The sequence below is a fragment of the Zea mays genome, chromosome 8 (genome assembly GCF_902167145.1).
Source record: "Zea mays cultivar B73 chromosome 8, Zm-B73-REFERENCE-NAM-5.0, whole genome shotgun sequence".
NCBI lineage: Eukaryota > Viridiplantae > Streptophyta > Magnoliopsida > Poales > Poaceae > Zea > Zea mays.
The window spans coordinates 103,789,021-103,933,199 of record NC_050103.1 but is presented as its reverse complement, the minus strand read 5'-3'; the positions used below and the strand labels follow the sequence as shown (position 1 = coordinate 103,933,199).

General features: G+C 46.9%; 5 protein-coding genes and 1 pseudogene across 8 annotated transcripts; all 6 read right to left on the bottom strand.

Annotated features, from left to right (window-relative positions):
• Window positions 1–5,319: 5,319 nt before the first annotated feature.
• Window positions 5,320–9,333, bottom strand: LOC100276938 (uncharacterized). Its single transcript, NM_001150629.3, has 6 exons — window positions 8,917–9,333; window positions 6,870–6,996; window positions 6,214–6,356; window positions 5,965–6,027; window positions 5,804–5,869; window positions 5,320–5,688 (listed from the first exon to the last, which is right to left on the bottom strand). The coding sequence occupies exons 1-6, from the start codon at window positions 9,085–9,087 to the stop codon at window positions 5,611–5,613; spliced, it is 648 nt and encodes a 215-aa protein (NP_001144101.1). The 5' UTR covers window positions 9,088–9,333; the 3' UTR covers window positions 5,320–5,610.
• Window positions 9,334–58,774: 49,441 nt separating this feature from the next.
• On the bottom strand, window positions 58,775–61,351 carry LOC103637147 (patellin-3-like; annotated as a pseudogene).
• Window positions 61,352–79,743: 18,392 nt separating this feature from the next.
• LOC103637146 (two-component response regulator ORR6) lies at window positions 79,744–80,872 on the bottom strand. Its single transcript, XM_008659401.1, has 2 exons — window positions 80,468–80,872; window positions 79,744–79,800 (listed from the first exon to the last, which is right to left on the bottom strand). The coding sequence occupies exons 1-2, from the start codon at window positions 80,870–80,872 to the stop codon at window positions 79,744–79,746; spliced, it is 462 nt and encodes a 153-aa protein (XP_008657623.1).
• Window positions 80,873–84,786: 3,914 nt separating this feature from the next.
• Window positions 84,787–86,390, bottom strand: LOC100273392 (alpha/beta-Hydrolases superfamily protein). Of its 3 annotated transcripts, none has more exons than NM_001147829.2 (3): window positions 86,136–86,390; window positions 85,652–85,944; window positions 84,787–85,549 (listed from the first exon to the last, which is right to left on the bottom strand). In NM_001147829.2, the coding sequence occupies exons 1-3, from the start codon at window positions 86,283–86,285 to the stop codon at window positions 85,024–85,026; spliced, it is 969 nt and encodes a 322-aa protein (NP_001141301.2). In that variant the 5' UTR covers window positions 86,286–86,390; the 3' UTR covers window positions 84,787–85,023. The 3 variants fall into 3 exon arrangements, with proteins under 3 accessions (NP_001141301.2, XP_008654573.1, XP_008654575.1); XM_008656351.4 differs by having other exon boundaries at window positions 84,796–85,549; window positions 86,127–86,376; XM_008656353.4 differs by having other exon boundaries at window positions 84,796–85,549; window positions 85,652–85,955; window positions 86,136–86,367.
• Window positions 86,391–107,272: 20,882 nt separating this feature from the next.
• On the bottom strand, window positions 107,273–110,177 carry LOC100286098 (phosphoribosylanthranilate transferase). Its single transcript, NM_001158986.2, has one exon. It carries the CDS (start codon window positions 110,045–110,047, stop codon window positions 107,618–107,620), a length of 2,430 nt encoding a protein of 809 aa, NP_001152458.2. The 5' UTR covers window positions 110,048–110,177; the 3' UTR covers window positions 107,273–107,617.
• A 17,295-nt stretch (window positions 110,178–127,472) lies between these two features.
• Window positions 127,473–128,571, bottom strand: LOC100384181 (uncharacterized). 2 transcript variants are annotated; one of them, XM_008657091.4, is made up of 2 exons: window positions 128,099–128,571; window positions 127,473–127,993 (listed from the first exon to the last, which is right to left on the bottom strand). In XM_008657091.4, the coding sequence occupies exons 1-2, from the start codon at window positions 128,359–128,361 to the stop codon at window positions 127,612–127,614; spliced, it is 645 nt and encodes a 214-aa protein (XP_008655313.1). In that variant the 5' UTR covers window positions 128,362–128,571; the 3' UTR covers window positions 127,473–127,611. The 2 variants fall into 2 exon arrangements, with proteins under 2 accessions (XP_008655313.1, NP_001170228.1); NM_001176757.1 differs by having other exon boundaries at window positions 127,511–128,392.
• Between the last annotated feature and the right edge of the window lie 15,608 nt (window positions 128,572–144,179).

The window sequence follows — 144,179 nt, the reverse complement described above, 5'->3', positions numbered from 1 at the left end:
AGAGAAAGGAAAATTTTAAAAAATTTACATATTGGTCCTACATGGTGACATGGAGCTTAAAAAGTTAACAACGAGCAATTTCTGTTGAGGACTCCCTTACTGGTCTTGTGGGAGAAAATCCATTTAGGGCCCAGCTATAAGTCTGCAAGTCCATGCCACTGGGATTTGTCATCTCACCATCCAATCATCCACATCACTCCTGGATCTCCAAGGCCTATCTCTTTCTTTTCCGCCTATGGAGATAAGGAAAGGGAGAATATGGAAATAGAAGAATGCCAAAAGATTAACTGCAGGTGCAGTTATATATTGTTATTCATATTTACTTTGATTTATCACCACTGCTCGTGCGGTGTGCGCGAGGTGTGATTAGGGGTGGTAATGGATCATGATCCAAATGTTTCTTCACAATAAGTTAGGTCCCTTAAATAATTTAGTTAAAAAATGAATATGAATAGAGCTCGATCCTAATCTGTTTCGATCCTTAAATTGTATACTGTAAAATCTAGAGCCAGTTACCACCCCTAGGTGTGATTAGTGATAAGCACTTACATGTCAAACTGAGTCATTGTCAGTGCCACATCACTGGAAAACACCCTTTCAAATGGGATCAACAGGGCAATTTGGCTGCTTTCAGTAGTTTGAGTCGCTGTTGGATGTCAATATTATACTTCAGTGACAGTTTGAGGGTGTAAAATGTTCCTGAGAGTGAAAATAAGATTTCGTCGATTTTTCCTTTCCTCAACCGTTTTCACTTCACCTTTGGAAGAACTGTTGCTTCTGTTTCTAGCCAGTATGGTAAATATGACAGGATCACCTAACCTATCATGAGTTCTCCTAAATGATTAGAGAACACCCGTTGATTTTGACCTTTCGTGGTCTATGCATCCTTCAATATGTTCATAATAAAAGTAAAATTACATCACACTCTAATTCAAAGCTGCAAAAAACATCTAACTAGTATCATCTCTAGCTTTATGTTCTTTATCAAGTACATGAAAGTGTGGATTGAAGTGTGGTTTTAATGAATATATATGAGCCTTTTTGTGCCTCTATATGGGTCATTTCGTGCCTGCTTTAAACGGGCCATGCCTGCCTATGGCCCACGACCTCGACCCAAACCCGCCCCGACACTAAAATATTTCGGGTCGTGCCGTGCTTGGGCCGTGTTTTTTTCGTGCTTCGGGTCAGCCCATCAGGCCCGACCCAAATGTACACCTCATACATATGGATAGCTGTTTTCTAGACACTCTTATTTAAGGCTAAATCTTTGGGTATATTTCATCTTTTCAGGTCTCCTTGTACTGTCCTCTTCCCATATCAACTTCTGTTTTCCCCTGTTTTTCTTTCCATTGCTTTCGTTCCTTAGGATTGGCTACCTTATCCCATCAGCTTAAGCTTTTGGGTTGATCTGGTTAGTGCGTCCTCTCTAACATGATATCAGAGCCAGAGGTCTCGAGTTCAAATCCTGACAGAGGCTTAATTTGTGCCTCCACCCATTTATTTCCATGTTTGCGCCTCTCTCTGGTCGCTTTTGCGCCTTTCTCTCTGGCTGCACGTGAGTGGGGGTGTTGAAGTGTATAAGTGGATTGACTGCCTTCTCCCATCAGTTTAAGCTTTTGGGTTGAATTGGTTAGTGGCACTCTAACAATCTCATCCATCACTAAGGCAGAAAGGTAAGGGCTCAAAGCTGACTTTTGATGCAGTTCTGTTCTAATAGGGAAGCCATCTCTGTCTCCACTTGTTCGAACGCTAGGCACAACATACATATCCTTAATGAAAAAAACTTGGCTGGAGAGGGAATGGCGGTATAATATTAAGAGGAGACCAAAACATTGGTCCCAGCCGAGAAAATCTCCGAACGCTGGCCATCACTAACTGGCCGGCGTCAACCTTCCACTCTACAATGGTTCAACCGGAGGGTGGCACACAAGACATTGTAACCCAAGCGCATATGAGGCACAGTGAGGGGATTTTTTTAACCAAGCCAGAAAATTCTCCCTCGAGGGGAATCGAACCTGGGTCTTAGAGGTGCTTCTCGGAAGCCTTTAACCACTAGGCTAGATGCCTTTTCACATATCCTTAATGGGTCCAACTTACTTTGTTGCAACTTTATTTTTGTCCAAAGCCCACCATATAAACTTTCTTGGTATTTTGTCATAAGCCTTCTCCAAGTAAATGAAAACCATGTGTTAGTCCTTCTGCTCCCTATGTTGTTCCATCACTTGTCTTACTAAGAAATTAGCTTCCATGATTGACCTTTCAGTTTCAGGCATATGAAACTAAACTGGTTTATCGGGGTCCTCATTATTCCTTTTCAGACAATGCTCGATAACTCTCCCATAGCTTCATAGTATGACTCATCAACTTAATTCCTCGATAATTAGTACAATTTCGAATATCTTCCTTATTCTTGTAGATTGGTACTAACATACTTCTCCAATCGTCAAACATCTTATTCGATCGGAAGATGCGGTTCAATAACTTAGTTGGCCATACTATAGCTGTCCCTGAGGCATCTCCATGCCTCAGTCGGGATACCATCAGGGCTCATCGTCTTACCCCTTTCATCGTTTTCAATGTCTCTTTAACCTTAAATTCTTGGATCCTACGCACAAATCGTCTATAGATGCCATCAAAAGAGTCATCTAAATGAAAGGTTGTGTTACATTCTCCACGTTGAACAATTGTCAAAATACTCTCGCCACTTATCATCCACCAATAGGTGCTCGATTTCATCCTTAATGCACTTGGTTGAATAACTTGGTTGAAGTCACTTGTCTTCCTCTCATGGACCCTAGCCATTCTTCATGTGTGTACAAACGTTGGCATATGCCCTACCCCTTGGCACACTTACAGCTTGCTTTACAGTCTTCTTTACTATCTTGTACTTCTCTATGTTGTCCATAGTCCATACTCATGTAATGGTACAAACGTCTATAGCATTCTTTCTTCTTCTTAATAGCTCTGAGACTACCTTTTTATGCAGGTTGCCATCATCTTCCACATGTTGTTTGCCTCATTTTCCTTCCAAGTATCCTCTTTGATGGTCATTGAAGACTTCTAACATCTTCTCTTTTACTTTCCACCACTTTGTTCTTGCAATCTTGGCTTGTTTATCCCTAGGGGTATGTACCTGAAAACGGAAGACCATCACCACAAGCTTATATCGAGAGACAACACACTCTTCATGTATCACCTTGCAATCCAAGCATACTTGTTTATCCTCTCTTCTTGTAAGGACAAAGTCAATCTGACTAGAGTGTTCGTCATTACTATAGTTCACTAAATGGGATTATTTCTTCCTAAAGAAGTGTTGACTATCAATAGGTCAAAAGCTACCGTAAATTTCAAGACTTCCTCTCCCTTCCAATTTCTACTACCATACTCAAAACCTCCATGGATTGCCTCAAAATTTGCACTTGTTGTACCTACATGACTATTGAGATCTCTTATGAAAAGCTTCTTACTAATAGGTATAGTCCTAACCATGCTATCTAAGTCTTCATAGAAAAGTCTCTTAGCACTCTCATCGTGTCCTACTTGGGGGTTATACACGCTCATTACGTTCAAGATCAAACCATCCATGACAAGCTTGCTTCTCGCCTTCTCATATCCACCATACTGTTCTTGAGACTCTTATCAATTAGAACTCCGTTTCTGTTTGTAGCTGTCCCTGTGTACCAAATTTTGAAGTCGGTATTGTCCATCTCCATCTTCTGATCCTTCATTTAGTTTTGTGGACACATAAAATATTTTTATGTCTCCTAGTCATTATCTCAACTAAAACTTACCTGCAAGCGACCCTACATTCGAACTAATTAGAAAGATCCTAGTTGGTTCAACTAGCTTACCTTTTAGACCCGTCAATGATGTAAAAGGCACTTGCACATTTTTCACTACATCTGGGCGTTGAAGCGCAATATTAAGGAAGCAGTGATCCAATCCTTGCTCACTTCACCGTGCTCATATCATGACATAGCGTGTCACCAAGGGGTGTCGACCTAGCCTTTGCCCATTTAACTTGGCTGGTGGGGGAAGGACCGCCTCCACGGTATTTCACTAAGAAGAGCTCAATCGGAGCTCGACCAAGAAAAGCCACGAAAGCTGGCCCCTCATACATGGGGATGCCGCCCCCTATAGTTCGAGTCTTGACCCATGCTTTGAGGCCCAACCGCCCAACCCACCTGACCAACCACTTATGCGAGGGCTCGCCCACCATATGTTGGTTCACCATGCCGACCAATGCAACCAATGAGTGAATTTTTTTAACCTCAATCTGAAATTTGCTCCCACGAGGAGTCGAACCTAGAACCTGAGTGATACTCAGACCACCTTACTTACCCAGCTAGAGGCCCTTTCACCCTTTACCCATTTAACACCATACTTGGATTCCGATATGACAAGTTACTAAGAGGGTTATGCCCTAACTGATTTCTTTTGGGTTTTGTCTTTATTAGAACAGCTAGTTTTAACGGCTGCTTGTCAAACCTATCACAATCCTCCTTTACCGGGGCTGGAGACCTGCTACCACAAAGTATACAGAATAAAGTCATTTCATTAAATTTGAGGAATAAAGTCATGATGGATCACCTCATCTAAAACGGGTTGATTCACCAACCCAAACACTCCATTATGGAAGCACTCTTTCTGTTCCACTTTACATGATGGTGTTCCTAGATATCTAGCAGCATTAGGCCACGTTTTGAAACAAAATAATCCCCTCAAATCCATATATGTATGGAGAAGGATTTAAGGGGAAAATACATTCTCCTCTCCGTTCCATATGTATTGGAAGGGAATAGGTTTTACTCAGACAAGCCATAAGATGGCTGACATTTTTGTTTTCTTGAGATTAGAGCATCAACATTGTCTTGTCTTATCTCCATTATTTTGTCCTAGGTAAATCTACCGTAGTTATGATTACTCTCAAACAGAAAACCAGTTAGTATAGTAAACCAGCGACAGACAGGTTCATATGCTACTTTGAATGACCCTAATTTATTCCGTGTGTGATGTCTGTTGTCACAGAGGCCTAATATCTTCTCTTTATGCTGATCGATTTGTCTTGATGCTACTGCAATTCACCTTCCAAAAGCATTCAACTATTCGAGATTGCTACAAAAGCTCCACCTGATGAAGATCGGTGCTACTGCTTTTTTCAAGCCATTACTCAAGTCTTTTTTTTCCACAGGCTCATTTAAACAGTTCTCGGCTACTATTGCAGAAGGGCTTTACCATGAGACTCGGTAATTTTCTGACACATCTAGCCACCATATTCTGCATTCCTAATTAGTTCTGCATGCAATTTGGGCTAAAGCATGGGCTAAATATAATGTTGGAACATCGAAAAGGATGACAAAATAACTTGTTTTAAACTTGTCATTTCAATCCACATCCAGTCAGCAGGAAAGAACTGAGCTAGAGGTTGAAACATCTTTAGACAGGATACTGCATATCTACATCAGATGAGGCTAACATAGTCTAGTTGTCCATTAACCTAGCCACCTGAATCTAAAGAACTTCATGCATATATATTACATAGCACGGCAACATTCATCAAACATGCTACATCCTCTCTTGAATCTGTTAGTTGAAGTTCAGGCTTCACAGTCAGGCCACTTTCATAGTCGTCTTTAGCCTCTTTGCAGCTTGCACAAAGCCGACAATGACCTGCAACTCATCCAATTGCTTCAGCATGGGCAAAAGCAAATTGGAATTAACACACCAAAGCAGACTGTCAGGACCTAATAACATCGTAATGATATAAGTTATTGGAGTCAGAAATTAAATTTGTTTCATCAACCTGGGCTGTGAAGTGCCTTTGAACAGCATCAACTAACTGCTCTCTGGATGGATTAGGACATGCATCCTGTTCAGCAAATGCAGTCAGTTAGAACAACGAAGCATAATTGGATACTTGCAGTTGATAATAGAGGCTTATCTAGGAACTTGAGCTCTACTTACGAGATTGAAGTGACGCCAATATCTCAGCAGTGCAGTCAGTTCTAGCTTGCTTAGGTCAACTTTCTGCAGTGTTACCGGTCAAAAGAATGTAAAGATACAAGCAGCAGAAGCAATGTGGACATGTGGTCCGAAAATAATACGACTGAGCAAAACTAGATATAAAGTCATCAACACAGATTACTGTAAAGTGATTGTTGGATTCCAACCAAATGATGTCAAGTCCACAACCCAAGGAAGCGAAAGTCGCACCGTGTGAGCTCTTGAGGAAGATGAAACAGACGTCTTGGAGTGGGAGTCACATGACATTGAACGGCTGATGGATTTTCTGTGGAAACCCCTATGCTGCCTGCTCCGTGACCGCTGTGGCTTTGGTGATAGTGCATCATCGGAGGCTGCAAGAAAGAAAATTAAAGAAGGCAGCATTTCAGACGCATGTGACCAAGTTGCAGGACATGGTTAGGAAACAACAAAACTGTGCCTCAATCTAAATTCAGCCTCAATCTAAATTCAATCTGTACAGGTCCATGACCCTTATGGCATTTAGATATCTTTCGGATGTTATTTAATCAAATGCAATGCTAGTCCCTATAAGGAACGTTATGTCTCTAGAACTTTTGTGTTTGTCTTGGATGGATGTGACTATTTCGGATTCTTTTTTCTACTAGTTGCTGATGAATTGTGCAATCCAAACCAGTATGGTAGAAATTTGACGAAACTAGTACATAGAGTGAGTGATACTCGGTCTTCACGAATGTACAAATAAAACCAAGAACTATGTTTGCTCGAATTGAAATGAAACACGTTGGGGAATCAATTATATAAGAAACAGTTCTAGACACGAACTGTGAAACAAACAAAACATTGTGATTTGCAAAAGAAAAAAAAATACAATCCTGGTAGCTTACCCATATCTGAACTATTCCACTGCATGTTTTCACAATCAAATTTATCATCATCCTCGTTGCCAGTCGGAGGTTCTATCACACTTAAAGCATTCCGCTGCAGCTTTACCTCTATTCCATTAGTAAGGACCTGGAATTTGAGAGCAGATGAACATCAGGTTTTTTAGGAATAAGCGCAAACTTAAAGCCAGTATCATTTGATAAAAGTTGGTGACTTCTATCATGCCAATTCACAAAGTTTATTCGAAAGCAAAAAATTTAGCACAAAATTCGAGATGTATATATAATGGCTATAAAGGGCTAAAGAATAAATATTAAAACAGCAATGAGTGGTGGTGTGCGTGCCGAGTGTGGTGGTGGTGGGATCCAAACACCTAGCGAATAACAATAACCTGCCAAATGGGGCCAAAACATCACGTGAGATAAGATGTCTAAATCAGTGAACCATTTAATTAGCCAATGCACACGACAGCGACCTAAGCAGTTTGTATATTGGAAGTTTGAAACTAGAACCAGACATATTGCTGGAAATCAGCAAAACATGATTTCATCTACAGACCTATGACTCTAGCGGTCTAGCCTAGCATTATTTAACCAAAAAATGCCCACATAATATAATATTGTTAATTACCCAAAAATTCGTACTGTCAAGTTTGGGCTGAAAAGAGTTTGGGGTGTGAACTCAACAGCTCGTCGAGACAACGATGGTTGTCTGAATGAGTGATTGGATGGGATAAATACCAAACTATTTTGCGAAACAGAAAGGATAAATACAAATCAAGTTAACGGATTGTCCGCTTTAGATTAAAATTGACTGTTTGGATTAAAGCCAAACAAATATGACTAAAGGGTTGTTTCAGTGTCTATACACTAATTTTTAGTCCATTCATTTTATTCATTTTAATTCTTAAATTGTCAAATTTAGAAATATTTAGCAATTTATGGACTAAAATAAAGAGACTAAAAATTAGTCCGCCAAACACCTCCTAATCCGATACATTGTGTTGGCACAATGCAAGAACAGTGAAATACCGTGCATGCAACTTGGAAAGTTTTCGTCTGAATAACTGCAAGCAGCTGGCGAAAATTTCAATAGAAAATTTGAGATCAGCATAAACCTAATGGCAATATTGTGACCTGGATGGAGAAAAATTAGGAACAGTCCAATGCTGAATCAAACTGCAAGGTACAACACTGCTGCAATAACTTAAACCCAGAATTAGAAGAAGAAAAGGGAAAAGAAAACAAGATCGATCTGAATTAGGTTAAATCCTCCACACACGGACCTGATCGAAACTCTAGAGCAACTAAAACCCAAAATGAACAACTGGAAAAGCAATTCACATTGCAGCAAGACAAGATCTGGGATTAAAAAATCAGCAATTGCAAGGTGGAAGCAGCGAATTACAAGCCAATGCCAACGGCATTCTTCAGCTCAATCCAAATTCCCTAAAAGGACAGCAAAGACTACAGCCAGACTCAAATCTAGATACTAAGCGCAACAAGCAATGATGGTCCGCGACGAGCAGTTTCCGAATTGACGCTGACAGCCCAATTCAAATACAGATCAAACAAAAATGAAACTCTGCAGTGCAATCAGGACCGCGAACAATGCAGCGACAGTGAGGAACCAAGATCTGAGTTTTTGTATGAATAACTGCAAGCAGCTGGGGAAAGTTCGAACAGCAAAATTGGGAGTAGATAATCTTAGGACTAAATTTGATGGCAATACTGCAATCTAGATGGAGAGATATTTGGAATAGTCCAATGCTGGATCAAACTGCAAGGTACAACAGCGCAGCAAAAATTCAAACCTAGAATTAGAAAGAAAAAACGGGTAAAGAAAACAAGACCGATCTGAACTTCAATAAACTAATCCAAATTAGCAATCCGAGCTAAACTGGGGGTAAATCCTCCAAACCGGACCTGATCGAAGCTCTGGGGCAAGTAAAACCCGAAATTGACAACTAGGAAAGCAATTCGCATTGCAGCAAAGCAAGATCTGGGATAAAAAAGAACCGGCAATTGCAAGGTGGGAGCAGCGAATTACCAGCCAATGCCATCCCCCGAGGCCGACGGCCTTCTTCACGACCCCGTGCAATCCCACGAGCACCGACTTGGTGCGGTTGTTGCCGGTGACCACCACCTTGGTGTGCCGTGGCAGCACGGACATCTCATCCTCGCCCCAGCCCGCCGGCACTCTGTTGACAGCCGCAATCATCCCGCCAACGGATCCGCGCCCTGCCTGCCGCGAATCCTCCCCCAATTGCCGCACAATTCAGGCGGTGGTTTGCTCTGAGGCTAGAGCATAGGTCCCGTTGGACCGGTTTGGTGCGGTGGAGGCGCTAGAGGGGGGAATTGAGCGCGCACTGGTCTGTGTGAAGCAGAGGAGGGACCGAGGAGGGAGTGCTGCGGATGCGTGTGTGTATGTGTATGACTTTCTTGCTTTTCCTGTTTCCTGTGCTGCTGGCCCGCTGCTAGTACCCTACAACGCTTGCCTGCTATGGATCCCAGTGCGCAGGCGCCAGCCAGTGAGAGCGGGACGCGTGGCTTAGATTTTTTTTTTCTCGATGCATGTTTAGATATATCGTAAAAAACTATGTCTGAAAAAATTCTTATAAATATCTACATTTATATCTATCTATCTATATACATATAAAGTATATATCTAGAAAAGGCAAAACTCTTATAGCTTAAAATAGAAGGTATAGCAATATATTCGGGCTCTTGTTCGAATGGTTTTGAATTTGGTAGCGCCACAAAGCAGGGATGAGATAGTTGGTTGGTCTTGCTAGACCGCGTGCTGATGGCCCACTAAATTATTGTGCTCATTATCTTATGACATATCCCTCAATTGATTATACGGTTCGGCTTATGCTAGTTTTTTTTAGGTTTATCTTAGATCCAGAACTTTGATATTTTAAAATCATAAGATCTTTGGGACTTTGTTTTTCTTCTATGATAGTTATTGCTTCATGCGATCATGCATTGCTACGGACATAATATAACATGACACCTAATAAACATATGAGATAAAAATCCATGCGTTACAACAAAAAATATCACGATAATATAAGTATAAACTTATAAACATATGTTATACTATAACACTCGGATTTAAGGACAAACCCAGATACATCGCATATATATGTCAGGATCAAATTTCACACATATAATCAGTCAGTGTATATAAACCAATGTCACAAAACTTATTATATAAATATAATGTCTTTATAGAAATAAATAAATAAAGGAAACTAAACGGTCCAGAAAACAGTCTTGCCATTGAGGAGCAGGACCGGATGTTTGGCAAGTGGTCCCAAAGCTGGGAAGGGCCTTACAGAGTCATGTAGGTAATATCTGGTAATGCATATATGTTATAGACTTTGCAAGGTGATGAGCTACCTAAAGCATATATATGAAGGGGTACGACCGCTTGTGGGCACCAAAAATAGAACCAATCAATACGTTTATCAATTCATCTGCTTTTGTCCTAGGAGTAGCTAGAATGTAGCATTCTTCTTCTCAATCTTCACATCTCTTCGACTTTATGTCGTCTAGAGACGTCTTGAGTGGTCTACCGACCCCAAGACAAAACCTAGGATCACTCCTCCCTGTCGGGGTCCCTCCCGGGAAGCGAGATCCAGGTGTTGTTGGCGAACGCAGCCGTCCCTGCACACGCACGGACCGTCTGGCCACCACGTGTGGACCGTCCGACTCGATGTAGAGAAATCAGCTTCTGCCGCCAGGACGCGGACCGTTCGACCCTAGACCGCGGATCGTCTGCGTCGCCACAGAGAACCCGCCAAATAGAACAGCTCCCAATGATTGGCGGCTAGATCCGCGTCAACACAGCTGCTTATATATTATTCCCTCGCTCTTTAGTAAATTAATTCTTAGAGTTGTCTATTTTTTTTAAAAAAATAGTCTAGTTTAGAAACAGGACGTCGAATTTTATAATGCCAAATTAGTATCATTAGAGATGTCATAACTATACTTTTATGTTTTCTTCTATATACTGTTAGAATTATAGGCATTTTCCATATCATTTTAATTCCATAAATTAACATTATGATGATGACATATAAAAGATAATTAATCATAAAAATCGTGATCTCAAATATATCCATAACAATATGAATCATGAAAACATAAATCTTATGAATCATATAAATCATATAAATATAATAAGCATGTAAACTGACGGAACAATTGGAAATAAACAGATAACAACATAAACAACATGACTGTAAAATTAGAACAAACAGATATAACATATTACTAGCATGAACAGACATCAGACATGTCATGATATAATATAACAGGACAGTTTGGATAATTCTATGACTACATATGAAACAACAGAGATGAATATATGAAACATATATAATCTGCAGAACGTAAAATAGTAAGGAACTGAATTGATCATACCCTCTCATGCGCTCCGAGGATCCTGATCCTTGTCCAGCTTCTCTTGTCATGTCGCCAGGAAGAAGAAGATGTTTTGGGCAGTCGCGTAGACGCTCCCCAAAAACCTATTTGACGATCCCCGTGCAAGGTCTCGAACGGTAAGGGCTTCGGAGGCACCTGCCCTCTCGCTGCTCTGTGCGCGCAGAGCTACGAGACACTTGCGGCTGGACTGTGATTTTGAAGGTTCTGCTCTCGTACCAAATGACAGGGGTTCTCCTCTACTTAACCTTTCGCGGAAGGAAGTTGAAGGAGAAGGGTCAACCTTTCGCGGAAGGAAGCTGAAGGAGAAGGGTCGCATGCGGCACGCCAAGAGACGGGCAGCTGAAGGGTAAGGGTCTCGCATGCGGCACGCCAAGAGACGGGCAAGAGTTGAAACTCCCGCGTTTAATGAGTGCTAAAAATTAACACAACCACGCCCGCCCGCCGTCTGCCTGCCTGCCTCGCCACGCCACGCCACGCCCGGCCCGGCCGACGGCGGCGGCGCGCGCGCGCGTGTGTCACGCCCTTGTACGTTTCTTGGCTTCTCAAATTAAGTGGAATAATTCCCACTATATAAGTCAAGCCTACGACCCTTGGACTTCCAATATGGTACTATTTTTTATTCTCCACCATTACACATCATAGAGTTTATTGAATAAATGGGCCAAGCCCATAAAAGATCCAACAATCCCCACCAAACTCTAGGGTTTGTAATGATGAAGTATCAGAATCACAATCCTTTGATATACCAGTGTTTCGATGGAGACTATTAAGTTGAACATCCATCTAGAATAAGAGTTTCACTCATTCACAACTGAACAATGGACTAAGCCTTGAATTGACAGTTTTGTGCGAAATAAGATTCGCTCAAATCCTTTGCTGATACTAGGCTGCAAAAGGGCATTCCTGCTGTTTAGAAGCATATAAGTCACACTTCAGTGCCTTTCATGAGTATTTAGGGATTACCCAAGTCCCATAGAATGTGACCAGAAGTCTGACTCATATAGGTGTATTCCTCAGAAGATGTTCTGTAGGACAACATCTCACCTTTATAAGACTCTTGGAATACATTAAGGTAAATACCATCCTGCCTTACAGATAGGAAAGATGTGCATCAGAAATGAGTTAAGAAAGGGATCTTTCCTCACAACCTACTCCTAGCTTGTTTCTCCACTCTACTTCACGGGATCTCCGATCACATAGAGCAGGTTACCACTAGAGTAGATTTCACATGGGTCTCATACCCATTTCTCTCGATGCACTTTCTATCACATTGCATGACAGACCCTTAGTGAATTGATCTGCCAGATTATCAGATGTGTGAACATAATCCATCGTTATAACTCCAGAGTTTTTCAGCTTTCTGACAGATTTCAATCTCCTCTTCACATGCCTTGTAGACTTCATGTTATTCGTAGAACTGTTAACCTTTGTAATCACCGTTTGGTTGTCACAGTTCATGGAAATAGCCGGTATCGATTTTTCAACTATCGGTAAATCCAATAGGAAATCACGAAGCCACTCGGCCTCAGCCCCAACATTCTCTAATGCTGCGAGTTCTGCTTCCATTGTAGACTTAGTTAAGATAGTCTGCTTGCAAGACTTCCAGGAAACAACGCCACCTCCAAACAGAAACACATATCCGCTTGTGGCATAAAGCTCATCAGCATCAGAAATCCAGTTGGCATCACAATAGCCTTCCAGCACTTTTGGGTTTCCAGTATAATGAATACCGTATGTCATAGTACCTTTCCAATACCGCAACACTCTCTCAAGGGCACGCCAGTGATCATCTCCTGGTTTCGACACAAACCGACTCAGCTTACTCACAACATAAGAGATGTCTGGCCTTGTTGCACTTGCAAGGTACATGAGCGAGCCAATGATCTGGGAGTATGTCAATTGATCCCTTGCTATTCTCCTATTCTTTCTCAATAGCATACTAGGGTCATAAGGTGTTGGAGCAGGATCACAGTCACTAAAACCAAAGAGACTCAATACCTTTTCCACATAGTGAGATTGTAACAAATTTACCCCACCATCACCTTCTCTAACAAGCTTGATGTTAAGAATGACATTAGCTTCTCCCAAATCTTTCATTTCGAAATTGCTCGATAGAAGATTTTTAACTTCCTCAATCACATTGAGATTTGATCCAAAGATCAAGATGTCATCAACACAAAGGCACAACATAACAGACTCACCCCCACCATACCGATAATACACACACGTGTCAGATTCATTTACAGCAAAGCCAGCAGCTGTAAGAGTATTATCAAACTTTTCATGCCATTGCTTATGTGCTTGTTTTAGGCCATACAATGATTTTATCAACCTGCACACCTTGTTCTCTTGACCATCCGCAATGAAACCTTTTAGCTGATCCATGTAGATCTCCTCATCCAACTCTCCATTTAGGAAAGCTGTCTTAACATCCATCTGATGTATGATAAGACCATAAGAGGCTGCCACGACTATTAATGTGCGAATTGTAGTCAATCGAGCCACTGGTGAGTAGGTATCAAAGAAATCTTCACCCTCTTTTTGGGTATATCCTTTGGCCACAAGCCTTTCCTTGTACCTCTCGATTGTACCATCAGGACTAAGCTTTTTCTTGAAGATCCATTTGCAACCTATAGGTTGACAACCATAAGGACGGTCAACGACCTCCCAAGTTCCATTAGACATAATAGATTCCATCTCACTCTTTACTGCTTCCTTCCATAAGTCAGCATCAGGAGAGGAATATGCCTCACTAATGGTACTTGGTGTGTCTTCCACAAGGTACACTATAAAGTCATTACCAAAGGATTTTGCAACCCTCTGTCTCTTGCTCTTTCGAGTGACTATAGTGTCATCCTCCTCAGGGATGTGCACGCGAGGATCCTCAGCATGATCTATAGGAATAGTCAGTTCGTGCTCATGGGGAATTATAGTCTCATGACTTGTATCACTAGGTGTATTCTTCATGGGAAACTCATTCTCAAAAAATGTTGCGTCTCTTGATTCCATGATAGTATCAACATACATATCAGGCACATCAGATTTTATAATTAAGAACCTATACACAGTGCTGTGAAAAGAGTACCCAAGGAATATACAATCAACAGTTTTAGGCCCAAGTTTACGCTTTTTATTGATTAGCACATTCACTTTAGCCAAGCAACCCCAAGTGCGCAAATATGAGAGATTTCGTCTTCTCTTATCCCATTCCTCAAATGGTGTGATCTCTTTATTCTTTGTTGGAACTCTATTCAGGACATGACATGCCGTCAAAATCGCCTCACCCCACCATGCCTTGGATAATCCCGTTGTACTCAACATGGCATTCACCAAATCTGTTAGAGTGCGGTTTTTCCTTTCAGCAATCCCATTGGATTGTGGTGAGAATGGTGGTGTCCTCTCATGAATAATACCATGTTCCACACAGAACTCATCGAACACATTAGAGAAATATTCTCCACCTCGATCGGACCTTAAACGTTTTATTTTCCTCTCAAGTTGGTTCTCAACTTCAGCCTTATAGATCTTAAAATAACTAAACGCTTCATCTTTTGTTTTTAAGAGATACACATAGCAAAATCTAGTGGAGTCATCTATAAAAGTGAGAAAGTATCTTTTACCACCTTTGGTCAAAATTCCATTAATCTCGCACAGATCAGAATGAACAAGTTCTAGAGGTGCCAAATTCCTCGCCTCAGCAGCCTTGTGAGGCTTGCGGGGTTGTTTTGATTCGACACACACATGGCACTTAGACTTTTTGACCAAGTTAAATTTAGGAATTAGATTTAGATTTGCTAACCGCATAAGACAACCAAAGCTTGCATGACAAAAACGTGAATGTCATAAATCTGACTCATCAGAAAAATTAACAGAATTCACCATTTATTACACACATCATGCAGTGATAAGCGGAACAAGCCTCCGCAGTCATATCTTTTACCAACAAAAGTACCATGTTTCGACACAACACATTTATTAGACTCAAGAACAACTTTGTATCCATCTCGACATAGCATATAAGTGCTAACGAGATTCTTCTTGATAGAGGGCACATGCTGCACGCTCTTCAATGGCACCGTCTTTCCCGAAGTAAACTTCAGAATGACCGTACCAACACCAAGAACATGAGCACGTGACCCATTTCCCATTAACAAGGCGCCAGACCTCCCGACCTGGTAGGAAGTGAACATAGAGGCATCAGCACACACATGAATGTTTGCACCACTACCATCCACCACTCAGGTGAATTACAAACTGAAAGAACAAATGGTAAAGAATTACCATACCCAGATGTTCCATCTTCAGTTTCAGTGGTTACAACATTAGCTGATTTCTTGTCCTGTGTGAACTTGCGATCAGTGCACTCTCTAGCCCAATGTTGATCACTGCCACAGACAAAGCATCCTCCCTTTCCCTTGTTATTGTTGTTGTTCTTCTTTTTAAACTGTGTTGTTTGAACAGGTTTATTTGTATTCTCTTGTTTGTTCTGGTTTTTCTTGTTGAACTTGCGGAAGTTTCTCTTCTACACCACATTAGCAGTAGAGGTCTACATACATTTTCCATTGTCCTTTGTTCTAACCCTTTCCTCAACATCAAGAGTACCAATGAGCTCTTCCACATTGAACCCTTGTCTCTTATGTTTGAGAGAGGTAGCAAAGTCCTTCCAAGAAGGTGGCAACTTGGCGATTATACCGCCAGCCACAAACTTGTTAGACAAAGGACAAGGAAAAAGCTCGAGTTCCTTAGCTAGTGCCTGAAACTCATGAGCCTGTTCCACTACAGATCGGTTCTCAACCATCTTGTAGTCATACAGCTGCTCCATGAGATACAGCTCGTTACCAGCGTCAGTTACTCCAAACTTTCCAACAAGTGCATCCCGCAGCTCTTTCCCTATAGGAATGATGATATAGCTTTTCTGGAATTTTGTATTGAAAGGGAAATAGGGTCAAACCTTTTCCTAATTGATTTTGGTGGTTGAATTGCCCAACACAAATAATTGGACTAACTAGTTTGTTCAAGATTATACATTCTACAGATGTCAAAGGTTCAACACAAACCAATCAAAAGAACAAGTTAGGACTCAAAAGAAAGGAGCAAAAAGGAAACCAAAGGGCTCCCTGGTCTGGCGCACCGGACTGTCCGGTGTGCCATCAAACAGTGTCTGATGCACCACCGGACAGTGTCTGGAATTTTGGATACTCGACAGCGGATGCACAAACCACATGACTGGGGAGAAGAAGATGTTCTCCTCCTACGAGAAAAACCAAGATCCCCAACGAGCTATCACATTCGGGGATGGAAATCAAGGTTTGGTCAAAGGTCTTGGTAAAATTGCTATATCTCCTGACCATTCTATTTCCAATGTTTTTCTTGTAGATTCATTAGATTACAATTTGCTTTCTGTATCTCAATTATGCAAAATGGGTTACAACTGTCTTTTCACTGATATAGGTGTCACTGTCTTTAGAAGAAGTGATGATTCAATAGCTTTTAAGGGAGTGTTAGAGGGTCAGCTATACTTGGTGGATTTTGATAGAGCTGAACTCGACACTTGCTTAATAGCTAAGACTAACTTGGGTTGGCTCTGGCACCGCCGACTAGCCCATGTTGGGATGAAGAATCTTCATAAGCTTCTAAAGGGAGAACACATTTTAGGACTAACAAATGTTCATTTTGAGAAAGACAGGATTTGTAGTGCATGCCAAGCCGGGAAGCAAGTTGGCACTCATCATCCACACAAGAACATCATGACAAGTGACAGGCCACTGGAGCTCCTACACATGGATTTATTCGGCCCGATCGCTTACATAAGCATCGGCGGGAGTAAGTACTGTCTAGTTATTGTGGATGATTATTCTCGCTTCACTTGGGTATTCTTTTTACAGGAAAAATCTCAAACCCAAGAAACCTTAAAGGGATTCTTGAGACGGGCTCAAAATGAGTTCGGCTTAAGGATCAAGAAAATAAGAAGCGACAACGGGACGGAGTTCAAGAACTCTCAAATTGAAGGCTTCCTTGAGGAGGAGGGCATCAAGCATGAGTTCTCTTCTCCCTACACACCTCAACAAAATGGTGTAGTGGAGAGGAAGAATCGAACTCTATTGGTCATGGCAAGGACCATGCTTGATGAGTACAAGACTTCGGATCGGTTTTGGGCCGAGGCGGTTAACACCGCTTGCTACGCCATCAACCGGTTGTATCTACACCGAATCCTCAAGAAGACATCATATGAACTCCTAACTGGTAAAAAGCCCAACATTTCATATTTTAGAGTTTTTGGTAGCAAATGCTTTATTCTTGTTAAAAGAGGTAGAAAATCTAAATTTGCTCCTAAAACTGTAGAAGGCTTTTTACTTGGTTATGACTCAAACACAAGGGCATATAGGGTCTTTAACAAGTCCACTGGACTAGTTGAAGTCTCAAGTGACGTTGTGTTTGATGAAACTAACGGCTCTCAAGTAGAGCAAGTTGATCTTGATGAGATAGGCGATGAAGAGGCTCCGTGCATAGCGCTAAGGAACATGTCCATTGGGGATGTGTGTCCTAAGGAATCCGAAGAGCCTCCACATGCACAAGATCAACCATCCTCCTCCACGCAAGCATCTCCACCGACTCAAAATGAGGTTGAAGCTCAAATTGATGAAGTAGAAGATCAAGCAAATGAGCCACCTCAAGATGATGGCAATGATCAAGGGGGAGATGCAAATGATCAAGAAAAGGAGGATGAGCAAGAACCAAAGCCGCCACACCCAAGAGTCCACCAAGCAATCCAACGAGATCACCCCGTCGACACCATCCTCGGCGACATTCATAAGGGGGTAACTACTAGATCTCGTGTTGCACATTTTTGTGAACATTACTCGTTTGTTTCCTCTATTGAGCCACACAGGGTAGAGGAAGCACTACAAGATTCGGATTGGGTGGTGGCGATGCAAGAGGAGCTCAACAACTTCACTAGAAATGAGGTATGACATTTAGTTCCACGTCCTAATCAAAATGTTGTAGGAACCAAATGGGTTTTCCGCAACAAGCAAGATGAGCATGGTGTGGTGCCAAGGGATACTCCCAAGTCGAAGGTTTGGATTTCGGTGAAACCTATGCACCCGTAGCTAGGCTTGAGTCAATTCGTATATTACTGGCCTATGCTACTTACCATGGCTTTAAGCTTTATCAAATGGACGTGAAAAGTGCCTTCCTCAATGGACCAATCAAGGAAGAGGTCTATGTTGAGCAACCTCCCGGCTTTGAAGATAGTGAGTACCCTAACCATGTCTATAAGCTCTCTAAGGCGCTTTATGGGCTCAAGCAAGCCCCAAGAGCATGGTATGAATGCCTTAGAGATTTCCTTATTGCTAATGGCTTCAAAGTTGGAAAGGCCGATCCTACGCTATTTACCAAAACACTTGAGAATGATTTGTTTGTATGCCAAATTTATGTTGATGATATTATATTTGGGTCTACTAACGAATCTACATGTGAAGAGTTTAGTAGGATCATGACACAAAAGTTCGAGATGTCTATGATGGGGGAGTTGAAGTACTTCTTAGGATTTCAAGTGAAGCAACTCCAAGAGGGCTCCTTCATTAGCCAAACAAAGTATACTCAAGACATTCTAAACAAGTTTGGAATGAAGGATGCCAAGCCCATCAAGACACCCATGGGAACTAATGGGCATCTCGACCTCGACACGGGAGGTAAGTCCGTGGATCAAAAGGTATACCGGTCGATGATAGGTTCTTTACTCTATTTATGTGCATCTCGACCGGATATTATGCTTTCCGTTTGCATGTGTGCAAGGTTCCAATCCGACCCTAAGGAATCCCACCTTACGACCGTAAAACGAATCTTGAGATATTTGGCTTATACTCCTAAGTTTGGGCTTTGGTACCCTCGGCGATCCACTTTTGATTTAATTGGTTATTCGGATGCCGATTGGGCGGGGTGTAAGATTAATAGAAAGAGCACATCGGGGACTTGCCAGTTCTTGGGAAGATCCTTGGTGTCTTGGGCTTCAAAGAAGCAAAATTCGGTCGCTCTTTCAACCGCTGAAGCCGAGTACATTGCCGCAGATCATTGTTGCGCGCAATTGCTTTGGATGAGGCAAACCCTGCAGGACTACGGTTACAAATTAACCAAAGTCCCTTTGCTATGTGATAATGAGAGTGCAATCAAAATGGCCGACAATCCCGTCGAGCATAGCCGCACTAAGCACATAGCCATTCGGTATCATTTTCTTAGGGATCACCAACAAAAGGGGGATATCGAGATTTCATACATTAACACTAAAGATCAATTAGCCGATATCTTTACCAAGCCTCTTAATGAACAAACTTTTACCAAACTTAGGCATGAGCTCAATATTCTTGATTCTAGGAACTTCTTTTGTTAAGTTGCACACATAGCTCATAAGCATACCTTTGATCATGTCTCTTTTATATATATGCTATGACTAATGTGTTTTCAAGTGTATTTCAAACCAAGTCATAGGTATATTGAAAGGAAATTGGAGTCTTCGGCGGAGACAAAGGCTTCCACTCCACTCTACTACTCATCCTTCGCCGACGCTCCGCACCATCTGTCCATCTTTGGTATAATCTTCACTCATTTATTTATGACCAAAAAGGAGAGAGTAGTTCTAAAGGGCTCTAATGACTCCATTTTTTTGGCGATTCATGCCAAAGGGGGAGAAAGTATTAGCCCAAAGCAAAAGGACCGCACCACCACCAATTTCAAAAGCTTAGTGTTTTCCAAGAGTATTTTTCAATTGGTATCTTATTGAGTTCAAAAGGGGGAGAAAGTAGTATTTCAATTTGAAACATCCAAACCCTCTTGAACACTAAGAGGATGATTTCATTTAGGGGGAATTTTGTTTAGTCAAAGGAAAAGCATTTGAAACAGGGGATAAAATTTCAAAACTTGAAAATGCTTTGCAAACTCTTATTCATTTACCCTTGACTATTTGCAAAAGAACTTTGAAAAGATTTACAAAATTTTTTGAAAAAAACATGTGGTGCAAGCGTGGTCCAAAATGTTAAAAATGAAGAAACAATCCATGCATATCTTGTAAGTATTTATATTGGCTTAATTCCAAGCAACCTTTGCACTTATATTATGCAAACTAGTTCAATTATGCACTTCTATATTTGCTTTGGTTTGTGTTGGCATCAATCACCAAAAAGGGGGAGATTGAAAGGGAATTAGGCTTACACCTAGTTCCTGTATAATTTTGGTGGTTGAATTGCCCAACACAAATCTTTGGACTAACTAGTTTGTTCTAGTGTATAAGTTATACAGGTGCAAAAGGTTCACACTTAGCCAATAAAAAGACCAAGTATTGAGTTCAACAAAAGAGCAAAGGAGCAACCGAAGGCTCCTCTGGTCTGGCGCACCGGACTGTCCGGTGCACCACCGGACAGTGTCCGGTGCACCAGAGGACTCCAACTCCAACTCATCACCTTCGGGAAAATCTAGAGCTAGCACGCTATAATTCACCGGACTGTCCGGTGCACACCGGACAGTGTCCGGTGCTCCAACGGGACGCGGCTCTAGAACTCGCCAGCCTCGGGATTTCGCGAAGGATGCTCCGCTATAATTCACCGGACATGTCCGGTGTGCACCGGACTGTCCGGTGCATCCTCGGAGCAACGGCTCCTTCGCGCCAACGGCTACCTGCAACGCATTAAATGCGCGCGCAGAAGGCAGGCGCGCCCATACCGGCGCACAGGACACTGAACAGTTCATGTCCGGTGCGCCACCAGACATCGAGGCGGGCCCAGAAGTTAGAACTCCAACGGTCAGATTCCAACGGCACTGGTGACGTGGCTGGGGCACCGGACATGTCCGGTGTGCACCGGACTGTCCGGTGCGCCATCGACAGACAGCCTCCACCAACGGTCAAGTTTGGTGGTTGGGGCTATAAATACCCCAACCACCCCCACATTCATTGCATCCAAGTTTTCCAGCTTCCAACCACTATACAAGAGCTAGCATTCATTGCAAAGCACACCAAAAGAGATCAAATCCTCTCCCAACTCCACACAAAGCATTAGTGATTAGAGAGAGTGATTTGTAGTGTTCATTTGAGCTCTTGCGCTTGGATCGCTTCTTTTCTTTCGCATTCTTTCTTGTGATCAAACACTCACTTGTAATTGAGGCAAGAGGCACCAATCGTGTGGTGGCCCTTGCGGGAAGTTTGATTCCCAAGTGATTTGAGAAGAGAAGCTCACTCGGTCCAAGGGACCGTTTGAGAGAGGGAAGGGTTGAAAGAGACCCGGCCTTTGTGGCCTCCTCAACGGGGAGTAGGTTTGAGAGAACCGAACCTCGGTAAAACAAATCCGCGTGTATCACTCCATTATTCGCTTGCGATTTGTTTTGCGCCCTCTCTCGCGGACTCGATTATATTTCTAACGCTAACCCGGCTTGTAGTTGTGATTATTTTTGAGAATTTCAGTTTCGCCCTATTCACCCCCCCCTCTAGGCGACTTTCACCCGCCAGCCCAACCGACAAACAGCACGACAAGGCACAGCTGCAGAGCAACGACGGGACAAAGACTGTCCCCCTCGATCAGGCCACGCCCAAGCAGACAGTCACTATCAGCGAAGACCTCACTTCGCATGAAGAGGAGAAGCTCCTCTGCTGCCTTTCAAAGAACAAAGATGTCTTCGCCTGGTCAGCCCTCGACCTGGTCGGGGTCAGCCGTTCCATAATTGAGCACAGCTTGGGAATCGACCCTTCGGTAAGGCCGAAAAAACAGCGGCTTCGCAAGATGTCCGACGAGAAGACAGAGGCCGCCAAGGCAGAAGTGCACCGCCTCCTGGAAGCCAAATTCATCGAGCCGGTGGCTTACCCCACGTGGCTCTCTAATGTAGTGATGGTGCAGAAAAAGAGCGGGAAGTGGCGAATGTGCATCGACTTCACCAGTCTCAATAAGGCATGCCCAAAGGACAATTTCCCGTTGCCGCGGATCGACAAAATAGTCGATAGCGCGGCCGGATGCGAGGTCATGTCTTTCCTCGATTGCTTCTCCGGTTACCACCAGATATACATGAAGGAGGAAGACAAGGCTAGCACCAGCTTTATAACACCCTTCGGCACATATTGCTTCATCAGGATGCCGGAGGGACTCAAGAACGCCGGGTCCACCTTCTCCAGGCTTACCAAGACAGTGCTCAACAGGCAAGTTGGCAGAAATATATTCACATATGTGGACGACATTGTCGTCGCCAGCAAGAGCAAGGCGGACCATCTCACTGACCTCGCCGAGACGTTCGCGAACATGAGAGACGCACGACTCCGCCTAAACCCGGAAAAGTGCGTCTTCGGCGTCCGCCAAGGCAAAATATTGGGCTACCTGGTATCGCACCGCGGCATCGAGGCCAACCCAACCAAGATTCAGGCCATCATAAACATGACGCCTCCGCAGTCCACCAGAGACGTCCAGCGCCTGACAGGCAGATTGGCCGCTCTCAACAGATTCATTTCTAGGTCCGCCGAGCGAAGTCTCCCCTTCCTCAAAATACTTCGTGGTGCAAAAGACTTCGCCTGGGGACCAGAGCAGGCGGCGGCCTTCGCCTCATTAAAACAATACCTGACAGAGTTGGCCGTCCTGATAAGTCCCGACTCCTCGCTCCCCCTGTTGCTCTACGTCGCGGCTTCGCCGCACGCGGTCAGCGCGGCACTAGTGCAGGAGCAAACAGTTGAGGGCGTGGTCAGGCAGTGCCCTATTTACTATGTCTCTGAAGTGCTGACACCGTCCAAGTGCAACATGACGGAGCTGGAGAAGATTGCATACGCAGTCGTCATGTCTTCGCGCAAATTGCACCATTACTTCGAAGCATTCAAGGTTCGAGTCACCTCAGACAGGGGACTCGGCGAATTATTCAGAAACCCGGAGGCATCGGTGAGGATTGCCAAGTGGGCGGCCGAACTCTCCGGCTACCACATCAGCTTCGAGCCCAGGACAGCCATCAAGTCGCAAGTCCTGGCAGACTTCGTCGTCGACTGGACTGGGCCAACAACGCAGCTAGACCCGTCCGCAGAGAAGGTTTGGACGATCCATTGCGATGGCGCATGGTGCCATGCGGGGGCAGGCGCCGCTGCAGTCATCACCTCACCAGTCGGGGTCAAGCATAGATATGCAGCACGCCTCAGCTTCGCTCTGGAATCCGACAGATGCACAAATAATATAGCAGAATACGAAGCAGTCATCCTCGGCCTCCGCAAGCTAAGGGCCCTCGGAGTCACCACCTGCATCATCAAAACAGACTCCAAGGTAGTTGCCGGCCAGGTCGAGAAAGACTATGCAGCAAAGGACCCCACGCTTATGCAATACCTCGCGGCCATCCGAAGCCTCGAGAGACAATTCAAGGGATTCACCCTGCAGCATGTGGATCGGGCCAAGAATGAAGAGGCTGACGCATTGGCCAAGGCCGCCGCCAGAGGCGAGTCCTTGCCCTCCGACGTATTCTTCCATGTCATCGGCACGCCAGCCGTCCGGAGCCTCGAAGGGCTCCAAATAACTAATGACAGCGAGGGCCACCGCATAGTCAACCTTATCATGAGCGAAGACTGGCGGGCACCAATAACCATGTTCCTACAGGGGTACTATCATCCAACCGACATCAGCGAGGCCAAGCGCCTCAGACATCGAAGCCGAGACTTCGCACTGATTGAAGGCCAACTCTACAAGAAAGGGGTCAGTCAGCCAATGCTTAAGTGCGTCACCGAAACCGAAGGCATCCAGATCCTACGCGAAGTCCACAGTGGCACGTGCGGCTCGCACGCAGGGCCAAGGGCCCTAGCTGCTAAGGTGATCCGCCAAGGCTTTTACTGGCCCGCAATGATCTGCGCCGCAAATCGGGTCACAAGGTCCTGCGAAGCCTACCAGAAGTTTTCTCCTCGGTCAGGGAGCCCCTCGCAGTATACAAAGCTGATCGCCCACACATGGCCTCTCCAGCGCTGGGGCCTGGACATTGTCGGGCCCCTGCCCACCGCTCAGGGGAACCATAAGTTCGCCTTCGTCGCTGTCGAGTACTTCACCAAATGGATCGAGGCAAGGGCTGTTTCCACAATAACGTCAAAAACTGCCCAGAAATTCTTTTGGCAAAACATCGTTTGCCGCTTCGGAGTACCGTCTGAACTAACAGTTGACAACGGCAAGCAGTTTGACAGCCAAGACTTCAAGGATTTTTGCTTCTCCATTGGCACCAAGCTTGCCTTCGCCTCAGTCTATCATCCGCAGTCCAACGGAGTTGTGGAACGCGCCAACGGGAAAATCTTCACAGCTGTCAAAAAGATGCTCCTTGATGAAAAAAGGGCAGATGGACCGATTTGTTACCCGAGGCAGTCTGGGCACTAAACACGACTGAGTGCAGGGCGACTGGGTTTACTCCTTTCCGCCTTCTATACGGATCGGAGGCCATGACCCCACAAGAAATAAAACATGGGTCCCCGCGAACAGTTCCGTCAGCCGTCCCCGACGTGGACGAGCCAACTTCAAAGGATCTCATTGACGGAGACCGAGTCTTCGCCCTGCAGGCCCTAAACAAATACCAAGCCCAGACAAAAGCATGGCGCGACCACGCAGTTATCCCGAGGGAATTCAGCGAAGGGGACCTCGTACTCGTCCGAACAACTCGGACAGAGTCCAGGGGCAAGCTAGAACCCAAGTGGGAAGGCCCCTTTATAGTCAAGACGAAAGCTTCCCCCAGCGCTTACAGGCTCACAACGCCAAACGGCGAAGACCTGGATCACTCCTGGAACATCGACAACCTCCGCAAATTTTTTGTTTGACTCATCAGGGCTGATTTCGCCCTTGTAATTCGCAAAAACAATCTTATACCGGCCCGCACTCTTTTCCTCCCGGGGGTGAGGTTTTTAACGAGGCGGAGCCATGTAATATATGTGTGGAAAATCCCCCGCAAAAACATGCGTCGAAAAAAGACCGCGACGACGGTCTTCGACATTCGACCAATACGAGGTCACCGCGAGGCTAAGCGCTAGCCACCCTCGCGTGCGACAAATCCGCGCAGAAGTCGCCTAAGGGTGCAGCCGGACTAGCACAACAAGTGCGAAAAAACCGAAGTCTACCGCGAAGACTATCCGCGCAGAAGTCGCCTAAGGGTGCAGCCGGACTAGCACAACAAGTGCGAAAAAACCGAAGTCTACCGCGAAGACTATCCGCGCAGAAGTCGCCTAAGGGTGCAGCCGGACTAGCACAACAAGTGCGAAAAAACCAAAGTCTACCGCGAAGACTATCCGCGCAGAAGTCGCCTAAGGGTGCAGCCGGACTAGCACAACAAGTGCGAAAAAACTGAAGTCTACCGCGAAGACTATCCGCGCAGAAGTCGCCTAAGGGTGCAGCCGGACTAGCACAACAAGTGCAAAGAAACCGAAGTCTACCGCATAGACTATCCGTGCAGAAGATGTCTAAGGGTGCAGCCGGATTAGCACAACAAAAGCAAAAACGACAACACCAAACTGTCCGCGCCAAGACCGACTATACGCGCACCAGCACAGCATAACAAAACATACCAGACCAAGTACACAACGCCTTCGCAGGCATAGACAAACGAGGGCACACAACCTCATCATACAAGCCTTTACACATATACAAGCGAGGGCACCACACTCTACATCGGCTCAACCTTAGGAATAATTCCCATCTCCCTATAATTGAATAACATTATCCTAAGCTCTTCACCCGCAAAAAGACTTCGCAGTTCCCCTTCACCGGTACTCACGGCGACCGGCGAAGACAACAGTTCCTGCCGGCTAGCCCTGCTCACACGAAGCCGACCTCCCTCCGCCCACTAACTCTACGCTTCGCAACCGCCCTTCGCCGCCGGCGCCCGGTGCTAGGACCAGGCACATCTTCTGTGTCCGCGGCGTGCGGTGAAGCCTCCGCCGCAGCCACATTCAAGGCCGCAAAGTAATCCAAGTCCTCCTCCGATGACTCATCAGTCCACTCAACCGAGCCCTCAGAGTCAGCAAAATCAGAAAACTCAGATGCAGACCCATCACATTCATTACCACCATCCACGGTCGAAGCCGCCAAAAATTTAGCAGTGGCGGTTGCGTGCGCAGGCCCAAAATCTTGAACCTGCGCAGCAACCAAAATTCAGCAACATAACCAAAATTCCCTAACTATCTACACCCACTACGCCACCTGCGGAGCCTCCGCCGTTGCCTCCGCCGTTGCCTCCGCTGTCGCCTCCGCCGCCACCGTCGCAGGATCTTCAGCACTCGGCGCAGCGGCTGCGGGGGCATCAGGCGCGCCTTCGGCGGTCTCTGGGGGCAGGTCTCCGCCGGTCGCAGCGGATGCGGAGGTATCCGGTGCGCCTCCTGCGGTCGCCGGGGGCGGCTCCAGGGCGGCCCCGGACACGGCCTCCGCCGGGGTCGGCTCCGGGTCAGGCAGCACGCTGTTCAACGCCCCGAAGTCATCCACCCTCTCGCCACGCGCCGCCTAAGTCACAGCACGCAAATTCAGCAAAAACCACATATAGTCCACATCCAGAAAACTCCAAACAAACGCCAAACGTTACCTGAGCCCTCGCCGTCTCGGCCCGCTCCCTAACCACCTCGCGACCGTGCGGACCCCACATACGGTCGTAGATGGCTCCGGCGGATTCCTTCACTATGGGGTCCTCAACCTTGTAGATATCTCGCTCAAAGTCTTCGTTAGCCTGGTCGAAGACCTCGAAGTGCCGGCACCCTTCACGAGAGAGCGCGTTCATCGCCCCCTCGCAGGTGACCAGGGAGGCATACGACATAAACCCCTCCACGATAGTGGGGAGTGCCTGCAACTCCTCCTGCACCCACTCCAGGCAGCGAAGTCCGGGCTCTCGCTCCAGCACTTCGAAGTCACCGGTCCGCGCGCCCAGCTCATGGTACGAATCCATAAGCTATTTGCGCGTCCGCTCGGCCTCCGCGCGCGTCGCGGCCTCGGCCCTCTCCACGCGGCTCTCCAGGGCGATGAGCCGCTCCTGCAGCTGCTCGGCGCGCTCCCTGGCAAGATTGCCCTCCGCCCGTGCCAGATTAGCCTCCGCCTGCGCAGCCTGCGCCTTGACGAGGGCCTCGTTGGTATCCCTCCTCTCCCCCGCCAATTGGCGCCGGAGGTCAGCCTTCTCTCCCTCCAGCGCGGCCACCTTGTCCGCCAGCTTGCGGCACTTGCTGTCGGCGGCCGATTTTTCATGAACGGCATCGGCATGTTGTGTCCGAAGTCTCTTGACTTCGGCAGACACAACTGCCGTGAGGGCCCCCGACGCTGTGCGGTTGGCGAAGTCAGCCACCTGCAGAACACACGTAAGACCGCGGCCCCGGCAAGCCGACCCAAAAAAAACGAAGTCCAGCTCAGCAGACCTGACTTAGCGCCTCCGTCACCTCCTTCAGCCGGCGGGACGCAGCGCCCGCCTCCGGCGCTAAGAGCCCCGCCCTTCGCCTTCGGCACTACGGTAGCCGCCGCGGCAGGCGCAACTATAGCAAGTTGGCCTTCGTCCGACCCTGCGACGCATCAACGAATTAAAAAAAACCCGAGCCAACGGCTTACCACCAAGATAGTCGTCCACACTAATATCGGTGGCGAAGTCGGCGACGCGCTTGCCGGACGACGGCAACACTCGGGCCGCCTTCGCGACCTCTGCCACTCTGCTGGACGGCGGCACAACCTTCGTCGATTTGGAGCCTCCGGCGCCTGCCGCTGCCTCCGGCGCCTTGCTAGATGCAGGGACGCCCGACTTCGCCGCCAGCGGCGGCTTGCCTCCGCCGGGGGCCGCAGCCTTCGCAGACTCCCGCTGCCTCTTCGGCCTGGCTTCATGAAGCCTGACAACCGCCTGGCGCTTTTGCGCAGCTCCCTGGTGATCCTTGTCCATCACTGCTGACACAACAGCAGCAATATTCCGCCCGTAAGGAAAAACTCTCCATTCACGAACCATGCGAGATGTAAAAAAGTCTTCGCCGGCCGCGCGGGGGATAGGAATATTCCTAGGCCAACAACCCCCGGTAACCCTCAGCATCCGAGCCGAAGACTCCCGGAGCTTGAGCGAAGACATCCTTCCCCCCGGGGCCGCGCATGTCATCATCAACTCTCTAGCAAAACCATCGGAAACCCCAAGTCCTCCCATAGCAGTACCTAATTTCCTCTTTTTAGAGAATGGGGCGGCCGCCGGCGCAGGGTCGTCTCTAGTCTCCACCACCGGTTTCTTCCCACTGCGGTCCACATCGTCTTGACCAGGATAGCCGTCATACGGCAATTGATTCAATTCAAAAACCCTGTTCAAATGGTCATTCGACCCGCGGATATCCCAGCTGCGCTGGCCCTCTGTCCTCGGCACGTAACGACCAACGAGCCGCACCGCCCCATCCTCCGCCTCACGCACAAAGGCGGCCGGATCGCGGCTTTGCAGGTTCAGCGCGAAGGCGGGACTTCGCACCACCCTTCCACCATGGAAAGGCATCAGGCGAGGGCACACTTCGCCCAACGCCCAGCCATGCGCCAAGGGCCATACCCCGTACGCCACAAATTCTTCAACCAAATCGCGCCCACTGCTCAGGCTGGCGGCGCACCGAAGGGCCCCTTCGTCCGCATCCTCCTCCGCCACTTCAAAGGGCGGGTACGCTGAGTAAAAATGAGAACACACCTCGGACACGGGGAGTCCCTCATGGTTTTCGACGGTACCCTCAGCAACGTAAAACCAAAACTCATTCCAGTTGCCCCACTTGTTGCGGGCGCAAGGAACCAACTCGACTACCTGCATCGTGGTCTTGCCGGTCTTCGGCGTAAACGTGCAGGACCCAAACTGAGCAACTTCATCTCCAATCATCCTCTTCTGCCAGTGCAAACAATAATACTTCGCAAAGACTTCGACCGATGGCTGTCCGCCGTACGAAGTCGTCGCCCAGACATACTTCGACAGAGCCACCACGACATTCGGCGTCAGCGGATGTATCTGAACGTTAAACCTGCGCAGGACTTCGCCAACAAATCGGTGAGCAGGCAGGCGGAGACCGGCGGCGAAGAACGCCTCAAACACAACCAACTCGCCCTCCGGCTCGGGGACTTCCTCTGTCCCCGGGACACGAGCAACGCCGCCGCCAAAGTAACCCAACCGCTGCATATCTTGCACGCGAACCGACGATATCCGCGACACGCCAAAATCAACAGAATCGCCGGCGCGCAACTCCTCCGCCATCAAACTACTCAGCGTCTCCTCAGACGAGACGTCGGCCGGCGGCGAGGGGTCGGCCGGCGGCGTAGCGGCAGCGGAAGAAGAGGAGGTCGGCATTGCTACGTACCGTCGGCGGCGGCGGGCGGTCTGCTTCACTCGAGCCAGATCTCCGGCGAACAAGAGCACGGCGGGCAGACGAGCAGCAAGACGGTGAAAAAGGCGGCTAGGGTTTTCACGGAGTGCGGAAAGTGAAGTTCAAAAAGCGTCGACCCCCGCCCCCTTTTATAGACAGGGCGCGGCTCTTCGGGAAACCCGCAATCCAACAGGGCGCGGCGCTTCGGGAAACCCGCAATCCAACAGTACGCTGTCAATCAACGGTCATGTCAAAAACCCCCGCGGAACCACTTCGAGCGAAGGCAGCGTCTCCGCCATCTAGCGACGTCTTCGGCACCAGGTGACTTTGTCGAACTGGTCCCTCGGAGGGCAAATGTTGGGGCGAAGGCAAAGACGCCACCCTTCGCTCGAGGCCTTCGCTGCAGTCGCTGGTCTGACAGAGACAAAACGGGCAGGGACACCCTTCGCTCGATCCGGCACCAGACGAAGGCCCGCGACGGCGTCATCCCACAGTGCGGCCTCGTCCAGCTCAGAGGCCCACGTGTGATCCGGCCCATTGTAACGGGCCCTGCGTGGCCGCCGTGTGTTACGGGCCTAATTTGTAAAGGCATCCCTGTAATTACAGTCTGTAACCCTGCTTTATGGGAATATTTTGGGGATAACCTAGGTAGCTGAGGGCACATGCGTCCTTAGCACAAGGCGCTGGGCGCTCAGATACCTATAAATACCCCCGCACAGTGCCCGTGAGAGGCCAGATTAACAGAGCTATTGCCCACACGCGCGAGAGCCCTGCTTATGTCATTGTTCACCCTTGTTGGATCCCCTTGCAACTGAGAGCAAGTTCCAACAGTCACCATTTCTTAAAGAATTTCCTCTCATATGGTAGTTTGCATATTCACCATTTACATATTATGGCATCTACATGCTTTAAATTGTTGCTAGTTCCCATGGCATGTTTTACATTAATTATTCTATTATTGCCATGTTCTAGATATAGAGAGATATTTCACGCTCCTAAAAGAATAAGGTGTCATGTAAGGAATTCAAATACTTAGGACACTTTTAAAAGGAAAATTCTCTCTATAACTGGAAAAGTGAGACTAATGTTTTTATCTAAGTAGTCTCACTTGTAGAGACAAGTTTCTCTTTGGAAATGCGCATCTCATCATGTCTAGGAAAATCAATCCAATAATTCATGTTGTATCTCTTATTGCTTCATTGGATATGATTCTTCCACATTTATCGCTCTCCATGTTATGAATTCGATTTATTCCCATTATCTTAAGGAATTTAACTATGCTTGCTTTATGAGTTTAAACTAAGTATTCTTCATGGAATAATCTAGTTCATATTATAAAGTTTCCATGCTTTAGTAATTCACTTTTCATTCTTTCTCAAGAATGATTACAAAAGGGAAACTAGTGCTTGTGCTACTAATAACATATCTCTTGAGCCTACTTGTGAAATCTACAAGAGAGTAAGTGCATGCTCAAAAGCCACAAGCCTCAAGGGTTAATCTTAACCCAAAGGAAGAAAGGTAAAAGCAAAGGTACGGGAACTCATCTACTTAATCAAATATAGTTCCCTTCAATGGTTATCTACTCTAAATTATCATCCTTGAAGAGTAGATTCCTTATTGGACAAAAATTTTTAGATGTGCATACAATCTCATTCCTTTAGATGCACTTGCCCATTAGAATCTAATTCATGCCTTTGCTATATCTGTTTTCATATTGATATACTTCTAAGTTATAATGGTAAAATTCAATATGAAGAAGTAAACTTCCTATGACTGGTCAAAATGTTTAAAAGGTGCATACTTCTCTCTTCTTATGATGTGCACTAATATTAAGGATTTTACTTCATGTCTGTGTTATTTATGGATGATGAATTGTTCATATTTATTATCTAAAGAAATCATCCTTCATCATAGACTCCATTGCGCTATTAACATCTCTCTTGAGTATTTTCAATAAGTCTGGAAGGAAAAAGAGACAACTACAAAGGGAGGACACTCAAATGAAAAAGGAAGAACAACGACACCTACTTGGACAATAAGGTCTTCACAACAATCAATGGTGTGGTTGTAAGCATTCTAAATCTTTTTCATTATGAAATTATCAGGCTTAAGTTGTTTATTGCAAAATCTATAAGCCTTGATCAAGATGTATAATGGATCTCCCTTTATGTATTTAAAAAGTGAATGCATCAAAATCAATTCTTTCAATTACTTGATGCATATCTTCCGGGGTAGTCCATTCTTATATTTTGATTTTGTTGAGACTATTGCTTTCTCTTAGTAATTTCATAGTCTCTTGCATGAGAATAATGTTTCTCATAAAGTATGCTACTACACTTCAATCCAACTTGTTACAATAATGTCGCTTTTATCAAGGATTGTTGCTTTCATTGCTAAAGTAGCATGCTTACTGGATTCTCCTATTATGAGCTTATTTGTTAATCCAATGCTCATATTGTTCTTTTGATCACATCTGTTATTTGTTTGATCATTGAATAACTTCAATTAACACTTATACTTCTTAGTGCCTCACATAATATCAATCAATATCTCTTGATATGCACTAAATTAAAAGGAGAATTCATGTCGCCTATATACAATTTGTGATCCATTTAATTTGATCTAACATTAACTTGGAAAAGGATCACTAGTTGTAGAACTCTCTCTTGTGCAAAATATTTTCATATATTGTCTCGAGTATAGGTCTTAAGCAACTAAGACTAAGGACAAGGCACAATGAAGAGAGCGTCTCTATGAAGGTACAAAAAGGGTAAATCTACTTCCTATCACTTACTCATGTACCTAAATCTTCCTTTTCTAGACTTTCTTTACATATCTTGTATAGAAGGAAGAGAAAGCATGTCCATGCATTTTTCCCTGCTTCATACCTAGTTTAACCTCTCAAATATTTCATTCCTGCATTTATGCATCTTTGTTAAAACTGGGTGAAGTAATTTTATTATCAAAGAGCTTAAAGCTTAACCTTGTAACGAGGATAAGCTGCCTTTGTCCCAAAGGTGGAAGGTCCTTAAGCCTCTTTGAAATCCTTAAGGGAAAGTGCTTAAGATATTTATAACATGCTTTCATAAGTGCATAAACTGTCATGAGCATCACACTTATACTATGACACAATGCACTTCACATTCGGTATGGTATAGATATGTTCTCATTAAACCTCATTGTGTGAAATTGGCATTTCAAGGCCAAAATATGCATTCCTATCAAGGCACATATTTAGGGGGAGCAATCTATATTGTGTAGAACTATGATCATGCTTAATTGATATATCTTGTGATCATATCTCTTTATGTCTATGACTAATGTGCTTTCAAGTGATCTTTATGCTAAGTCGTAGATTGAAAGGGAATTGGAGTCTTCGGCGAAGACAAGGCTTCCACTCAAACTCTATCGGTATTATCTACCCTTCGCCATCACTCCACTCTATCTCTCCACTTTGGTATAATCTTTCGCTCATATATTGTTTGCCAAAGGGGGAGAACACCTATACAAGGGCTTATATTTCACTCAAGTATCCGTTTTTTGGCGATTCATGCCAAAGGGGGAGAAAGCATTAGCCCAAAGCAAAAGGAAGGACCGCACCACCACCCTATTTTTTTTTTAAAAAAGAGAATTTTAAAACTAATGATTTTCAATTGGTAAATTTCAAATTGGTATCTTATTGTATTCAAAAGGGGGAGAAAGGAGTATTTTAAAATTGATATCTTAAAACCCTCTTGAACACTAAGAGGAGGAATTTCATTAAGGGGGAGTTTTGTTTAGTCAAAGGAAAAGCATTTGAAACAGGGGGAGAAAATTTCAAATCTTGAAAATGCTTCGCAAAATCTTATTCATTTACCTTTGACTATTTGCAAAAGGACCTTGAAAAGAATTTCCAAAAAGAGTTTGCAAAAACAAAACAATTGGTGCAAGCATGGTCTAAAACATTAAATAAAGAAAGCATCCATGCATATCTTATGAAGTATTAGATTGGTTTAATTCCAAGCAACCTTTGTGCATATATCATGCAAACTAGTTTAATTATGCACTTATATATTTGCTTTGGTTTGTGTTGGCATCAATCACCAAAAAGGGGGAGATTGAAAGGGAAATAGGGTCAAACCTTTTCCTAATTGATTTTGGTGGTTGAATTGCCCAACACAAATAATTGGACTAACTAGTTTGTTCAAGATTATACATTCTACAGATGTCAAAGGTTCAACACAAACCAATCAAAAGAACAAGTTAGGACTCAAAAGAAAGGAGCAAAAAGGAAACCAAAGGGCTCCCTGGTCTGGCGCACCGGACTGTCCGGTGTGCCACCGGACAGTGTCCGCTGCACCACCGGACAGTGTCCGGTGCACCAGGGAGGATCCAGCTCAAACTCCTCAGCTTCGGGTTTTTCAGGCGCAGCTCCGCTATAATTCACCGGACTGTCCGGTGTACCACCGGACTATCCGGTGCACCAGCGGAGCAACGGCTATCTGCGCGCAACGGTCGACTCTGCAAAGTGAACAGTGGAATTCAGATGTCAGAGCAGCGAGTCAGAGGGGCACCGGACTGTCCGGTGCCACATGAGGACAGAGCCTCCAACGGTCGGCCAGCTCCAAGTCCTAACGGGAGGATGACGTGGCGGCGCACCAGACACTGTCCGGTGACGCACCGGACACTGTCCGGTGGCGCACCGGACTGTCCGGTGCGCCCATCGCCAGCAGCCTTCACCAACGGCTACATTTGGGTTGTTGGCTATAAATACCACCCCAACCGGCCACTTCAAAGGGTGGGAATCCAAGCAACATTCCAAGTCATCTAGTTGACATACTCAAGCCCTCCCAACCACCTATATTCATTGATCCATCCTATACACAAGATTTAGACCACTACAATCCGCACAAGTGCCACAAAAGATAGAGCAAGCAATAGAGAGCTACTCACTTGAGTTTAGCACTAGTGCCTTGTGAGATTCATTGAGAGATAGTGTGTGCTACATCTTTGTGTTCATTTGCGCGTGGAGTTTTGACTCCCATTGAACTTCCTCCAAAGTTTTGGAGGCTTGTAAAAGCTAGCGAGAGACACCAAAGAGTGTGGTGGTCCTTGCGGGATCGAGAGTGATCCTTGAGAAGAAGAAGAGCTCACCGGTCCTTGTGTGATCGGTGGAGAGAGGGAAAGGGTTGAAAAAGACCCGTCCTTAAGTGGACTCCTCAACGGGGACTAGGCCTTCGAGGGCCGAACCTCGGTAAAACAAATCACCCGTGTCCATTGTGTTTATTGCTTGTGATTTGTTTGTTTTCCTTCACTTTAAGTTTTTCTTGCACTATTCTTTGCTAACCCATTTGGTGTTGCTTTAAGATAAATTCTCATTTAGTGAAGCAACACTTCGCAAGAAAGAACTTAAGTCGTTACTCTCCTCATCTAAGCCTTCTTGCTTTATTATCATAGACTTATTAGTTGTATTGATTTATCACTTCCGCATTATTCAAAAGCTATACTCTTTACTAGCAAGAACTTAGTTTTTATACTCCGATAATCGTATATCTTGTTCTAACCACTAATCAAGGGATCTAATTGGGGGATAAAGTTTTAACTTTCAGGTTTCGCCTATCCACCCCCCTCTAGGCGACTTTCATGTATAAGTGCGCTAATTACTGCTCCTCGAAAGAGGTTGTCTTCAGCCTTAAACTTAAACTTAGCCTCATCCTCAGGAGGTAAGTCGGCAGGCTTGCCCTCAGCAGCATGAAAACAGGACATTGCAGTAAGCCACAATTCTATTTTAGCTTTTCAGATCAAGAAGTTTTTACCATCAAAAGGATCAGGCTTTAGCACAGCAGCAAAACCTCTGACAGAAAAATACCTAACATTAGGTTTTTGGATTGTTAGAATTATAGGCATTTTCCATATCATTTTAATTCCATAAATTAACATTATGATGATGACATATAAAAGATAATTAATCATAGAAATCATGATCTCAAATATATCCATAACAATATGGATCATGAGAACATAAATCTTATGAATCATATAAATATAATAAGCATGTAAACTGACGGAACAATTGAAAATAAACAGATAGCAACATAAACAACATGACTGTAAAATTAGAACAAACAGATATAATATATTACTAGCATGAACAGACATCAGACATGTCATGATATAATATAACAGGACAGTTTGGATAATTCTATGGCTACATACGAAACAACAGAGATGAATATATGAAGCATATATAATCTGCAGAACGTAAAACAGTAAGGAACTGAATTGATCATACCCTCCCATGCGCTCCGAGGATACTAATCCTTGTCCAGCTTCTCTTGTTATGTCGCCAGGAAGAAGAAGATATTTTAGGCAGTCGTGTAGACGCTCCCAAAAACCTAATTGTCGATCCCCCGTGCAAGGTCTCGAACGACAAGGGCTTCAGAGGCACCTACCCTCTCGCTATTCTGTGCGCGCAGAGCTACGAGATGGAAACACCCACACTTGCGGCTGGACTGTGATTCTGAAGGCACGCCAAGAGACGGGCAAGAGTTGAAACTCCCGCATTTAATGAGTGCTAAAAATTAACACACCACGTCCCGCCCCGCCCGGCCGGCGGCGGCGGCGCGCGAGCGTGTGGCACGCCCTTGTACGTTTCTTGACTTATCAAATTAATTGGAATAAATCCCACTATATAAGTCAAGCCTACGACCCTTGGATTTTCAATATGGTACTATTGATATTCTCCACCATTACACACCATAGAGTTTATTGAATAAATTGGCCAAGCCCATAAAAGATCTAACATATACGACGATTTTTGGTATTTTAAAAACTGATTTATTTAAGGATGTAGGGAGTATATTTGAGATTGATGAACGATGACAGTTACAAAACGTTTGCTCACGCAATTAGCAATCTCTTGGCGAAGGGGAGAAAGACAAGCAACTGTTAGCTTCACCGGTTCTCCAAACATGCTGTGCTTGTGCGCGCTACACTTTTGTCCTCACTTTTTATCGGCATCGTCATCATTTGTCTCTCGTTCCTTCTTTCATTAACATTTTCTCTACTGATCGAATGCGGCGTTCGCTTTCTCGTAGTTCGCTCTCGCCGTTCAGTTGATACTTAAATACATTCAGATTTCAGAGCTGACGCAAAATACTGAGTTGGTGGTACCTAGGGTGCCGGACCATCTTTGTTGGCGTTGGTCCTCCTCCTTTTTCGGGGATATCTAGACGGTTCAGATTTGAGCTTAACTGGTTCGCTCGAGATGATTTATATGCCAAAGTAGTAGAAATATGGAGCAGGCTAGTAAAGGGTAACAACTCAGTTCAACGTTGGAATCATAAGTTGGGGGCACTTCGTAGGGCTCTTCGGGGGTGGGCAAGCAACACCAACGGGGTAAACAAACAGAAGAAAAAGAGTCTCCAGTTAACAATAAATGAGCTGGATATAGCCGCAGAAGTTAGAGACCTGACCGAGCACGAAAGAGAACAACTAGCCCAAGCTCGAGATGATCTTGTTTGCCTATTGAGAGAGGAGGAGATCAAATACTTTCAGCGAGCTAAGGTGAATGACGTCCTTCTCGGGGATAGTAACACCAAATACTTTCAGATGATTGCCAATGGTAAGCATAGAAAGAAAAGAATTTTTTCCTTGGATCATGAGGACAAAAAGATTGAGGGTCAGGCTAATCTTAAAAGTTACATAACTGATTTCTACAAAGAACTTTTTAGGGAACCGGAGGAGAGCCTTTTGACTTTAGATGAAGAAGTGGTTGCTGACATAACACAAGTTTCAGAGCTTGAAAATGCACTTTTAACTGCTCAGTTTACTGAGAAGGAAATTAAGGATGCTTTATTTCAGATGGAGCACAACAAGGCACCCGGGCCTGATGGCTTCCCTGCCGAATTTTACCAGAAATTCTGGGAGGTCATCAAAGGTGACCTCTTTCTCATGTTCCAAGAGTTGCATTCTAGAGACTTGCCATTATTTAGCCTAAACTTTGGTGTTATCACCCTAATACCTAAAGTTCAGGAGGCCAATGTAATCCAGAAATATAGGCCTATTTGTCTACTAAATGTTAGTTTTAAAATCTTCACCAAAGTTGCCACAAATAGGTTGAGCTTAGTTGCTGATAAAGTCGTGAGTCCAACGCAAACCGCTTTCGTACGGGGACGGAACATCCTAGAAGGAGTTGTCATTCTGCACGAAACGATACATGAGTTACATAGAAAAAAAATGAGTGGGGTTGTTTTTAAGATCGATTTCGAAAAAGCCTATGACAAGGTAAAATGGCCTTTTCTGCTCCAAGCCCTTCGGATGAAAGGATTTTCCTCCAAGTGGATTTCTTGGGTAAGATCATTTATTTCGGGTGGCAGCGTTGCAGTCAACGTGAATGATGATGTTGGGAATTTCTTTCAAACTAGGAAAGGTCTTAGACAAGGGGATCCTTTGTCACCTATCCTATTTAATATTGTTGTAGACATGCTTTCGGTCTTAGTTAAAAGAGCTAAGGATCAAGGGCAAATCAGTGGGGTAGTGCCTCACTTAATTGATGGAGGCCTATCTATCCTACAATATGCAGACGACACCATCCTATTTTTGGACAATGACTTAGAAAAAGCTCGCAACATGAAGCTATTGCTTTGTGCCTTCGAGCAAATTTCAGGACTCAAAATAAATTTCTATAAAAGTGAGTTGATCTGCTTTGGGGATGCTCAAGACTCCTTAAACTCTTACTTGGATTTGTTTGGTTGCAAACATGGAGATCTACCTTTAAAATATTTAGGCATACCTATCCATTTCAAGAAGCTTCAAAACTCTGACTGGAGGAATATTGAAGAACGAGTGGAGAAGAGGCTTGCCAGTTGGAAAGGGAAACTTCTCTCTATTGGAGGTAGATTGACATTGATTAATTCAGTGCTCAGTAGCCTTCCAATGTATATGATGTCCTTTTTTGCGATTCCCAAAGGCGTTCTTAAAAAAATAGATTATTTTCGCTCTCGTTTCTACTGGCAAGGTGATGAGAATAAAAGAAAATATCGCCTTGTTAGATGGAGTATCCTATGTCAACCTAAGGATCAAGGAGGCCTTGGGATTCATGATTTGAATTTTAAGAACATAGCCTTACTAAGTAAATGGCTATTTAAATTATTAACATCAGAGGGGAATTGGCAACAAATTTTAAAAAATAAATATTTGGGCTCTAAACCACTTGTCCGAGCTGAATGGAAAGTAGGAGACTCACATTTTTGGTCCTGTTTGATGAAGGTGAAGCAAGACTGTCTTCGCTTTGGAACCTTCAAAATTAACAATGGGTCGCAGGTGAGGTTCTGGGAAGACACATGGCTTGGATCAAACGCTTTAAAATACCAATACCCTGGGTTATATAGTATAACTAGAAAGAAGCACGTAACCATTGGTGAGTTTCTAACGACAACACAATCTAACACCTATTGGAGACGAACTTTGTTTGGGTCGAGATTGGTGGCGTGGAATGAATTACTTTCACGCATCGCTAATATTCACCTAACACAAGATGAGGATGCCTTCTATTGGACCTTGTCCAAGTCAGGACAATTTTCAGTAAAGTCACATTATCAAGCATTGATTAGGCGTGAGGTACCAAATTTAAATAAAAGACTGGAATTTAAAAGCCCCTCTTAAGATCAAAATCTTTTTATGGTATCTCAGGAGGGGAGTGATTCTTACCAAGGATAATTTAGCGAGACGTAACTGGCATGAAAACAAAACATGTTGCTTTTGTCATGAAGATGAGACAATTCAACATCTATTTTTTGATTGTCGGTTTGCTCGTATGACGTGGGCTTTAATTCACATGGCCTTCAGGATATCTAAACCGTTTAATGTCTCTAATTTGTTTGGTACCTGGCTTAGTGGCTTTGATAGAAATATTAGAAAGATAATCTTACTTGGCGCTGCTACAACTTGTTGGTCTCTTTGGTTGAACATGAATGATATTGTCTTTGAAAAGAAAAAAAATTCTTCTCCCTTGCAGGTTATCCATACCATTGCCCATTGCCTTCGTACATGGGCTGTTTTACAGAAGGCGGAGTTGCGACCTATGGTTGTGGAGGCTACGCAATACTTGGTGCGGGTGGCCAAGGACTTTTTTTCCGGGGCACATGGGTGGCGGTCTAGTCTTCGGATTGATTACCATTAGAGTGTGTGGGTTATAAACTTTTTTTTTCATTTACAAAGCTGTGTGCTTATTAAGCAGAGGCTGGAAGAAATTTCAAGGGCGTGTATCTCCTCGATGTAATGTGCTTGAAGTTATTAATAAAATCTTCCTTTATCAAAAAAAATGTTTTGGGGCAGGACAGGATATGTAGGAAGGCTTGTCCTACAGAATCGGTGTTGGACTACGGCAGTGACCGATCAATAATTTTTCTATGGCCCGAGCCAAATCTACTAAATTTCATTCTCATCCTTTTGTCTTAACTATTTTATACTAGATCAACTAGATACTTATAGAGAGTTACATGGATTAAGCTCTGACCCACGGACTGGGTGGCCCAGGGTGCAGATTCACCCCTATACTGCAGCGAGGAGACGACACTAGGGCTGCAAACGAGCCGAAGCCGAGCTCGGTTCGGCTCGGTTCTTCTCGCCTACTCAACAAGTTGCAAAAGAGGCTTGCCTCGATATTGGCTCGCGAGCCGGCTCGGCTCGCGAGCTGCACTTTAAAAAATAATATTTCATTATATAGTAAGTTTATAGTCTATAAATATGAAATAAGTAATCATAATCCAACATTACAAGTGTTGGCGTCGATCTGAGCGCCAAACATCGGAGATGAACCATTTAGCGATGCTCTATGCGGAGGCGCGGACAGTCCGCGGCCTTGGCCAGACGGTCTGGTTTTGTTCGCTACTATCGGGGCGCCACGTGGTGGTCCTGATGTAGCCTGAGACTGTCCGGCAGGGAAAGCCGGACAGTTTGAGTAAGGGTCGGATTGTCCCAGCAAAGGCTCGGACGGTCCGACCATGTCCAGGAGTGTCGATCTGCCAAGCAGGGACGACAGTGATGGTATTTGTCCTAAATATGAGTTCATCAGCATACCATATATTGGTTGGGGCTGCGAATCCCATTTGTTGCCAATATATTAGATATAGACATCATGTTACTAGTTTCAAATGAGGGAAAACTAGGAGCAACAGATTTCTCCAACGAACATGTTAATTTTCTAATTGATTCTTCTAACCCTCTAATCTTTTGTTTCATTTGATTCTGTTGCTGATCTATATACTGTTTAATAGATTGGATGTCGTCGGGTTTACTAACATTGGGGATTTGAAGCGAAGATAGAAGAGATGTGACCTCGATCTCTTCATGCTTGACAGCCTTTTGGTGGCGATCTACCATGAATTGTGACAAGAATTTCTCCTTCTCCTGATGCATGTAGTCTTCGTAGCTTTCAACCGCCGGCTCCAGGATATTACCTGGGGAGATATTGGTGTGATCTTTAACCGACCATTTGAGAGTCTGATTTTTAGTAGATCTAGACACATGTTCTCTAATGGAGTTGCCAAAAAGTGTGTAGGCGCCGATATATGAGCCAAACACTAGAGATGAACCGCCTAGCTGTGCTCTCTATGGAGCCACTGATGGTCCGCGGCTCTGGGTTGGACTGTCCACGACCTGGACGCAGGAGCGGATCCTTTTCTACATACGTCCGGACGGTCCGCGATAGCGCAGAGGGTCGTCTTGTTCGCAGCAGACCTAGATCTTGCCTCCCGGGAGGGACCTCGTTGGGGAGGAGAGATCCTAGGGTATGTATCGACGTCGGCAAGCCATCCAAGACACCTCTAGTCGGTATAGAGCCGAAGAGAGATGAAGATTCAAGGTAGAGAAAGTCTAGACTATGGCTAAAATAGGGTTACTCCTAATGCATAAGGTAAAAATAATAACTACAATTGATTGAATCGATGTGTGGGTTCAATCGGCTGTAACCCTTCATCTATATAATGGGGAGGTCTGGACCCGTTATAAGTCAGTTCTCGAGTTAATCCCGCAGGTTTTAGCTAACAAATCCCATCAGAAATCCGGAACCCTAACTAATTTTGCGTACGCGCGGACCGTCCGCGTAGCCAACGCAGATCGTCCGGCCCAGGGGCGGATAATCCGCATGGCAATTTTGGTGTTCAACAACAATTAATCTAAATTATAATTGTCATATATCCATCATTAAAGACTAAGAAACGAGTTGGATATCTATAAAATTATCCAGTATCCATCACTATTGTGTATGATGATTGATTTTGTGTTGCTCGCGAGCCAGAGCGGCTCGGCTCGGCTCATTGGCCCCCCATTGAGCTCGAAAACCTGGCTCGGTTCGCTTGAGGCTCGTGAGCCGCTCCGAGCCGAACGAAGCCACTCCAAGCTCGAGCAGGCTAGCGAGCTTCGAGCTTTTTTTCTAGCCTAGTCGGCACCATATGCACTCAAAGCTTCGGATGGATGCATTCCCTGTGACCAACAGACCAAGGTGTGCTAAGACTATGGACCACGTCCCTGCTAAGTTGTGTGTGTTGACAAGTTTCAGACACCATTCAGCAGATAGCGTTCAGAGTTTCCAAGTTTCAGAGTCCGTTTGCCATTCTTTCATTCAGTTTCGTCAGTAAAAACTTAGTGCCTTTATCTGTTTGATTCTTCAGTTAGAAGCTTGTCCGAGTCCTTATTAGCTAGTCTGTTGAGCTCGATCAGTGCACGAGCGCGTTTCTAGGAGTTAGTGGTAGAGCGGACAGACAGGGATGGCTGGGCTTCGACACTGGGATGTCACGGTCGTGAGAAGAGTTTAGTCAGTTGTTCAAGCGTCTCAGTCTGTAAGCCACTTTTGTTCTTCCAGTAGAAATATACAGAGTCAAGAAAACTCAGTTCAGAACTACACCACCAAAAAAAAAACACCCAGCGTTCCTATGTTGTGTTTGTGTCATCGTTCTCAACTCCGGCGCCCAATTCGTAGCCGCCTAGCGGAACAGTGTGTACAGCCACGAGGTGCGGTCTTTGATCTCGCATAAGCGGCACCTTGTTGCATGGGGTGATCGAGCTGCGCGAGGAGAACTTCTTCCATTGGTGGTTGCGGCCGGGTGAGGAAATAAATCCTCAAGCTAAGATTGCCCGCCGTGCAGGCTTTGACTCCTTCTTCCTTGTGGCTTGGAGAATCTGGGTATGACTTCTCCTGTAAACCTATCTTCGATAGACCTTATATACGGTCTTACAAAACATTATTTTATAATGTAGGCTTTACTATTTATATAGTAGAGTTTAAAATGAGAGATAAGATATGGGTGAGATAAGAAGCCTGCGTAGCTTCGGTGGCTTGAGTTGTGTGGCGAGACGTTTGGTAATAACAACTTTGTGTTCTCAGGTTTGGCGCCTTCTTTGTCAATTTTCGTTAACGCTGAGAGAGTCTTTTTTTTTTCCTTTTTTTTTTGCTATATACTCTCTCCTAACGAATAACGTGCAATAGACTAGTCGCGGGGGAAAAAGGGATCAAGTGGTCGAAGAAAGTGACAAGCTAGATCCCTCAAACCAAAAACAAGAGCGAAAAGCCACGTACGATCGGCGCAGAGCTATAGCTGGCTGCTGCTGCTGGTGAAGCTCAATAATGTATAGAGGCAGCCACTGATGGAACAATGCATGGATAGGCATGCGTTAGTGTCGTCCAAGAACGATAGCATGCATTATGCATGCCGTTGCCGTGCGCCTTGCAAAGAGATCCAACTGCGCTGATGGCGGGCTTTTGCTACAGCATGCGTGCGACGTGCTCTGAAGTTCGTGCATGCGTACGCGGGCAAAAGCACTTTTTTCCCCCACACCGGCGTAGCGGCCCTCATCTTTTCCCCGTCTTTCTTTGCTCATGTAAAATGATAGGTCGCGTCCAATCCACCGTGCATGTTTTTATCTCTCTCTTTTACGGCCGACGAAAAATGCCACCCAATCGTTGGGACATGGACGCACACGAACGTATGGTTACCCTCAACATCCTCTAATGGTCTCGTATGAGTTGTTCACAGAGCCAGGGTCGGACCTTATGCACGTGCGACAAGTGCGATTACACAGGGCCCAAAATTCTGAGGAACCTAAAAAACTTCTTAGCTCAGTAGTAAGCCTAAACAATATGCATCAATGAGCAAACTAACATTACACCATCTAAGCTAAACTCAGTTAGCAGCTAGATTGGTGCTCTTCAAACACATCTATTAATACGTTTGTTTATTTATGTATTCTATTACAATATAATTTCGTAAAAACGGATAGATTTAATATAAAGAGTTATAAGTGTTATCTAGTAAACCTTTTGTAATTCAGAATACATGAATTCTATTACAATGTAATTTCGATTATATTTTTTCTATAAAATAGGACCTCTTTTAAAGTTTAGTACATGGCCTCTAAATTTACCGGCCCGCCCCTACACAGAGCACAGAGATAGCGGTGCGTTGGTGAGACATGCATGCGGATAATGACGATGGCGGCGACCGAAGGGGGTGTAAGAAATTAATCTCCCAAATACCTTGGATCCAAGAAGAGACGCCAGAAAAAAACCTAAATGCCATAGATTGAGACAGGGAGCACAACAGTAAAACAGAAATAAGGCCTATATCGTCGGAAATAAGTTATTTCCGACGTCTTTCGGTTTATATGACGACAACCGTTCCCTGGCCTTAATTGGTCGGAAATAGGATTGTGTTTGATGGCTTTATGTCCGACGGTCAGAAAGGGCCCTCGACATTTCACTACAGGAATTCACTTAATTCCCGTCGGCCAGAAACCGACGGAAATAAGCCCTAAACCGACGGGAATCAGCAATTCCCATCGGTTTAGGGCTTATTCCCATCGGTTGTCAGCCGCCAGGCGTCCCTTGTCGGGGATAAGTTTATCCCCGTCGGCGGCTGACGGGAATAATTAATTCCCGTCGGCTAGTTAGTGGCCGACGGGAGTTAAGGCTAACTCCCGTCGGTTTTGCTGGCCGACGGGCGTCATTTATTAATTCCCGTCGGTTTCCCAGGCCGACGGGAGTTATGAATTAATTCCCGTCGGTCCTACGTGGCCGACGGGGATTAACTGGGCCGACGTGCGTTATTAGTTAATTCCCGTCGGTTCGACCATAGCAGACGGGAATTAACTGGGCCGACGGGAATTACCCTATACTGCTACAAAAACAGCACTAAATTATGTCACTATTTCTGCACACATAACATATATCAAACATAACATAAATCACAGATAACAGCCACATTACAAACACATGCATTTAGAGATACGACATCCACAAACACATGCATTTAGACATAAACACTTGCATTTATAATTAAAACATCCACCAACGTGTACGACATAGTATTGAAACATAACATCCACCAACATCCACCAACGAGTACGACATAGTATTGAAACATAACATCCACCAACGAGTATGACATTTCAAACATAAGTTCAAGTGTTTAGAGATAACCACCACTTGGGTGGTTCGAGCTTTGACCGCTGCCGCCACCACCACCAGGAGGAGGGAACGCGAAGAGCGAGTCAACAAATCCAGTCCCTACTGCTGGATCAGACCCACTACCACCCGCTTCAGGCGTAATCTATGCAAGTTAGCAAATATCAACACGTTAAATGCAAATATCAAAAAGTATACAAGTATATAAATTAATGGAGAGTTATCAAACGTACCATATCTCCAGGTGCAGGTATATGTGTCGGAGGGGTGGTGAACTGTGGTGGTGGAACTGGTGTGTTTGCAAATTGGCTCCATTGTGGTGGCGGTGGAAAATTTGTTGCCATACCCTATTGCTGCATTAACTGTTAAACACATATGTGTTACTACTGAAGATGTTGTATTGAAATATAATAATTTAGAGTTCGGATTATGTGTACTCACTTGATACATCGTTTGGTTATGTGCATTGCAAGCCTCCATAAATTCGTGTTGTTGTCTCATCTCTTCACGCATCCTCATAATCTCCAACTCCTGCTCGTTCGGTCGACGAGAGCATGAGCTATGGGAAGATGAACCCGTCCTCTGAGATCTCACCGACGACGAGTCAATGAATCCGTCGAAGAGTGCGTATCTATAAGTGATTCAAAAAATGTGATTACTGTATAATCAATTTAGTGTCAACCATATAATTTCATAAGTTAGAGCTTACCGTCCATGCGCTTTACCACCACCACTTGCGTACAACACCGAGGGATCCACCGATTCATGGCGCCAGTCGAAGTCAGGGCCATGGCGACGAACTATCTCCTCCCCATATGCCGCTTATACATCATTCACAACCTTACAAATGCAGGAATTTATACACTTTGAACGTTTGAAATTTTGAGCCAAAACTCACCAAGCGATCTGTGGCTGTCTGGCTGCAGAGCTGGTCAGGGTTGTTCGGGTCTGGTCCTTTGTGGCCCTCCTGGTAGACCTCAATGTCACTAGGCTTTTGGCCACTCGTAGCTTCCTGTATAAACAAAAAACATTCATAAGAAATTGTACTATTTGCTGATCGACATAGCTAGATCAAACTTACCATTCTTTTAGCTTTTCGTATCATGTCGTCACCGCCAAACTTGTGGTTAGGATTGGTTCCTCGACATTGTCTGTGATGCGCTGACGCTTTCTAGAAGCCTTCGGAAGCCCAATATCGACACCAAGCATAATACACATCAGGCACGGGCGCCATCCATGGAACCATCACCTGCACACACAATGTTACATATTATATCAATCACAACAATCAATATAAAGGGTAAAACAAATTGAATACTAACCTCACGATATTGATCCTCAGTCAAATATATCTTTGAGGACCCTTCATTTTTATTCAAGGGGCCTGCTTCTTTCGGATGCTTTTGAAAATACAGGTTTGTAGCCTGAATTCTCGCATAGTATATGGCATCCTTCACCAACTTCTTTGCATTGTTTTGGAAGACACGTTCAGCGTGCCCCATGTAATCCTCTCCATCAAGCAACCGATATCCAAGCTACAACATAAAGAATACAAATACAATGGTATAAGTCATAGATTTACAATATTAAGAAACATAACAAAAATAATAAAGAATTCATACCCAAAAGTCATTACGCACAAGTCCCTGTCTGTCGGTGTGATTTCGTTCCTTTTTAAACTTGTACTCGTCCCAGGTACTGACGAGCACATCATCCTCGGTATCACCGTTTGACACCTTCACTATACCAGGGTAGTGAAGGCGGCAAAGAGAACCCAACGTAAGGTTAACCTGAGTGTGGTGTCCCTTGCCGTCAAAGGACAGGTCCTCCCAATTCCTGCATTACACAAAAACATTAACAATAGACATAATAGTTATATGAGATAAGTTAGTATATTACACTCACCGATCTCCATGTGGCATGATTAAAGTCCTATCAGCCTCTCGCTCTATCGCGTGACGAGGCTTTACTGAATGGCTTTTTCTTGAGCGACGTGTGCGTGTCGCTGAAGAGCCTCCCGAGCCATCATCCATCGGGTTGTCAGCCAGTTCACAACTGTGCGTGTCGCTGAGTGGCTTTTCTCCAGCTGTTCCATCACATCTCTTCTGATTTCTTTAGCACACAACTGTCTGTAGAAATAGCTAACTTCAGCTAACGTTTTCCACACAGCTTCTGAAATGTACCCACGAAACATTACAGGCATGAGCCTCTCCATAATTATGTGGAAGTCATGGCTCTTCAGTCCATTCATCTTCATTGTCTTCAAGTTCACAGATCTTCTAAAACCAGCGGCATAACCATCAGGGAATTTAATATCCTTCATCCACTTCATCACTTCTTTCCGTTGCTTAGATTTCAGACAATAGTCAGCTTTTGGTTTGCCTCCGTTTTCTCTAAGCACTTGGGTTGGACGACCACATATCACTGCTAAGTCCATGCGTGCCTTGTCATTGTCTTTCGTTTTATCAGGGAAATCCATGCATGTATTTATGAGGGCTTGGCAAAAGTTACTCTCTTGATGCATGATGTCGATGTTGTGCATCAAAATCAATGACTTAGCATAAGGAAGCTCCCACAAGCCACATATGTGAGTCCAGTTATGCTCCTCACCAAAACCTTGATACCTTTTCCCACTCTCGTCTAGGACAAGTTTCATATGCTCTTCTGTAATTTCTATCCCACTACGTCGCTTGGGCGGTCCCTTCGTGACGATGGTGCCCTTCCTAAATTCCTTTCTCTGCCTTCTAAAGGGGTGATTGAAGGGTAGAAAACATCTATGGCAATCAAAGTAACATATCTTGCCACCAGCACTAAGACGAAAACAATCTGTATCTTTAGCACAATAAGGACACGTCAATCTACCATGCACGCTCCATCCAGAGAAAATACCATACGCCATAAAATCATGAACCGAGAACAGATATGCAACACAAAGATTGAATTTCTGCTTCTTGAAGCAGTCATAGGCTTCCACACCTTGCCATAGCTTCTTTAACTCTTCAATCAGTGGTTGAAGCATAACATTGAGGCGTACGCCAGGATGCTCAGGCCCAGGTATAACAAGACATAGGAACATAAACTCATATTTCATGCAAAGAGCAGGTGGAAGGTTGTACAGTATGGCAATGACAGGACAACATGAATACGACGCAGCGGTCATATTGAACGACGTGAAACCATCAGTTGCTAAGCCGATACGAACGTTTCTTGCATCGCTGGCAAAATCTGGATCAAATTTGTCAAGAGCCTTCCATGCATCACCATCTGACGGGTGCACCATTAACCCATCTTGTCTGTCCGTACAATCTTTATGCCACCTCATGTGCATAGCGGTCTTCCTCGAGAGAAACAAACGTTTCACTCTAGGAGTGAGAGGCATGTACCGAAGCTGTTTATGTGCAACCTTTGTCACCACCTTCTCCCCATCTTCATTTACAAGCTCCACGTACCTCGACTTCCCACATTTTAAGCATTTCTGTTCTCTGCCATGTTCCTTCCAAAAAAGCATACAGTTGTCTTGGCAAACATCAATCTTCTCATACTCCATACCAAGACCTTCAAGCAATTTCTTGGACTGGTACATGTCTTTGGGCATCTTGTGACCCATAGGAAGAACCTCGCTAATCAAATCCACAAGCTCCTTGTAACAATTAATTGAGAATGCAAACTTGGACATGATTGACATCAGTCGGGTCACGAATTCGAGTACGGTCATGTCAGTGTGCCCGTGAAGAGGCTCTTCTGACGCTTTAAGTAGGTAAAAGAACTTCTGAACCTCCGGTGTAGGTGAATCATGATGATCTGGTGCCAGTTCAGGCTGCAGATCCTCAAGCATCTGGTCTATCCTATCAACACCATCTTCACTGTCATCAACTTCTACTTCTGCTGCTCGTTCAAGGCGTGACTCCCCGTGGAGATACCAGACCTTATAGCCTGGCACAAAACCATGCGAGCACAGGTGTAATGTGATCTGCCTCTTGGTGTGGCTCGTCATATTTCGACATTTATTGCATGGACACCTAATATTATCTATTTGTGACAAAGCAGCTGCATGGTCCAGAAACATCTGCGTCTTGGCAAACCATTCACTTGTGTGACACCCACCCTTCTTGAAACCTTCATACATCCAATCACGTCTATCACCCATATTGCGGCTGTGTGTACGAGTAAGAATTGCGTGTGTGAGACATACATGTTTATAAACATCACACATACATCTATAGATAAATAGTTAAACTATATATATACATAACATAACTATATATATACATAACATAAACGTCACACATACATCTATATATATACATAACATAACTATATATATACGTAACATAAACGTCACACATACATATATATATACATAACATATCATCCAATTCATTAACTAATAACATTAAACAACACATTTTATATTTGCAACATAAAATTAAAAATATGAAGACTAATAACACTGTTAATTAACAAATTTAAACAAAACTTAATCACATAACAGTTAACTCCCGTTGGCCATAAAAAACCGACGAAAATAAAACATTACAATATATATAATATACCTCGCTCGCTTTGCGCGGACGATGGTGGTGGACGACGTCGATGTGGGGAAGCCGTGGCTACCATGGACGGCGGCGGGTGACGGCGTTGGGCGGGCGACGACGTTCGACAGCGGTCGTCGGGCGCCCGGGCGGGGGCGGCGGCCGTGGGCGCCGGGCGCGGCGTGGGACCGGCGACCGTGGGCGCGGGGCGCGGCCGTGGGCGGCGGGACGGCGGCGGGGCGGCGGCGGGGCGGCGGCGTGCGGGCGGGCGCGGGCAGCACGGCGGCGCGGGCGCGGGCGTAGAGATAGAGCGCGGTGAAAGAAACAGAAAGGAAGAAGAAAAGTCCACGACAGTGGTTATTTCGAATAACTCCCGTCGGCCTCGCGGCGCGGCCGACGGGAGTTAGTTAATCGCCGTCGGCTGTACGCGGGCCGACGAGAGTTAATTAATCCCCGTCGGCTAAGTTGACTGGCCGACGGGAATTAATTAATCCTCGTCGGCCTTAGTTTGGCCGATGGGGATTAATTAATTCCCGTCGGCCCGCGCGCAAGCCGACGGGAATTAAGGTAGCCGACGGGAATGCTTTGGATTGCTGTAGTGTTTGTAACCTTTAACGGCTGTAACGGTCGCTAGTGGGCCCCACAACTTTAGTTCTGACGGCCTCCATGTAAGCCGTCAGACATAAGGCGCTATTGGGGGCCTTCCTCTTTCGAATGTCCTCAAAAACACGACTAACCATCTGCTTCTAGCATAATGTTGATTGTTACAGGAGCTTCGTCACAAACAAAGGTTCATGATGGGAGTTTTCTCTTCCGTCCAAGGTCTTCAAGACGAAGATATAGTCCAAAAATGATAACAATGAACGCTGAAGCTATAGTCGAAGAGTAACAGGTTCAGCTTAAAGTGGTGTCGAAGATCAAGCATGATGCTGAGCCGAAGAGGAAAGACTAGCTAGTCCCTAATGATTTATGTTACAGTTATGAACAAATGTTAATGTCATAAATGTATTTTTATCTGGTCTGCGTCTCGTGCCTATAAATAGGTGAACAGTACCCCTGTACTGTTCACGCTGGATTGTAATCGCTCTCTCGCGTCAACACCTTCGAACAAGCCGAAGGTATCAATGTAATATAAATTATATTAATATCCATATGTTTATCATGAAATAAATATATGGATCGATATATACATGGATAATGCTTACTGTTTCTATGAATTGTTATTCTTGCGAATGATGAAGGTGCGTCCTTCATGAACTTCGTCTGAAGATCATTATATTCGAAAGGAGATAATGCTTCTAAGGACGAAGGTCCTTAATCTTTAACAATTGTGTTGCCTTGTTCTCGATTCACAGCACTTGAGAATAAGTGAACAACATTGGCGCCCACCTCCGGTGAACTCAAACGCCCACCTTCGACGACAGCTCGAGCAACCACCTTCGTCATGCCGCCAAAGAAGGCAATAGAGCCAGGGGCTTCCCTTGCACCGTTGTACATCAACCAAGAAGGGCCCCTTCTGAGAGAAGCCTGAAACCAAAAAAGGAAGGCCATTAGCCCAACACCACAAGAGGAGGTGCTAGACCAGGAGATCAGAGACTTAGAGGCCATCCACCAACAAATGGAGAGAAAGAGAGAGAAAATGCATCGGCTAGCTGAACTTCAGAAGAAGATTGATGAAGCTGCTGAAGAAATGTGCCATATCACGCAAGACGAAGGCCACGACAGAGAGAGCTTCAGCAAGAAAGTCCAAGCTATGATGATGTATGGTATGATGATTTTCATCATAGTAACTTTGCTTTTGATGATGCTTCTCATCTAGTAGTAGAATTGTAGGCTATCCCATGACCACCATCCTACAAACCACCACAACTTCTCATGTATGATGGGCATTCTGATCCGAAGCAGTTCCTTATGAGCTACGAGGTGACCATACCATCATATGATGGCAACACGACTGTCATGACGAAATCCTTCGTCATGGCAGTCAGGAGCGTGGCTCAGACGTGGTATTCCTTCCTTCGCCCGGAAACAATCACGTCATGGCAGAAGCTGAAGGACATGCTGGTAACCAATTTCCAGGGTTTCCAGAAGAAGCCATTAACTGTCGAAGCTCTGTTCCAGTGCACACAGGACCATGAGGAATACTTGCAAGCGTATGTCCGAAGGTTTCTGCGTCTCAGGGCCCAAGCGCCTATGGTGCCAAATGAGATTGTCATTGAAGCCATGATCAAAGGGCTTCAACCAGGACCAACAACACAGTATTTTGCTAGAAAACCTTTGCAAACTTTGGAGAAGCTTCTGCAAAAGATGGACGAATATATCAGGGCTGACAACGACTTTCGGCAGAAAAGAGAAGCCTACAGATACTCCAAGATGACTAGGGGCTTCGGAGGAAGACTCCACCCTAGGCATGTTAGGACGATTCATAACCCTAGCTTAAACGATTATAGGGGCAATCATACTCAAGGGCATCAGCACAACTCTCAGTCATCAGGGACACAACAAAGCTCCTTCAGGCCACCAGCTCCAAGAGGCAGAGGAGGAAGAAGCTTCGGTGGAAGGTTCAGCTCCCAACCAAGAAGGTTGTTTTGTTTATTCTATGGAGAAGACAAAGGACATACAACAAGGACGTGCCAAGTCACGATCCAGAAACAAAAGGAAATAACTCAAGCCGAAGCACGTCCTACATACTGCTTCGTGTTATTCGCCATACATCCCCGAGTATGTGGGCAACCAGTAGTCCACAACATCAGTTGCTTCAGCAAGCCATTCACAAGCTGCATGGACCCCGCTACCACCACCAACACCCATGGCTCCAATCTTGTCTCACAATCAGCAGCTAGAAGGGCACCGCCAGGCACAACAGCATGATACGCGTGAAGAGTCTGAAGCTCAGACAGTCAATAGCACTGTGCCAGAGTCGAGACACATTTACTGAAGCAATACAGGGGCTCAATAAAAAATTTCCATAATGTAATCTTTACTTTACTTATCTTTGAGTTTTTCCCTAAAGACAATATAAGAAAGTACAACCTTTGGTTTGTTGTAATGAATCTGGGGTTACACCATCGAGTGTAACAGAAAAGATGAAGAAGCTCCAAAGTCGTTCCTACGGGGATGCAGAGCTAAAATACCACCTAAGTAAAAGGTGAAGAAGCTCCAAAGTCATTTCTAAGGGGAAGCAGAGCTTAGCTCCAAAGTTGTTCCTATGGGGATGCAGAGCTAAAATACCACCTAAGTAAAAGGTGAGGAGACTCCAAAATCATTCATAAGGGGATGCAGAGTCTTATTTTTTATGATTCGTGCATCAACATCATTTGCATCAAATTATAACATCATATTGCATAACATCGCATCATACATCATTTTGCATCGATAGAAACAGTGGAAAAGGAAGGAAAATTGCTCCTTCAAACATACCAGCTAACCCATGAGGTTAAGTCTATCTTCGGCAAAGAGTCACGAAAGAACGTATCAATAATACAAGACCCATGCCTTTAACAAAGGTGTTTTTATATGGGTTTATACCTTCGACAACGGTATTCCTATGCAACATCTACGGCGAGACCTTCAATGTTGCTTCAGCAAAGAAGGGAGATTTCTTTCTTTATGAAGCGTGAAAAGAATTGAATGTGTTTCTTGCTTGCGGCTCAAAAATGGTACGTACGAAGATTTCACGCCTCACAAATAAATATATTACATCATTAAATATACAAATAGTTGATAATTGTTTCTTACAAAAAGAAGTTGCATACAAAAATTCTAAAGTCTGAATTGACAAGCTCTAGTTATCTTCTTTCAAAACTTTGTCAGTAGCTTCGTTTAGTAGCCTGTTAATAGCTTCGTCAACGACTTCGTTAGCTATTCTAATTACATCAAGTGACCCCTTTAGAGATGGATCGGCTTCAGGGTCATATGGCTCCAGAGGGAGAGAGAGTTTGGCTGCACCATAGTATAAGTGTTTGTTAGTTCCGAAGCTAAAATAATTTATGAAGCTAGGTCACGATAGATATACCTATAAGTCTTGCACGTTCTGCAGCTTCTTCGGCTTTCCTGGCCTCTTCTAAGGCAGCATGAGACTCTTTCTCATTTTTTCGGATAGCTTCGTCAGCTATCTCTCAACCACCCCTCAACCAGACTTCGGAGTAAAACTTTCCACTCAGCGCAGCGGCTTCGGCTGAAGGGTTTTTAATGTCGTTGGCTGAGATCGAGAATTCTGGCTAAACTACAGCCTTTGCATGCCCCCAGCCAACCTTCTCAAGAAGTGACACAGCCCCACGGGCGCCGGCGAAGACGCAGAAGTCTCCTCTGTCACTAAGAATTTCATCAAAAGCTTCGTCGCTGATCCAACGAATGACCCCATCTGGATTTCCACAGATAAAATTTTGCTCTATAGAGAATGCGATGACTTTAGCAAAGTTATCCTTCAATTTATTACAACATTCCATGGCAACATTGTAGCATTCCTCTTTTGCTCAATGGAGCTCCTCAACATTTTTCTGAACTCTCAGCCGTTCAGTATTAGATATTTCACATTTTGTTTGCTCGGCGTTAAAGTTTTTAGTCACTTTATCGAGCGTCTTTTCCAATCCTTGCACTTCAGATCTGTGCAATTCCACTTGAATAGATAGCGCATACTCCAAGTCAGCAATACGTTTCGCATCTTTCTGTTGCTTCTCTTCAAACTCCTTCACCCACTGCTCTGCTTCGGAAAGGCTAGAAAGCCTAGCTTCACTAGATTTTAATCTCTCCACCAAAGAGAGCAGGATCTTATCCTTCTCGAGAGCTTCATTTCTCAGAGTTATGACCTCCGAACGAAGCTTTCCGATTGCTATCTGATTACTCTCATCTTCTGCATCCTTCTGAGCCTTTAAAGCTTTGCTAAGAATTAGACCCTAGCAAACAAAGAACGCACAAATAATAACAATAAGAATCACCACAAAATTGATCATCATATTAAAAATTACCAAGTACAAAGGCAAAATATATAAACCTTCAGGGTGTTATAAGCGAGACTATCTGCAAGCTAGTCCTTCGTCATTATAGACAGACCGAGCTCAAGCTTCGAGTGTCCCATGTTGTCCATCATTTCCCGACAAACATTAATCTCCTTGCTGTCTGGTAGACAGTAGAGGAAGTCATCTTCGTCACTCCCTCCATAAACTAAGGATCCCCGAGGGTATTTAAGATCCCTTGCATAATGTTGCACTTCAGCAACTTGTTCTTCGGATAGTTGTTTCTCCAAAGCATGACGAACAATATATTCTGAATCAACTTGGGAAGGTGCTTTGGGAGTAGGCAATATTGGCTTTTCATGAAGACTTTCCTTCGCTAGTTCTGCTGGCTTAGCCCCCGAAGTTTCAGCCTCGGTGTGAGTGGGAGAAGCGCTTGTAGTGAGCACACTTGAATCTTCAACATTGTCTTTCGGAGCTTCCATAGAAGCAGGAGTCAGAATATTTTTAGACTTCAAAACATCATCCAAAACGCTGGCCATCCTTATTTTCTCGCAAAACTTTAATTTAGAGCAAATAATATGAAGAGCATGGTTATATTCTGCAACAGATTTAAAATCTTGCAGGCGAAGGTGATTCCACTCATGGTTGGCCGAAGGCCATATGAGTTCTTTCTGTTGTTCATAGCGCTCCTTAAGAGCTTTCCACAAGTTGTGAGGACATCTCTCCATAAGGTACTCCTGCTTGAGATCCTTATGGATGTAAAGCCTAAAAAGGAAAAGTGCAATGTCCTTTTTAACTTCATTAACTGGAGCAGTACCAGTGATAGGTGCTGCTATAGCATCAATGATCCCACGAGAAGCAAAAGTTATTTCAATGTCTGAAGCCCAAGTTGGTTAATTATGCCCATCAAGGGCGAGTTCCTCGAACTCTTTGGTTTACATGTCCCTACAGTCATGACCATGGACATCCATTAATTTACATATAAATCAATAGTCACAATGGTGATGTTGTAAGCTCAAATGCAAAAACCTTAAAATTACATGTGATATGAGTTGCCTGAAGGTTCCAAACCTTCCAATTGAATAAATACTTTGAATATTAGTGACAATTTATAGATAATCCTTAAATTAATGAGGTAGATCTCCTAGTAGTGGGCAAGAAACTTGCTGCCTAAAAGCATGGTCTCTGGGCTCATAAGTTCATGAATGAACAAACCGTAGCCAATGCTTAGGTCTCCACTATCCATACTCGACTAATTATCAAAATAATATTCAAGAACTTCATATCATGTTATTTTGGATAGCACATATAGGTAATCATCCCGAAATATGTAGACCTCATAGAGATAGGCATTTAAAATGCTGCCCGAAGCATGGTCTCTGGACTACAAAACTCTATAAAAGAATTTAGCGCAGCCAGTGCTTAGGACTCTATTACCCTGTGCTCTAATTCCAAAATAATGTAATTTTATTTTGCATGAAAATTATTAAGTTTGAACTTAATAATTGCTATATTTGTATGCAAACATAAAAGAGTGTGAAAATAATAGCAAGTAGACATATGTGAATTATAAATGTAAAAACAAAAATAATTCACAAACTAAAGTCTGCTATATTCACAATAAAACAGACAGGTATGTACAATATATGTAGCAATCTACAGTCTAAATAACGAATTTAGACACCTAACACAAGTTAGAACTGAAATTACATATAAAACATAGTCTTATACTTAAATTCAGGAATTAACAAGGTAAATAGACCATTCTGGGCCCATGGGAGCAGCCCAGGCGGCCTGCCAGGCGAGCCAGACAGTGGCCTGGTGGCCAGCACGCCGGCCCAGGCAAGCTGGCCGGCCCAGGCAGCCCAAATAGCTCCACGCGCCCATTATAAATGGGGGCGGTTTGGGTTTTCCAAACCCTAACCGCCCCAGCCTGTGCAGCCACCGCCACTAGGGAGAAAAATGTGCCCTGATCGCCGCTACGGAGCCACCGAGGCCTGGCCGCACCTCATGCTCGCATGCCGGCTGGGCCATGGCCGAGCAGCCAGGGGAGCCGAGCACTCGCTGGCCAGAGCACGCCGCGCCCTGGCCGTGGCTGGTCGGTGACGACCGAGCCCGCGGTGGCCGGCTTCCGCGTCCCGGTGGCCGAGCCCGCTCCCTGCCGTGCGCCATGGGCCGGCCTTGCTGGGCCCGCACCGGGGAGGCTCCGAGACAGCGCTAGTGTATCCATAGCCGGAGTCCGTGCCGCCGTGGCTGGTCGAGCGTCCGCGCTCGTGTAGGGGCATTGTCGCGCTCTTGCTGCTCCCCCACCCCCCTCCCCCCAACCGGCCGTCGTGGTGGTAACCGCCACCAGCCGTATCGAGGGCCATTCGGCCCTCCCATTGGAGGAGAAAAATGGGGCCACCCCATTTAGGCGGTGTCCGTTGAAGATGACGCGTCCGCGCGGGGCGTCAACGACGCGAGGAGGCTGTCCACGACGGATAGTGATGGTCCCAACGACCACCAACGTCAGCGGAGTGGGGGAATGACGACCAATTGCCACTGCAGTGGGTGGAGGAGGCAGTGGTGCCGCCAGATCGACGTCCATCGGTGTGGTTGCCGACGACTCTGCGTCACCCATCGGCACCGGTGGTGACGAGGACGCAGTGGGGAGGCCGCACTCCACCACCGGCAGTGGGACGATCGCTGTCCATCCGTGGATCACACAAAAGTACACATTTTGTACTTGAACACGGTGTTCAGGTATGGTGTGCACTGGTGGAATCGCTGCATCTTGCCCAGCAGCGAACGCCTCAGAAGTGAACGCCTCCAATAGTGCTTCATCAACAACATGGAGAACTTCACGCATGCGACAGATGCGAAGGGAAACGGTTTGTTCCATACCTTCTCCTGCCGATTTGGAGGTCGCTACCTTTGTTCTTGGCAAGAACAACAAGTGTTCTTCCCCTTTCTTCCTCTGATTTCTTGAGCAGTGCTGATAACGTGTTGTGGTGTACTCAGTGGCAAAAGAGAATTGAGAAAGAGACAAATGACATAGACAAGTAACTGTTGTAATATTTATTGTAGAGAGGCCTTGTTTATATACAGGCCAAAACAGTGTCTCCATGTACACAAAAACAAGTAATCTTTATTGTAATCTTTATTATAGAGAGGGCTTGTTTATATACCCTTTATTTTATATAAGAGACAAGTAACTGCTGATAACTGTTGTAATCTTTATTGTAGAGAGGGTATGTCCCTTAGGAATAATTGTCAGGGGGTTGATCACATGTACACAAATATTTTGTAACAATGACATTGAGTGCGCAATGCAACCACCGGAAAACCAGAGGACTCGGACTCAAAGGCAAATTTTCTGTTTCGCCCATCCAGCCTCACAAACAAACATTCTTCTCTGTCTCGACCTGGCCGTTACTACAATTCTGCCTATCTATCTACAGCTTGCATGCTTTGCTGTGCATGGTGTTTTTTTGGATTTTTAGACATCTTATCTGACTGTTCGTTTTATTTAAAAAATGTGGAAAATAAATAGAATAAATAGTTAAACAAAAAAACCGTCATCTGTTTTAGGACCGAGACAACAATACCCCTAGACAAGCATGGAGAGGGGTGAGATCTTGACGTCCATGGCTCGTCCTCATCTATGCCGAATCCAATGCAAAGCACCAGGGGCAAATGACAAAACAGAATCAGCAGAAGAACGCCGGCAACGACATACACAACTTTCTAAAATCAACATGTTGATGCAAGAGAGAATCCATGAATGAAATGTATTGGCACATGTACAGAGCAGTAACTATATTGTTCCGTACCTTCCTCCCTCATGCTATGTTTGCTATATTTAGATACTCTAGTATTAACCCTAATACACTAGGTCGAGAAAGATTAAAATATAAATTAAAATAATTTACACCTTAATTCACATCAACTCATATATATTAAAATAAACTAGAGCATTCAAACAAGCCTACTCTGGCCTCCCCTGCCTCTTCGCCTCGCTCGCCTCGAGAAGCCATCGCTATCTCATAGAGCTAGCTCACATATGGTTTCCATGTAACAAACACGTAAAAATGCGACCCCCAAAGAAGAACAGCAAAGACAACAAATAATCAAAGAACCGACAAAAAACAAGCAGGAACTCTATCAGGCAACATGTTCAAATGATGGCGGTATGGACGACCTGGCTGGCGATCAGATCGGATCGCTATGCCTGGAACCACACCTCAGGCTCAGGTGGCGGGTTCCGCCGCGGTGCTCTTCACCCTGAACCGGTACAACAACATCTTCTTCTTCGACGCCCGGTTGTCCACGGCCAGCACCACCTTGCCGGGCCCGGCAGCCTTGAAGCTGCCCTTCATGATCGGCTCCTCGTGCGCCGGCACCTTCCTCGTCTTCTGCACGATGACGGTGTATCCGCCCTCTGCGTCCGGGGTGAACTCTGCGTCGTAGCTCACCTCCCATCCCAGCACGCGGAGCTCCCACACCACCGTGGAGCCCTCGGTGGCGGGGACCTCGACGGTTTCTTTGGAGGACGGTTTCACGATGAGTTTGATGACGGCGTTAGAGGCAGAGAACTCGGTGTCGTCCTCTTTGTACAGGTCGCCGAACTGGACGGGGACTTGCTCTGGCGCAACGTATCTGTTATCAAACGTGTGAGGATGGATGGATGTGAGACCTGAATGTGTATGGTAGCAATGGCGTGTTGATTGATTTGGTACTGTTTTTTCGAAAGGAGATTGATTTGGTACTGTGAATCCCTTGTGCCGACCTGAAGAGGGTCTCCGCGGACCTGCCGGGGCTGCAGAAGACGATCTTGCTCTTGGTGCGTTGGGTCAGGAACGGGCTCATCACCTTGTTTGCCGCGAAGTACCACCACGGCACATTGATGAACACCTACAGTTTGATCAATGATCCGACCAGATCAATCAAAGTCTTCCCCAGTTCAGAAAATCATTCTGCGTTAGCTACGTAATAACTTTTATTGTTAACAGAAACAAGCATGACAGCGACGTAGAGAATTTAGGACATGTTTGGTTTGCGAATTCAGTTGATCCGGCATGAGCTGCTCCTGCATGAGGTCGTCCGTTGTTTTTCTGGGAGTGAACCAGTGCTGCATAATTGCACTTCGAACGAGCGCTACATGGAGCATCTGATGTCGGACGACACAGATCTGTGATGTAAACCAAACAAATATATTAGGTTCAGATATAGGATCGGATGATTCCGGCCGCCGTTGTCCGGCAAACCAAACACGTTGTTAGAGATCCCATTTTTAATATCAAGCACAGAACTGAATACGCGGGACTTCTCGAGTTCTTAGCTGAAAGTGTAGAATTTTGGACTATGATTCTAGGATTTTTTTTAAACAATTCGATCCGGCGTAAAAGAAGAGAGAAATCATACATACCTTCTTGGCCACGAACTCGGGGTAGTTGTCCTGGAGCAGGGCGAGAGCCTGGCGCGTGACGCCGCGGTGCTTGCCAAGCATGGGCGGCGAGTTCTTGAGGTCGGTGACCTGCACCATGGAGCAGATGCCGCTGGGCGAGAAGTCGAGCTGCTCCTGGCTGCCGCGCTCCAGGAGCTGGATGCGCCACCTGAGGAGGCGCTCCTGCTTCCCCTCGTCGCCGAAGGCCTTCTCGTAGAGCTCCTTGTCCTAGAACTCGCCGTACACGTTGTAGCAGACGGGGTGGCCCTTGCGGTTGGCGCCGCGGTAGAACACCATCTTCTCCAGGTCCGGCAGGCCGAGGTCGGCGCCCAGGAGCTCGTCGATGCCCAAGCGCTTGCGCCACAGCACCGCCGACTTGAGCATCGCCATGGCCTCCTTCACCTTGAACTCGCGCGCGCGGAGGAACTTGAGCAGCACCGTGTCCGTGCGCTCGTCGTCTCCCACCAGAGGCACGCCCCAGATCAGCTCCTCCTTCGGCTCGGCCGCCGGTGATGGCGCGGCTTCAGCCTCGGGCTCGGACGCGGCGGCGGCGGTCTCCTCGATGGCTTCCACCGTTTTGGTGGCCTCCTCCTCGGCAACCACGACCGTCTTCTCCTCCGGCACCGGATAAGCTGGTTTGGTCTCCTCGACGACCGCTTCCATCGTCGCCTCTTCCTTAAGCTCCTCTTTGGCAGGCTCATCGGCAACCACGACCGTCTTCTCCTCCAGCACCGGCTCAGCTGGTTTGGTCTCCCGTCGCCGCCTCTGCCTTGAGCTCCTCTTTGGTAGGCTCCTCGGCCTTGGGTTCCACCGGCGCGGAAGCCTCAGTCTAGGTCTCTTCCGGCGCGGGTGTCTCATCCTTAGCCTCCTGGGCCGCTGCTTCCGCTGGCGCCTCTGTTTTGGGCTCCTCAGGCTTGGCAGGCTCTTGGGCGGACGCCTCCTCTGCCTTGGGCTCGTCCTCCTTGTCCGCCGGAGCTTCTTCCTTTGCCGGCTCCTCCTTCTTGGTCTCCTCCTTGACTGGCGGCGGCGGCGGCAGGTTGAACTCACCGTTAGCGAGCGTGGTGGCGACGAGCTCCTTGAGCTGCGCGAGCACCGTGCGCTCAGGGTCGGGGAGCTCAGACACCAGGTTACTCTCCTCCTTGAATGACCCGGTGCCGTCGATCACCGCCGCCTCATCCCCAGCGGCGGCCTCCTCCGCCTTCTTCTCCTCCTCCGAGTCCGCTTCCGTGGCATTTTCCTCCGCCTCCATGGCTTTCTCTTCAGCCGCCTCCACGGCCTTCTTCTCCGCCACCAAGGCAGGGTCCTCCGCATTCTTCTCGGCCTCCGTCACGACAAGTTCGACCGCGGGGGCGGCGACTTCTTGCTTCGTCTCGTCGGCCATGCCTGATCGATCAAAGCGATCGAATCAAGCGGCGCGTGTGGAAGGGAAGGTGACAGGGCGGGGCGGAATCCATTGAGGAAATTTGGGGCGCGAAATGGACGTGGTGAGAGAGTGGAGCGAGAGAGATTTGTAGACAAGCGCACAGTGAGGGGAGATGATACGACCACGCCATTAAGCAACACGTTACAACTTCAAGGCATACTACATCAACTTAAGTACAACCAATATCATCACCAACCCAAGCCTTTGATGGACCAATTACACGTAGCCGAGCTAAGAAGCTACAACAATAGATGCACGCGCTACTTTATGAATTTCAATTAAACACTAATGAGAACTTTATGCTACATAAGTCATGTATGTTGATATTACTTATGATCACCAAAGAGGAAGAACAAAACATATCAAAGGCGAATCAGCAAAAAGAGCTATATCCGAGTCAGTCTAGCGCTACAGAACCGTTCAGAAGAAACAGTCATATCTTTTGATTCCCAAAAGCTATGAAGGCACATAAGTACTTTTTGAAAAGCTCTTGAAGTCTAGTTTCCAATGCTTCTAAGGCCGACTTAATCAAATCTACCAGGAAGGCAGCCGACCTACTTTAGTGCTAACTAGTTAGAAGGTCAACAGTCTGTTTGATGACCAAGTTTTCGTATTAAACTGCATCATTCTACGAAGTTTCATTAAACATGCTATACATGGTGAGAAAGCTTATCAAGTCAGATTTCCAACGCATTCAGCCCCACGTCATTTGAAGATTCCTAGAAGAAGTTATTGTCAAAATACTGAAGGCTGCGCAGAAGTCAAACAGCCACACGGAAATCAGCTCTGCTGATCTTCCGAAGAGGCTCATTCACATTAGCACGTGAAAATACTTTTGTTTCGTGTTTATACCTCGCTAAGGCTGGTTGTTACTAGTATAAATACCCCTCTATATCTATGATGTAAGGCAGCTTTTTGATAATCTAAAACAGAACCCCCTTTGTTCAGCTGTGTGCTAACAAATATTAAGAGTGATCTCTACCCCTTTGCTCTTGTGAATTTCTTCGCGGGATTGCAGAAGCGGCGACTTCATCCGCTCCCAAGTGGTGCTCCTACTCTCTTCAAAGTCTCCTCGATTGATTGTAGGTTGTGTTGGTTAGTTCTTTGAGAGTGTGGTTGGGCGAATCCTCGATTCAGGCTGCCGGTTAAAGACGGTGGTTGGCTTCGAGTTTTATTTGTCAGGTTGCACTAGTTATCGCTGCTTGCAGCAAGTTATCTTGGCTTCTTGAAGCTAGTTATTTGAAGATTGATCCTACGTCGTGAAGATCGGACATCGTGACGCATCATCTCGTATCAAAGCCTCAGTTGCCACGGTAGGATTCTTTATCCTTAGCTACATATATTTTGTGTTCGTCCTATCCACCAAAAAGCCATAAAATATTTTTGCCATAGCCCTTTGTTTCAATCTATTGTTCCAGTGAGTTTTGTTAAGTTTTAGTCCTTAGAATCTTTGTTTAGTTGCTGGTCACTCTATCCTTTGTGTTTCCTTTGAGCTTCTTATATATATCTCAAAATATCCACAAAAAGAAAAATTCTGAAAAAAACCTCATCATTTCCTTCGCGTTAACTTTGATCCTATTTAAGTTATAGCTGCTGGTTGAGTTATTTGTTAATTATTATAAAGTGTGCAATATCATATCAGATCTCTGTGTTTAGTTCTATAAAAAAGAGTATAAAAAGTGCCAAAAAAGTGTTGAACAAGATTGTGAAAGAGAAGTAGAACAATCAATTTGTTTATGTGCACAAGTGTTGAAAGCTTTATCAAGTTGTTCAACCAGTTTGCTATTGTCATTCGGTGCAAAATTTTGGTTGGATCTGATTGCAACACTTGCATTCCAATCATACTCCTTGTCTGCATCAAATCTGAAATTTCTTGCGCGTGTGTTTGATCTATTTACATCACTCGTATCTTGTGGTCAGCACTAAGCAGGGAACTTCTAGTTGGATGGTTATTTAACTTTACAACAACTAGGATTCAGATTGCATCCCTTGTTTATTATTCCCCACCAAGCTCCACATATAAGCCATCGTAATCGGTACTCTGGTCTTGTATTCGCTTAACCACCACTTTCTTGTTACCACCACACATTTTCTTGCAACCCGCAGGGAACTCATAAGAGCCTTGGTTGGTAAGAGTGGTCAGGTTGTGAGATTCTATATAGCTTCATATTCCACCTATATTTGTTGCCTTGTTGCCACTAATTTCGCAGGAAGATGGATCTCAACATTGAGATTGAAGAATGTGTCACCATGATACAATTCAATGAGCTCAAACAAAGCATAGAAGCCAAGCAAGATCTGTTGGCACAAGATCTTCAGACACTTATGGCTGAAATCAGAGGTCGTCGTCGACTCCCTAACGGTGTAAGAAACCATGATGAAGATGGGGAAGAAGGTGAAGGAAATTATTCTAGAAGGGCAAGTGAACATGGGAGGAGAAATCAAGGTGCTGCACATGGTAGAGGAAGAGGCCGGAATCGAAGAAATGATGACAATGAGGAATCTGGATTTGGGAATGATGATGATCAGTCCCAACATCGCCATGGTCGTCGTCATCATAGAGGCATCAACCAAGAAGAGAGATTTGGGAAACTTAAGTTTTCCATGCCAAAATTTGATGGTAGATCTGATCCTGAAGATTATTTCACATGGGAATTAAAGGTGGAGAAAATCTTCCGCCTACATAATTATTCAAAGGAGAAGAAACTTGCAATGGCATCTCTTGAGTTAGAAGGATATGCCCTGATTTGGTGGGAGCAACTTCTTAGTGATCGTGAAGAAGATGGAGAGGACCCTATTATTATTTGGCAAGAGATGAAGCGAGAAATGAGAATTCGTTTTGTGCTGAACCATTATCGGCGTGATCTTTTTGATAAATTGTAGAATTTGAGGCAAGGAAGTTTCTCTGTTGAGGAGTATTATTAGAAGATGAAGAAGGCCATGATTAGAGCCAATGTGTATGAAGACGAAGAGCAAACCATTGCATGTTTCATGGCTGGGTTACACCGCAACATTCGGTGTATTGATGAGTTTCAGTCGTACCAAAGTCTTATTGATTTGGTACATCAAGCAACCAAAGCTGAACGCTAGCTGCAACAAGATGCTAAGAGCAGCAAGCCCTTGTCATATGGTGCACGAACCATGACTGGAGGAAGCAAATCGATCTCAAGGTTTACTGTTGCATCCTCAGCGACAAAAGGTTCAACTGGAGGCTTGCGATCCAATATTCAAGGCAATTCTAGTGGAAAGAACGGTGCTGCTCCAAACACGAGTTATAAACCAGCAGCATCCACTTCAACATCAGTGGGTTCAACAGCCAAGAGTAGTGGTATTCAGTGCTTCAAGTGTGGAGGTCGTGGCCATGTCATAAAGGAGTGTCCAAATAACCATGTGATCCTTGTGACTGATGATGGAGAATATACATCAGCTAGTGAAGAGGAAGCCGAAGCAGGAAATGAAGATGACATTGATAAATTTGAAGAACATACGAGATGTGAATTTGAGTATGGTACTTGAGAGCACCTAGAGGGGGGGTGAATAGGTGATCCTGTAAAACTTAAACTTATAGCCACAAAAACTTGGTTAATCGTTAGCACAATAATTGCCAAGTGGCTAGAGAGGAGCCAAAACACAATAACCACAAGAAATCAATCACAGAGATGACACGGTGGTTATCCCGTGGTTCGGCCAAGTACAAAACTTGCCTACTCCACGTTGTGGCGTCCCAACGGACGAGAGTTGCACTCAACTCCTCTCAAGTGATCCAATGATCAACTTGAATACCACGGTGTTCTTCTTTACTTTGATCTTTTCCCGTTTGCGAGGAATCTCCACAACTTGGAGTCTCTCGCCCTTACAATTGAATTTCACAAAGAAGCACGGAGTAAGGGAGGGAAGCAACACACACAAATCCACAGCAATATGCGCACACACACGGCCAAGAATCGAGCTCAAAAGACTATCTCAAAGTTCTCACTAGAACGGAGCTCGAATCACTGAGAATGACAAACGAATGCGCAAAGACTGAGTGTGGATGATCAAGAATGCTCTAAGGTTGCTTGATTATCTCCTCCATGCGCCTAGGGGTCCCTTTTATAGCCCCAAGGCAGCTAGGAGCCGTTGAGAGCAAATCTGGAAGGCCATCCTTGCCTTCTGTCGTCGGGCGCACCGGACAGTCCGGTGCACACCGGACAGTCCGGTGCACACCGGACACTGTCCGGTGCCCGATTTCTTTCCTTAAACGGCGCAATCGACCATTGCAGATCTGGGAGCCGTTGGCGCACCGGACATGTCCGGTGCACACCGGACAGTCCGGTGCCCCCTTCCGACCGTTGGCCAGGCCACGTGTCGCGCGCAGATTCCGCGGCCGACCGTTGGCTCACCGGACAGTCCGGTGTACACCGGACAGTCCGGTGAATTTTAGCCGTACGCCGTCGGCGAATTCCCGAGAGCGGCCTCTTCACGCCGAGTCAGCCTGGCGCACCGGACACTGTCCGGTGCACCACCGGACAGTCCGGTGTGCCAGACTGAGCTGAGTCTTGGCTGTACACAGCCAAGCCTTTTCCACCTTTTTCCTTTTCTTCTTCTTTCTGTTTCTAACACTTAGACAAGTATATTAGTACACAAAACCAATGTACTAAGGCTTAGAAACATACCTTTACTCTTGATTTGCACTTTGTCCATCCATGAGCATAAATTCACATTTAAGTACTTGTGTTGACACTCAATCACCAAAATACTTAGAAATGGCCCAAGGGCACATTTCCCTTTCAATCTCCCCCTTTTTGGTGATTTATGCCAACACAACATAAAGCAACTAGAACAAGTGCAATATCACTTCAAATAAAACTCAAATTTATTTTGATTCATTTTTGGCATATATGGATCATCCTTTGCCACCACTTGGTTTGTTTTTGCAAATCAAACTCAAATCTCTATCTCTAAGTCAAACACACATGTTGAAGCATAAAGAGAGTCATTCCAAAAGAGATTGATCAAAGATTTCAAAATTCCTCCTTTTTTCCCATAATCACTACTTCTCCCCACAAGAAGCCAACTTTTGACAAAAGAGACAACAAATGAGTTTTGACAAACCAAAAGCTCTACTCTACTATTTTCAAAATCTCTCAAGTGGTAGCTGATCCATTTATTGCTTTGGCCTTTATTTTCTCCCCCTTTGGCATCAAACACCAAAACGGAATCAATCTTGGCCTTTTAACCCCATTGCCTCACCAAAATCTTCAATTAAGAGCAAATGGCAATAAGAGTTCATGAGATGAACTTGGAATAAGTTACCCTCTCATCGGAGTGCAGTGGAAGTCTTTCATGGTCCAAGTCCACCTTTTCCCTTTCAATTCTCCTTCGAGACTAAATCAAGCAGACTCAAGCATATGGTTAATCTCAAAGGGTCAAGTTGTAACACAACTCCCCCTAAATATGTGCATCACTTACACAAGGACTTGTGAGGTCCAGGGAATGTTTGTACAACTTGAGCACCACGATAAGCAACAAAATGCAGAATGAACATGATCAAAGGCATAAACACATGTATGCTACAATTTAATCCCAGTTCCGCGAATCTAAGACATTTAGCTCACTACGCAGCCTGCAAAAGGTCTTCTCATCTAGAGGCTTGGTAAAGATATCGGCTAGCTGGTTCTCGGTGCTAACATGAAACACTTCGATATCTCCCTTTTGCTGGTGGTCTCTCAAAAAGTGATGCCGGATGTCTATGTGCTTTGTGCGGCTGTGCTCAACAGGATTTTCCGCCATGCGGATAGCACTCTCATTATCACATAGGAGTGGGACTTTGCTCAGATTGTAGCCAAAGTCCCTGAGGGTTTGCCTCATCCAAAGTAGTTGCGCGCAACACTGTCCTGCGGCAACATACTCGGCCTCAGCGGTGGATAGGGCAACGGAAGTTTGTTTCTTAGAGTTCCATGACACCAGGGACCTTCCTAAGAATTGGCACGTCCCCGATGTACTCTTCCTATCAACCTTACATCCAGCATAGTCGGAGTCTGAATATCCAATCAAGTCAAAGGTAGACCCCTTTGGATACCAGAGCCCGAAGCAAGGCGTAGCAACCAAATATCTAAGGATTCGCTTCACTGCCACTAAGTGACACTCCTTAGGATCGGATTGAAATCTAGCACACATGCATACGCTAAGCATAATGTCCGGTCTACTAGCACATAAATAAAGTAATGAACCTATCATTGACCGGTATGCCTTTTGATCAACGGACTTACCTCCTTTGTTGAGGTCGGTGTGTCCGTCGGTTCCCATCGGAGTCTTTGCGGGCTTGGCGTCCTTCATCCCAAACCGCTTCAGCAGGTCTTGCGTGTACTTCGTTTGAGAGATGAAGGTGCCGTCCTTGAGTTGCTTCACTTGGAACCCAAGGAAGTAGTTCAACTCGCCCATCATTGACATCTCGAATTTCTGCGTCATCACCCTGCTAAACTCTTCACAAGACTTTTTATTAGTAGAACCAAATATGATGTCATCTACATAAATTTGGCACACAAAAAGATCACCGTCACAAGTCTTAGTGAAAAGAGTTGGATCGGCTTTCCCAACCTCGAAAGCATTAGCAATTAAGAAATCTCTAAGGCATTCATACCATGCTCTTGGGGCTTGCTTAAGTCCATAGAGCGCCTTAGAGAGCTTACAAACGTGGTCGGGGTACCGTTCATCCTCGAAGCCAGGGGGTTGCTCCACGTACACCTCCTCCTTGATTGGCCCGTTGAGGAAAGCGCTCTTCACATCCATTTGGAACAACCTGAAAGAATGGTGAGCGGCATATGCTAGCAAGATACGAATGGACTCTAGCCTAGCCACAGGAGCAAAAGTCTCCTCAAAGTCCAAACCTGCGACTTGGGCATAACCTTTTGCCACAAGTCGAGCCTTGTTCCTCGTCACCACTCCGTGCTCGTCTTGTTTGTTGCGGAACACCCACTTGGTTCCCACAACATTTTGCTTAGGACGAGGCACCAGTGTCCAAACTTCATTTCTCTTGAAGTTGTTGAGCTCCTCTTGCATGGCCAACACCCAGTCCGGATCTAGCAAGGCCTCTTCTACCCTGAAAGGCTCAATAGAAGAGACAAAGGAGTAATGTTCACAAAAATTAACTAATCGAGACCGAGTAGTTACTCCCTTGCTAATGTCACCCAGAATTTGGTCGACGGGATGATCCCTTTGAATCATCGCTCGAACTTGGGTTGGAGGTGTCGGTTCCGCTTCTTCCTCCATCACATGATCATCTTGTGCTCCCCCTTGATCACACGCCTCCTGTTGATGAACCTGTTCATCGTCTTGAGTTGGGGGATGCACCATACTTGAGGAAGAAGGTTGATCTCGTTCATCATGTTCTTGTGGCCGCACTTCTCCAATCGCCATGGTTCGTATAGCGGCCGTCGGAACATCTTCTTCATCTACATCATCACAATCAACAACTTGCTCTCTTGGAGAGCCATTAGTCTCATCAAATACAACATCGCTAGAGACTTCAACCAAACCCGATGATTTGTTGAAGACTCTATACGCCTTTGTATTTGAGTCATAACCTAACAAAAACCCTTCTACAGCTTTGGGAGCAAACTTAGAATTTCTACCCTTCTTTACTAGAATGTAGCACTTGCTCCCAAATACACGAAAGTAAGATACATTGGGTTTGTTACCGGTTAGTAGCTCATATGAGGTCTTCTTGAGGAGGCGATGAAGGTAGACCCTGTTGATGGCGTGGCAAGCTGTGTTCACGGCTTCCGACCAAAAGCACTCGGGGGTCTTGAATTCTCCTAGCATCGTCCTCGCCAAATCAATGAGCGTCCTGTTCTTCCTTTCTACCACACCATTTTTTTGTGGTGTGTAGGGAGCGGAGAACTCGTGCTTGATCCCTTCCTCCTCAAGGAACTCCTCCACTTGAAGGTTCTTGAACTCGGACCCGTTGTCGCTCCTTATCTTCTTCACCTTGAGCTCAAACTCATTTTGAGCTCTCCTGAGGAAGCGCTTGAGGGTCCCTTGGGTTTCTGACTTATCCTGCAAAAAGAACACCCAAGTGAAGCGGGAAAAGTCATCAACAATAACTAAACCATACTTACTTCCTCCTATGCTTAGATAGGCGACGGGTCCGAAGAGGTCCATATGTAGCAGCTCCAGGGGTCTTGATGTGGTCATCACATTCTTGTTGTGATGCGCTCCTCCCACCTGTTTACCTGCCTGACAAGCTGCACAAGGTCTATCTTTTTCGAATTGCACGTTAGTCAAACCTATCACGTGTTCTCCCTTTAGAAGCTTGTGAAGGTTCTTCATCCCCACATGTGCTAAGCGGCGATGCCACAGCCAGCCCATGCTAGTCTTAGCTATTAAGCATGCATCAAGACCGGCTTCTTCTTTTGCAAAATCAACTAAATAAAGTTTGCCGTCTAATACACCCTTAAACGCTAGTGAACCATCACTTCTTCTAAAGACAGACACATCTACATTTGTAAATAGACAGTTATATCCCATATTGCATAATTGACTAACCGATAGCAAATTATATCCAAGAGACTCTACTAAAAACACATTAGAGATAGAGTGCTCATTAGAAATTGCAATTTTACCTAACCCTTTTACCTTGCCTTGATTCCCATCACCAAATATAATTGAATCTTGGGAATCCTTATTCTTGACGTAGGAGGTGAACATCTTCTTCTCCCCCGTCATATGGTTTGTGCATCCGCTGTCGATGATCCAGCTTGAACCCCCGGATGCATAAACCTGCAAGGCAAGTTTAGGCTTGGGTCTTAGGTACCCAACTCATGTTGGGTCCTACAAGGTTAGTGCAAATATCCTTAGGGACCCAGATGCAAGTTTTGTCTTCCTTGCATTTTGCCCCTAACTTCCTAGCGACTATTTTCCTATCCTTTCTACAAATAGCAAAGGAAGCATTTAAAGCACAATAAATTGTAGAAGGTTCATTCACTACTTTCCTAGGAGCATGAATAATATTCTTTCTAGGCACATGATGAGTAGCATTTCTCCTAGACATATTTCTACCATGCATATAGGAAGAACTAGACGCAAACACGGCATGAGAGTCAAAATAAGCATTATAATTCCAATTTGCATTTCTAGTATGTCTCCTATCATGGTACATAAAAGCATGGTTCTTTTTAGCACTACTAGCCATAGGAGCCTTCCCTTTCTCCTTGGCGGAGATAGGAGCCTTATGGCTTGTCAAGTCCTTGGCTTCCCTCTTGTAGCCAAGTCCATCCTTAATTGAGGGGTGTCTACCAATTGTGTAGGCATCCCTTGCAAATTTTAGCTTATCAAAATTACTCTTGCTAGTCTTAAGTTGAGCATTAAGACTAGCCAATTCATCATTAAGTTTGGAAATTGAAACTAGGTGTTCACTACAAGCATCAATGTCAAAATCTTTACACCTATTACAAGTTTCAACAATTTCAACACAAGAATTAGATTTACTAGCTACTTCTAGTCTAGCATTTAAATCATCATTAAAACTCTTTAACTTAGCAATAGTTTCATGACAAGAAGATAGTTCACTAGAGAGCATTTCATTTCTCTTAATTTCTAGAGCAAGAGATTTCTGAGCTTCTACAAATTTATCATGTTCTTCATACAACAAATCCTCTTGCTTTTCTAAAAGTATATCCCTATCATTCAAGGCATCAATCAATTCATTAATTTTGTCTACCTTGGTTCTATCTAATCCCTTGAATAAGCATGAGTAATCTATCTCATCATCATCACTGGACTCATCCTCACTTGAAGAAGCATAAGTACTAGTATTATGAGTGCTTACTTTCTTCTCCCTTGCCATGAGGCAAGTGTGTCGCTCGTTGGGGAAAAGGGATGACTTGTTGAAGGCAGTGGCGGCGAGTCCTTCATTGTCGGAGTCGGACGAAGAGCAGTCCGAATCCCACTCCTTGCCAAGATGAGCCTCGCCCTTTGCCTTCTTATAGTTCTTCTTTTTCTCCCTCTTGTTCCCTTGATCCTGATCACTATCATTGTCGGGACAGTTAGCAATAAAATGACCAAGCTTACCGCATTTGAAGCATGAGCGCTTCCCCTTGGCTTTAGTCTTGCTTGGCTGTCCCTTGCGACCTTTAAGCACCGTCTTGAATCTTTTGATGATGAGAGCCATCTCTTCATCATTAAGTCCGGCCGCCTCAATCTGTGCCACCCTGCTAGGTAGCGCCTCCTTGCTTCGTGTTGCCTTGAGAGCAAGGGGTTGCGGCTCGTTGATCGGACCATTCAAGGCGTCGTCCACGTACCTTGCCTCCTTGATCATCATTCACCCACTAACGAATTTCCCAAGAACTTCTTCGGGTGACATCTTGGTGTACCTGGGATTTTCACGTATATTGTTCACCAAATGAGGATCAAGAATGGTAAATGACCTTAGCATTAGGCGGACGACGTCGTGGTCCGTCCATCGTGTGCTCCCGTAGCTCCTTATTTTGTTGATAAGGGTCTTGAGCCGGTTGTATGTTTGCGTCGGCTCCTCCCCCCTTATCATCGCGAACCGTCCAAGTTCGCCTTCCACCAACTCCATTTTGGTGAGCAAGGTGACATCGTTTCCCTCATGAGAGATCTTGAGGGTGTCCCAGATCTGCTTGGCATTGTCCAAGCCGCTCACCTTGTGATACTCGTCCCTGCACAAAGAGGCTAGCAATACAGTAGTAGCTTGTGCATTTCTATGAATCTGTTCATTAATAAACATAGGGCTATCCGAGCTATCAAATTTCATTCCACTTTCCACAATCTCCCAAATGCTTGGATGGAGAGAAAACAGGTGAGTACGCATTTTGTGGCTCCAAAATCCGTAATCCTCTCCATCAAAGTGAGGGGGCTTGCCAAGTGGAATGGGAAGCAATTGAGCATTTGAACTATGCGGGATGCGCGAATAATCGAAAGAAAAGTTTGAGTTAACCGTCTTTCGTCTCTCGTAGTCGTCGTCGTCCTTTTGGGAGGAGGAAGATTCGTCGCTGTCGTAGTAGACAATTTCCTTGATGCGCCTTGCCTTCTTCTTTCTCCCGTCTTTTCTTTTGTGGCCTGAGCCTGAGTCGGTGGGCTTGTCATCATTGGGCTCGTTGACGAAGGACTCCTTTTCCTTGTCGTTGATCACCATCCCCTTGCCTTTAGGATCCATCTCTTCGGGCGGTTAGTCCCTTTCTTGAAGAGAACAGCTCTGATACCAATTGAGAGCACCTAGAGGGGGGGTGAATAGGTGATCCTGTAAAACTTAAACTTATAGCCACAAAAACTTGGTTAATCGTTAGCACAATAATTGCCAAGTGGCTAGAGAGGAGCCAAAACACAATAACCACAAGAAATCAATCACAGAGATGACACGGTGGTTATCCCGTGGTTCGGCCAAGTACAAAACTTGCCTACTCCACGTTGTGGCGTCCCAACGGACGAGAGTTGCACTCAACTCCTCTCAAGTGATCCAATGATCAACTTGAATACCACGGTGTTCTTCTTTACTTTGATCTTTTCCCGTTTGCGAGGAATCTCCACAACTTGGAGTCTCTCGCCCTTACAATTGAATTTCACAAAGAAGCACAGAGTAAGGGAGGGAAGCAACACACACAAATCCACAGCAATATGCGCACACACACGGCCAAGAATCGAGCTCAAAAGACTATCTCAAAGTTCTCACTAGAACGGAGCTCAAATCACTGAGAATGATAAACGAATGCGCAAAGACTGAGTGTGGATGATCAAGAATGCTCTAAGGTTGCTTGATTATCTCCTCCATGCGCCTAGGGGTCCCTTTTATAGCCCCAAGGCAGCTAGGAGCCGTTGAGAGCAAATCTGGAAGGCCATCCTTGCCTTCTGTCGTCGGGCGCACCGGACAGTCCGGTGCACACCGGACACTGTCCGGTGCCCGATTTCTTTCCTTAAACGGCGCAGTCGACCGTTGCAGATCTGGGAGCCGTTGGCGCACCGGACATGTCCGGTGCACACCGGACAGTCCGGTGCCCCCTTCCGACCGTTGGCTAGGCCACGTGTCGCGCGCAGATTCCGCGGCCGACCGTTGGCTCACCGGACAGTCCGGTGTACACCGGACAGTCCGGTGAATTTTAGCCGTACGCCGTCGGCGAATTCCCGAGAGCGGCCTCTTCACGCCGAGTCAGCCTGGCGCACCGGACACTGTCCGGTGCACCACCGGACAGTCCGGTGTGCCAGACTGAGCTGAGTCTTGGCTGTACACAGCCAAGCCTTTTCCACCTTTTTCCTTTTCTTCTTCTTTCTGTTTCTAACACTTAGACAAGTATATTAGTACACAAAACCAATGTACTAAGGCTTAGAAACATACCTTTACTCTTGATTTGCACTTTGTCCATCCATGAGCATAAATTCACATTTAAGTACTTGTGTTGACACTCAATCACCAAAATACTTAGAAATGGCCCAAGGGCACATTTCCCTTTCAGTACTACTCTTGTGGTTACACAAATCTTGAGTATTCAAATGAAAGAAGCTGAAATTGGACAGCGACATAATCTTTTTCAAACGCGAGCAAAAGTGCAAGACAAAGTAGTAAAGGTGATCATTGATGGAGGGAGCTGCCATAATCTTGCAAGTCGTGAGATGGTTGAAAAGCTTGGTTTGAAGTTGCAGCGACACCCTCATCCATATCATGTCCAATGATTGAATGAATCGGGAGATATCAAGATTGGTTATAAGGTGAAAGTTCCGTTCAAGATTGGAGAGTATGTTGACACAGTGGAGTGTGATGTTGCACCCATGTCTGTGTGTCACATGCTGCTAGGAAGACCTTGGCAATATGACCGATATTCTCAGCATTGTGGAAGAACAAATCAATACACGCTATATCTGAAAGGGAGAAAGTTTGTACTCAAGCCTATGACCCCTCAACAAATCATGGCTGAACATTTACAAAAGAAAACTGAAATTAGTGCAGCAAGTAGAGGAGAAGAAGAGCAAAAGAAGTTGAGTGCCATCCACAATTCGGTGAGCGAGTGCTACAAGCCAAATTCAAGAGATAAAAGGAAGGAAGAGGGAGAACATCTAGTTATGCTAGCCACAAAATCTGAGCTGAGAGAAGTGAGGAACATCCCATATCAAGTACTCTTTGTACTTGTGAACAAAGATGTTTTGATTTCTCCTAACGACATAACATCTCTTTCTAGTGTTGTGGCTGATCTTTTGCAGGACTTTGAAGACGTGTTTCCACAAGAAACACCGACTGGACTACCTCCAATTCGAGGGATTGAGCATCAAATCGATCTTATTCCAGGGGCTGCACTTCCTAACCGTCCACCATATCGAACCAATCCTGAAGAAACTAAGGAAATACAAAGGCAAGTGCAAGAACTTCTTGATAAAGGTTTTGTTCGTGAAAGCTTAAGCCCTTGTGTTGTTCCTGTGATTTTAGTACCTAAGAAAGATGGATCTTGGAGGATGTGTGTTGATTGTAGAGCTATAAATAATATTACTGTTCGCTATTGCCATCCTATTCCACGGCTAGATGATATGCTTGATGAATTAAGTGGTTGCACAATTTTTACTAAAATTGATTTGAGAAGTGGATACCATCAAATAAGAATGAAAATCGGAGATGAATGGAAGACTACATTTAAAACAAAATTTGGGTTGTATGAATGGTTAGTGATGCCCTTTGGGTTGACTAATGCTCCTAGTACTTTTACGAGATTAATGAACCATGTCTTAAGAACTTTCATTGGAAAATTTGTTGTTGTCTACTTCGATGATATTCTAATTTACAGCAAGTCTTTTGATGAACATGTGAAACACATTCGACAAGTTTTAGATGAGCTTAGAAAGGAGAAATTATTTGCTAATATTGAGAAGTGCAGTTTTTGCACAGACCATGTTGTGTTTCTTGGCTTTGTTGTTTCAGCAAAAGGAGTAGAGGTGGATGAATCCAAGGTGAAAGCTATCAAGGATTGGCCAGCTCCAACGAATGTAAGTTAAGTAAGAAGTTTTCATGGTCTTGCTGGTTTTTATTGAAGATTTGTGCGAGATTTCAGTACCATCGCTTCCCCTTTAAATGAATTGACAAAGAAAGGTGTTGAATTTAAATGGGAAAACTCACCAGAAGATGCCTTTCAAGAATTGAAGAAACGTTTGACTGAAGCACCTATACTTATTCTTCCTGATTTCACTAAAACTTTTGAAGTAGAATGTGATGCTAGTGGGATTGGGATAGGAGGAGTTTTAATGCAACAAGGAAAACCTATAGCATATTTTAGTGAAAAATTGGGAGGTGCTCAATTAAATTATTCTATGTATGACAAAGAATTGTATGCTTTGGTCCGAGCGCTTGAAACATGGCAGCACTACTTATGGCCAAAAGAGTTTGTTATTCATTCCGATCATGAAGCTTTGAAGTATTTGAAAGGGCAAGCCAAACTGAACCGTCGCCATGCCAAATGGGTTGAGTTTATCGAAACATTTCCATACATTGTGAAATATAAGAAAGGTAAGGACAATGTGGTCGCTGATGCCTTGTCTCGAAGGAATGTGTTGTTGAATCAACTAGATGTAAAAGTTTTGGGTCTTGAAAATTTGAAAGAAATATATAATGATGATCCTGAATTTTCAGAACCATACAATTATTGTAAAGATGGAAAAGGTTGGGAAAAATATCATATACATGATGGATTTTTGTTTAGAGCTAACAAACTTTATGTACCAAATTCTTCGGTTAGATTGCTTTTATTGCAGGAGTCACATGGAGGCGGTCTAACAGGTCATTTTGGACAAAAGAAGACTTATGAAATGCTCAGTGATAATTTCTGTTGGCCCAAGATGAGGAGAGACGTCATCATATTTGTGGAGCGTTGTGTCACCTGTCACAAAGCTAAGTCAAAATTGAACCCTCATGGTTTATATACTCCTTTACCCGCTCCTAAAATTCCTTGGGAAGACATAAGCATGGATTTTGTTTTAGGACTGCTGATGACTCGAAAAAAGAGAGATTCTATTTTTGTTGTGGTTGATAGATTTTCAAAAATGGCTCATTTTATCCCATGCAACAAGAGCGACGATGCTTCACATGTTGCCAATTTGTTTTTCAGAGAAATCTTGAGGCTACATGGAGTGCCCAAGACCATCGTATCTGACCGTGATGTGAAGTTTGTGAGCTATTTTTGGAAAACATTGTGGGAAAAGCTTGGGACTAAACTTTTGGTCTCCACAACATGCCACCCCCAAACTGATGGACAAACTGAAGTGGTGAATCGTACATTGTCAATGCTGTTGCGAACAATGGTAAAGAAGAACTTGAAGGATTGGGAGGAATGTTTGCCACACATGGAGTTTGCTTATAACAGGGCAGTACATTCTACAACTAATTTATGCCCCTTCGAAATTGTATATGGGTTCAAACCTATTGCTCCGATAGATTTGTTCCCCCTTCTATTGCAGGAAAGAACCAATATGGAAGCTTCTGAGCGTGCTGCATACATAAAAAAGATACATGAGAAGACTAAGGAAGCAATTTAGATCAAAGCAGTGCGCAAGGCTACAAGCATGAACAAGCATATAAAGAAAGTGTTATTTGAACCGGGGGACTTGGTTTGGATTCATTTGCGCAAGGAGCGTTTTCCTGAGCAGCGCAAATCCAAATTGATGCCACGTGGGGATGGTCCATTTTGTGTTCTTGCCAAGATCAATGATAATGCATACAAGATAGATCTTCCACCAAGATATGACATGAGCAACACGTTCAATGTTGCTGACCTCTTACCATATACAAGTGAAGACACTTCAGAGTCGAGGACGACTCCTTTTCAAGGGAAGGAGGATGATACGACCACGCTATTAAGCAACACGTTACAACCCTCAAGGCATACTACATCAACTCAAGTACAACCAACATCATCACCAACCCAAGGCTTTGATGAACCAATTACACGTAGCCGAGCTAAGAAGCTACAACAAGAGGTGCACGCGCTACTTTATGAATTTCAATTAAACACTAATGAGAACTTTATGCTACCTAAGTCATGTATGTTGATATTACTTAGGTTCACCAAAAAGGAAGGACAAAACATATCAAAGGCGAATCAACAAGAAAAGCTATGTCCGAGTCAGTCTAGCGCTAAAGAACCGTCCAGAAGAAACAGTCATATCTTTTGATTCTCAAAAGCTATAAAGGCCCATAAGTACTTTTTGGAAAGCTCTTGAAGTCTAGTTTCCAATGCTTCTAAGGCCGACTTAATCAAATCTACCAGGAAGGCAGCCGAGCTACTTTAGTGCTGACTGGTCAGAAGGTCAACAGTCTGTTTCATGACCAAGTTTTCGTATTAAACTGCATCATTCTACGAAGTTTCATTAAGCATGCTATACATGGTGAGAAAGCTTATCAAGTCAGCTTTCCAACGCATCCAGCCCCACGTCATTTGAAGATTCCTAGAAGAAGTTATTGTCAAAATACTGAAGGCTCCACAGAAGTTAAACAGCCACACGGAAATCAGCTCTGCAGATCTCTCGAAGAGGCTCCTTCACATTAGCACGTGAAAATACTTTTGTTTCGTGTTTATACCTCGCTAAGGCTGGTTGTTACTAGTATAAATACCTCCTATATCTATGATGTAAGGCAGCTTTTTGATAATCTAAAACAGAACCCCCTTTGTTCAGTTGTGTGCTAACAAATATTGAGAGTGATCTCTACCCCTTTGCTCTTGTGATTTCCTTCGCGGGATTGCAGAAGCGGCGACTTCATCCGCTCCCAAGTGGTGCTCAAACTCCCTTCGAGGTCTCCTCGATTGATTGTAGGTTGTGTTGGTTGGTTCTTTGAGAGTGTGGTTGGGTGAATTCTCGATTCAGGCTTTCTGTTAAAGACGGTGGTTGGCTTTGAGTTTTATTTGTCAGGTTGCACTAGTTATCGCTGCTTGCAGCAAGTTATCTTGGCTTCTTGAAGCTAGTTATCTAAAGATAGATCCTACGTCGTAAAGATCGGGCATCGTGACGCATCAGGAGGTGCTCTGGCGAAGGAGAGGCAGAGCAGGCTGTCAGGTGCGCTGTACAGAACAGCTTGCTTTGCTTGCTGCCTTGCTTGCTGGAAGCGTGAGCCAAGCAAGGAGGGACTGAGGGAGCACGAGGCGTTTCTAGTATGACTGGGATGGGGCCCACGATGTGCATGCATTACCATGACACTCCAGCAGTTATTACTCCCAATTCTCCATTCAGTTTAAAAGGGATTTTAATAATATGACCAATGAGGTTATGGAAGTCTCGACTTCGATTAGTAGGGGAAGCTCTAGCCAGGACACGGATAGACAACCACCCGCGTGATTGCGTCAGCATTTATGCTGGTATAACCGAATTATAGAATTTGCATATATCATGCAACGAATCTGGAAGCCAGTTCACCTATGCATGTGTCAGCATTTATACTGGGATAAATAGATTGAATAATGTGCATAAACAATGCAAAAAATCTGCTGACGCGCAAATTACGTGGGATGACTTTACAAGTTTGTTCAGTGTTTACGACTGCATAAGAACATGAAACGTAACAGCATAAACCATGCAATATCGCGACGTAAGACCATTTATGATATTGTATATACGTGACCAGTGTGTGCGTAGATCTGTGTTGGTTTGAGATTACAAAAGTAGTGTTGTAAATTCATGACAAATGTGGGACGGTTACCGCGTAAATCGTCGATCTGTTTCGTAACAACGAATGAGGCTCAAATTACGGCGCGAAAAACACGCGCTCTCCGATCGTGCTAGAGTTCTAGTTCGGGTGGATTTAAGCATAAAACGTGAACCAAAATAGCGTAAATGAATACAAAATTTACGTAAATTATAGATCTGTTTCATAACAGCGAATGGGGCCCGAAAATTACGGCGTGAAAATTGCGCACATTCGATGGTGCACGGATTCTGGCTCGGTCAGATTTCAGCGTAAAACGTGAACCAAAACAGCGTAAATGGGTATAAATTTTAGCGTACATCATTAATCTATTTCGTAACGACGAATGGGGCCTAAATTACAGCGTGAAAATCGCGCGCTTCGATTGTGCTCGGGTTCTAGCTCAGGTGGATTTAAGCGTAAAACGTGATCCGAAACAACGTAAATGAATACCAATTTTAGCGTAAATCAACGATCTGTTTTGTGACGATGAATGTGGCACTTACTTTTTAGTGGAAGCGTAAAATGCAACAAGAGGTATCGCAAAATTTTGTTTGAAAATGTATAAATCACGATGGTCATAGAAGGCACTTGTTTTTGTGCATAATATGCCAAAATATAAAGTAGATCATACACGACCACAACAAATTCTATATATGAATTAATCCTTCCAGTTGAGAAATGTTTTGGAGTTCTTGAAGAGCTAAGATAAACAGATCGACTCCATTCCAGTTAAAACTTCAAGCTCCTCTCCAATAATCTGTCACAAGGAAAACACATATACAAGAAAAACACACACTTGAAAAAAAGTTTATGAATTATTCCTTCCGAGAATTACATTTTAGCCTTTTTAAATACACAAACAAGAAATAAAAGCTCAATATTGGTGGCACTTATTAAATGAATCCCAAGAAGCTTTTGGTTTGCAAATGCAACACAACCTGTATTCAAAGTAAAAATAAATATTATTACAAAACTCAATTATTCAGAGAAAGAAACTCTCAGTAGTCATTACATTCGTATGCTCCACCAAGGTTTGCTTAACGAAGCACAGCTTAAACAATTGGTTACCGCTGACAGCTTTGGTTCATTGATTGAGTCAAGAACTGGTAATTTTTATCTAACAAAAAATAGAGGGAGTATTCAACATATCACCTTTCTAAATTTTTATCTAGTACTTCATTATAAAGAAATACTATTCAGCCATGAAATCAAGTGAATAGAAATGCACCATTTGTAGGGACTTTCGAGCGATGCACAAACCTAAATGGTTTCTCTAACTCTGTACTTATTAGTGAGGGAAAAGAAAACACATACCTGAATGTTATCTCCTAAATCAAAATTAAGTAGCATGCATGAAGAGCTTGGAGTATGCCTTGTTGCGCCACGAGGCATTTTTATGAGATTCTCGAGGAAGGGGTCAAGACCTCGGCGAGGCGCGGGTCGAACTCCTCCAGGAAGCGGGTGATGCGGGTGGGCACGTTCTCCAACAACATGATGACGACGGGGATGCCCCTGAGCACCGCTGACTCCTTGACGCGCTTGAGCAGCTCATACCCGGTCATCCAGGGCATCCAGTAGTCGGTGATGATCATGCTGACGTCGGGGAGCAGGCCCAGCGCGCGTGTCGCCGACTCCACCGCGGTCACCCTATACCTAGAGCCGCGCAGGATCCTAGCGATCACGGCGCAGTCCACGGAGCTATCGTCCACCGCCAGCACGTGCTTCTCCAGCTCCGACGCATCCACGGGCACCACCGCCTTCCTGCTGTCGCTGGCCTTGGGCGCAGGGGACGGCGCCACAGATGCTGGAGCGGCGGCAACGGCGACCATCGCAGAGACGGACGGGACACAGGTGCGGCTAGTGCAAACAGACAGTGCGGCTGCGGTGAGGAGGCGGAGGCGCGACGGGCGTGAACTCCGGCTAGTACGGTGGCGGCGCGGCAACCACAGAGGCCATTATTCTGCGGTGAGATTTGGTTGCCACGGCCACGCTGCGCTGGGTGGATCTGGATCTAGGCAAAGCGGTGGTTTGAGATGCTTCGGATTGGGGAATGGGGCTCGGCAGTGGCAGCGGCGGCGGTGGAGGTGAAGCCTAAGGAGATGGTCGGTGGGAAGGTCCCATACCGCCATGCCCGCGTCTTCGCGAGGAGGCGTCCGCGACCAAGCCAGTGGTCAGAGATTCACAGCACGCCCATCCGCCGTCGTCGTGCCTGCTTCCCCGCACTCGCTCACGTCTCGTGCAACCGCCGCCGCTGAAACCCTAGTCCTCTCGTGCAAAGCAGTCGTCACGATCGGTTTTATACGGTAGTACATGAGGCGGTTTCAGACAGTATGACAAAATAAGCGTAAACTTGTGTACAGCAAAGCATAAAAGTCTGTTGACGTCATATTGAATGGATCAGACGGTGCATCTAAAACATGTTGTGGGCTGGTCGGGTGAGGGTCAGGGCTTTCTCTAGTTAGAGAGAGCCCAAGGCTCCTAATACATAAACTATATATATAGTCAATTAAAAACTTGCTCATATAATGATATAAGTCGTAGATTTAATAATGGATCCACCTCTCTTAGAGAGCCTGTCTCGAAGTCCATAGACAACCGCTTTCAGCTCGCTACTAATGACCAGCCCGCTTTTATTCCTGACTCAAGACACTCACTATACATGCCCTAATTGATAGTAAGGGCTCCAATCATTTAAAAGATGGACGATAACCCTCAGATTACGGCATGTATAGTGGTGTCCTGAGCAATGTTTTCGGATGTGTCTAGAGGTGAGTATAAAAATGCAAGACATGTCTATTGACTAAGACACACCTCTTGGCTACATGCTCGAGATAGAAAACATAATTGATTAGTGGACTGAATTGATTGAGTATTCTGATTGTACAATAAATATACCGAGGCACAAGTTTTAGACACACCTATTGTATCACATTGTATCATTGTTGTATCTTATTCTTGAAGTATCGTGTAGGGTTCAGTCTCTCGATCATAAATATAGTACCCCATATATTGGAGCTCATCCTGGTTTCCTCTTAATCTCCAGCTGTTTATTTCCTAACAATGTGATTTATTTTTTAAATAGTATTACTTAAAGCCTAAATGGTGGATTAAAAATTCTTTTTAAGCCTCTAAACACTTAAAAATGGTTCTATTTTAATTTTTATGACTATGTTTAGAGTTCCTTGTTGGAGATGCTTTTAGACTGTCTCCAGCAACGTCCTCTATATACATCTTCTATATCCGTCCTTTACAGTCTTCTTTAAAACATTCCATCTCCTATATCCACTTTCTCTCCAACAACGTTCTCTAAATCACGCCCTCTATATGTAAATACCTATATTAAACACATTTTTAATTTTTTAATTTTTGTACATACGTATTTGTCATACTCTCAAATGTATTGTACATATTTTAGTTTTATTAAACCGGTTGTTTAAAGTATTCAAATAGATAGAGAACCGTTTAGAAAAACTCTACATATAGAGGATCCAGCAGCGTTCTCTAAATTTAGAGGACCGTTTAGAGGACGTTGCTGGAGGGAGTAGAGAACGTCCTCGTCCTCTAAATTTAGGGTACAGGACCCTTTAGAGGGTCTTGTTGGAGCCAGCCTTATACTTATAACTTTTATGCATAACAGTCTGCAAGACAAAATTTTCGAGGATTATTTGTTACCGTATTTTTTTTAATAAGTAACTTCACAGACAAAATGCTGAAATGTATCGACGTCCAGTCCAACGGCTCACCGGAACGCGCCCTCTCCTTCGGCTCCGTGTACGAAAAGGGTGAGATGGCCTCCAATGCCTCCCCTCGGGGGCACTGTATGCAAGGGGGCGCCTCATATCCCCCGCGCAACGGGGAGCTCTAATCTCCCCTTCCGCTAATCAGCCTATTTAACAGTAAAATTAATATATTTCTAGTATAATTAACAGATAATAATATGTATTTTAGGATAACAAATATATTATTATTATTTAAAACTCCAAAAACTCATGTATAAAAGACAAATAGCTCAGTTAAAGGATAAGGTGAGTTGAATAAAGGAAATAGTTGGAGTGGATGTGAAATAGAGAAAAGAATAGTTGAGAAGGAGGTATTTAAATATGAATAGCAAGTATAAATGTATGATTTGGGAGAGGGAATGGTTGGGAAGAGTCTAACTGTCTAAGAGGGTTTGGTTCTACCTCCTAAATTTTAATGACTAAAGTTTAGTTAATTATAGTCCATAAACTTGATTAGATGAGGCCTTCCAAATAGAAATTTTAGAGGCTAAAGTTTAGTCTCTAAAATTTAGGAGTGTAACTAAACACCTCCCAAATGATGCTGAAACAAAGTTGAGTTTTAATTACTTGGTGTACAGGACTCCATTATATTTATTTGTTGACAGGGACCCTTGCTATATGGCCAGATAACTAGATAAGTGATATAAGTATTTTTTCAGAAATTGTAGCCGATTGGTGGTGCATGGTCACCACGCAATATTCTTGGGTTTAACTACTGTCATGTGTCATCGGTATCCAATGAAATCTTAAACCATGGATAGAGACTAGACAAGGACCAAGCAACGGCAGCAACGGAATTTGAGATGATTTGTCGATGGAACTTGCAGTGTTGAGTATCGTCAATCGTGGATCTGGCCTATGCATGATGCATCCTCGTCGCTTCAAGAGACGCGAAAACAAATACTGTCACTGAGAATCCAATGACAAGCTGTTCATTATTATTCAAAGTACGTACGTACTAGCAGTAACTGACATTGGATCCGCAATAGCAAGCCGCGGCGTTGTGTCCCCCTACTGCAGATTTCTTTTTCCATACAAAAGAAGTAAAAAAAAAGAACAAGATTCCGTCAGCTCTTAGCCTTTTTTCTTAATCACCGGCAAATACACACACATCCACAGGCGTCAATGAACACTGACCTTGGAAGTCTCCGCTCACGAAGCAGGAATGGCAAATCGAATACAGCGTTGCTTTATCAGAGATCGTCCAAATTTCCAGTTACACACAGGAAAGTGCCGTCGCGTTGCCAATGAATGAACGGATGCTCGCTCTCGGCTCCAAACGGATGGTCATTTCCAATAATAATAATCGGATCAGATGATTGATCTACAGGTCAGGCAGTGGAAGCCTCGGAACGAAATGGTAGAGCAAACTCCCAGCTCCCAAATCCTAATAAAGCAAGATTGGGCGATGATCGGTCTAGGCCAGGCATAAAACAAGGCTGGAACCAGGAATCTGTGGATCGCCCCTGATGCTGACAGGTGACAACAAATCATGTGGGGTTTATTTAAGCTGGCTAATGCTGAGGAGCTGGAAGTTTGGAATAAAGACATATTCCAACCAGTTCCATTATTGACTGAGAGAGCGAATTTGTAACCGATTATATGTATGCAGCCAACTGTAGGAAAGCTGAGAGCACCAGCTCCAGCAAATTCCTTCGATGGCAAATTAAGTTTTGTTTTCTCAACAAGCTAGGAAACTTTTGTTTGGATTTATTAGCGGCTAATAGATATAATTAGGCCGGTTCCACTGACCGAGTTGGTGGTAGCATCGGTAGGCTCGGTTGCCTTGCCGACCGATCGGTCTGGACGTTGGAATCAGAAGTAAATAGAGACAATACCGCTCACGAAGTATCAAGCAACATCATTTATATCCATCTTCTATATAGATGCTTTGTGAGTGGTATAGCGAAATCTTTGTTTAATCTATTCGAATTTGTATATTCTAGACACCAGAAGTAAATATGGTGAACGTATACCAAACCTCTTTCATAGATGGTGCCAGCATATATTGAGACGAAGTTAGATTGTTACATCTCTATAACCACGTTCATTCTGTTACTTATAATGCTATAACTCTCGGTTTATTTTTTTAATGGTGGATTTTGCTCTTTATTATAGGATGACCAGGAGACTTGGTCAAATAACATATTAGTACGTATGTACAAAACACCCAAACCCGTGTACAGCGTCTGATCGTCCGATCAGGCGAGCAGGTGGTCGTGCAGCCACCCCCGCATCGCGTTGAACGCGTCCTCGGCGTCGCCGTCCTCCTCCACCGACTGCGGCCGGTGCGCGAACCCGTGGCCCCTGCCGGCGTACACCGCCGCCCGGGCGCCTCTCGCGCGCCCCTCCAGCTCCCGCACCGTCTCCACGGGGCACAGCGGGTCGCCGTCGCCGCACACGAACAGGACGGGCGCCGCGACGCGGTCGCCCAGGGACGCGTCCATCCGGGACCCGTAGAAGCAGACCCCCGCGCTGAAGCAGCTCTCGGCGTCGCGCGCCAGCGTCTCCACGAGGCGCCCGCCGCCGTAGCAGAACCCGATCACGCCCAGCTTCTTGGACACCCCCGCGGCCTTGAACTCGTCCACCAGCCACCTCGTGCACGCGTCGATGTCGCCGGACACCCGGCCCGGGGCCTGCCCCGCCCGCCACCGCTCGAAGCTGTCGCCGTCGAACGGGACGTTCAGCTTCCACGGGTTCCCACGGAACAAGTCCGGAACTAGGACACTGCGCACACGGACATCAAGGCGCGGATCGTCGAACCGAGAGAATTAGACTTGGATGCAATGCAATGCAAGTGAGTATATGCTCCTACACAATGTTCAGTACTTGTAGCCATTGCAGGCGACGCGGTAGGCGAAGTCCCGCGTGGCGGAGTCCTGGAAGCCGAAGATGTCGGAGAGCAGGAGGATGCCGGTGCCATTGTTGTTCTTGACGGCCTTGAAAAGGTACGCGCTGACGCTGTCGTCTCCCTCGCCGATGACGAGGTCCGAGCCGCTCACCAGCTCGCACGCCTCGTCGTCGTCGACGGTGCTGCCCATCACTTCCGCCTGCCGGCTGCAGTCCGGCCGTCCGCGCAGCTGCCGAATCCGGGGATGGCCATGGCCGGCGGAACCCGACTTCTGCACGTGAACTGAAATCGTCACGTCAGAGCGCACTGCACTAGTGGCACTAACTAGCGTCTAGCTAGTTGGTACAACGAACGATTTGCCAAATCAAATTCTGATAGTCTAGTCTTACAGAGCACGAGCGCGAGCTGGAAAGATAAGAGTGGATAAGCTTGGAGTTTGTGCTGCACCTGCACCTGACTTACATAGGAGGACACAAGTGCTGAGGAGCGTGCGCTCGGCCCAGCGCACCGAAACGAGCAGGCACGGGCCCTGGGACGTCTGCCCCTTGGGGACGTTGAACGAGGGAGCGCTGCCGGGCTCGCCGCTGCGACAGCCGCGGCCGCGGGCACCATCGAGAGCTCCTGGAGTTGGGACGCGCGCGCGGGGGAAAATAGCGCACACCAGGCGTCCAGGCCACCACTCGCTCCGCGTCGCAACCGCGCGCCTTCAGATATTTTTCCCCGTGCTGACACGGTTAGGGAGTCGTCGTCGGATGTGTTTGGTTGCCTGGCCCAGCCTGAGCCTGGCCCAGTCAGAGGACCAGGCTCAGGGGAGCCCGCATATAAAGAGCCAACAAACAATGTTTGGTTGCCTGGTCAAAATGAACCAGACCCATATTATACATTGTTTGGTTCTCTTTTTTTTTGCTTGGCCCAATTGGGTTGCCGACAGTTTTCACATGTAAAATGAAGCTCCCGCCAAATTTCAAAATTTTAAACGCTATTAAACAAATTACAACAGATTTGAACTAAAAATATGATTTTGACCCATAAAATGAACTAATTGCAATCATCTAAATATGATTTACAATCATTTGAATTACAATCATATGAACTATAGTATTTGAATAAACAAAAACAGACAAATATGGTACATCTTGCCTATCCCCTACAGACTGTTTCCATCTTCAAATACCAGACGAACACCAGCTATTTGAAGTTAAGGTATGATACCAGACGAATACCAGACGAATAAACAGACGAATACTAGACGAATAAACAGACGAATAACAATCATATGAACATCAGACGAATACCAGACGAATAAATATAAACAGGCAAATTTGGTTCTCTGTTTGCAGGCGTTTGAAGTGAAACACTAGCTGTTTCAAGTTGATGTATACTTCTGCCCAGGTTGTTTCTGTGTATGATAGTAACAGAAAAAGGATATCCACGGATGCCTTGCAGTGACCCAGTAAACAGAAACACTTGATCAACAGAAACACCACTGCCCAGGTTGTTTCAATAAACAGGGCGTTTGAAGTAAACAGAAACAGAAACACCACTGCCCAGGTTGTTCCAATCATTTGAATTACAATCATATGAACTATAGTAGCAACATAAACAATTTGTTGGCAGACCAACAAACATAAACAGAAACTGACAGAAACCTCCTTTACAATGAATCAGGCCCATATGACACATTGTTTTGTTCTCCTTTAAACAAATTACAGCAGATTTGAACTAAAAATATGATTTTGACCCATAAATTGAACTAATATGCAATCATCCAATCAGCAACAATTTCTTGAACTATAAACAGAAACTGTAAACATAGGTATAAATGGAGGATTTACAAGAAACTGTAAACATAAATAGATACTGTTGGCAGACCAACCATTTGTGATTCCATATCCAGATCCACTTTCTCATGCATATCCAGTTTGTGACAGAAACAAAATTGCCTCAAAAATCATGAGAGTATGCAGACCAACAAACATAAACAGAAACTCATGAAGTAATTTGCCTCAGAAATTATTATCAATTACAATCACTTGATCAACCCATGAGAGTAAATACAATCAATTGCCTCAGATTTGTATGAATAAACACCTCATTTGACCATACATGGGAAAACATAGGGCAGATGGAGAAATCAGATTAAAGGATAGATTATGTTTGGTTGTCTGACCCAAAATAAAACCAAGAGCAAGGAAAACAAAAGCAGTAAGTCAACCTCCCATGAATGGTCATCAGTCAAACATATTTCATCATAGGCAAAATTCACAAAATGAGCAAGGAAAACAAAGCAACAAGTCATACTCCTTTGATTGATCATCATTATAAAACATATCATCATAGGCAAGTAAAGGCAACAGTTCAATATAAAATCATCACAGACCGGTAGAAAAGTCTCAGAATTATTAATTATCATCCACAGTTCCAGATTTAGTGTCATAGGCATAGAGCAAAGTATTAGGCGTATATCAAAGTACTACGCATCGAGCAAGGTATTAGGCATCATAGACATAGGACTGGTCTGCTCAAATCTTTGCAAGGTGCTGCCTTAGCCAAAGCACACGGTGTTTAGGCTCCATCTTCACAAAGCCATCACCTTGCCTTTTGTTGTCCAATAGGTAGGTAAGGCAAGTCATCAACTCCTCATCAGTGAAACCTGGAATACTCATGCAAATTTGATATAGATCAGGGTGGACATCTGTGGTCTGGACTACAACAGGTGCTTGGATAGCTTCAGCCAATTTGTTCACAGCTCCAGTAAGTCCTGTCATAATCCCAAGCTCTTCATCACTAAGTCTCCTTTTCTTTCCATTTGATCCATAGGAACTACCAGCACCAGCACCACTATGAGAAGGGCTGGCACCAGCAGAACCAGAGGCAGTAGCACCAGTACCAACAAGACATGGTTCTTCAGATGCACCAGCACCTTCAGTGATATCCGAGATGGTGCCAAGGGGCTCATTTGAGACCATGGCATACTTGCCAGTAGCCTGCCCAGCTCCAAATATAATTTGCATCTGCACATAGTTTTCAATTGGCACATTGAGGAATTCAGCATCCTTTGGGTTGTCTTTTGTATGGCCCAGCAGGTGTTCATCATCAAGGATGATTGTGAATGTATTCTCATCCCAATGAGCACCGCTTAGGTCCTTGAGCCTACAAACCCTGATCCATTTTTTATGCCACTTCCTCAAATGATTGTAGACTTGGGTGCCTGTGACTTCTTGGCCACTGAATTCAGTCAGTGCCTTGGCAACAGAGTTGACATGGACCTCCTTGAACCCTTTATCCGTTTTTACTCCTTGCCCAACCAAGTGTAACACCCGGGTTTTAGGGGTCCAAAGCCCGGGCGTAAACATAATCACCAGGTGTGCTGGGACCAAGTCTCACACATATGATGAATCATGGCACAGGATCGAATGTCACATCTTTACTATATAATAGGAGTTCTATACAAAATAAATAAATAATTACATTATAAGGAGACAACGGTCCAGCAACCCAAAGTTGACTGGGAGACGACGGCCTAGACCACTCACGAACACATCGCAGCATCCTCCATGAGCATCATCCTGCAGTACCTGGTCTTGACCTGTGGTGTATGTGAGACAGCAAGAGTGAGCTCACATACGTTCATCGCTCAGCAAGTTGTGGGGAATAATGTGCATGAACTCGCCAAAGGTGGGAGCTCACGTGAAGTGTAAGGCTTACCAAAGAAGATGGTTAGAGCTGAGCATTGCTTTTAAAGTTGGTCAAAATTTTATTAGCAGTTACTAAGTATAAGTAAATACCAACCCAGTTAAATAGTAGAACCAAAGTAACAACTTCACCTGCGATGCAATGCATATGACAAATTGAATTTAGTTCCATAATTTAATCATGTGAGTGTCCGAGCCGCTCATGACCGTGAGCACGGCTAGTATACCAGTTTTACACTCTGCAGAGGTTGCGCATCTTTACCCACAAGTCGTGTATCCCATGTCGCCAGGGTTTGCAAGGCCCTTAGACACTTCCGAGGTGAATGGCTAGGGATCCACTACGAGGCCTTTACAAAGTTCCACTAGCTTCCGAAAACCCGCTACAGTTTATAGGAAGATCCAGTACAGGAATCCCTTGCAGGACCGCCATCGCAGCAAAATCCTCCCGAGGGCCTCCCCGCACTGACCTCTCCCCTACTGCCCTTGCCCCTTTCGGGTAAGGTAGTCTTCCACTAGCTTTCCTAATTAATCAGCCAAGGGCGTCCCATTAAACCCCTGTGGTAGCACTGTTTTCCCGGGTGGTTCTCCATGTTCCAATTAACATAATGATCTCAACATGAACAATAAATAACAACTGATAACAAAAATGTAACCATGGATAGTGTATCTCCATACCCAAAACCACATATAGCACTAGCAAGTACTACCCAGAAAGTTCAGTGGTGAACAAGGTATAAAGATAATCAAACTAGGTAACCTGTTGGGTCCCATCAAAATTAACCTATGCAGATCATTATGATTAATCAGAACATGAGTGGGTAAAAAGAAGTGATCAAGGGCACAACTTGCCTGGGCCTTGAGAATCCAGGTACCAGGATGATCTTCAGATGGCACGTGACCTCACTGCTAGTCGTAGCAATTCAAACAAACATGGTATAGGCAAAATTAACATTACACCAAACATAAGAACAAAATACACATTAATAATATACATATTAAAATAAGATCACAGGAAAAAGAATTATTAATTTTTGAGTTATAGAATTCAAGTTATGAATTTCCTAAGATTTAAGGTGATTATAATAGGATTACATGATAAATTTATTTTCTAACAGAGTTCATGTCAAAACAGTGATTCTAAATGATAGAGAATATTATTACAAAATTTTAGGAATTGGAATGACTCAATTTGGAGCTAAAATGAATTTTCTATGAATTATCTAAGTTCTAGCAATTATTTTCATATTAAAAATCTATTTTCTATTTTATTTATTCAATTTAAATGCTCACTGGACTGGGCCTCAATTCCAGAGAAACCCAGGGGGCTCGGGGTAAGAATCCCCAAGGCACAAACTACACCCGCACAGGACGGCGGGTTGATTCCACAAAACCCCGAGGGCTCTTTAACAAAAGCACCAGCGCGAAAGGGTATCGGATAGGCTGAGCCGTTCAGATTACAACCGACGGCCGAGATTTTATAACCAGCTACGCATTCCGCCTACGCTCGGATCACGATCCTGTGATCCACAGAGCGCCACGTCCCCCCCTTAGCTCAGATCCGTCCGATGCCAAATCTACGCGCCCGTTTTAATTACCGCGAAGGGGTAAGGAGCGATCTAATCCTAGCCGTCCAGAACAGATCGGACGGCCGATACCCATCTCCCCTAACCTGGCCCAACTCCGGTAGCCACGCGGGGGTCACCGCGGCGGCGCGCCATGGCCGGAGTTTCCCAACTTCTTGCCCAGATGCTAAGTTCTCGATTCCTTGGTGTTACACGTAGAGGGGGTTAAGGGAAATCCGATGGTGGGCTTTTTACCTTGGTTTTATGCGGCGTCGACTCTGCCCACGGAAGAAGGCGGACGCGCGACGGTGCCCCAGCTCCGACGAGCGATTCACGGAGCCCCAGCTCACCAACAGGCACGGGACGGCCACCAACACGCGCGGTGAATGCAGGCGATCCCCCACGACCACAAGATGGATCCCCGGGCGTCGTCAAGGAGGGGAATCACCGGTGGCGGCGGATCTCACAACTCTCTCTTTCGATCTCTCTCTCTCGGCGAGAAACGGTGATGGTGGCTGGGAAATTCCGCGGTGATACGAGCATGGAGAGCGAGGTCGAGGGATCCCCCTTTTATCCACTAGCGCGAGGGAATCACGGCCGGTGGTTGGGACGGCCCCAGCGACCACGCCGCGCGCGGCGACGAACACGCGCGGGTTTGTTAAGACGAAGAAGAACGGACTGACATGCGGGCCCCGCGGAGCAGTGAGTCCGAGCGCAGGCGAGCGCGCGTGAGGGAGAGGCAGACGTGAGGGCCCCGCGTCGTCAGCGAGAGAGAGGGAAAACGCAGGCGAGCGCGTGAGAGGCTGCACGGGGGACCCACATGTCGGCGCCATGTTTTGGAGTGGGCTGCGCGCGTGTAAGGAATCCTTAGGTGGGCCGAATTCTAGGTAGCCGGCCCAGTTAGGGTTTTTATTCTTTTTCTTTTTATTTTGTATTTTCTTTTCTCTAATTTCAAATCCAATTTGAATTCAAGTTTGAGTTTAAACTTTGTGAATATCTTGTCCTCAGTTTGAAAGGTATAATTTATTTATATAAGTGTGAAGGGTGTTTATTCTGATTTTTATTCTATTTTATGTAGTATTTTTCTTAGTTCTTCCCTTCTTTTATTTCTTATTTTCTATTTTCCTTTCCATTTAAATTTCAAATCAACACAAGTTTAAAGTTCAAACACTTAATTTGGATACACATATAGAACTTCAGCATAATGCGCAAAAACATATTTTATATATTTCTTTATTTATTTTAGTTCTTTTAGACAAGCTTTTAATCATATAGTAGAATAATCCCTACCTTATTACTTCTAGGGAAATCAAATTCATATTGTAGACTAAGAAATAGTTTAATCTTAATTCTTTTATATATCCCAATCCAAAGGCAATTTAGATCATCTAAGTATCTTTAATTATGTATTTTTAACATATTCATGAGTGGAAACTTCTAAATTATGATTATCTTTAAGGAAAGGTGTTTTGATTTAAAATCTTTGAGAATTTTTCTTGTCTTCACAAGATTGAACTTTAGGGTGTTACACCAAGTCTGCAAACTTCCTCAGGATATAGGCTGACATCACAGGGGTCCAGCGCATGGCAGTCCTTGAGGTACTACCAGCAGCAACTTGCTCAACTTCCATAGTCTATATACAATTGATAAGACATAAGAAGAGGTAATGAAATGGCATCATAGCATAGGACCAGTTTTCTCAGCATATAAAAAATAATTAAGCTTCAAAGCAGAAAGTACAAAAAAACATCACTGCAGATCACAATTTCTCCCAGCATATAAAAAATGATACAGTTTCAAGACAACAAACATAAAACATCACTGCAGATCACAATTTCTCTCAGCATATAAAAATAATTAAGTTCCACAAAAAACATCACTGCAGAGTACAATGTTTCTCAGATTGTAAGGCTGATAACAAAAAACATCACTGCAGAGTACAATGTTTCTTAGAAGAAAACCACAGAGAAATTACACACGGCTAGACCCCCTATGCTGCCACATTTGAGTTGATATAGCATCTCTTTGTTGGGTCCAAGTTTGGTTATCATGAACTGCATCAATGGCACCTTCCACATTGGCAATGTTTGGAGCCCAAGTGTTTTCCGAAGGAAAATGTGAATCGAGCCCATATCTAAGAATCCAGTTGTGAAGGATGGTGCATGCTAACACAAGCTTAACTTGTGTCGGATATGGATGAAAAGGCTTGTTGTATAGAATCTTGAATCTATTCTTCAAGGCACCGAAAGCTCTCTCAATTGTTACTCGGAGGGAAGAATGCCTTAGATTGAAGAGTTCTCTTGGATTGAGTGGATGATTTCCTCCACCAAATTCTCTTAGATGATATCTTGTGCTACGGTATGGAGGTAGAAATCCAGGTCTAACAGCTGAGAGCACCTAGAAGGGGGGGTGAATAGGTGATCCTAATAACTTGAACTTATAGCCACAAAAACTTGTTAAGTGTTAGCACAATAAATGCCAAGTGGCTAGATAGGAGTCTCAACAAAACACAATACCACAAGAGATCAATCACAGAGGTGACACAGTGGTTTATCCCGTGGTTCGGCCAAGACCAACGCTTGCCTACTCCACGTTGTGGCGTCCCAACGGACGAGGGTTGCAATCAACCCCTCTCAAGCGGTCCAAAGACCCACTTGAATACCACGGTGTTTTGCTTGCTTTTTCTCAATCCCGTTTGCGAGGAATCTCCACAACTTGGAGCCTCTCGCCCTTACAATTGAAGTTCACAAAGAAACACAGAGCAAAGGGGGAATGAGCAACGCACACAAGACTTCAAAAGATCAGAGCAACAACACGCACACAAGTCGCAACAAGAGCTCACAACACCACTCAAAGAGTTCACAACTCCACAAGAGCTCTATATGCTATCACAATGAAACAAATGCGCGAGAGCGATGTCTTGGTGCTTAGGAATGTTGTAGGAATGCTTGGTGTTCTCCTCCATGCGCCTAGGGGTCCCTTTTATAGCCCCAAGGCAGCTAGGAGCCGTTGAGAATAAATCTGGAAGGCCATCCTTGCCTTCTGTCGTCGGGTGCACCGGACAGTCCGGTGCCCGATTTCCTTCCTTAAACAGCGCAGTCGACCGTTGCAGATCTGGGAGCCGTTGGCGCACCGGACATGTCCGGTGCACACCGGACAGTCCGGTGCCCCCTTCCGACCGTTGCCTCGGCCACGTGTCGCGCGCGGGTTCCGCGGCCGACCGTTGGCCCAGCCGACCGTTGGCTCACCGGACAGTCCGGTGCACACCGGACAGTCCGGTGAATTTTAGTCGTACGCCGTCGGCGAATTCCCGAGAGCGGATACTTCGGCCGAGGCAGCCTGGCGCACCGGACACTGTCCGGTGCACCACCGGACAGTCCGGTGCCTCAGACCGAAACAGCCCCTCGGCTGTACACAGCCAACTCTTTTCTTTTCTTTTTCTTCCTGTTTCCAATACTTAGGCAAGTATATTAGTACACAAAACCAATGTACTAAGACTTAGAAACATACCTTTGCTCTTGATTTGCACTTTATTCATCCATGGCATAAATTCACATTTAAGCACTTGAGTTGGCACTCAATCACCAAAATACTTAGAAATGGCCCAAGGGCACATTTCCCTTTCAATCTCCCCCTTTTTGGTGATTTATGCCAACACAACATAAAGCAACTAGAACAAGTGCAAAATCACTTCAAATAAAACTCAAATTGATTTTGATTCAATTTTGGCATATATGGATCATCCTTTGCCACCACTTGGTTTGTTTTTGCAAATCAAACTCAAATCTCTATCTCTAAGTCAAACACACATGTTGAAGCATAAAGAGAGTCATTCCAAAAGAGATTGATCAAAGATTTCAAAAACCCCATGATCAACACTTCTCCCCACAAAAAGCCAACTTTTGACAAGAGAGACAAAAAAAGAGTTTTGACAAACCAAAAAGCTCTATTCTACTATTTTCAAAATCTCTCAAGTGGTAGCTGATCCATTTATTGCTTTGGCCTTTATTTTCTCCCCCTTTGGCATCAAGCACCAAAACGGGATTAATCTTGGCCCTTTAACCCCATTGCCTCACCAAAATCTTCAATAAGAATACAAAGGCAATAAGAGTACATGAGATGAACTTGGAGTAAGTTACCCTCTCATCAGAGTGCAGTGGAAGTCTTTCATGGTCCAAGTCCACCTTTTCCCTTTTAATTCTCCTTTGAGACTAAAACAAGCAAACTCAAGCATATGGTTAGTCTCAAAGGGTCAAGTTGTAACACATCTCCCCCTAAAACTGTGCATCACGTTGCAACGGACTTGTGAGGTCCAGGGAGTGTTTGTACAACTTGAGCACCACAATAAGCAATAAAATGCAGAATGAACATGATCAAAGGCATAAACACATGTATGCTACAATTCAATCCAAGTTCCGCGAATCTAAGACATTAAGCTCACTACGCAACCTGCAAAAGGTCTTCTCATCTAGAGGCTTGGTAAAGATATCGGCTAGCTGGTTCTCGGTGCTAACATGAAACACTTCGATATCTCCCTTTTGCTGGTGGTCTCTCAAAAAGTGATGCAGGATGTCTATGTGCTTTGTGCGGCTGTGTTCAATAGGATTTTCCGCCATGCGGATAGCACTCTCATTATCACATAGGAGTGGGACTTTGCTCAGATTGTATCCAAAGTCCCGGAGAGTTTGCCTCATCCAAAGTAGTTGCGCGCAACACTGTCCTGCGGCAACATACTCGGCCTCAGCGGTGGATAGGGCAACAGAGGTTTGTTTCTTAGAATTCCATGACACCAGGGACCTTCCTAAGAATTGGCACGTCCCTGATGTACTCTTCCTATCGACCTTACATCCAGCATAGTCGGAATCTGAGTATCCAACCAAATCAAAGGTAGACCCTTTTGGATACCAGAGCCCGAAGCAAGGCGTAGCAACCAAATATCTTAGAATTCCCTTTACCGCCACTAAGTGACACTCCTTAGGATCGGATTGAAATCTAGCACACATGCATACGCTAAGCATAATATCCGGTCTACTAGCACATAAATAAAGTAAAGACCCTATCATTGACCGGTATGCTTTTTGATCAACGGACTTACCTCCTTTGTTGAGGTCGATGTGTCCGTCGGTTCCCATCGGAGTCTTTGCGGGCTTGGCGTCCTTCATCCCAAACCGCTTTAGCAGATCTTGCGTGTACTTCGTTTGGGAGATGAAGGTGCCATCCTTGAGTTGCTTCACTTGGAACCCAAGGAAGTAGTTCAACTCGCCCATCATCGACATCTCGAATTTCTGCGTCATCACCCTGCTAAACTCTTCACAAGACTTTTGGTTAGTAGAACCAAATATTATGTCATCGACATAAATTTGGCACACAAACAAATCACCATCACATGTCTTAGTAAAAAGAGTTGGATCGGCTTTCCCAACCTTGAAAGCATTAACAATTAGAAAGTCTCTAAGGCATTCATACCATGCTCTTGGGGCTTGCTTAAGTCCATAGAGCGCCTTAGAGAGCTTACACACGTGGTCGGGGTACCGTTCATCCTCGAAGCCAGGGGGTTGCTCCACGTACACTTCCTCCTTGATTGGCCCGTTGAGGAAAGCGCTCTTCACATCCATTTGGTACAACCTGAAAGAATGGTGAGCGGCATATGCTAGCAAGATACGAATTGATTCTAGCCTAGCCACAGGAGCAAAAGTCTCCTCGAAATCCAAACCTGCGACTTGGGCATAACCTTTTGCCACAAGTCGAGCCTTGTTTCTCGTCACCACCCCGTGTTCTTCCTGTTTGTTGCGGAATACCCACTTGGTTCCCACAACATTTTGCTTCGGACGAGGCACCAGCGTCCAAACTTCATTTCTCTTGAAGTTGTTGAGCTCCTCCTGCATGGCCAACACCCAGTCCGGATCTAGCAAGGCCTCCTCTACCCTGAAAGGCTCAATAGAAGAGACAAAGGAGTAATGCTCACAAAAATTAACTAATCGAGATCGAGTAGTTACTCCCTTGCTAATGTCACCCAGAATTTGGTCGATGGGATGATCCCTTTGAATCACCGCTCGAACTTGGGTTGGAGGTGCCGGTTGCGCTTCTTCCTCCATCACTTGATCATCTTGTGCTCCCCCTTGATCACACGCCTCCTTTTGATGAACCTGTTCATCTTCTTGAGTTGGGGGATTCACCGTTGTTGAGGAAGAAGGTTGATCTCGCTCATCTTGTTCCTGTGGCCGTACTTCTCCAATCGCCATGGTTCGTATAGCGGCCGTCGGAACATCTTCTTCATCTACATCATCACAATCAACAACTTGCTCTCTTGGAGAGCCATTAGTCTCATCAAATACAACGTCGCTAGAGACTTCAACCAAACCCGATGATTTGTTGAAGACTCTATACGCCTTTGTATTTGAGTCATAACCTAACAAAAACCCTTCTACAGCTTTGGGAGCAAACTTAGAATTTCTACCCTTCTTCACTAGAATGTAGCACTTGCTCCCAAATACACGAAAGTAAGATACATTGGGTTTGTTACCGGTTAGAAGCTCATACGACGTCTTCTTGAGGAGGCGATGAAGGTAGACCCTGTTGATGGCGTGGCAAGCCGTGTTCACGGCTTCCGACCAAAAGCACTCGGGGGTCTTGAACTCTCCAAGCATCGTCCTCGCCATATCAATGAGTGTCCTGTTCTTCCTCTCTACCACACCATTTTGCTGTGGTGTGTAGGGAGCGGAGAACTCGTGCTTGATCCCCTCCTCCTCAAGAAACTCCTCCACTTGAAGGTTCTTGAACTCGGACCCGTTGTCGCTTCTTATCTTCTTCACCTTAAGCTCAAACTCATTTTGAGCCCTCCTGAGGAAGCGCTTGAGGGTCCCTTGGGTTTCAGACTTATCCTGCAAAAAGAATACCCAAGTGAAGCGGGAAAAGTCATCAACAATAACTAGACCATACTTACTTCCTCCTATGCTTAGATAGGCGATGGGTCCGAAGAGGTCCATATGTAGCAGCTCCAGGGGTCTTGATGTTGTCATCACATTTTTGGTGTGATGAGAGCCTCCCACTTGTTTCCCTGCTTGACAAGCTGCACAAGGTCTATCTTTTTCAAAATGCACATTAGTCAAACCTATCACGTGTTCTCCCTTTAGAAGTTTGTGAAGATTCTTCATCCCTACATGTGCTAAGCGGCGATGCCACAGCCAGCCCATGCCACTCTTAGCAATTAAGCATGCATCTAGACCGGCCTCCTCTTTTGCAAAATCAACTAAATAAAGTTTGTCGTCTAATACACCCTTAAATGCTAGTGAACCATCACATCTTCTAAAGACAGACACATCTACATTTGTAAATAAGCAGTTATATCCCATATTACATAACTAACTAACAGATAGCAAGTTATATCCAAGAGACTCTACTAAAACACATTGGAGATAGAGTGCTCATTGGAGATTGCAATTTTACCTAACCCTTTTACCTTGCCTTGATTCCCATCACCGAATATAATTGAATCTTGGGAATCTTTATTCTTGACGTAGGAGGTGAACATCTTCTTCTCTCCCGTCATATGGTTTGTGCATCCGCTGTCAATAATCCAGCTTGAGCCCCCGGATGCATAAACCTGCAAGGCAAATTTAGGCTTGGGTCTTAGGTACCCAACTCATGTTGGGTCCTACAAGGTTAGCACAAATATCCTTAGGGACCCAAATGCAAGTTTTGTCTCCCTTGCATCTTGCCCCTAATTTTCTAGCAACTATTTTCCTATCCTTTCTACAAATAGCAAAGGAAGCATTCAAAGCATGATATATTGTAGAAGGTTCATTCACTACTTTCCTAGGAGCATGAATAATATTCTTTCTAGGCATATTTCTACCATGCATATAGGAAGAACTAGAATCAAACATGGCATGAGAGTCAAAATCATCATAAGCATTATAACTCCTATAAGCGTTTTTAGTTTGTCTCCTATCATGATACATAAAAGCATGATTCCTTTTAGTGCTACTTGCCATAGGGGTCTTCCCTTTCTCCTTGGCGGAGATGGGAGCTTCTCTCTTGAAGCCAAGTCCATCCTTAATTGAGGGGTGTCTACCAATCGTGTAGGCATCCCTTGCAAATTTTAGCTTATCGAAATCATTCTTGCTAGTCTTAAGTTGAGCATTAAGACTAGCCAATTCATCATTAAGCTTGGAAATTGAAACTAGGTGTTCACTACAAGCATTAATGTCAAAATCTTTACACCTAGTACAAATTGCAACATGTTCTACACAAGAATTGGATTTATTAGCAATCTCTAACTTAGCATTCATATCATCATTAATGCTCCTTAATTTAGAAATTGTCTCATGGCAAGAAGATAATTCACAAGAAAGCATTTCATTTCTTTTAACTTCTAGAGCATGAGATCTTTGAGCTTCTACAAATTTATCATGCTCTTCATACAGTAAATCTTCTTGTTTCTCTAAGAGTTTATCCTTCTCATTCAATGCATCAATCAATTCATTGATTTTATCAATTTTATTTCTATCCAATCCCTTGAACAAGCTAGAGTAGTCTATTTCCTCATCACTAGATTCATCATCACTAGAGGAATCATAAGTAGTACCGTCTCGAGTACATACCTTCTTCTCCTTTGCCATGAGGCATGTGTGACGCTCGTTTGGGAAGAGGGATGACTTGTTGAAGGCGGTGGCGGCGAGTCCTTCATTGTCAGAGTCGGAGGAGGAGCAATCCGAGTCCCACTCCTTTCCTAGATGTGCCTCGCCCTTGGCCTTCTTGTAATTTTTCTTCTTTTCCCTCTTGCTCCCGTGTTCCTGGTCACTTTCATTTTCGGGACAGTTAGCAATAAAATGACCAATCTTACCGCATTTGAAGCATGATCGCTTCCCCTTTGTCTTGGTCTTGCTTGGCTGCCCCTTGTGACCCTTTAGTACCGACTTGAAGCGTTTGATGATGAGAGCCATCTCTTCATCATTAAGTCCGGTCGCCTCAATTTGTGCCACCTTGCTAGGTAGCGCCTCCTTGCTTCTTATTGCTTTGAGAGCAAGAGGTTGCGGCTCGTTGATCGGTCCATTCAAGGCGTCGTCCACGTACCTTGCTTCCTTAATCATCATTCGCCCGCTGACGAATTTTCCTAGGACTTCTTCGGGCGACATTTTGGTGTACCTGGGATTCTCACGAATATTATTCACCAAATGAGGATCAAGAATGGTAAAGGACCTTAGTAATAGTCGGACGACGTCATGGTCCGTCCATCGCATGCTTCCATAGCTCCTTATTTTGTTGATAAGGGTCTTGAGCCGGTTGTATGTTTGGGTTGGCTCCTCGCCCCTTATCATCGCAAACCTTCCAAGTTCGCCCTCCACCAACTCCATTTTAGTGAGCATGGTGATGTCGTTCCCCTCGTGAGAAATCTTGAGGGTGTCCCATATCTGCTTGGCATTGTCCAAGCCGCTCACCTTGTTGTACTCGTCCCTGCACAAAGAGGCTAGCAACACAGTAGTGGCTTGTGCATTTTTATGAATCTGTTCATTAATAAACATAGGGCTATCTGAGCTATCAAATTTCATTCCATTCTCTACAATCTCCCATATGCTTGGATGGAGAGAGAATAAATGACTACGCATTTTGTGACTCCAAAATCCGTAGTCCTCCCCATCAAAGTGTGGAGGTTTGCCAAGAGGAATGGAAAGCAAATGCGAATTCGAACTATGTGGAATACGAGAATAATCAAATGAAAAGTTCGAATTGACCGTCTTCCTGTAGTCGTTGTCATCGTCCTTTTGGGAAGAAGAGGATTCGTCGCTGTCGTAGTAGACGATCTCCTTGATGCGCCTTGTCTTCTTCTTCTTCCCATCTTTGCGCTTGTGGCTTGAGCCCAAGTCGGTAGACTTGTCATTCTTCGGCTCGTTGAAGATAGACTCCTTCTCGTTGTTGTCGACCACCATCCCCTTTCCCTTAGGATCCATCTCTTCGGGCGATTAGTCCCTTCTTGAAGAGAATGGCTCCGATACCAATTGAGAGCACCTAGAGGGGGGGGGTGAATAGGTGATCCTAATAACTTGAACTTATAGCCACAAAAACTTGTTAAGTGTTAGCACAATAAATGCCAAGTGGCTAGATAGGAGTCTCAACAAAACACAATACCACAAGAGATCAATCACAGAGGTGACACAGTGGTTTATCCCGTGGTTCGGCCAAGACCAACGCTTGCCTACTCCACGTTGTGGCGTCCCAACGGACGAGGGTTGCAATCAACCCCTCTCAAGCGGTCCAAAGACCCACTTGAATACCACGGTGTTTTGCTTGCTTTTTCTCAATCCCATTTGCGAGGAATCTCCACAACTTGGAGCCTCTCGCCCTTACAATTGAAGTTCACAAAGAAACACAGAGCAAAGGGGGAATGAGCAACGCACACAAGACTTCAAAAGATCAGAGCAACAACACGCACACAAGTCGCAACAAGAGCTCACAACACCACTCAAAGAGTTCACAACTCCACAAGAGCTCTATATGCTATCACAATGAAACAAATGTGCGAGAGCGATGTCTTGGTGCTTAGGAATGTTGTAGGAATGCTTGGTGTTCTCCTCCATGCGCCTAGGGGTCCCTTTTATAGCCCCAAGGCAGCTAGGAGCCGTTGAGAATAAATCTGGAAGGCCATCCTTGCCTTCTGTCGTCGGGTGCACCGGACAGTCCGGTGCACACCGGACAGTGTCCGGTGCCCGATTTCCTTCCTTAAACAGCGCAGTCGACCGTTGCAGATCTGGGAGCCGTTGGCGCACCGGACATGTCCGGTGCACACCGGACAGTCCGGTGCCCCCTTCCGACCGTTGCCTCGGCCACGTGTCGCGCGCGGGTTCCGCGGCCGACCGTTGGCTCACCGGACAGTCCGGTGAATTTTAGTCGTACGCCGTCGGCGAATTCCCGAGAGCGGATACTTCGGCCGAGGCAGCCTGGCGCACCGGACACTGTCTGGTGCACCACCGGACAGTCCGGTGCCCCAGACCGAAACAGCCCCTCGGCTGTACACAGCCAACTCTTTTCTTTTCTTTTTCTTCCTGTTTCCAATACTTAGGCAAGTATATTAGTACACAAAACCAATGTACTAAGACTTAGAAACATACCTTTGCTCTTGATTTGCACTTTATTCATCCATGGCATAAATTCACATTTAAGCACTTGAGTTGGCACTCAATCACCAAAATACTTAGAAATGGCCCAAGGGCACATTTCCCTTTCAACAGCATAACCAGCGTCAACTAAATAGAATTTTCCTAGTTCAAAGAATTCTAGTTAGTTTGATTGTGAAGTAATTTAAAAGCATATTCAAACATGTTATGGAATTACCTGGTGGCACAATGAGGCCATCAGATCTTTCCAATGCATCCGATAGAATCAAGGCATCATGAGCTGAACCTTCCCAGCCAGCAAGAACATAGGTAAATCTCAAATCAAAATCAACAGCTGCTAGAACATTTTGTGTCGTTGTGTGCTTTCTACCCATGAAGGCTGCTCTCATTGAACTAGGAACCCTAGCCAATACATGTGTGCCATCAATGGCACCAACTCAATCCTAAATGTTTAAGTTAAAATGATTAAAACAAAGACAATACTAACATATTTCAATTAAATGGTTAATGTGCAATCCTAAATGGAATGGAAAGTACCTTGAAGTATGGGTACCATCTTCTACTAAGATGAATTTTGGGATGGACAGAGGTGGAAGGAGGGGTGATCATCTCAGTGTGTAGCTCACCAATTGCACTTAACACCTCGTGAAAATATCTACTAATAGTCTCAGTAGATCTTCGGAAGGTGAATTTGAGAACCCTAAACCTTTGATTATGACCAACAACATGTAGAAACATTGCAACTTGTTCTTCTACAGAACTGTGAATACTATCCCTTAGCAAGTGTCGAGACCGAAACAAACCACAAAGCTCAAAGAAAGGGACCTTAGACATTCTAAGCAGCTCCACACATTGGATATCATCAGATTCATAGATAAATCTAAGATTTGCCTGCCTCTCAATGTCCCTTTGAAACATTGGACCATATGTGACACGAGGATGAAAGATTCTACGCCTAAGGCATGCAAACAACCAACAAGATATAGCAACAACCAATGTCGATGCTCTCAACTTCAGCAAATGACGATTTGGACCCAACATATCTGAATAAAGGGAAAAAATTGTTGAATGAGAAACAATTGTACTCTGCTCAGACTGAAAAAAACAAGCCAGGGTTGTCACATCTAATGATGTTCCTCCAAACTGGCTTGGTAACATCACTGAAAAATTGTACTCTGCTCAGATTAAAAAAACATCACTGAGAAATTGAGATCTGCTCAGATTGAACCAAAAAACATCACTGAAAAATTGTGGTCTGCTCAGATTGAAAAAAACATCACTGAAAAATTGTGGTCTGCTCAGATTGAAAAAAAACATCAGTGAAATCTGGTCCTAAGCTCAGACTTTAAATATTTTCATCACTAAAAATGATCAGAATAAAAGAAGAGAGTTATGGAGGTAGCAGCATAATATAATGCATTAACTACCTGCATAGTATAAAAAGAAGATAGTTATGGAGGTAGTTGCATAATATAATGCATTAATCCATTAAATTAAACAAGACAAGAAGCTACAGAGGGGGAGAAGAAAGGATGAACAAAGGTAAGATTGTTGTAAGGGAAGAGGAAACAAGAATAGATGAAGGTAAGAGGGGGAGAAGAAAAGAGGAACAACTAGCTACTTAATATAATAGACAGATTATGCTAGTTGCATAATCCATTAAATTAAACAAGACAAGCATGACAAACATGTTAAATTTAGTTAAGTCAATAAATAAACATGGCAAAACATGGACCAAACAGATAGTAATATTGAAAGATATGCAGGTTTTTCAGTTAAGTTCAGGTCAGTTAAGTTCAGTTAAGCAGATCAGTAATGAAAAGATGCAAGTTTTTCATCCAAAACATGGACCAATCAGATATCCACCAACAATCAGTTATATACTAATATGAAAGTACATCACTGAAAAACTATGCAGGTTTTTCAGTTAAGTTCAGTTAAGTTCAGGTCAGTTAAGTTCAGTTAAACAGATCAGTAATGAAAAGATGCAAGTTTTTCATCCAAACATGGACCAATCAGATACCCACCAACAATTAGTTATATTAATCAGATCTAGAATGAGAACATTTTGCCTAGATCAGCTAATATGAAACTAATCAGCTGCTTTGCTAGAATCAGCTGCTTTGTTTTCAGTTATATTAATCAAAGCAAAGCAGATCGAGAATACAACAATGAAGCAAAGCAAACTGATTAATAAAACTAATCAGTTATATTAATCAAACCCTAATCAGATTAATACAACAATCAGTTTGCTAGAAACAGCTGCTTTCTAGACCAGATCTGATTAACATAAACAAAGGAAAGCAGCTGAAAACAGATCATTGCTAATATTAATCAAAGCAGATCTAGAATGAGAAGACAAAGCAGATGAAATCAAACCTGAGAACAGATCAAGAACAGATCAGCTAGGGTTCACTCGCAGCTGAGAACATATCAAGGTCGCAAGAGAGTGACTGCAGAAGGTCTCGCCGAGATAGATCGCACTAGCCACGCACACACAATAATACCAAAATCAGCATTCTCTGCACTGGAGCAGGACAGGAAACCAGAATAAGGATTTGGGAGGAGGGGAGCGAACCCGAACGACTGGGGAGGATGAGGAGGCCCGGTAGAGCGAGCGCGTCGGCTGGGTCGCGGAGGAGGAAGCGGTCGCGGAAGGTGAAGTCTCCAGGGACGGCAGTGGCGGAGTCCGCAGGGTGGAGGAGGCCGTGGAGGAATTTGGCGGCAACGGACGGGTTGGAGCCGGTGAGCGCGTCCTCAGGGAGGAAGATGTCGCGTGGGTCGAAGCGGAGCAGAGCGGCCAGGTCTGGCTGGAGTGAGAGCCGCGGCGGCGGCGAGTCGCGAGAGGAGAGACTGCGAACCCTAGACCGCGACAGCCAGGCTCAATCGTGAAGTGGTTTATCTGCGTTCCAATCGGGCCTGGCCACGATATTGTGTTGGGCTCATCTCAGACAGGCTCCCAAGTTGGGCCAGGCAACCAAACATGGCGTTGTTGATTCAAATGGGCCTGGTCGTGCACTGGGCCAGGGAACCAAACATACCCGTAGTGTTCTCGCGATGCCCAGTAGCCATGAAAACGGAAACTATAATCGGTTATTGGTTACCGGCATCTGATCCACCATATGCATTGACTTTATGTAAACATGTGCTTAATTAACTGTATGTAGCAGACGTAGCAGATACAAAATTCATAACCAATTTATCTAAACTTCAAGGAATGCGAAATTAATACTATTATGTTTCTGAAATCAAGATCAATCTAACGGTTGCTCGGCGGGTAGGTTGGTCGTCCGTTCCGTCTCGCTGGGTTGCTCGACAGACATGTTGATCGACAGCCCGTCTCACTGGGTTGTTCGGCAGTATTTGTTTAGCAGGCAAGCCGGTTGACGGGCCGGCACCGGGAGGCCTTTTGGACCTTCACGCCGAGCCACTTGGCAGGTGGGCCGACTGGTTAGTGGGCCATCTTTTGGAGGCCTTTGGGCCTTTTTTTGGATACCCTGTTCTCAGGTACCCTACAATAGCCCCCAAGCCTTTGTGTAATTCCTTGGAGTTCCAAAGGCTTTTCTTGAGCGGTTCCGAAGCTCACCTGTTAGATGTAGCCCTCGAGTAATCTATGTGAATTGCTCGGGGGTTTATACAGTGTAAGGGGCGGACCCTTTCTTGTGATGGTTCGCCACGCACTAGACGTGAGTCCATCGGCCTCTCGGGTGTGTGTGAACGCATCGGCTAGATATGCGCGGGCGATGGATCTTCTTCTAGTCTTCGTGTACGTCTCCTGGCCCGTCGTGCCCTTGCCTCGTCTAATCGGGGCAGAGCGCTGGAATAGGTTGCGGCGTAGGCTGAAGCGCTACAGTGTGTAGGGATGCTCAAGCGACGTCGTCATGTCTTCCTCACTTGTCACCCTCCACCTTGGTACCTCGCGCGCTAAAGTGGGTGCCATGATGGCAGCAGCCCAAGCGGCGCAGAGATTCAAATGTCCTGCCTTGGTAAGCACGAGCCACTGTGCGACCCGTGTACTTTGGTCGTAGCGCCCACCGCTAGAGTGGGTAGGTATCTGTCTCGTCCGCGGTTAATGCTGAGGCACATTGTACTCAGAGGTCGATATCGGGTTCCCCGGTGATCCACCTTATGTGTCACAGGATACGTCGCAGCGCTAGGCCTCGCCTGGTGAGGGGAGTAGCAGTCGCCACCGCTCTTCCTTGCGCAGCTCCAGTTCGCCTCCTCGCCTAGTGACCTACAAAAAGGGTGTCCCTACACACAACCTTGTTATGGTGCTCAACAATGTATCTACGGGTCGTTGTTCTGAGCGCTTCAATATTCTGGATTTTGTTTCCGAACCTTGCCGAGCAGGTTCTCGAGACATGTTCCTTGGTCAGGGTAAGGTTTAGGCCTCTAAGGGCCAAGCCCTAGGTTCGGGAACAACCATCCTAGGATGGTGGAGTGTGCAGGGCATAGGGCGCTGGACTAGGCTAAGCGGTTACACGACTCCGGACCACCCTTGAGAACGTGTTCCTCCCCCCCTAGCCCTTCGCGACTCAATCCTTACCCATTACAAGGGGGTCCCAAAACCGGGTGACAAGGTGGAATCATAATCTAGGTTTCATGAATGTAATTAGAAATCGGATCCCGCTTCGGATGCTGCTATAATTATTCCTCCAATAGTAGTGTTTATTCTATATGTTAATGGTATATAGAAATCGTGGCAATGCACGACTAGTAAATCCTATCTTTCAAATTTCAATACCTTCTTCACCTTCGCAAATGACTAACATCCTTCACGCACTCTCGTAGACGTACTACGTTTGTTGCCCCTTGCCCGCAAGAAAAAGGGACGCGTGATTCATAGGAAATGCGGCTTCATTTCTACACTAGGCCACCGAACACTAGTCTAGAAACACGGCACCTACAGTCAAAAGATTAGCCAAAGCAACAATCTTGCAGGCCACAACGATGAAGAACCCTGGCAACGGGCAAAATTTGTCACCAACAAACAACATATCAAAACAGCCTATTACTGGAGTACGGGCATGTTTGGTTCGTGACTAACTGTGTTATAGTTATCTAAGGTTAGTCGTTTAAATTAAAAAACTAAACTTAGACAGAAAAATTAGGCAAAGTGTGCCTAAGTTAGACACTGAACCAATCAGACCCTACAACTGCAGCAAGCAGGACATATCCAGTGAACCAAAACAATCAGTGGTTCGAACACGACATGGTCACACGTAAATACAAACAGCAAGGAAAAGATCACTGAAACACAAACAAAATTGACACAAATAGTACAAACATAATACACGGGGGATAATATTGTTCCTGCCTTTAGTTCTATGCTAATAGCCCGGAGTTAACATTACATTTCTGCACCCAAAAACCTCCCCTCACTATCCCAAAAACTCAAAAGGAAATGAACCATTAAACCAACACCTTATTCCTGGGACACTAAATGACCTCTAATATACGAACTCATCTGGTATATTCACATCTGATCTGATACTAATCAGAAGGAACCGAGCAGAACAGACATAAATAAGTAAAGACTTGCACCCGATTCTCTCACGCCGAATACTGTGATCTCAAAGGAGCATATCGGACCTGGCAGGCAGTCTTCTGTAGAAGTTGAAAGGCACGGAGGGCATCCTGCTGCGGAACCGGGGATGTCGAAGCAGGTAAAGCATGCCTATCACCATCAGAACCTGGAACGGCGTCACGTACAGAACAACGGCGACCACCAGGGACAAGAAAACGAAGATGGCGGTGGCCCGAGGGTCCCTCCAGCTCAGCAAAGCATGGGCTCTCTCGCCTTGTGTCGCCAGGTCCCCAACCACGGTCTGCACACGGCCTCCGATGCTCCTCAGCCTGTCGTAGCGCATCCTTACGATTTCAGCTGGTCTGGAGGAAGGGAATGTGTCGAACTCCTCGTCAAGCTCATCAGGGTGTGTCAGCTCAGCATGGGACAGCTTAGTGTCCATGTGCGACGGATGCCTTGGCCTGAAACGATAGTTCCAGAGCCCGATCATGAACATGTAGAGGAAGATGGTAGGCAGGATGAGCTCCGGGTAGCAGATCAGTATCAGGAACAGCATGTGCACTAGCACCGTCGTGATCGAGTTCCACCAGCTCCTGATGCCGTCGTACCACTTGAGCATTGCCAGAAAACCAAAGAACAGTGAGGTGATACGATGGAAATTAGCCTTGCTGCGCCGGAGACTAAACATATGTGAATCCACATCGAGCATATATTCCACAACCTCCCTGCGCAGCGGCGGCTCAGCGCGGCTGAGTCTGGCTGCAACAATCTGCATTGCCTGGTGCCTCAGGTAGTCCAGTTGCATCACAGCGATCGGCTGCGTGTAGTGCATCTTTGGAAGCAGCGGACGACCATACAGCGCCATCATGTTCACCCAAGCTGTGCAGGTAAACCGCACAGCCAAATGAAGCTCGCCGGTCTTCTTGAGTCCACTCGGATTTAAAACCAGCAGAGGGTAGAAATGCGTGTACACTCTGTCCGTCTCCAGTGTTGAGAGCCGGATCCTGACCTTCCCAATCCGCTGATCTGGGCCACCGCCATTCTTGCTCCCAATTTGACCATTGTCAAACACCACCACTGTGATCACGGTGCAAGGATCAAAGACCTCCCAGGTATACTGCTCATTCCATTGTGGATTCAGCGTGTCAAGAATAGTCCTGGTGCGCACCCACTTTGGTCCATATTTGGCCACACAGTAGGCGTCCGTGGTGCGTCCATCCTTGGGCTTCATCGGTACCAAGTTTCGCGCACCCAGAACTCCCAGCTCAAGCATCCCAATGCTTGGTTTCCTTGCAGGTTTTGATGATGGCTGCAGATCACTGCTGTAGTAGGTGGACTCGTCAAGGACATGGTACCCAAAATCAAGCGACATCCGAATCTGTATCTTGCTTGCGAACTTGACTTCCTTCTTATCAGGATCATCAGAGGGGCGCATGAGGCTGTACCACCGCGGCTCCACGGGTTTGCCGAAGTGGTCGTGCCGCGGCATTGCTGCTGCGAGGGGCAGGAAAATGCGGCCTAGCATCTCGTCGCGGCCTGGCGCGACACGGTCCTCGACGGTGACGACGAGCGGCTCGTCGAAGGGCTCCGACGCGACGAACATGAACTCCTCGTTCCAAATCGGGTTGGGCGTCCCCGGCGGTGCGCCGGGGCGCGTGCGGCGGAGCTGGCCGGCGAGCTGCAGCTTGACGCAGGCGCTCATCGGGCGCGAGGTGTCATGCGGGATGAGGTCCTGCGCGGCGATGGCCGCGACTCGGAGGTAGACGAGCTTGGGCGAGAAGTATACCTTGGCGCGCGTGGACGCGACGGCCGCCGGGCCCGCGGCGGCGTGCGCGTCGGAGTGCCAGGCGTCCGGGAACGCCTCGTCGGCCTGGGTCCCGAGCCAGACGGAGAGCATGATCTCGCCGTGCGGCAGCTTCTCGCCGCGCTTGGTCTCGAGGCGGTACCACTGCGGCGCGAGCGGCGAGTCCGGGGGCACGCGGACCGGCACCTCCGCGAGGTCGAAGGCGACGCGGCCGACGAGGTCGTCGCCGGCGAGATCCTTGGCCTTGAGGGCGACCTCGAGCAGATGGGACTGGAGGTGCGTGGCGGAGAAGGCGAAGACCTGCTGCCAGGACGGGTTGTGGCTGGCCGCCCTGACGGGCGTGGTGCCCTTGAAGTTGCCGAGCTTGACCTCGACGAAGGGGTCGATGGCGCCCGTGGCGGACACCGCGGGGAGGTCTCGCGCCTTGACGACGTGCACGTAGAGGAACCGCATCGGCTCGACGAGGTCATAGGTGGAGGCGATCTTGCCCGCGCCCGAGGCCGCGGCGGCGGCCGCCGCTGACGGGTGGAGGCCCGGGATGTTGAAGCGCGGCCGCAGCACGGCCGCCAGCGGGGGGCGCGTCTCCACCAGCCCGAACTGCTGCTGCGGTGGCAGCATCGGCCCCCCAGGGCCCGGCACCATGAACTGGCGCGGCGGCATTGCTCCCTTCATCTCGTCGGCGGCGGGGTTTGCTCAGTGGAGGAACGGCGGTGTGGGGTAGCGTGGGCTGGACCTGGAGGCAGCAGGAGCCCTACTAGTGAGTAGTGAGTGACTAGTGAGGCATTCCACCGAACAGTGCTGTGAGCGGAGCGGGGCTACCACCACTGCCTGCGTGACGTGTTTGCGTGGAGGAGTGTGGGGGCGGCGTACGGGCCAAGCCGAGATCTGCACCGCATGTCGCCGTGGGCGGCGAACCGTAGCGGAACGCAGTCGTTGGATGCCGATCCAACGTCTCGCATCAGGCCCAATCTTTCTGAGAGGAACTGTATCACTAACCGGCGGTTGCAGCCACTATTTTGATAACGACACCCTCGACCGACATGCGGGGTCGCAGACCGCGGGGCAAAGATGTCAGTGATGCCTGCTGCAGACAGTGGTGGTATGAAAAATCTTGGTGTTGGGGGCAGGCGTGCCTTGTGTGTGGGAATGGGAGGCGGATGTGGACGGACTCCGGGAGGTGGGACCCCTGGGCGGGAGGGGCTCGGGCGCTCTCGGTTCGCATGGGCACAATGTTGTTGCTGGCCAGCTTGCTATGCCGGATCCTTTGTGTTGTTGTCATCCGTCGATCTGGAGCTGGGAGTGGGGATCTTTACATCGTAGGCCCGCAGCGTGTTGCGCCTTCACGCTTTCGCTTTTTTTCTTTAGCTAGGTAATGGGGAACAAGGACGCATGCGCTCTCCGCCTCTCCCTGTCCGAGCTGAGTGACCTACAACCGAAATATATAATATTAGTATACTACGATAATTTATATACAAAATGTATATTATACTGTTATGAAAAAAATATTTCATAATCAATTTATGATCCTAACTATACATAAATTTTGTTATTTTAATCTAGTTGTTTCACCACTATATTGCAATTATCAATATCATGCAGACTTCGATATATGTCACGATTTATATGGTCTCATCATTAGAGAGCACGTTCCACACATGCCGGAAGAAATTCCCTCGTACATCGTTAGTCATCAGACATGCACCGCTATACGCTCTTGCTTAAACAACAAGGTAAGTGTGTGTGTTTGCGAAGAGAATTAAATGCATGCCGGCACAAAAGCTACCCTAACGGTGGCGAGGATGACGAACTGGTCACTGTTGTCGATCCTCCTCTGGCGCCATGATGACGCCACAATCCTCGATATAGTAGTCGTCGAACGCGCACGACATGACGAGTACCGATGACTCTTGGTTGGGCTGTCAAACGAAGTGCACCCTGGGCTCATCAGCGAGGTAGTACCCCTAGCCGTTGCACTACCGGATGCGCTACTCCACTACATACATCATGTTCGAGGACACTCACACAACGTCAGCAACGTTCATCGTCCCAGCGCACAAGAACTCATGTCCGGTCAGTAGCGACTTACGTGACAGGTTGGGCTTCAGGTGGACGATGAGCTGGACGACGTGATGACGTCGTCGTCGGATGCGGTGTCCAGAACAACCTTAGAGTCGTCGACATTGACGACAACCATGAGGCCCCCTGCTTAACGATGGACAGCGCGGTACAGCTGCTCTGGACCGCGTCCAAGCGGCGGCTTCGCGGGAGCTTGTCGTACACAGCGACGCATGCGACCACGTAGGACTGCTTCTAGAAGTCGAACTGATAGTCACCAAGCTTCTTCTCGTCATCGATGAGCGACGCTAACGCGAGTGCCTCCTGCTCATGGTGTTTGTTCGGGGTTTCAAGTAAGAAACATGGATTCATGTTTGGCGTTGGTTTATGAAAATGACCCACAAGTCTGTTCCATGGAAAAATATTACGAAGAATAAATGTCACGTATGCAAAAAGGGAATTTAAGTATAAACATTATTCAAAAAAATTACATGTAAAGCTCTTCTTTAAATAATATTACCTTCATCCAAAAATATAATTCAAGAATCTCTGTGATACTTATCTACTACTACGCATTGTGCAAGGGTAACAAGTGAGCTTGGTGAGAGATGTAGTAGATGTGTTTCCTGTCATAGATATAGACATAAACACACATGTGGTAGCGGTAGCTACTCTTGGCCTTTGCTTGAAAGGTCACGGGTTCAAATCCCATAGAGGACATGTTTGTTTGTTTTTAATTTTAGCTAGACGTGGGTTGTACGGGGGAATTGGAATGGGAATGAGAATGGGTTTTGCGGGGAGGGGGATGAGAAAGACAGAACAAAGAATGAGAATGAGAATGAGAGAACATAAAATGATGGCAGAACATGAGAATCACGGAATGACAGACTCTGGTTATGGAAAAGTTTATGATCGTGGTTCATGTCAAGTACTCCCTCAATCCTAAATTATATCTAAGTTTAACCTGCTCACCTTATTCAATTTTTTAAGAAAATTTGAAAAAAAACGAATCTATACTTGAGAGCACCTAGAGGGGGGTGAATAGGTGATCCTGTAAAACTTGAAACTTAATGTCACAAGAGAAGTAAATGAGCATTGGTACTTTGAGGAATACGAGAATAATCAAAAGAGAAGTTTGAATTAACCGTCTTCTTGTTCTCGTAGACGTTGTCGTCGTCCTTTTAGGAAGAAGAGGACCCGTCGCTGTCGTCGTAGTAGACGATCTCCTTGATGCGCCTCGTCTTCTTCTTCTTCCCATCTCTTCGTTTTTGGCCCGAGCCCGAGTCGGTAGGCTTGTCATCTTTAGGCTCGTTGACGAAGGACTCCTTTTCCTTATCGTTGACCACCATCCCCTTGCCCCTAGGATCCATCTCTTCGGGCGGTTAGTCCCTTTCTTGAAGAGAACGGCTCTGATACCAATTGAGAGCACCTAGAGGGGGTGAATAGGTGATCCTGTAAAACTTGAAACTTAATGCCACAAAACTTGATTAGGAGTTAGCACAAGAATGCCAAGTGGCTAGAGAAGAGTCTTTGCAAGACACGATAACCACAAGAAGATCAATCACAGATAGACACAGTGGTTTATCCCGTGGTTCGGCCAAGTTCAACACTTGCCTAGTCCACGTTGTGGCGTCCCAACGGACGAGGGTTGCAATCAACCCCTTTCAAGCGGTCCAAAGACCCACTTGAATACCACAGTGTTTTGCTTTGCTTTACTATATCCCGTTTGCGAGGAATCTCCACAACTTGGAGCCTCTCGCCCTTACACTTTGATGTTCACAAAGAAGCACGGAGTAAGGGAGGGATGAGCAACACACACAAGACACGAAATCAGAGTACCAACACGCACACAAGTCGCAACAAGAGCTCACAACACAACTTAGCGAGTTCACAACTCAAATGGAGCTCTAATTGCTATCGCAAAGAATCAAATGCGCGGAATCGAAGTCTTGGTGCTTAGGAATGCTTAGAGAATGCTTGGTGTCCTCCTCCATGCGCCTAGGGGTCCCTTTTATAGCCCCAAGGCAGCTAGGAGCCGTTGAGTGCATTCCAGGAAGGCAATTCTTGCCTTCTGTCGCCTGGCGCACCGGACAGTCCGGTGCACCACCGGACACTGTCCGGTGCGGATTTTTTTCCTTCTTTGGCGAAGCCGACCGTTGGCGCTTTAGAGTCGTTGGCGCACCGGACACTGTCCGGTGCCCTCTTCCGACCGTTGGCTCGGCCACGTGTCTCGCGCGGATCGCGCGGCCGACCGTTGGCCTGGCCAACCGTTGGCTCACCGGACAGTCCGGTGCACACCGGACAGTTCGGTGAATTATAATCGTATGTCGTTAATCACTTCCCGAGAGCAGCAAGTTCGCCTGAGCCAGCCTGGCGCAACGGACACTGTCCGGTGCACCACCGGACAGTCCGGTGCACCCAGACAGAGCTGACTTTGGCTGAACAAAGCCATCTTTAATTTCAACTTGATTTTTCCTGTTTCCAGCACCTAGACACAATACATTAGTCTCTAAAACAATGTACTAAGTCTGAGAAACATACCTTTATACTTGATTTGAACTTTGTCCACCTTTTTAACACTTAGGCACTTGTGTTGGACACTAAATCACCAAAATACTTAGAAATGGCCCAAGGGCACATTTCCCTTTCAATATCCCCCTTTTTGGTGATTTATGCCAACACAACATAAGGCAAGTAGAACAAGTGCAAAATCATTTCAAATAAGAACTCAAAATTGTTTTGATTCAAATTTGACATATATGGATCATTCTTTGCCACCACTTGGTTTCTTTTTGCAAATCAAACTCAATTTCCTATCTCTAAGTCAAACACACGTGTTGAAACATAAAGAGAGATATTTCACGAGAAATTGATCAAGGATTCAAAAACTCCCCCTTTTTCTCATAATTAAGCCTTCTCCCCACAAGAGACCAACTTTGGACAATAAGAGACAAACAAGAGTATTTTGACAAACAAAAACTCTAACTCTACTATTTTCAAAATTCTCAAGTGGTAGCTTATCCATTTCCTTGCTTTGGCCTTATTTTCTCCCCCTTTGGCATCAATCACCAAAACGGGATCAATTTTGGCCCTTTAACCCCATTGCCTTACCAAAATCTTCAACTAAGAGTAAAAGGCAATAAGAGCATGGAGATGAACTTGGAGTTAGTTACTCTTTCATCGGAGTGCAGTAGAAGTCTTGCATGGTCCAAGTCCACCTTTTCCCTTTCAAACCTCCTTTGAGACTAAATTAAGCAAACTCAAGCACACAATTAGTCTCAAAGGGTCAAGTTGTAGCACATCTCCCCCTAAATTTGTGCATCACTTGCAAATGGACTTGTGAGGTCCGGGGAGTGCTTGGACAACTTGAGCACCATAAATAAACAACAAATTGCATATGGAACATGATCAAAGGCATAAGCACATGTATGCTACAAATCAATCCAAGTTTCGCGAATCTAAGATATTTAGCTCACTACGCAACTTGCAAAAGCTCTGCTCATCTAAAGACTTGGTAAAGATATCGGCTAGCTGGTTCTCGGAGCTAACATGAAACACTTCGATATCCCCCTTTTGCTGGTGGTCTCTCAAGAAGTGATGCCGGATGTCTATGTGCTTTGTGCGGCTGTGTTCAACAGGATTATCCGCCATGCGGATAGCACTCTCATTATCACATAGGAGTGGGACTTTGCTCAGATTGTAGCCAAAGTCCCTGAGGGTTTGCCTCATCCAAAGTAGTTGCGCGCAACACTGTCCTGCGACAACGTACTCGACTTCAGCGGTGGATAGGGCAACAGAAGTTTGTTTCTTGGAACTCCATGACACTAGGGACCTTCCTAAGAATTGGCACGTCCCCGATGTACTCTTCCTATCGACCTTACATCCAGCATAGTCGGAGTCTGAATATCCAATCAAGTCAAAGGTATCCCCCTTTGGATACCAGATCCCGAAGCAAGGTGTAGCGACTAAATATCTAAGAATTCGCTTCACAGCCACTAAGTGACATTCCCTTGGATTAGATTGAAATCTAGCACACATGCATACGCTAAGCATAATATCCGGTCTACTACCACATAAATAAAGTAAAGACCCTATCATAGACCGGTATGCCTTTTGATCAACGGACTTACCTCCTTTGTTGAGGTCGGTGTGTCCGTCGGTTCCCAATGGAGTCTTTGCGGGCTTGGCGTCCTTCATCCCAAACCTCTTGGTCAAGTCTTGCGTGTACTTTGTTTGGGAGATGAAGGTCCCATCCTTAAGTTGCCTCACTTGGAACCCAAGGAAATAGCTTAGCTCGCCCATCATCGACATCTCAAACTTTTGAGTCATCACCCTGCTAAACTCTTCACAAGACTTTTGGTTAGTAGAACCAAATATTATGTCATCGACATAAATTTGGCACACAAAAAGATCACCATCACAAGTCTTAGTAAAAAGAGTTGGATCGGCTTTCCCAACCTTGAAAGCATTAGCAATTAAAAAGTCTCTAAGGCATTCATACCATGCTCTTGGGGCTTGCTTAAGTCCATAGAGCGCCTTAGAGAGCTTACACACGTGGTCGGGGTACCGTTCATCCTCGAAGCCAGGGGGTTGCTCCACGTACACCTCCTCCTTGATTGGCCCGTTGAGGAAAGCGCTCTTCACATCCATTTGGACAACCTGAAAGAATGGTGAGCGACATATGCTAGCAAAATGCGAATGGACTCTAGCCTAGCTACAGGAGCAAAAGTCTCCTCAAAGTCCAAACCTGCGACTTGGGCATAACCTTTTGCCACAAGTATAGCCTTGTTCCTTGTCACCACCCCGTGCTCGTCTTGTTTGTTGCGAAACACCCACTTGGTTCCCACAACATTTTGCTTGGGACGAGGCACCAGTGTCCAAACTTTATTTCTCTTGAAGTTATTGAGCTCCTCTTGCATGGCCAACACCCAGTCCGGATCTAGCAAGGCCTCCTCTACCCTGAAAGGCTCAATAGAAGAGACAAAAGAGTAATGCTCACAAAAATTAACTAATCGAGATCGAGTAGTTACTCCCTTACTAATGTCACCCAAAATTTGGTCGACGGGATGATCCCTTTGAATCATCGCTCGGACTTGAGTTGGAGGTGCCAGTTGTGCTTCTTCCTCCATTACTTGATCATCTTGTGCTCCCCCTTGATCACACGCCTCTTCTTGATGAACCTGTTCATCGTCTTGAGTTGGGGGATGCACCATTGTTGAGGAAGAGGGTTGATCTTGCTCATTTTGTTCCTGTGGCCGCACATCTCCAATCGCCATGGTGCGCATTGCGGCCGTTGGAACGTCTTCTTCATCTACATCATCAAGATCAACAACTTGCTCTCTTGGAGAGCCATTAGTCTCATCAAATACGACGTCACTAGAGACTTCAACCAAACCCAATGATTTGTTGAAGACCCTATACGCTTTTGTATTTGAGTCATAACCTAACAAAAACCCTTCTACGGCTTTGGGAGCAAATTTGGAATTCCTACCCTTCTTCACTAGAATGTAGCATTTACTCCCAAAAACTCGGAAATACGAAACATTGGGTTTGTTACCGGTTAGTAGCTCATACGAAGTCTTCTTGAGGAGGCGATGAAGGTAGACCCGATTGATGGCGTGGCAAGCCGTGTTCACGGCTTCCGACCAAAAGCGCTCAGGGGTCTTGAATTCTCCAAGCATCGTCCTCGCCATGTCTATAAGTGTCCTGTTCTTCCTCTCTACCACACCATTTTGCTGTGGTGTGTAGGGAGCGGAGAACTCGTGCTTGATTCCTTCCTCCTCAAGATACTCCTCCACTTGAAGGTTCTTGAACTCGGACCCATTGTCGCTTCTTATCTTCTTCACTTTGAGCTCAAACTCGTTTTGAGCTCTCCTTAGGAAGCGCTTGAGGGTCAATTGGGTTTCAGATTTATCCTGCAAAAAGAATACCCAAGTGAAGCGGGAAAAACCATCAACTATAACAAGACCATACTTACTTCCTCCTATGCTTAGATAGGTGACGGGTCCGAAGAGGTCCATATGAAGTAACTCCAGGGGTCTTGATGTTGTCATCACATTTTTGGCATGATGAGAGCTTCCCACCTGTTTCTCTGCTTGACAAGCTGCACAAGGTCTATCTTTTTTGAAAGTAACATTAGTTAGACCTATCACGTGTTCTCCCTTTAGAAGCTTGTGAAGGTTCTTCATCCCCACATGTTCTAAGCGGCGATGCCACAGCCAGCCCATGCTAGTCTTAGCAATTAAGCATGCATCTAGACCGGCCTCCTCTTTTGCAAAATCAACTAAATAGAGTTTGTCGTCTAATACACCCTTAAAAGCTAGTGAACCATCACTTCTTCTAAAGACAGACACATCTACATTTGTGAATAGACAATTATATCCCATATTACATAATTGACTTACGGATAACAAATTATATCCAAGCGACTCAACTAAGAATACATTAGAAATAGAGTGCTCATTTGAGATTGCAATCTTGCCTAAGCATTTAACCTTGCCTTGGTTCCCATCACCGAATATGATTGAATCTTGGGGATCCTTGTTCTTGACGTAGGAAGAGAACATCCTCTTTTTCCCCGTCATGTGGTTTGTGCATCCGCTGTCGATAATCCAGCTTGATCCCCCGGATGCATAAACCTGCAAGGCAAATTTAGGCTTGGCTCTTAGGTACCCAACTTATGTTGGGTCCTACAAGGTTAGTACAAATAGCCTTAGGGACCCAAATGCAAGTTTTATCTCCCTTGCATTTTGCCCCTAATTTTCTAGCAATTATCTTCCTATCCTTTCTACAAATAGCAAAGGAAGCATTTAAAGCATGATAAATTGTAGAAGGTTCACTATTTGTTTTCCTAGGCACATGAACAACATTTCTTCTAGGCATGTTATTAATAACATTTCTCCTAGCTAAGTTTCTATCATGCATAATAGAGGAGCTAGAAGCAACCATGGCATGAGAATCAAAATCATTATAACTTCTATAGCCATTTCTAGAATGTCTCCTATCATGATACATGAAGGCATGGTTCTTTTGAGCACTACTAGCCACAGGGGCCTTCCCTTTCTCTTTGGTGGATATGGAAGCCTTTTGGCTTGTTAAGTTCCTGACTTCCCTCTTGAAGCCAAGACCATCCTTAATTGAGGGGTGTCTACCAATCGTGTAGGCATCCCTTGCAAATTTTAGCTTGTCAAATTCACTCTTGCTAGTCTTAAGTTGAGCATTAAGACTAGCCACTTTATCATTTAATTTAGAAATGCAAGCTAGGTGTTCACTACAAGCATCAACATTAAAATCTTTGCACCTATTGCAAATTATAATATGTTCTACACAAGAGTTAGATTTATTTGCTACTTCTAGTTTAGCATTTAAATCATCATTAACACCTTTTAGAGTAGAAATGGTTTCATGACAAGTAGATAGTTCACAAGAAAGCATTTCATTCCTTTTAACTTCTAGAGCAAGAGAATTTTGTGCACTAACAAATTTATCATGCTCTTCATACAAAAGATCATCTTGCTTTTCTAATAACATATTCTTATCATTCAAGGCATCAATTAATTCATTAATTTTATCTACCTTGGTTCTATCTAGGCCTTTGAATAAACATGAATAATCTATTTCGTCATCATCACTAGACTCATCCTCACTTGAAGAAGCATAAGTACTAGTATTACGAGTGCTTACCTTCTTTTCCCTTGCCATGAGGCAAGTGTGATGCTCGTTGGGGAAGAGGGATGACTTGTTGAAGGCGGTGGCGGTGAGTCCTTCGTTGTCGGAGTCGGACGAGGAGCAATCCGAATCCCACTCCTTTCCAAGATGTGCCTCGCCCTTCGCCTTCTTGTAGTTCTTCTTCTTTTCCCACTTTCCACTCTTCTTTTCCTGGTCACTATCATTATCGGGACAATTTGCGATAAAATGACCAATCTTACCACATTTGAAGCAGGAGCGCTTCCCCTTCGTCTTGTTCTTGTTGGGGTGCTCCTTGCGACCCTTTAGCGCTGTCTTGAACCGCTTGATGATCAGGGCCATCTCTTCATCATTAAGCCCGGTCGCCTCAACTTGCGCCACCTTGCTAGGTAGTGCCTCCTTGCTCCTTGTTGCCTTGAGAGCAATAGTTTGAGGCTCTTGGATTGGACCATTTAATGCATCGTCGACGTATCTAGCCTCCTTGATCATCATCCGCCCGCTTACGAACTTTCCAAGGATCTCCTCGGGCGTCATCTTCGTGTACCTAGGATTCTGACGAATATTGTTCACAAGATGTGGATCAAGGACGGTAAAGGACCTTAGCATTAGGCGGACAATGTCGTGGTCCGTCCATCGCGTGCTTCCATAGCTCCTTATCTTGTTGACGAGGGTTTTGAGCCTGTTGTACGTCTGGGTTGGCTCCTCCCCTCTTATCATTGCGAATCTCTCGAGTTCGCCTTCCACCAACTCCATCTTGGTGAGCATGGTGACGTCGTTCCCCTCATGTGAGATCTTGAGGGTGTCCCAGATCTGCTTGACATTGTCCAAGCCGCTCACCTTATGATACTCGTCCCTGCACAATGAGGCTAACAACACAGTAGTAGCTTGTGTATTTTTATGAATCTGTTCATTGATAAACAAAGGACTATCTGAGCTATCAAATTTCATTCCACTCTCTACTATCTCCCATATACTAGGATGGAGAGAGAACAAGTGACTACGCATTTTGTGACTCCAAAATCCGTAGTCCTCTCCATCAAAATGAGGAGGTTTACCAAGTGGAATGGAGAGTAAATGAGCATTAGTACTTTGAGGAATATGAGAATAATCAAAAGAGAAGTTTGAATTAACTGTCTTCTTGTACTCGTAGACGTTGTCGTCGTCCTTTTAGGAAGAAGAGGACTCGTCGCTGTCGTCGTAGTAGACGATCGCCTTGATGCGCCTCGTCTTCTTCTTCTTCCCATCTCTTCGTTTTTGGCCCGAGCCCGAGTCGGTAGGCTTGTCATCTTTAGGCTCGTTGATGAAGGACTCCTTCTCCTTATCATTGACCACCATCCCCTTGCCCCTAGGATCCATCTCTTCGGGCGGTTAGTCCCTTTCTTGAAGAGAACGGCTCTGATACCAATTGAGAGCACCTAGAGGGGGGTGAATAGGTGATCCTGTAAAACTTGAAACTTAATGCCACAAAACTTGATTAGGAGTTAGCACAAGAATGCCAAGTGGCTAGAGAAGAGTCTTTGCAAGACACGATAACCACAAGAAGATCAATCACAGATAGACACAGTGGTTTATCCCATGGTTCGGCCAAGTTCAACACTTGCCTAGTCCACGTTGTGGCGTCCCAACGGACGAGGGTTGCAATCAACCCCTCTCAAGCGGTCCAAAGACCCACTTGAATACCACGGTGTTTTGCTTTGCTTTACTATATCCCGTTTGCGAGGAATCTCCACAACTTGGAGCCTCTCGCCCTTACACTTTGATGTTCACAAAGAAGCACGGAGTAAGGGAGGGATGAGCAACACACACAAGACACGAAATCAGAGTACCAACACGCACACAAGTCGTAACAAGAGCTCACAACACAATTTAGCGAGTTCACAACTCAAATGGAGCTCTAATTGCTATCGCAAAGAATCAAATGCGCGGAATCGAAGTCTTGGTGCTTAGGAATGCTTGGTATCCTCCTCCATGCGCCTAGGGGTCCCTTTTATATCCCCAAGGTAACTAGGAGCCGTTGAGTGCATTCCAGGAAGACAATTCTTGCCTTCTGTCGCCTGGCGCACCGGACAGTCCGGTGCACCACCGGACACTGTCCGGTGCGGATTTCTTTCCTTCTTTGGCGAAGTCGACCGTTGGCGCACCGGAAACTGTCCGGTGCACACCGGACAGTCCGGTGCCCCCTTCCGGCCGTTGGCTCGGCCACGTGTCTCGCGCGGATCGCGCGACCGACCGTTGGCTCACCGGACAGTCCGGTGAATTATAGTCGTACGCCGTTAATCACTTCCCGAGAGCAGCAAGTTCGCCTGAGCCAGCCTGGCGCACCGGACACTGTCCGGTGCACCACCGGACAGTCCAGTGCACCCAGATAGAGCTGACTTTGGCTGAACAAAGCCATCTTTAATTTCAACTTGATTTTTCCTGTTTCCAGCACTTAGACACAATACATTAATCTCTAAAACAATGTACTAAGTCTGAGAAACATACCTTTATACTTGATTTGAACTTTGTCCACCTTTTAACACTTAGGCACTTGTGTTGGACACTAAATCACCAAAATACTTAGAAATGGCCCAAAGGCACATTTCCATTTCAATACTTAAAATATATTATATGCTAAATAATATCACCGTAAGAATTAACAATTATTATGAATATTTTAACAAGACAATCATGTTAAACTTGGTATAAAAAATCAAACGAATTATAATTGTAAGGAGGGAGTACTTAGTAGATAATGTAGAACATGTGTGTTATGGATGATGATAATAAGTTGAGAAATACACCCACAGTCCACAACAACTCCGTGCACTCATGTTTAGAGTAATGAATAATGCCCAAAAAAACTAACTAAGGTTTAAAAGACGTTGATCTCAGGGTTAGGGTGTGCATGGATTTCTAACAAGGACAAGGCCCACACTATCTGAATACCCAAGATACGGTATGTTGTTGACAAGTTAGACGGTCAAGAATTCTCTCCCATGTAGGGCGCCGAGCTCTGACATGGCAGCGGCGGCTAGGGCTGCGGCGACACCGATATGGCCTCGTAGTTCGACGTCACATATCTTGGCGCCGAGCTAGGGAGGCCTATAAATCGGTCGTTTCTTGGCCGAGAGCTACGCCCAGCCATTTCAATCTTCTTCCAAGCCGACCAGAGTTGCTCGAATCGTCGTATTCGAGTTGGATAACTTTGTAGACCAAAGTATGATGTCTCACTGATTCGTTTGTTACGTATATTGTGTTGTATAGTTTCGATTGTTAGTTTTGACTGTTGCTCATATTGCTATTAGTTACGATTAGGATATATAGTTCATATGATGACTATAGTTTGTTAGATATTTTGTGAAATACGTGTATTCATAAGATAAAATCATTGGTGCTATTTGCATATAGTTGTGTTAATGTATAACGATTTTTAGATGAAAAACATGTATCGGGAGGCGTTGTGGCAAAAGAGAGGTCGTCCTTTTGGAGTTATATCCGGATGTATCTAGTAAAAATGTTCATGTGCCTCCGGATCTTCCTGTGGCTAATTGTGACGGTGGCAGACCAACTTAGGTATGTTGATCCAAACATACAAACACGGCTCACGCTGGTTCTACCTTTGTGGCGGTTTTAACATGCATAGCTTATGACTTGTGTGTTATTATTGTTTACTAGATCATGCAGGCTTGGTCGCTCCCATTACGAGAATCCAGATAAAAATGATCCCAGTGGGGGTTTTTTTGAATCAAATTTCAAGATTTGAAGAAGTTTATGAGTTGGGGTCTGGACCGTCCGAACTAGAGTCATGTCCGAATTCCAGATGGATCAATGAAAACGGGACCTCTGTTCTTCGTGTAGTAGACGGCCGTGGTAGCGGACACGTCACAACCATGGCTGGCAGGACCGCAGGAGTATACATCATGCATGAATGCGCCGCGGGCGCGATGAGTAGTGGTCGCGCGGACGTAGACCACACGTGTCACCAGAGCAGCTGCGGCATCCAGGGCGTGCGTGTGTGTAAACTGTAAACAATTCGGCCGCCCTGTCTCGCACCACGCCACCGGATTGTCCGGATCCAACCCATATTCACATCCACGAAACCTCCGACGTGAATATCCAGAAACCTTCTGCGCGCGCACCAGAAAATCTGGTTGCGATGGCGCCCGCCGGCAAGCCTTCTGCGCGGGCCGGCCGACAGCACCAGAAACCTCAGCTGGGCCTTGATGGACTGTTGTTGGTTCGACGTGACCCGTGGCCCAGAGCAGTGGTTTATTGTGGGCGACGAGGTTGAGATTGGCCCAGTACTCTCTCCCTCAGTTCTGAGGCCCCGAGTGGATGGAGTTGTTAATGTTAGTAGTCCGCCCCGCAAAGACAAAAAAAAAAAAAAAAAAAAAAAACGAAGCATGCGCATTTGGAGCAGAGTCTCAAGATTACGGTGAGAAGAACGATCAAAGATTCAGTCTGCAACCGGGCATGCAGTCAAAGTCATACAGATATGTGCATTCATGTGGTCTCCAGCGGTCCAGGCTTGTGCCTGCAACCAGAAATCTGGTTGCACCTACCTAACCCTTGCTACATCCCGCCAACGCAGCTCTGGTATATTCCTATCGCAGCTCTGCACCACCGACCGATCCGGTTGGCCATAAATAATGCCTATCACAAACAAACAGCACACACACACACCACGTACGAGCGCTGCTGGCTGCTGTAGGTAGGTAGGTAGGAGGGGCTGTGGCCAACCAAACGGCATTGAACATCCCGTCCCGAGATATCATGCGTGTTTATCCAGAACAGCAACCCAACCACCTTTCCCCTGAAATCCTTCTAAGACGCCTTCCCAACAGTTTCATGGCTTAATTTGTGGCACAAAACAAGACGCAGAGGAGGAGGAACAGAACAGCACGTAACTCTCGGCTAAACCACCTTTTTTTTCCTTTCCAGCGAGGCAAATTCTGTGAGCTGAGGCAACGACACACGACCTCCGCGCCGCCATCCCGTCATCAACCAACTCACCATATATATACGACACGATGCACCTACCTACCAGCCGTTTTCCAACAGCATTTCGGCTCCCCCGCCGCTGTGGCGCCACGCCACCTCAGAGAAAAGCAGGCTAGCGCTACACTGCGCGGAAGAATCTTGACACAGAGTGTAGTAGGATTAGAACCTAGAATTCAGACGTGTCCTAAAAATCACGAATCGCTGTCGCGCGTGACGCGGGAGGAGTGTTCATGGAGACAGATCGAGCGGGCCGCTAACGCCGCACGGCAATCACGTTTCTTTTTTTAAAGCAAACCAGCGGCGTCAGCCAGCAAAATACTACTAGCTGATTAGGTGAGGTGGCGAGCCAGGGGGTGGTGATACCGTCGTCTCTCCACCAACTTCCAGCTACTACCAACAACCTGCCGCCCCCGTCCCGTCCGGATTCCGATCCTTCCACTACCACCACCACCCCCGATCGAGCTGGTTCGAAACAAGCCATTGATTGTGCCCATCTATCCTAGTAGTAGCCAGCTTAGGTCATAGATCAGCTACATTAATCTCGATCGGTTGGGAAGCTAGAGCTATAGAATGTACCAGACGGCAGAAGCAAAGGTAGGTAGGAGTAGGTACGTAGCCCCCGACTAGATGTGTGTGAGCTACTGAGATGAACGCTCATCTGATGAATCTAACTAATCACGAGGTACTACACTACTACTACTACCGCCAAACTGGGTGGGGGGCAAATTAACGTGCGGTGCGTTGCATGTTGACAACTGCGAGTGTTCATGCACGTTCAGAGAAAAAACCAATAAATTAGTGCTCTTTTAGTCTCAAGTTCATAAGGGTTTATAAATAATCCAATCATATCCCCATATAGATCCACTATAGCTATACTATTCTACGATTAATGTGACAGTATTTGTTACAAAATACGTAAATATTAGTGTTGTTGTTGTTGTTTCACATAGTTAGTTAAATTTTGGGTGACTATGCGTTTCCGATTTTGTATCAGTTACTCTACCGATGTATCAAATTCTAATTCATTCTATATCAAAAGGTTTTAAAAGTATCATCTTAAAATGCTTCCGGTTAGATATAGTTTTCGCTTGGTTATATCTCCCTACGATAGGACAAATTAGAACTTTTAAGTTTAATAATCTACTAGTAGAGTAAACAATAAAATAATTTATAACATTTTTTAATAACTTTTAGTACATTGAATCCTAGCTAAAATTCCGAGGCTGATTGATCTTTCTCGATCGGATATACATTTGTTTTAAGACGGAAGTAGCAGTAGAGGTCTTTTCTCGCAGGTAGGGAAGCGTTGTGAGTCGACATCACCAACAAATTCTTGTTCCAGGTAATTAATAAGATCCACGGCATGTGCCCGATCTCTAGGGGAACGCCTCGCGCACGAAGCAAATTTGAGCACGCTGCGCGTCCCCAAACTGCGACCTGCAGCCAGCTGCCAGCCATATATAACTGCAGGTGCTCGGTTCGTTCGTACAGTACTGAATGAAATGATGAACCGAGCAGGGACAAAGTGCCACGATCGAATGGCGATATGATTATTTTCATAATCATCAATTGTTCATAAGGTTCCGTTTATTTTAGATTATAATCTATCCGGATAATATAATCCAGCACAAATAATTCAGCAGATAAACAAACACTTAAATTACAGGTTCAGATTATATAATATAAAGACCAGATCAAAATTAGCTTATTTTAGATTATTTTTGGTAAAAAAAATCACTACTCATGGTTATGTAAATAGAAATTATAATATATGACATCCTTCTTTTCTCACCTCAAATAAACAAACGAAGTTACTGTTATCTTTGTGAATAATCTATATTTGTATAATGTAGACTACCAAACAACTATGTAGATTATAATCTGTCTAAATTATAATCTAGATTATATAATTTAGACTATAATTAAGATTATATAATTTATAAGTTGAAACAAACAGTCCCTTATTGTATACATTATTATAATAATGTAAAAACTATATATGTCTAAAATCATATTTTTAGGGTTAGCTGTGTTTTGACATACTGTCTGAAACATCTCTAGACTGTGCATCAGAACATGTTTATAGACTCAGATCCTGTTTTGTTTCCATTCTAGGATTATATAATTCAGCTTATTGATTATATAAGCATATATATTAACCTATTTATGGGTTATCATAATCTAGATATATAGATTATATGATTTATTTAATAATATATATTGTTTGTTTACGTCTGAACTTATTTAAGTTTGATTATATAATTTAGAGGGTGACTGGTTCATGATTGGAAAGAGATGTGTGCATCGTGACGCGAGCTCCGATGTACGAAGACGCATACAGTGGGCTGGCTGCGAGGATCTGTCATTCTTCCCGGGTTGAAATAAGCACCCGTCACCAATCTGCAAAAAATCAAAGAGAGAGAGAGAGAGAGAAAAGAAAAAACGCAAAGAAACGGACGCGACGCCGACGTAGCCCCGCAGCACACTGCGGAAAAACCGTGCGCTGAAAGGGATCCCACAGGAACTTCACTCGAGTTAGTACCTTTTGAAGGTCAAAAAGGGAAGCGCGCGGCATCGACAGACCGACGATAGCAACGTGGATTCCTTGCACGTCAGTCACTGGGTGGGACAGGAAAAAAAACTGAGTTCCGGTGTGGGAGAAAGAAAAGAAGACAGAGCGCGCGGAAATCGTGTTGGGTTTGATCACCAAGACGGACGCTGATTCGTTCAATCCCGATTCCCGAGTAAGAAAGAAAAAACAGCTGCTGCATACTAGTACGGAGTAGTACTCCGCAGTCGGCACGCAACGAAAGGAACAGAGAGCTCCGAATTCCGAGCGTTCGAAGACGACGACCAGGATGACCATGACGAAGACGCAGCTGCAACGAGAGGAATAAACCCCAACGGCAGCGAAAGACCACATCCACCAACAACAACACCAACCACCCCCATCGGGTTGTTGTGCCTGCCTGCGCTGAGGGCGGTCAGTCACAGCCCGCCCGCCCGCCCGCTTTTGGGTTGTCAGCTCCTCCTCATCCGGTACCATGTCCTACTAGTACTACTACTTTACTTCTACAAAGATTCGGCTACCTACCAAAACTGAACCGCGTCGCGACACGCGGCCCCCGGTCCAGTCGCCGCGCTTTCAAAACGACCGTTCGCCTGTGAATAAAGCCAGTTAGGTGGGTGGCTGGCTGCCGATCTGGCTAGCCTTTTTTTTTCGTTTGTGATACTGTGTTAGTACCTGTGCGCATTTATAACGTGCCTCAAGATTCAAGAGTTCTGCCGCCAAATCTCAAAGGAGTTCCTCCTCTCGTGTTGTAAAACTGAAGACGCGAACGCTGTACGTGCTGGGGAAATTGTTTGAGCCAGATATTCAAGAATCCTTTTGGTTTTTTTTTTTCTTTCTTTCTCTGAGACAGTGTCCTAGCTACTGATCTCCTCTCGGTTCACACTAGCCTTGTTTCAACTGCCTAACAAAAAAAAAATCTGAACTCTTGCTGCCTCAGCCGTCAGCCTGCCTGGCAGCCGCACGCTTCCCAGGCGCGGTGGCACAGGCACGGCGGCGGCGGCGAGGTGGGCGCGTCCGGCGGACCAACGGACAGGTCGAGGTTGAGGTCGGGGCACCGCGGCTCCCCCGCGCTGCTGCCGCTGCCGCTGCAGCTGCAGCTGCTGCGCCCGCCGTCGTCGGACGACTCCGCCGGCTTCGGCTTCGGCTTCGCGGCGGGGGCCGGGACGAGGGCTGCTGCTGCCACGTGGTGCAGCGCCTGCGGGCGGTGGTGCGCGTGCGGGTCGATGCCGCGGGCCAGGAGCTTGCGTTTGATGTGCGTGTTCCAGTAGTTCTTGATCTCGTTGTCCGTCCGGCCCGGCAGCTGCCCGGCGATCAGAGACCACCTGCGAGCGCGGCGCGTGACGTCAGGCAGCGCCGTCGAGAAAATAAAGGTAGACACAGAGAAGAAGGACGCTGTCTCGTCGACAGACGGCAGACGGCTCACGAACTTGTTGCCGAGGAGGGCGTGCAGGCGGATGATGAGCTCGTCCTCGTCGTCGGTGAAGTTCCCGCGCTTGAGGTCCGGCCGGAGGTAGTTCATCCACCGCAGCCTGCAGCTCTTGCCGCAGCGCAGCAGACCCGCCGCGCTGGGCAGCGACCGCCAGCACCCTTCCCCGTGCGACCGGATGTACGCCACCAGCCGCTCGTCCTCCTCCTTGGTCCACGCGCCCTTGTTGGTGTGCCCCTTCTCGCAGCACGGCGACCTCCCCATGGCTCCCTACCTCTCCCAGAGGCCCGCTCGCTGATCGGCTCGAGCGGCTGCCGAGGCGCGCGCCCTCGGGGGTCCTATATATACATGCCGCGTGGTTGCTAATGCGCTGCTCGGCCGCTGTTTCCTGTTTCAGTGTCTGTGCTGCTCTGCCTGTTCTCTTTCTTTTTCCTATCATCTCTCTGTCGTGTTGACCGGAACGGTGTTTCCTCCGTGATAGTTTGACGGGCGCGGGTTGGGTTGGGTTGGGTTGGGTGGTTGCTGCTGTTGCCGCCGTTGCAGTTGCGGCGGTGGAGCCCGCGTGTCCTGCACTTGAGCTGCTCCCACTTGCTTGTACGTAGTTGTACTGCCCCCTTCATCGGCGTGTCCTTCTCCCCATTTTATTTTTTACTTTTAGATATCAGTGTTTGACTTTTTGTCTTAGTCAAGTTTTTAATACAAATAAAAAAATCTATTGTTATTATAGTATTTCAAATGATAAAATAAATATTTATATAATTCATAATAAGACATAAAATATTTAAAAGTAAAAAAGATATCCTGTATTTATTTTGGGACGTGACGGGTGGAGTAGGTATACGGGCTTACGGCTCGACGTCGCGTCCTGTCGTCGCAGATCGACGATGCAGCGGGGGCCCGGCGGGGAGCGGTGTGACTAGTGTGTGACGGTGTTAAATTTATGATACTTGATAGTAGGTGATGACGCGCCCAGCCAGCCGTGCAATCGACACGGCGTCATCGCGAAATGTCCTGTCAGTAACTCTAGACCGAATAGTACCATGTACAGCTCCGGCAGAATCAGCTGGATCGGGTGGTTGGCAGTGATACCACCACGGATGCCACGTGGCACAGCTTTATCCTGCGTCACCTGCGATGCTCGCATTCGCAGCCTCCAGGCTGTGCAGATCGCCCTCTGATGACTGTTGGGACGCCACGCAGGTCAAACACGTTTTAGTTGACCAGCGCTTTTAGTCACAAACTGACAATAAAAAAAGCGGAGACGCGCGATTCGATTCGATCTAATCTGATCGGCGTGGCGTGGCGTGGCGTTGGTGGTGGCCAAGTCGGGCCACACGGGGCACGCAACAGCCAAGTGCCAACAGCAACAGAGACACACGAGTGCGTCGCACGGACAAAGCGCTCAGCCATGCACGCCTGCAGCAGCCAGTCAATAATATAAAACTGAATAATATTAATCGACTCCAATAAACCTCGCCCGTCTCTGTCGTTGGCGGCACGAGTGAAGATGTACTCCAGGTCCAGACGAAGCGTCACTTCTTCGCGAGATACCTGGTACCACTAGGTGATCGGGGATACTTTCGTTCTCTTTGACCTAGGGATGGCAACGGGGATTTCCCCGTCGGGGAATGGCCCCCCATCCCCGTCTCCGCGGGGAGGAAAATTCCCCGTCCCCGTCCCCGCGAACGCTCACGTGGGAGCTTTTTCTCCCATCCCCGTCCCCGTCGGGAAATTTATCCCCGTGGGGAAACCCGCGGGGAATCTGTCCCCACCAAAAGCACAATATTTAAATATAAATTTAAATTAATTGTATCAAATTAATACAAATTTAACAAACAAGATTGAAAATTACAAGAGACATCTACTTTAGAGTTTAGTTTGATATTTTATAACATGTCATACATTGAGTTTTTACTATAATTCTAACAAATAAATTGACTACCTTGAATAAAAAAGTTTCGTGGGGCGGGTACACGGGGAACGGGGACGGGGATGGTTCCCCGTCCCCGTCCTCACGAACCCGACGGGGATTAAATTTCTCTCATTTAGATCCCCGCGGGGACTAAATTAGCCCCATACCCGTCCCCTAATAGGGGAATTCCCCGCGGGGAATCGGGGATCGGGTCCCCATTGCCATACCACGTACTTGTGGAGACTTTAGGTGTTTATGATATAGATGGAGCCTTTCTTTTTTTAGTACTCAACTTGAATGGCAACTAGTAGCGCTAGTGGAGCGAGCCCAAAAGCAACGAGCCGATACTTTGAGACGGATGGATCGATGATGTCGCCCGCTGCCTTAAGATGTGTTAGGTTGGAGATCAATCTCTACTAATTGTTAAGAACCTAATGTAGACCAAAGCATGACTCCGCTCACTTTATCGCGCACACTTGTCGGGGACCATAATTAGGGGTACCCCCAAGACTCCTAATCTCAACTGGTAACCCTCATCAGCATAAAGCTGCAAATGTCTCATGGGCGCGATTCCAGTCAAGGCTCCGTCCACTCAAGGGACACGATCTCGCGTCACCCGAGCCCAGCCTCGGGCAGGAACAGCCGACCCAGGCAGATTCACGCCTCGCCCGAGGGTCCCCTCAAGCGACGGGCACACCTTCGACTCGCCCGAGGTCCAGCTCGGGCATGCTTCACGGAGAAGCAACCTTGGCCGGATCGCCACGCCAACCGACCGTGTCGCAGGAGCATTCAATGCAAGGATCGCCTGACACCTTATCCTTACGCACGCTCCTCAGTCGACAAGGCCGAAGTGACCGCAGTCACTTCGCCCCTCCACTGGCTGACCTGACAGGAAAACATCGCCGCCTGCGCTGCTCCGACTGTTGTGCCACTCGCCAGAGTGAGGCCGACAACAGCTAAGTCCAGCCTCGGGCGCCATAGGAAGCTCCGCCTTGCCCGACCCCAAGGCTCGGCCCCCGTCTCGGCCTCGGAAGACGGACTCCATCTCGACCTCGGACGACGGTCTCCGCCTCGCCCGACCCAGGGCTCGGACTCAACCTCGACTTCGGAAGACGGACTCTGCCTCGCCCGACCCCAGGGCTCGGACTCAACCTCGACTCGGGAAAACGGTCTTCGCCTCGCCCGACCCCAGGGCTCGGACTCAGCCTCGACCTCGGACGACAGTCTCCGCCTCACCCGACCCCAGGGCTCAGACTCAGCCTCGACCTCGGAGGAGTCACCGCCTCGCCCGACCTCGGGCTCAGACCGACCACTTCACAGGGGGGCATCATTACCCTACCCCTAGCTAGCTCAGGCTACGGGGAACAAGACCGGCGTCACATCTGGCTCGCCCTGGTAAAACAGGTAATGATGGCGCCCCGCGTGCTCCATGACGACGGCGGTTCTCAGCCCCTTACGGAAGCAAGGACACGTCAACAAGGATCCGACAGCCTCGACAGCTGTACTTCCAACAGGGCTCAAACGCTCCTCCGACGGCCACGACATCACATGAACAGGGCAGCAACACCTCTCCGACAGCCACGACGGCATGTACATAGGGCTCTGGCTCCCCTCTGCTAGACACGTTAGCACATTTCTACACCCCCCATTGTACACCTGGGCCCTCTCCTTACATCTATAAAAGGAAGGTCCAGGGCTCTCATACGAGAAGGTGGCCGCGCGGGAGGACGGTCTGACGCACAGGCTCACGCTCTCTCTCTCTCCCTCCCACGCGAACGCTTGTAACCCCCTACTGCAAGCGCATTCGCCCTAGGCGCAGGACAACATGAGGCCGCGGTTTCCCCTTACTGTTTTCCCCCCTTGTGTTCCGTCTCGCGCCGACCCATCTGGGCTGGGACACGCAGCGACAATTTACTCGTCGGTCCAGGGACCCCCCCCCCCCCCCGGGTCGAAACGCCGACAGTTGGCGCGCCAGGTAGGGGCCTACTGTGTGTTGACGAACAACTTCCCGTCAAGCTCCAGATGGGTAGTCTCCAGCAACCTCTCCAACCCGGGACGATGCTCCGTTTCGGGAGTCTTGAGTTCATGTCCATCGACGGCAACTACGACATGATACTCCTTCCTCCGCCGCGCGACAACGACAATGACGGCCGTCAGCCCGCCCGCCGGCGGCAGAATCGACGACGTCTTCCCCACGTGGCGGAAGAGCAACATCCGGGTCTGTCCCGTCACCTTCCCCGCCGACGGAGGAGGAGGCGGGGCAACCATGGCCAAGCAGGAGGCGGCACCTCGTCGGCTGTCAAGCGAGTCGACGGCGCCGGCGCCCCAGCGGGGGACACGTCGGGCGTTGACCTCGCGTCTGAGACGAAGACGAGCGTCGTTTCCCCGCAACACGCCAACCCCAAGCAGACGGACGACGCCAGCACGCTCGCGAAGGACTTGCTGGGCGGTAACCTCGTACCTGAGATGACGGTGCAGTCCGTCCCCGACGTGACTTTGTCACCATCCATCGATCAAGAGGTACCGTTCGTTTCCCATCCTGTGCCTTTTAGATTCAGCTTCGACCCACCGAGCGACCCCGCTTCGGTGGAGGCTTTCATAAAGGCATATCCGAACCTTCCGGGGTACCATATGCGGTCAACCTGGGACCGACTGATGGTCGTCTCAACCTACGGGCCTCCGGGTTCCGAGGAAGATGACGAGCCTGACTCTGGTTGGGATTTCTCCGGGCTCGATAACCCCGGTGCCATGCGGGACTTCATGACCGCATGTGACTACTGCCTCTCCGATTGCTCCGATAATAGCCACAGCCTCGGCGACGAGGACTGTGGCCCAAGTCGCGAATGTTTCCACGTCGATCTAGGGGGCGTCGATGAAGGCAACCACCTTGGTATGCCGGAGGACGGCGATCCCCCTAGGCCTGTGCCTCGCGTTGACATCTTTCGGGAGCTAGCTGTGGTCCCAGTCCCTGCGGGGGGTCAGGACGCACAGCTCGAGCAAATCCGCGAGATGCAGGCCAGGCTCGACGAGGAAGCAGGACAACTTGTGCAGCTTCGGCAAAATATCGGGCAGGAGTGGGCAGGCCGAGCACCGGCCGGAGAAGCGTGTCATCTGGCCCAGGACGTCCAGCACCGCATCACCGACGATGCCAGGGCGAGGCTGCCCCCAGCTTCCAGTAGGGTCGGCCAGAACGTGGCAGCAGCAGCAATACTACTCCGAGCGATGTCGGAACCATCCACCATCGAGGGGCGGCGTATCTAGGGAGAGCTCAAGAATCTCCTAGAAGATGCCACGGTCTGACGGGCCGAAAGCTCTGCCTTCCGAAGGCAGGGATACCTCCCGGAGCATCGTGTCGCGACTTCCTGATTCATGCGGGAAGCCTTGGTCCACACCGGGCGCACGCGGAACACAGCGTCTGCGGCCCCGGGACGCCTCGGCAACGAGCACCACCGCCGCGACCGTCGAGCCCACCTCGATGAGAAGGTGCGCCGAGGCTACCACCCCAGGCGTGGGGGACGCTACGACAGCGGGGAGGATCGGAGCCCCTCGCCCGAACCACCCGGTTCGCAAGCTTTTAGCCGGGCCATACGACGGGCGCCGTTCCTGACCCGGTTCCGAACCCCGACTACCATCACCAAGTACTCGGGGGAAACAAGGCCGGAACTGTGGCTCGCGGACTACCGGCTGGCCTGCCAGCTGGGTGGAACGGACGATGACAACCTCATCATCCGCAACCTTCCCCTGTTCCTCTCTGACGCCGCCCGAGCCTGGCTGGAGCATCTGCCCCCTGCGCAGATCTCCAACTGGGACGACCTGGTCAAAGCCTTCGCCGGCAACTTCCAAGGCACATACGTGCGCGCTGGGAACTCCTGGGATCTCCGAAGCTGCCGCCAGCTGTCGGGAGAGTCCCTGCGGGACTACATCCGGCGATTTTCGAAGCAGCGCACCGAGCTGCCCAACATCACCGACTCAGATGTCATCGACGCGTTCCTCGCCGGCACCACTTGCCGCGACCTGCTGAGCAAGTTGGGTCGCAAGACTCCCACCAGGGCAAGCGAGCTGATGGACATCGCCACCAAGTTCGCCTCTGGTCAGGAGGAGGTCGAGGCCATCTTCCAGAAGGACAAGCAGCCTCAGGGGCGCCAGCCGGAAGACGTCCCCGAGGCGTCCGCTCAGTGCGGCACCAAGAAGAAGGGCAAGAAGAAGTCGCAAGCGAAACGCGACGCCACTGACGCAGATCTTGTCGCTGCCGCCGAGCATAGGAACCCTCGGAAGCCTCCCGGAGGCGCCAACCTGTTCGACAAGATGCTCAAGGAGTCGTGCCCCTATCATCAGGGTCCCGTCAAGCACACCCTTGAGGAGTGTGTCATGCTTCGGCGCTACTTCCACAAGGCCGGGCCCCCGGCGAAAGGTGGCAGAGCCCACAACAACGACAAGAAGGAGGATCACAGGGCAGAGGAGTTCCCCGAGGTCCACGACTGCTTCATGATCTACGGTGGGCAAGTGGCGAACGCCTCGGCTCGGCACCGCAAGAAAGAGCGCCGGGAGGTCTGCTCGGTGAAGGTGGCGGCGACAGTCTACCTAGACTGGTCCGACAAGCCCATCACCTTTGACCAGGGCGACCACCCCGACCGCGTGCCGAGCCCGGGGAAGTACCCGCTCGTTGTCGACCCCGTCATCGGCAACGTCAGGCTTACCAAGGTCCTCATGGACGGAGGCAGCAGCCTCAACATCATCTACGCCAAAACCCTCGGGCTCCTGCAGATCGATCTGTCCTCGATCCGGGCCGGCGCGGCGCCCTTTCACGGGATCATCCCCGGGAAGCGCGTCCAACCCCTTGGGCAACTCGATCTGCCCGTCTGCTTCGAGACTCCCTCCAATTTCCGAAAGGAAACCCTCACGTTCGAGGTGGTCGGGTTCCGAGGAACCTACCACACAGTGCTGGGGAGACCATGCTACGCCAAGTTCATGGTCGTCCCCAACTACACCTACCTCAAGCTCAAGATGTCGGGCCCCAACGGGGTCATCACCGTCGGCTCCACGTACCGACACGCGTACGAATGCGACGTGGAGTGCGTGGAGTACGCCGAGGCCCTTGCCGAATCCGAGGCCCTCAACGCCGACCTGGAGAGACTCTCCAAGGAGGTGCCAGATGCGAAGCGCCACGCCGGCAACTTCGAGCCAGCTGAGACGGTTAAGTCCGTCCCTCTTGACCCCAACAACAACGCCTCCAAGCAAGTCCGGATCGGCTCCGAGCTCGACCCTAAATAGGAAGCAGTGCTCGTTGACTTTCTCTGCGCAAACGCCGAGGTTTTTGCGTGGAGTCCCTCGGACATGCCTGGCATACCGAGGGATGTCGCCGAGCACTCGCTGGATATCCGAGCTGGAGCCCGACCCGTGAAGCAGCCTCTGCGCCGATTCGACGAAGAAAAGCGCAGGGCCATAGGCGAGGAGATCCATAAGCTGATGGCTGCATGGTTCATCAAAGAGGTATTCCATCCTGAATGGCTAGCCAACACTGTGCTTGTGAGAAAGAAAGGTGGGAAATGGCGGATGTGTGTAGACTACACTGGTCTAAACAAAGCATGTCCGAAGGTTCCCTACCCTCTGCCTCGCATCGATCAAATCGTGGATTATACTGCTGAGTGCGAAACCCTGTCATTCCTCGATGCCTACTCAGGGTATCACCAAATCAGGATGAAAGAGTCCGACCAGCTCGCGACTTCTTTCATCACACCCTTTGGCATGTACTGCTACATTACTATGCCATTCGGTTTGAGGAATGCAGGTGCGACATACCAAAGGTGCATGAACCACGTGTTCGGAGAGCACATTGGTCGAACGGTCGAGGCTTACATCGATGACATCGTAGTCAAGACGAGGAAAGCCTCCGACCTCCTCTCCGACCTTGAAACGACATTCAAATGTCTCAAAGCGAAAGACGTAAAACTCAATCCCGAGAAGTGTGTCTTCGGAGTCCCCCGAGGCATGCTCCTGGGATTCATCGTCTCCGAGCGGGGCATCGAGGCCAACCCAGAGAAAATCGCGGCCATCACCAACATGGGCCCCATCAAGGACTTGAAAGGCGTACAAAGGGTCATGGGATGCCTTGTGGCTCTGAGCCGTTTCATCTCGCGCCTCGGTGAAAGAGGCCTACCTCTGTACCGCCTCTTAAGGAAGACCGAGCGCTTCACTTGCACCCCCGAGGCCGAGGAAGCCCTCGGGAACCTAAAGGCGCTCCTTACAAGCGCGCCCGTCTTGGTGCCCCCCGCTGCCGGAGAAGCCCTCTTGATCTACGTCGCCGCTACCACTCAGGTGGTCAGCGCCGCGATCGTAGTCGAGAGACGAGAAGAAGGGCACGCATTGCCCGTCCAGAGGCCAGTCTACTTCATCAGTGAGGTACTGTCCGAGACCAAAATCCGCTACCCGCAAATTCAGAAGCTACTGTACGTGGTAATTCTGACGCGGCAAAAGCTACGACACTACTTCGAGTCTCATCCGGTGACTGTGGTGTCATCCTTCCCCCTGGGAGAGATCATCCAGTGCCAAGAGGCCTCGGGTAGGATTGCAAAGTGGGCGGTGGAGATCATGGGCGAGACAATCTCGTTCGCTCCTCGGAAGGCCATCAAGTCCCAAGTCTTGGCGGACTTTATGGCTGAATGGGTCGACACCCAGCTTCCAGCAGCTCCGATCCAACCGGAACTCTGGACCATGTTTTTCGACGGGTCGCTGATGAAAACAGGAGCGGGCGTGGGCCTGCTCTTCATCTCGCCCCTCGGGAAGCACCTCCGCTACGTGCTGCGCCTCCATTTCCCGGCGTCCAACAACGTGGCCGAGTACGAGGCTCTGGTTAACGGGTTGCGCATCGCCATCGAGCTAGGGGTCCGGCGCCTTGACGCTCGGGGCGATTCGCAGCTTGTCATCAACCAAGTCATGAAGAACTCCCATTGCCGCGACCCAAAGATGGAAGCCTACTGCGACGAGGTTCGGCGCCTGGAGGACAAGTTCTACGGGCTCGAGCTCAACCACGTCGCTCGACGCTACAACGAGACTGCGGACGAGCTGGCTAAGATAGCCTCGGGACGGACAATGGTTCCTCCGGGCGTCTTCTCCCGAGACCTACATCAACCCTTAGTCAAGACCGACGACACGCTCGAGCCCGAGAAGGTCTCGGCCCTGTCCGAGGCGCCCTCGGTTCAGCCCGAGGCACCCTCGGCTCAGCCCGAGCCACCCTCGGCCCCCGAGGGTGAGGCACTGCGCGTCGAGGAATAGCGGAATAGGGCCCGCCTAATCGAAACTGGCAGACTCCGTATCTGCATTATCTCCACCGAGGAGAACTACCCCTCGATAGAGCCGAAGCTCGGCGACTGGCGTGGCGCGCCAAGTCGTTCGTCTTGCTGGGTGACGGAAAGGAGCTCTACCACCGCAGCCCCTCAGGCATCCTCCAGCGGTGCATATCCATCGCCGAAGGTCAGGAACTATAGCAAGAAATACACTCGGGGGCTTGCGGTCATCACGCAGCGCCTCAAGCCCTTGTTGGAAACGCCTTCCGACAGGGTTTCTACTGGCCTACCGCGGTGGCCGACGCCACTAGGATTGTACGCACCTGCCAAGGGTGTCAATTCTATGCAAGGCAGACACACCTGCCCGCTCAGGCTTTGCAAACAATACCCATCACCTGGTCGTTTGCTGTGTGGGGTCTGGACCTCGTCGCCCTTGCAGAAGGTACTAGGGGGCTTCACGGACCTGCTGGTCGCCATCGACAAATTCTCCAAGTGGATCGAGGTCCGACCCCTAAACAGCATCAGGTCCGGACAGGCGGTGGCGTTCTTCACCAACATCATCCATCGCTTTGGGATCCCGAACTCCATCATCACCGACTACGGCACCCAGTTCACTGGCAGAAAGTTCCTGGACTTCTACGAGGACCACCATATCCGAGTGGACTGGGCCGTCGTAGCTCACCCCATGACGAATGGGCAAGTAGAGCATGCCAACGGCATGATTCTGCAAGGACTCAAGCCAAGGATCTACAACGACCTCAACAAATTCGGCAGGCGATGGATGAAGGAACTCCCCTCGGTGGTCTGGAGTCTGAGAACGACGCCAAGCCGAGCCACGGGCTTCACGCCGTTCTTTCTAGTCTATGGGGCCGAGGCTATCTCGCCCACAAACTTAGAATACGGATCCCCAAGGACGAGGGCGTACGACGACCGAAGCAACCGGACCAACCGAGAAGACTCACTGGACCACCTGGAAGAGGCTTGGGACAGGGCCTTACTACACTCGACAAGGTATCAGCAGTCCCTGCGACGCTACCACGCCCGAGGGGTTCGGTCCCGAGACCTCCAGGTGGGCGACTTGGTGCTTCGGCTACGACAAGACGCCCGAGGGCGCCACAAGATCATGCCTCCCTGGGAAGGGCCGTTCATCATCGCCAAGATTTTGAAGCCCAGAACGTACAAGCTGGCCAACAGTCAAGGCGAGGTCTACAGCAACGCTTGGAACATCCGACAACTACGTCGCTTCTACCCTTAAGATGTTTTCAAGTCGTTCATATACCTCGTTTACATACACGAATTAAGTCTAACCATCAAGGAAGGGTCAGCCTTGCCTCGACAAAGCCCGACCCTCCCTCGGGGGCTAGAAGGGGGGAACCCCTTCTGCGTCAAAATTTTCCTCGGAAAAAGTCTTTCTGCCAGAACATCTTTCGTGCTTTTCGACTACTTCGATAGTGGGATCCTAAAAACGATGGAGTACACGTAAGCAGCAAGGTCGACCGAGCCGAGGGACTCCCACGCCTCCGGGATACGGATACCTCACTCATCACCGTCTGCGATAAGTAACTCACGCTCGGATAAGCGATTCCGCTGACCGGACAAGTCTTAACGCTCAAAGACTCTTCTGCCGAAACGATTTTTCGTGCCTTCTCGACTATATCGATAACAGAATCCTACAGATGAGTAAGAGTACACGTAAGCGGCAAGGTCGACCGAGCCGAGGAACTCCTACGCCCCCGGGATACGGATACCTCACTCATCACCTTCATTGAAAAGTAACTCTCGCTTGGATAAACGATTCTGCTAGCGACGAACAAGTCCTGATACTCGAAACAAGGGGAAAAGAAACGCAGCTTTACAACACGACGACGGTATGTTTGGGCCTCGGCGGCCGCAAAAAACAAACACACATTACAGATAAGCTGTTCTTGCAGGATCAGACATCAATAGGGGGAGCGGCAGCACCCTCGGCATCAACTCCACCTCCGGCGGAATCCGACCCGGCCTCGGACGACGACACGGTCGGAGGGTCTCCCCCTCGAAGGAAGACGTCGGCACAGCGCCTGGGCCATCGCCATTAGGGCCTCCTCCAGGAACCTGGCCCGAGCAGACGGCTTGATCAGCCGCTCCGAAGCATCAGCCAGCTGTCCCTCGAGGACATCAGCCCGGCTCCTGGCCTCGGCAGCCCAACTCCGGCGTCAGTCTCGCCAGTGGACGACCTGGCCAAGTTCCAGTCGCCGCTGCTACACCACCTCGACCTGGGAAGTCACCTGCTCCTGGGCCGACGAAGTCTTCTTTTCGAGCCAACTCCGCCTCTGTCCACGCTGACACCGCTCCCTCCGGCTCCGGCTCGTCGCAGAGCGGCTGAGGGTTTCTTTAACTAAGCAAGAGAAGCCTCGAGCGGTAAGGCCGACCGAGTCGAGGGACTCCTACGCCTCCGGGATACGGATACCTCACTCATCACCTTCCGCACAGGGCAACTCACACTTGGTGAAGCGGTCCAGCTAGCCGACAGGCGAGTCTGGTGCTCGAAAGGAGGAAGAAACACGGCTTTACGCCCAAATACACACATGTTCAGGCCCCGACAGCCACAATGAACAGACACCGGCACTCAAGGTGTCATTACAAACGGAACTCCGGTTCCACTCCCGCAGGTACGAACAACCCCCCACATTGGAGGGCCTGCGGGACGACAAAATCCCATGTGGATCGCCGCCGCCCACTCCGGCTCAGCTCGCCCTCCACCCCAGCAAGGATGATGAAGATCCTTGAAGCTGAGGGTGGGGCAGAGGTCGCAGCCCGACCTACTTCTCCCCACCATCAAACTGGTGGTCACCGTCTTAGGTGACCATCAGCGAGGGGATGCAGCCGGGCTGACTGATGAAAATCCTTGAAGCCGAGCGATGGCTGAAAGGTACCAACTTCCGCGAAGTTGCGCTCCTCCAACGACAGCAAGACGAAAGCAATGCGGGCGCTCCCCATCCGGAGGCTCAGAAGGTGGAAGGACGCGATGCATGAAGGGAGTGCGAAGGCATGGCTGCCATCCAAGGGGGTCGCCCCCTTTTTAAAGGCAACTTACCCCACTTGCGTCCTCAGCCGTCACGGACTGAGTCTTCACCAACACGCTCCAAGGTCCTCCCCCTACGACACGGGGGCTGGGTCCCACGCGTCATGCAAGCTGGCCCAGGACAGAAGAAGCCAAACCGCCGCGCGTGGAGCACGTAACTGCCCAGCGGTTACGAGCACTCCTCCACTTTCGCCCAGACCAGCGGGTGAAAGGGCGGACCGCCATGCAAGCGGCATGCAAATGCACTAAGGGGACGCACCCTTTCGACCTCGACGCATCCAGCATGGGGCCCAGGCCCACACGTCATATAACCAGCGCGCCGGTTACTACGTGCGAAAAACTGCACCGCCACTTGCGCCAGTACCACGCCTTCTCGACTACGGAACCGGTGTCGTGACTCAAGGCAACCCCGCGCATGGCCCAACAGTGCCAATCAGGCGCGTTGGTCACGGGTCAGTCAGCCGCAGGAGAAGGCGCGACGGTCGATATGGCCAAAAGTGGGCCGACAGTAATGACGGCGGCAGGCGGGCAGAAGCAGCGGTCAAGACGTCTGCAGGCTCACGTCCCCTCCTGGGACAGCGAGAGAACCCTCTCCCACGGCGTGAAGACGACGCGCCCGTATTCTGTTCCTCGAACGGCTCATGCAACGGCTGCCCCGCGAACCACTCGTCCCGTCGCCTTAACTCTGCGGCAGGGCAGGCGACACCTTTGGCAGGCGAAGCGGGCGATGCTTCACCTCCGCCATAATGACCGTGTCAAAAAAGGTGCGCCACGACGTTCAATTTCGTATCCTTTTCCTCTTCCCCTTTCTCTCTCTTGCTACAGGGACCGGGAAAGGGGATACTCCGAAAGGGATCCTTCTCCGCGAAGGAAGCGGTCCCCGAGCCCCCCTACTGATCAGAGGTTCGAAGGCTGGCCCCTCGGAAGGGTTCGATAGCCGCCTCAGAGCACTCAGGCTCCGCGCCCACTACTGGTCAGAGGTTCGAAGGCTGGCCCCTCGGAAGGGTTCGACAGCCGCCTCAGGCCACTCGGGCTTCGCGCCCACTACTGATTAGGGGTTCGTAGGCTGGCCCCCGAAGGGTTCGACAGTCGCCTTAGAGCACGTAGAGCGAGGGATGACTCTGGGTACGTCCGATACATGGCCGAGGCTCGGGCTACGCTCCCGAGGTACCCTAGGACATTTCCGAGAGCAGCAGGAGCGATTCTGTAACGGAATCCCATCAGAGGGAGGCATCGAGCCCTTGGACCCTATCAAACGGGACCGGGTCCGGCAAATCACATGCAGGTACTTTTGGAGCGCGCCTCTAGGCCACTAGCCGACCCTTATCGAACGGGGCACGGGCGTCCACTTGGATCACCCGTTAGCAACTCACTGGAGACACCATGTTCGGCGCCCTCCGAGGGCAACATGACGCTTTCCCCCCCTCCTCCTTGCGGAAAGGCGACGAAGGGGCGTATGAAAAAAGCCGAGTCAGTCCTTGACCGTCCTCTCGCTCTGTGCAGAGGCTCGGGGGCTGCTCTCGCAAACCCGACTCCGGCCAAACCATTGACAACGTCAACATACCAGCCCGAGAACTTGGAACCTGACTATGCACCCGGGCAATGACCAGTTCGCATGAGGGAACAACCAGACTGGTCGAGGCATCATGAAACGCGCTAAGACCTCGGAGGAGTCAAACCACTCCTCCGAGGCCTCGGGGGCTACACCCGGCGGGTGCGCTCGCGCGCACCCACCGGAACGAAATGCAACCGAGAAAGGCCGGTCTCCTTGCAAAAAAGTGCGACAAAAGCCTCCAAGCAAGTACTAACACTCCCTTCGAGGCTCGGGGGCTACTGTCGGGGACCATAATTAGGGGTACCCCCAAGACTCCTAATCTCAGCTGGTAACCCCCATCAGCACAAAGCTGCAAAGGCCTGATGGGTGCGATTCCGGTCAAGGCTCTGTCCACTCAAGGGACACGATCTCGCCTCACCCGAGCCTAGCCTCGGGCAGGAACAGCCGACCAGGCAGATTCACGCCTCGCCCGAGGGTCCCCTCAAGCGACGGGCACACCTTCGACTCGCCCGAGGCCCAGCTCGGGCAGGCTTCACGGAGAAGCAACCTTAGCCGGATCGCCACGCCAACCGAACGTGTCGCAGGAGCATTCAATGCAAGGATCGCCTGACACCTTATCCTGACGCACGCTCCTCAGTCGACAAGGCCGAAGTGACCGCAGTCACTTCGCCCCTCCACTGGCTGACCTGACAGGAAAACAGCACCGCCTGCGCTGCTCCGACTACTGTGCCACTCGCCAGAGTGAGGCCGACAGCAGCTAAGTCCAGCCTCGGGCACCATAGAAAGCTCCGCCTCGCTCGACCCTAGGGCTCGGCCCCCGTCTCGGCCTCGGAAGACGGACTCCACCTCGACCTCGGACGACGGTCTCCGCCTCGCCCGACCCAGGGCTTGGACTCAACCTCGACTTCGGAAGACGGACTCCGCCTCGCCCGACCCCAGGGCTCGGACTCAACCTCGACTCCGGAAAACGGTCTCCGCCTCGCCCGACCCCAGGGCTCGGACTTAGCCTCGACCTCGGACGACGGTCTCCGCCTCGCCCGACCCAGGGCTCGGACTCAGCCTCGACCTCGGACGACGAACTCCGCATCGCCCGACCCCAGGGCTCGGACTCGACCTCGACCTCGGACGACGGTCTCCGCCTCGCCCGACCCCAGGGCTCGGACTCAGCCTCGACCTCGGAGGAGTCACCGCCTCGCCCGACATTGGGCTTAGACTAACCACGTCATAGGGGGGGGCATCATTACCCTACCCCTAGCTAGCTCAGGCTGCGGGGAACAAGGTCGGCGTCCCATCTGGCTCGCCCCGGTAAAACAGGTAATGATGGCGCCCCGCGTGCTCCATGACGACGACGGTTCTCAGCCCCTTACGGAAGCAAGGAGACGTCAGCAAGGATCCGACAGCCCCGACAGCTGTACTTCCAACAGGGCTCAAGCGCTCCTCCGACGACCACGACATCACATGAACATGGCAGCAACACCTCTCCGACAGCCACGACGGCATGTACATAGGGCTCTGGCTCCCCTCTGCTAGACACGTTAGCACATTGCTACACCCCCCCCATTGTACACCTAGGCCCTCTCCTTACATCTATAAAAGGAAGGTCCAGGGCTCTCATACGAGAAGGTGGCCGCGCGGGAGGACGGGCTGACGCACAGGCTCACGCTCTCTCTCTCTCTCTCTCCCACGCGAACGCTTGTAACCCCCTACTACAAGCGCATCCGCCCTGGGTGCAGGACAACACGAGGCCGCAGTTTCCCCTTACTGTTTTCCCCCCTTGTGTTCCGTCTCGCGCCGACCCATCTAGGCTGGGACACGCAGCGACAATTTACTCCTCGGTCCAGGGACCTCCCGGGGTCGAAACACCGACAACACTTCATGCACCTGCTCCCCCACTCACGCTGCATGCGTTCTTATGGAGTCAAATTTTTGCATGTGTTCTTAATTATAATGGAAATTTGAAGGAGTTGAGTGTAGCTTAGTTGGTTGACAGTATGGATGTACGCCCAGACCCAAGCCCTCAAGTCCAAGTCCCTGTCGTGGCAAATTTTTGCATGTGTTCTTAATTTAAAACCCTTCTATGCTGGTCAGGTTTTTTAATAGATATACCCAGTTTCTTAGACATACTTATCTTTTTGCACAATATATAGAAAATGATGACTAACTATCAACTACCGTCAAATTTACTCAACTATTTCCTCAACAATTTTACAACATGATGCTTATAACTAGCAAATATGAATGCTCATATGTGAAAAGTAAGGACATAAA

Excerpts from the sequence above, each read along its gene's own strand:
- LOC100276938 (NM_001150629.3), bottom strand. The coding sequence starts at position 9,087 with ATGATTGCGGCTGTCAACAGAGTGCCGGCGGGCTGGGGCGAGGATGAG. Across the intron at positions 6,357-6,869 it reads GTGGAATAGTTCAGATATGG|CCTCCGATGATGCACTATCA; the intron begins GTAAGCTACCAG and ends TCTTTCTTGCAG. Across the intron at positions 5,689-5,803 it reads AAAGGCACTTCACAGCCCAG|CAATTGGATGAGTTGCAGGT; the intron begins GTTGATGAAACA and ends CCCATGCTGAAG.
- LOC103637146 (XM_008659401.1), bottom strand. The coding sequence starts at position 80,872 with ATGGTCGCCGTTGCCGCCGCTCCAGCATCTGTGGCGCCGTCCCCTGCG. Across the intron at positions 79,801-80,467 it reads TCGACCCGCGCCTCGCCGAG|ATTATTGGAGAGGAGCTTGA; the intron begins GTCTTGACCCCT and ends TCCTTGTGACAG.
- LOC100273392 (XM_008656351.4), bottom strand. The coding sequence starts at position 86,285 with ATGGTGCCCGCGGCCGCGGCTGTCGCAGCGGCGAGCCCGGCAGCGCTC. Across the intron at positions 85,945-86,126 it reads TGTCCTCCTATGTAAGTCAG|AAGTCGGGTTCCGCCGGCCA; the intron begins GTGCAGGTGCAG and ends GTTCACGTGCAG. Across the intron at positions 85,550-85,651 it reads GTCGCCTGCAATGGCTACAA|TGTCCTAGTTCCGGACTTGT; the intron begins GTACTGAACATT and ends CCGTGTGCGCAG.
- LOC100286098 (NM_001158986.2), bottom strand. The coding sequence starts at position 110,047 with ATGAAGGGAGCAATGCCGCCGCGCCAGTTCATGGTGCCGGGCCCTGGG.
- LOC100384181 (NM_001176757.1), bottom strand. The coding sequence starts at position 128,361 with ATGGGGAGGTCGCCGTGCTGCGAGAAGGGGCACACCAACAAGGGCGCG.